This window comes from Mercenaria mercenaria, chromosome 18, assembly GCF_021730395.1.
Source record: "Mercenaria mercenaria strain notata chromosome 18, MADL_Memer_1, whole genome shotgun sequence".
Lineage (NCBI taxonomy): Eukaryota > Metazoa > Mollusca > Bivalvia > Venerida > Veneridae > Mercenaria > Mercenaria mercenaria.
The window spans coordinates 13,348,535-13,465,240 of record NC_069378.1 but is presented as its reverse complement, the minus strand read 5'-3'; the positions used below and the strand labels follow the sequence as shown (position 1 = coordinate 13,465,240).

The following is a 116,706-nucleotide window of genomic DNA, read 5'->3' as shown; positions in this document are numbered from 1 at the left end:
ATTTGTAATTTCCTAGGTATTTGACCCTAAACACTAATTAATTTGCAATTTCCTTGGTATTTGACCCAGAACAAAATAAAATTTTAGAAAATAGTCAAATAAGTACTTAAATACATTTATTTAAAGGATTTTTGAGTAGTTCATAGATGAAACTAATAAGAATTTGATTATGGTTCAGTATTGTTGTGTACCACTATGTAAGGGTTATGGAGGAATTCATTTTCCAAAAGAACAACATTTAAAGGATTTATGGAGAGTAGCGGTAAAAATAGCAGATCCTGGGAAAAAGACAAGACTGTGGCAACCCAGTAAACACGATATTGTTTCAAAATATTAAGATCTTGAACTTGCCAAAAACAAAACTTAATCAAGGATTACATTTGTGTACTTCAACATAGCTAATTTCGGTAACTGTATTTTTGGTAAACTTGCATAACTATTATTGTTTTGTGCAGAAATACCAAGAAATATGAACTATTGATGCTGGACTGTTATATATTTAATTCAACTACAAACAATTATTTATCAAATGCATAATAGCATTTCATAGACTGAATATCATATTGTACTGCAAATGTCTACATTAATCATCATCAATGTTATTTCACAAATGTTCAGCTATATATTTCCACAGATACATTTTGTAGAACAGTTCTAGCTTTGGTAAAATGGTGTGTTACAGTACTCATGATCTAGTTCAACTTTTTGTACAAACATATCCTTGAATGTATACACAACGAAGAAGCAATATATATATACATCTGTCACTGTATCTGATAATAGTAGTTTGAAGTTCTTTAGCTCCATTTTTTTCGTCCGTATAATCCAAGTATGGAAAAAAATTTCAAGGTTGGATAATTGCCTCTTTCCCAGCATATGGACATTTCACCTCAACTATTGTCTGGGTGTTGCAGCCAGATATGGACTTTCTCTACATGTAAATAAACCGCAGTTGTTGACACTATATTCTGTATGCTTTTCAAATTTCTTAATTGCTGTTTTTTTCATATTGCTTCCCAATTTAGGGAAGTGGATCCTATGGTCTGCTTGCAGTTGATGAAACCCTTCAGTGGACCAGTCTGAATCCTGAGGTTCTGGTAGGAGAATAGGTTCATTCCGGAAATCTTGATTTCTGTCATATGCTTCAAGTCTGAAAGTAAGAAAAAGAAAGACACCATAAATTCCTCAAACAAGATATAGTGCTAGCATAAATCATTAACCTGTAAAATGTTAACCAAAGGGCTACTCTCCAGTATTATTGCTTTATATAAGCAACACTAAATCTACAAATAATGAGATGCAATAAAGATAGCACCAATAAAACTTGCAATGCACACCATGGCCTACGTGTATTTAATATAAGATATAATAATTTGCTTCTGTGTACTGGTTTCTCAAGGTTTAAATGGATTAATACTATTTGTCTGAGAATTATTCAATTATAACAACATAAAAATATACCTTGTTAACAAATCTTCCTTTCTGCCTTTGACTGAGGCCCTTCTTTTTATTAATTCTCTCTGTAATTGTATAACTTTCCATCCAAAATATTTTGATGTCCACTAAGAATCCATTTGAGATAAGAATCTGGGTCAGCATTGTTTACCCCTTATTTTACCATCGCTACCTAGCGAGTAGCTGGCTTATTATCCCCATTCCGTTACTGAGTGTAAAACACAATATATTCTTTCATGACTTTCAGAACGTTAGTAAATTTTACTGTTTATAGAAACTTTAAGAAATTGCTATGCTCTTTAGTTTTATAATGGGGTAGTGAAATATTATCATGATTTGACGTGACTGCTTGTGTAAGACAAGAGTTTTCAAAACCTAAAGGGCTGTGTGGAACGGAAAACCCTATATAATACTACCTGTCTTACTCATGCAGATATGTTAGATCCTTTTTTAGTTTATAGTTAATAATATTTTAATATTTTCAAAGATATTGCACATGACATCATAATATGACCTCAAATAACGACAAAGAAAATATATGGTACTAGATGAATGATAATGTTACCTTCTACCCGGAACATATTGTCTTTCACTGCTAGGTAGGTAAGAACAAACTTTAATTCCAACATGTATCCAGGATCACTATTTCTCTTCAAAGTTTGTGTCGTAAATATCATTTTAATTTGAAGAAGAAAAACTCTCTTTTAGGTCATAGACAAAGTCGTCATAATGCTGGCTTCAAGATGTATTTTCAAACGCGTTATATGGTAGATAAAACGATATCAAACAGACGTCGCGAACGTAAAAAGAAACAATTACAAATTTCATGATGAGCCCGGCGTAAATTATTTACATTATCATTCTATACCAAATTCCATAACCACTGTGTAATTCGCTTACTGTATCATTTTACTCCTCATCTCATAATTACCATTTACATCATCATTATTTACCAAACCCCACAATAAACACGGCGTAAATCACTTACAGTAGCGTATCATTCCCAGCCTCATAATGAGCACTGTGTTATTATTATTATTATTATTATTATACCAGATTTATATAGCGCCCTTTTCATGATCAATTTCACGTTCAAAGGCGCTTTACATAGTTCAAATGCAGCCACACAGGGCGCATAAATTCATCCTCTACTAGTACAGACACAGAGCGATCTGACCAGAGGGACAGAGTGAGACAAAGCCCCCACGACAGAGAGATCAGAAATCAGATACAGGCTTGTCCGGCTAACTTAGCCTAGCTGGTTGCGAATAGACAACCTGGTTCTTTAACGTGCACTGATACACGCAAAGATTGTTGATAATTTGCAGTGTCATTCTAGTCCAAATTTAATGATAACACGGCTCAAATGGCTTATAGTTTTACACCATACCAAGCTCAATTGCGTACCATCTGGGTTAAACGTAAAGAGAAAAGTACTTATAAAAATGTACCTGCAGGTACATGTAAAATTGTATAGCTGCAGGTACAAAAATATACCTTAAGTGTAAAACAAAAATGTATCTTCAGGTATAAAATTGTACCTGCACTCGTAAATTGTACCAGCAGGTGTAAATTATACCTGCAGGCACACTTTTATACTTACAGGTACAAATCAGAAATATACCTGGAGTAATAAAAGTGTACCCGCAGGTATATTTTTTACCTGCAGGTAGAGTTTTAACAGAATAGTACGTGTAGGTATAATTCATAATTGCAAGTATAAATATATTTGTACGTGCATGTATAAATTTGTACGTGCAAGTACTAATAGTTACACTGCTTGTTGGTGACAGGATACGGGATATACGCTGTCGAGGAAATCCATATCAGGCGAGAGCGAAGCCTGATATGGATTTCCTCGAAAGCGTATATCCCGTATCCTGTCACCAACAAGCAGTGTAACGATTTTATCTTGCCGACTACCTTTTACATCCTCGCTGTATACTGACTGACACAATTTTCATATTAGTAAAGCTACTTACAGTGGTGCAGACTGGAATCCTGAAATCTTCCCTGGTTTTCATGCTTTGATTACAGTTGATTTACGCCAGCCATAAAATGAAAACTGAACTGTATTTTGACAGAATCACAAAACACAGAAGCTCATTTACACAGGTTATGAACTGGTTTTGAAAAACTTTTACGTTCCATCATCAGATTAGACGATGTCAGAAATGTCTTAAAATTTCCGCTTTAGTCCCGTTTCCTGTTAATTCCTTTATCTTGCAGGTAGATTAAATGATCCTACAACAAACTGCTGTCTTACAAATGTATTAATTCCTTTGCTTTTCGATGATTTTACTAAAACAACATTTCAACCTGTCACTCAACGGTCAAGGCCAATCGCGGCCGTGCCATACAGAGTTACTGTTCTTCTATATAATTTCCACTCACTTCGAGAACCTAAATTAGATAGGAAAAATAAGAGCGGCAAGAAAACACTAAAAAACTTTTATCCCGGAACTGATATCTATAGTTTGGGCTTATAATCTGACTTGTTTCAATTACCCTAGCGATGCGGCAGCCATTTTGTTTTTAATCAAAATTCATATCTGTTATGTACTAGCAGGATATGGAATATATCCTGTCTCCACGTGACGTCTGTTGACCAATAGAAATGCAAGAATCTTGTAGGAGGCGAGATAAAATTTTATACCTGCACGTTCAATTTTATACCTGCACGTATTTTTGAAAATTCATACCTACAGTCATAAAGTTGTACTTGCAAGTATAAAATTTTACGTGCAGGTATACTTTTGTAACTGCACGTACAATTTTATACCTACACGTACACTTTTATACCTGCTCGTACATTTTAAATTTGCACCTGCAGGAATACTTTTTGTACCTGTAGGTATAAAAATATATCTCCACGTATACAATAGTATCCGCAGGTACAATTTTAATATGTCTTGATTTTATCCATTTACTTTTGACCCAAATGGTACGCCAAAAAAAAAACCACTAAACAACGTGAAAACACTTACAGTAATATTCCATAAACAACCCGTTAATTGAAAAGGTGTACAATCCATTATTATTCTGTACCAAATATTACAAGGAATACAGCTTAAAATACTTACAGTATCATTCTTTTCAAATCTCATAATGAAAAAATTATCAAACACTTACAATAATATTCTATAATTGGCAAAGCGTAAAATCATTTACAGTATTACTGTTTATCTATAAAGCGCATAAGGAACACATCATTCTATTCTAAACCTTATAATGACACGGCGTAAATAAATGCAGGTATCATTCTATACTTCATAATGAGAGCGGTGTAAAACACTTACAGTAAGTTTTCTATTTCAAACCTCATAATGAACATGGCGTGAAAACTTACAATATATTTCCAATTCCAAACATCATGATGATCACGGCGTAAAACACAGTATTTTTCCTATAACAAACCTCATAATGAATCGGCGTAAATCGCTTACAGTGTAATCCTATTCTAAACCTGATATTAAACAACGCGTGAAACACAGTATTTTTCTATTCCAAACTTCGTTATGGTAACGGCGTAAAAAGTGCAGCCTATATTTCTATACCACAAATCATAAAGAACATTACGTAAATTACTTACAGTACATTTTCTATTCCAGTTATCACATTGATCTAGGCGTAACAAACCTTCAGCATTATTCTATTTTATAGTCAATTACAAACTGCAAATCTGTTAATTAATGAGACCCCAAATGGTAGTTGTGGTGTATTTACTAAGTATATATGACAAATTCTGTATGTTATTATTTCGTTTTTAAAATGCTATCTATAGATCAAGCATAGACCTGGCATGTGATTTCAGCAAAAAATTGCAAAGAAAATAAGGAAAATAGCTCTACAGAGCAAAAAAACTGAGGACTGTTTGACGCCGCCATTATGCGACTTCTATGTCATTTTTCACGCCATTTTTCTGTTTACATGATTTAGTGTCTGTATGTCGAAATGACCTTGTGATGGCCATATTGGGAAGCCATATTGAATTTGTTTAAGACTGAAGTCTGTGTGTTTTGAAATACAATCCACTACCGTCCATGAACAGGCTCAATCAAACCGAGCCTGCAACATTTTCGTTTTTGTCGTGTTGAGCGACCTGTGAAGTTTCAACTTTTTTCTATTGTATTTTCTATGATACTGGTCATCTTTCACACTATTTGAGCTTTGTGTAATACTTGTATAATGAGAATATAATGGCGACCATCTTAGATTTTGGTTGCCATCTTCGATTTTTTGAAAAAAGTCATGAGCTTACATTTTTTATGTTATAATTCTTTACTACCATGCAAAATTTCGCTTTCGTAATAAAAAAAAAAATAATGGCCTTATTATGGGTCGATTCCAAAAATACACAGTTTCAATTATATTTTTAAACTTTTTTTACCAGCCTCCGTCCCTAAGCGGTACCCCGCTGTTTTGTATTTCCTGTTTGTCTGTTAAATTGCTTTGTTTTGCTTCGCGCACGCGCGCGTGCGTGTGTATTAGTTTGCGCTGCTGTAGTTTGCGGTGTAGGAAAACTTGCAGCATGGCTTACCCTGTTGAATATTCATCCTTGCTTTTTTCTATTTTCCACAACACCCTAACCTCTTTATCTTCACCTTGCCTAGTATTGTATCTAACACATAATTAAAATACAGTTGTTGTTGGATTTTTGAAGCAATTTGTCAGCTATATCTTTCCTCTACAGTTTCTTTTTGTTGCTGGCATACTTTGCGATGCATTGCTCTCTTGCTGTGTCTTGGTTGCTCTGTGCTTCGGGGACATCTGCCCTTATCTTTAATTTTATTTGAGATAGATAAGAATTATTTCTAATGCAGAGATTTTGGATTTAATTTAAAGCAAACCAAAGATTATTAGGGAGTACCCAGGCTATACAATCATTTGTATGATAACTATAAAACATCAGAAAGTAACTTTCATTTTTGAAAGCCACACATTAATTTAAAATGTTGCCAATCTTGTATGCACTGATCTGTGGTAACTGATCTAGAGCTTCATACAACACTTTATCGTCGTCCCCTTTCATATTTCAATGTCGTCAAAAGTCAAAAACAAATATTTCATCTCCATCCAGTCAGTTCGTTCCTTGTCTGTACTAGTAGAGGATGAATGTTTCGCCCTGAGTGGATGCTATTTTACTATGTAAAGCGATTTTGAATGTGTAAAAAGGGTGCTAAATCTAGAATGACATATCGTTTAATTCAATATCCTATACGTGTATCTATATTCGCAATCTGGGGACTTCAGAGCGTTTCAATGACGGTTACAAAAATAATTTTTTAATATATACGAAAACAACTTTTTATAATAAAACAATTATTATATTTATTACTCGTAGATATGCACAACTAGGGATTAAGTACACTCAATGTAGATCATGCTCTGATTTATTCACACTTGTGCACATGAAATAACCGCCTCAATAGCGTAGAGGTATAGCGCTCGCTTTGAAGGCCGTGGGTTTGCTTTCTGATCGCGTAATACCAAGATGTGGAAAATGTATCACTAGTTTCGTTAAGCATTAAGAGGATATTTCTTGTATCGGTCAGCCCGGTTCAGTATATGACTAGGTTGGGTATAAGGTCACGTTGTATTCAACTAGGCAGTACTATAAAGTCTTGCATTTCGCTTGCAAGTAGAAAGTAGACCGTCGCTCATATCACTGAAAAAAATGTTGAAAGAAACGCTTAATCCAAGCATACACATAATACTGTCAAACCTTTGTTAAAGGCTCCCTGTTTTGTTTCCCATTTCAGCATTTACAATGTATTTAACCTGTGAATAAAGACCACCTCCCAAAAAAAACAATGTTTTGGCTCTCCCATTTGTAGACAGGTTTGACTGTATAACTAATACATATTGACCTAGGCATTCAGATCCAGAACTGCACTTACAGAAACTTTTGCAATGGAAATAAATAGTCTGTGTAAGCTACTTGAAAGAAGTGACTTTTTCCCTTCTTTGTTAAACATTTGCTAGTGTGCGCTCCAGTTTTCACTAAATTGTCGTAGAAAATGTATGGGTATCATATCTATACTTGGCCTAAATATATTTCCATTGAAGGTCAGGAAATGCTTTCAACTGTCAGTGACATAATATTATATGATATATGATATTCGTATCCGGATGGAAAAACTGCAGTCTAAATTTGCCTGCGATCCTGTTTATTTACAGGTACGCAAGATCTTTTGTATTTAGGATTGAAAGTTCCTGTTTATTTACAACAGGGAGCTATACAGCCTTGAAGTTCATGAAATGAACTTGTTATTTATATATTATTTATATACAGTCAAACTTGTGCTAGCGACCACCCGTGAATAGCGACCACCAGTCGACAACGACCGGTCTCTGGTCCCCCCATAGAAACATGCTCATAAAAAGGCCGTGAATAGCGACCACCTGGCGACCGCGACCAGCGACCGGCCAAACTGATTCCCAAGGGTCATATTTGCCCCCCGATAACGACCAAGCTGGACTCTTCCGGCTCGAAAATATTTGAAATCCGCCGAATTTTTACGACTTTCGCCTTATAGCAAACATAAGAATAACTGCTTGATTGAATATTTGCAAGTTTACACCGGCCAAATTAAAACATAGAACATAAAGAATGCAAGAAGCTGTAAAAATACTTTTTATCAGCATGATAATGGCTAACTGAGAAGTGACCCTTCCCCCCGAATAAAGACCACCTGTGAATAAAGACCACTTTTGCTTGTTCCGAAGAGTGGTCTTTGTTCACAGGATTGACTGTATTAGTTTTGTATCTGGCCAGAAGCTCTGCTGATACATTCACCTACGCTCCTGTTTATTTAGGACTTCGAGCTCTGCTACCAATGTTCACATGCACTCATACTTTTAAATTACCAATTGGAGCTTGGCCACATTCATTTGCCTACGCCCCTGCTTATCTATGATAAAAGCATAATTAGACTGGAACCACAGAAACGCTGATACGAAATATGTATTTATAGTTCAGGTTTCAATGAATAGTCATAATGTTAAGATAAGGAGGTGAATATATGATCTTAAAAGGCAGAAGACCAAGGTAAGTAATATTTGTTTATGTATATGTGCCCCATCGTAAATAAAGTATAACAATTGCTTTAATTTGCTTTTGATGTGTTGAGCAAACATCAGTTCGTGAATAAAACATCGTTTTAAATTTGACCCCAATATTTCTTCTGTATTATTTCATGTGTAGTTTCTTATATTGGTCTGCTCAATCAATGAATTAATGTGTTGCAATAATTCTCTTTCATATTTTCGATGCTTTATGTTAGAAAACAGAAAATGATAGAAATTTCGCATATTGTATTCAATTGGAACCATTCTGAGAACACATGACCATTTGTCGGGAGTAATGAAACAAAGCGGTGATTTTTATAACATAATCGAGATTCATATCCTAATATTTTTTTTCTTTTGAAAAACGAGGTTTAAATAATTGTATACTTTCGTAATGCGACAATATATTTGACCGCGAGAGAATAAAGAGTTAAAAGATAACAGAAATAATTATACCAGTGACTACTTGACCGCTTTTCAGTACTTGTATTACAATGTTAGATAGTGATTAATGTACTGATTTTTAAAGGGCGTGTAACGTTTGGCCGCGCTTTAGGAAATCACATACATTTAGCACCATACATGCTTCAGAATTAATCATTATTTACAAACAATATGAGTTCTATTCCCTGGCGAGGCGTAACATCTCAGTGACGATTTGATAATTTAAAAATACATTGTGTCTTAAATCATTCGTCCGCCAATTTTGATTCAGGTGGGCACGATTGTTGGAGGAGATTTTTGCGATTACTGGAAGAGAATTGGTACATGTAGTATGTACTGGTACAAAGTCTAGAAACTCTGGTTAGGTTAACTGCCCGCTGTTATATAACTGAACTACTCTTGAAAAACGGGATAAACCCAAAACAAATATATCAAATACTAGAAATTAAAAGTTACGTTGTTGTTATGTACTTTCATTTATTTTGGTGGCTTATGCAAAGTAGAACAAGTTTCAATTTCTATGTAATTTAAAAGTCATATGTTAAAACGCCTACTCAGTTCCTTTTAAAAAAAAATACATTCTCTTTTACGAACGAAAGAAGCTTTACATGACGAAACATATAGAGAAGGTGTTTGAAGAGTAACTAACCCTATTTCAGGTGCTGTCAAAATGAATTCACACGCTGTGTTGCTAATTGGCTTTTCTGTTTCTCTGCTTTTTGTATCAGCGTTATCGGGTGGTAAGTTTGAGCTTTTCCTTTTTTCTTTATCAAAATATACCTTCAAACTGTCACTCTCCTCTTGGTATCTGCATTATCGATTGTTACCCTTCGCTCCCCGTCAGCACACACATTAACGCCGACTCACCCCATCGCCTCACACTAAATGATAATAAAAAAAAATACAAAAGTTTTAAGTTTAGTTTCAATTGCCTAATATTTCACTATATAAAAGATATGCCTGTTTGTTTTAGCTCGCTTGGGCACAAAGTGGTTAAGGTGAGCTTTTGTGATCGCCCTGTGTCCGTTCGTCGTCGTCAACAATTTGCCTGTTAACACTCTAGAGGTCACAAGTTTGGGCCAATCTTAATGAAATTTAGTCAGAATGTTACCCTCAATAAAATCTTGGACGAGTTTGATATTGGGTCATCTGGGGTCAAAAACTAGGTCACCAGGTCAAATCAAAAGAAAAACCTGTTAACACTCTAGAGGTCACAATTTTGGTCCAATTTTCATGAAACTTGGTCAGAATGTTACCCTTAAATAAAAAGTTTGATATTAGGTCATTAGTCAGAATGTTAATCTTGATGATCTTTAGGTCAAGTTCGAATCTGGGTCTTATGGGTTAAAAACTAGGGCACGGGGTCAAATCAAAGGAAAAGCTTGTTTACACTCTAGAGGTCACAATTTCGGCCCAATCTGAATGAAACATACTTTACAAAAGATATGCCTGTTTTTAGCTCACCCGAGAACAAAGTGCTCAAGGTGTCCGTCGTCGTCTGTTCGTCATCGTCAACAATTAGGTCACCAGTTTAAATCAAAGGAAAAGCGTGTTAACATTCTAGAGGCCACAATTTTGGTCCAATCTTCATGAAACTTGGTCAGAATGTTACCCTCAATAAAATCTTGGATGATTTCTGGGGTCAAAAACTAGGTCACCAGGTCAAATCAAAAGAAAAGCTTGTTAACTCTGTAGATGCACATTTATGACTGTAACTTCATGAAACTTGGTCAGAATTTTAATCTTGATGATCTCTAGGTCCAGTTTGAATCTTGTTCATGTAGGAACAAAAACTAGGTCACCAGGTCAAATCAAAGAAAAAGCTAGTTAACACTCTAAAGGCCACATTTATGACCATATCTTAATGAAATTTGGTCAGAATGTTAACCTTGATGATTCCTAGGTCAGGTGAGCGATACACGGCCTTCATGGCCCTCTTGTTATTGTTTTTCCTGTCATGCCTTTCAGGTGACCATAAACGTTTCTTATGGAATACAGGCACAAGAGTATTGAAAGACGAATGTAAATTGTGCAAGTGTTATAATGAGTGTAACCATGGAAACTTAGCTGGTAGGTACATTATATCATCACTAAATATTTTACACACACATTACACATATTACCATTTTGTTAGATATCATGCCTATATATATGTAAGATCAAATCGGTATATTATTTCAACAATTTTACCTATTCACTGAATGAAAGAAAGTAACAGGGTTAACATGGAATACTCCTAATGCTATTTTTGACATAATATACATTATGTATTGTAAGGTTTTTCTTACATAATTATTTTACATAGGTTTGAATATTTCCAACATTACAGTGCCCTTACTGAAGTACGCACGTATTGAGGGTACAATATACTGACTAAAGGCTATGGTTAGGTTTAACATAGGTTTAATAGTGTACATTCAATGCGTGCGTACGCTCAATGCGGAAGATTTAATGCCGATCGTTTGAATATGTGGTTAACATTAAAGTGTTATTACATGTAAATGCATTATTTTGATTGTCTCCCGTTGTTGTTTTGACAATATGAAATCATTTGGTATTTTTCTGGCCACTTACTAGTAATTACGCATATTCTATATTTAGTCAGCTGCTTTATCTGATTTTAACATAAAATGTAAAACCCTTACGAAACTTTAAAAAGCCGTTTCATTATATGTTTCAACAAGCGTCTGATGTGTAAAATATAAGCAAGATAATACGTCATTCATACCCGTAGTAAATCAAGATTAGAAGACCAAAAACCTGCAGCTAGGTACATTTTGTATTTAATAAAAGTTAGGGACTCTTTCTAATTACATCAGATGTTTACAGCAGGTGCGCTTGCACGTTTATGTAAAACATCGCAACCGGACTATTGTAATTAGATTAACAACCGTAACACTTGCTTAGCCTTCGTTGTAACCGTTTTTGGATCAGACAGAAAAGGGACATTCCATTTTGTCCAAGTAAGTGGATCCGAAATGTAAATCTGGCATCTTCATTCGGTTACATATTCTCTGTATGCCATCTGACTTCCTCTTCAGTGACTGGAAAGCTCGGACTTCAGACGATCTACATCATTGTCCAAGTTATGCCAAAATGTCCCACAGAAATGCACAAAAATGTCAAATTGCTATTACGGATCTACGATCTTTTTTCGTTTATAATCGTTCTTTTTTACACTTAATTGAGACGCGGGTGATTTTGTTAACTTGAACCACAGAGAAAATAAAACTAACAGATATGAGTAAACTCCTCACTAAACATTAAATCTCTTTCTGTTAGAAAGTTGTGCAACTTTAAATCTGCTATGATTCGTAGTAATTAATTGATAGGTCTGCCTGTAAAGCAACATTATATATACAACAGAAAAAGTGGAACCTCCACAGATCGCTCAACACGACAAAAATGTAAATGTTGCAGGCGTTGTTTGATTGAGCCTGTCCGTGCAAGCTACCGTCCACGCCCTCTGGCCCATGGTTGAGCAGAACTCAATATTTACACATGTTACAAGTACCAAAAACAATTTAGAGACACTCGCAGATGTATTCATACGGCGGTGCACATGGAATCTTGAATGATACACTAGGGTGTAATTCCATGAAAAGCGGCGTATTGTCCCAGGTAAAAAAACGGGCTTGCACTAAACGAGAAAACAACGGGCAGAACTAAACAAACTGGAATTACGGAGTCTGCATATCACAGAAACTGCCAAAAGACCACATTAAAAAGCAAGCACCATATCCATCGGGTGATTATACAATACACAAAGCTGTGAAAGCAGGAGTATTGGAACCACTGAAACCTTATGTTCAAGCTGAAAGCCTAAACAGTACCAAAAGCACAACATAAAAATCGTACTGGACGATCTGAGAAGACCAAAATATAACAGCTCTGATTGTACTGGGAGACTTTGTACGGCCGCCACATGACACGCTGCTGTAATAGTAAAGTAGACAAAGTGGAAACTCCAAACAGTCGAATTAATATAAACATAACGAAAAGAAATGTAATTTATGCGGCGCAAAAATGAATTTTGAATCAAGATAAGCAACATGGAAAGTCATACCCATTTCCCTTTTATATATCTGTCTGTTAATAGCATTGGCCTTTGAAGTGTACAAATCAAAAGCAATCATCCACTGTACGGAGGTCTTCGAACAAATTACGTTAACATACTTGAATTTACATTAGTACCTACAATTTGTACTTTTCAGAGCTTCGCAATTGTGATGTAGCTTTCCCTCACATCAGGTGCTCAGGTAAATTTGAATTGACCCTTATCATGCTGGACACAATTAAGCCTGCCTTTGCGGTCAGTGTAGTTTATGATCAGCCAGTGCACACCTGTGCAGTCTGATCAAAATCCGACTGTTTGCTATTCAGTTTATACCTTTTAGCAAACATCCCATTTAACAGTTAATGGTACTGTCCAAACTGAAGGACGGACAAGATCCTTATAGAAATTTAGCAGGGCAAGGATTAAAAGTGTATCCCTATTTAAATCTGATAGAGCTGACATGGACATTCTGGAAGAAGCTTGGGTAGTATAAATGCTTCAATGTGTATATAGACTTTAAGGTATAACCGTAATAATACTGTTATTCCAAAAAGCAAACACTTCAGTGATATTTGATACTTGTCTTAGCAGCGCATTTATGTAGAGTATTGTTTTTCTAGATTCATCTGAACAGATATTATAAAAGTATTGGCGAATGCTGAAAATAGTTACGTTACTCAGAATGACAACTTTTAAAGAGGAATTTAATTATCATAATTAAATATTGTCACTTGTGAGAACATTTTTCAATCACATTAAATGAGCGCGACTTGATTTACGAAAGCATACAGTATACATAACACAAAATACTAATGTGCGCGATAGAATTATCAGCGTGCAGCCGGTTTTCATTTTAGAGGTAAATCGATGTACTTGCTGTGACAGTCATCCAAACCATATGCCATGTTTAAACGGAGGAACATGTCAAAATACAGGAGGAGGTACATTCACTTGCGCATGCATGCCTGGATACAGCGGCTATAGATGTGGCAATAATGCATGTGAGTCTTTTTCTATTTTTATTTTAACAGGATGTAAAATATATTCTTAGTACAGATATTGTTTGACATATTTCAACTTTTATACTGTTTTATTTACACGAACTAAAGGGTATTATATATGGTATCTAAAGTTAAAATGAATTGAACAGCTTTTAAATTGCTGTTGCTTAATAGGTAAATTTTCAAATAACCATTTGAAATCTCCAAAGATAGTTTAAAACAATCTTTTCCTTCCATTAAATGTTAAAAGTATTACTATTCTAACATCGTATGTTAAAGCCGTAATAACCGGCTTTTTTCACTAATATGTCCCTAATGTCTTGTTTATTGACTACTTTTAATTATTATTTTTTTAATTTTGTAGTGCTTTGTTGTTACTTTTTGAAAGCTGCAGCGTTGTTGAAGCAACAATAAAAATAAAACTGAGTATTTCTCTCAAATGTAATGTTGATTAAATTTGATAGCTAAGACTTTACCTATATATATATCTATTTTACGGTGCACATCGTCATTATTCATGGGTGAACCTCCTTATACAGGAGAGAGTAAGTAGAGATTCATCATATTTATTTGTTTGTTAAGCTAAAATTTACTTTCATGGACTATTAAGCAGACAGAATAGCATTGATTTCCTTATCAATATGAATTTAAGCTACTCTAAGTGGACATGATCACTGCTCAAGTAACCCTTGTGCAAACGGAGCCACCTGCAACAATGGTCCAAACGACTACATCTGTCAGTGCCAAACAGGATGGACTGGAAATAACTGTGATAAAGGTATCATATGAGTTTCTAAACCTTTTTGAGACCAGGGGCCGTATTCATAAAGCATCTTAAGTATATGTTTAGACTTAAGTTGAAGATTTTACTTAAGTATGTGGCGACTTCAGCTTAAGTCTAAGTAAAAAACTTAAGTCCTATTAAAAAACAGCTTAAACTTAAGATACGTAAAAAATGACAGCGTCGTGAGTACGATTAAAGTGTTGTTTTTCAGATAAAAGCACTTTAAACATAATTGTGCATGTTGTATCTGTCTGGTATTAATGTTGATTTTTTTCGTCCACAATAAAAGCTAAGAAATATTATTAAGTTGCTTTATGAATAACAAATAAACTTAAGTAAAATAAATTTCTTACCTATTAAGTAATACTTAAGTAAATAATCAATTTCTTATACTTATACTTAAGAATCTTTATGAATACGGTACCAGGAATATCAAGTTATCTTACAAGATTATTTTCATATGATAATCATATCATATTAGGCCAAAAGATCTTAATCTCTCCCAAGTCATTTGTTACTTAAAACCAATACTCTGGATAATACTATTGATTGAGTTTGTAATCGTTAAAGAATGGAAGTGCAGATGATTTCATGAAGATCTTTAACAATTTCGTACTGAAAGCAAGCATGCTCAAAAGGAATAGCAATACCCTTAACACATGTATTTCTCATGCACCCTTTGCAAAGGCATTTCCAAATAAACCCAATATTACATGTTCATAGACATAAATATAAAACATAATTCTCAAAACTGTACTTGCAAACCTCGCCCCATATTATAAAGGAACATAAGTGGTACATGTATTAGTTAAAATTAGAATCATGTCCTACATTTAAATCTCCATGCTTTTTAAACTCAGAAATATATCATTTCTATCCTTTACAAACGAAGAATAAAAGAGAAACAGCTACGTTTTCAAAACCAAAACTCTTGACTATCCTGGTGGAAAAAAATACAAGGAATTCGATGTCGCATAATCCATACAGTTTATGTACTGTTTTTTCTTATGATTTTTTTTTCTTTCCTTACATGATACCATCCCAGTAAATTATCACCAGTAATAAATATTATTTGAGCCGCGCCATGAGAAAACCAACATAGTGGCTTTGCGACCAGCATGGATCCAGACCAGCCTGCGCATCCGCGCAGTCTGGTCAGGATTCATGCTGTTCGCTAACGATTTCTCTAATTCCAATAGGTATTGATAGCGAACAGCATGGATCCTGACCAGACTGCGCGGATGCGCAGGCTGGTCTTGATCCATGCTGGTCGCAAAGCCACTATGTTGGTTTTCTCATGGCACGGCTCATTTATTTATCTATCTATAAGTACAATTTCAGAATGACTATGGTGTACAATTCATTTTGAAATGTTACTGCTGTATATAACTCTATTAATGCCGTTCTACCTTCACAAAATTCCATGTGATGTTTTAGTTAGAAACATACAATGAATTAACAGTTGATCAGTAGTGACAACAAATGGTCAAATTTACATATTTGTTCTAGGCAAATTTATGTTACTATACGATTTTCCTTTGAAACAAAGCCGATTATCATGACTGTAATGATCATAATATATCATTATAGCAGATCTGACAACTAATCTGTGTGCAAGCAGTCCATGTAAGAATGGCGGGAACTGTACTAATCATCTAAATAATTATATGTGTATGTGTGCCGCCGGCTGGACAGGAACTAACTGTGAGACTGGTAAATTGAATGTCACTTTTATTTTTGGACTTTTTAATTGAGTGTTGATATTAATTGAAATATAAGTTTAAAAATCGCTTTTTAGATATAAATATTTCTTTGATATAATCAGGATATGATTTATACTCCTAATACGTTTATCATTACTGATGTAGTTACAAAAACAAATTAGTTATTGAAAGGGAGATTTATTCGATTCCTGTAATTTAAGACGTCGATGAGTGTGCCAACGGACAAACATGTAAAAATGGAGCTACTTGCACGAACACTCCCGGTCACTACTTGTGCAGTTGTGTGCTTGGATGGACAGGACAAAATTGTGATTTAGGTAGCACATGCTTTTATATTTAATCTCAAACCAAACCTAGATTTTGTGTTCTGTCTTTAAGCCATGTAATTAACAGAAACTTCTTTTAATTTCAACATCAAGTACAAGAAAATTTAAATAAATAAAGAATAAAATATATAACAGAAGTGCCTGTTATAGGAAACGATATATTTTTATATATCGTTATCATTAGAACAAACAAATATTCCGGTTATATTGAATAGTTATGAATGATGATAATATTTGGAAGAATTCCAATGAATAAGCATTAATTTTTTGTTGTGTATCGAATTTCGAAGCAGGGGCTAAACATTAGCTTGAGGTGCTGAACATCAGTCTAAAGGGTAACGATCACTCATAATCAGATTAAGATTGTCAAATTAGTGAAATGTTACGTTATACATAATATATACTATATATCATTTATTGATAATGTATCTCTGTTTACTCTTCCTATTTTTCTCAAAATTATACCACTATGATATTTCCTGCATTGGTGTCATCATTTCAAAACGTTATTTTTATATTACATTTTCAGTTTATCTATCTAGGGGCCTAAATCGCTATGTGTTATTTAGGTGAAAAGTTTCCTAATTTTAACTTCGCACCTAATTAATTCTTATTCAGAGGCTGGAGTTAAAACTGTTTTGATCTTATATATTACAGTCAAGATAGGTGTTTAAAACAGTTGTAATATGGGGATAAATGGTTTCTGTTTCAATCAGATATTGGACAAACATCCTTATTTAAACAAAACAAGGGAGTTCCATTTTTATATGTCCTCCTCTTTTGCATAGACAGAAACGAATATGCATTAGGCTTAAACATAATTTGATGTACTTTATGTGTTGTGTCTTGCCAATGGTTCAGTGTTAATCAACATTCATTAAAATTACGACACACAATATAATATACTTACATAATCTCGAAATCTTTTGAACAGGAGTGAAAATATAGCGGACTTACGTTGCAGTGTACATTTCAGATGCTTGTCATATCAAACAGTGTGGTTCCCATGGAGACTGTGTCCACCAGGACACCTTTCCGTTTTACCACTGCAACTGCACAGACGGCCATTTTGGAAGTCATTGTGAATGTAAGGCCTTACTGGAGTATTTCAAGTTGTCTAATAATTCATTGCCACTAAATATACCTGACAAAAATTACTTGCTGTCAAATTACCTTTCGTAGGTATCTTATCTATATAAAATTTAAAATGCTCATAATATTGACAAATGATATCTGACTTAAGCAACAATTTCTTGTTAATGACCATCAGTAGCCGTTTCAGTGATTTATGTATTGAACAAATGAGTTAAATGTTATAAATGTTTATAAAGGCGTTCAATTAAGCTTTATGTGAGCGTCTTACTCTGACAAAACTCATCATACTGAGCTGGCACATTATTTCGCACAATTATGAAATTAATTCATAGGTTTAATCATTTGTATCGTCATATCCTATTCAAATATTAACTTTAAAAACAAAGATCCGGAAGGTATCGAAACATTCTTTAAACACAGTCATCCTAAAATAAGCCAGTAGTATATGAATGTATGTATCTTTTACACAAGAATACATCAATAAAATAATGCAAATTAATAGTAAGGACATTTCAACACCCAGTTGTAATCCCTAGCACTTGCAATAGTTACAGGAAAGTGTAAGTAATATTAATACCCGCCCCACGAATCCCTTAAATTCGTACTGGAAACTGCATGATGTGTAGTAAGGAACCAAATGAAGTTTTAACAGTAATAACAGCAACACGATAATCATCATTAACGACCAATGAAAACAGACCAGCAGATCGTACATTTGTTTTGTTAAGTGACCTCTTTAAATCCTACTGTGTTAATACACCCCATTAAACGAATATATCATTATGAGACCAGCTAAAACCATCTGGAAAAATATCCATTTAACGAACATATACAACACTTTTTACAACTGTCTTATTAGCAGATAGATTTAAATTTATGTAATAGTCGAGTAACAAGAATTGCAAAGGCAAGTTGACTGAAAGAAGTATTCGTCATATTAAAACTTTTTTTGAAATAACTTGTTGTCAATGAGATATCATCCTACTAAGAGACCACATTTTGCCAGTCCCTTGTGTGGTCTATCCATAAAATGCCTTCTTATTTCTTTGCAGCTAATTAAAAGAAATCAAATACAATATGTCTTATATATAAAATATGTGCTCTGACGTCAGGCAAGTAGTTGTCGTATGAGTACATTGGTGTAGATTGACCCTATTTATATGTTTTACTCTAATTTATATGATCTGGTATTTTGTCACTAATGTTAGAGCCTTTCTCAGCGGGGAGTGACTTTATTTACACTATAGTGTCTAACTTGTTGAAAATAGTGCAAGTGCGAGGTTGGCATATATAAAATACGTTTAAACTCCTAGTTTCCTTTATGTAGTTTACTGACTGATCTTAGGCGGTTCCCATATTTTCCACTTGTTATCTATCTGTCTCGTAATTTGCTTGTTGCGTATGTTGTTTGTTATTGGCGTTTCATTCGTCTGTTTCTCTGTCCTCACCCAACCCCCCCCCCCTCCCACCACCCTCCCACACACACACACACACCTAACGGTGCATTTGCGCTCCCTTGCATTTGCACCCATTCTCCTTTTACTATGAGTGAGTTATCCCGCCCACTATAACTTTGGCCCCAGGCAACTCTTGGCCGGTGCCCCACTATTGTTTTTGTACGTTGTGTGTGTGTGTGTATGTGTGTGTTTGTGTGTGTTTGTGTGTGTGACTTTGTTTGTTTGTTTATCTGTATATGTTAATAACCCTGCGTTAAAAGCTCAAGCTATGGCGATACGGTTCGGGAAACTACATTCTTCTTAAACCTTATATAACTAAACAAAAACTAGAAAACTTGGCAAATACTATTCAGGCCATGTTCACGTTAGTATGATGATAAGCAATGTGATAGCAGTAAAGCTCCACTGAAATTTCATGCATTCCTAGCAAAATATGCTATCTATTGTAGAGACAATGGACATTAAGTTCGATGACGTATGCATTCTCATATATGAACAGAAGCCATGTACCACATCAGCTCCTTTATTGTCCGAACACTGCCATTAAACCAATCGCACGGAAATAATTGAGTGTCATTACGGTTCCAGTACCGTAAAGACTGCGTCCGTTAATTTACTTTACTAACACGTCTATGTTTTTATTTATTTGACTACACACAGTGAGAGCCTGTGACATTAAACCATGCCATAATGGAGGAAGTTGTATCTCTTTGGACAAAAACCCATACTTCCGGTGCGAATGTCCTGATGGGTACAGTGGCGACACATGTTCATGTAATTATAATTAACTTCAAATAATTGATTTGACATTCCATTTTTTTCATAAAAACTGACCACTACAACCATTGATTCATATACTACAAATGCACTGCATAGTAATTATGAAGGCTGTATAACTTACATAAGATTTAAAGGTTAGGCTAGTCTCAAACTTTTGTGCGAACAAGCAATTTTTTTACTTAGCAGATGATGCACAATATAACTTACAAACTGTTAGCGAGCCTAAGTAAGCATACATAAGCATGGTCTTAATTATTTTTTCACTAGCGATAATTACCTGGTCAGACTGGTTTTATGGCGCATGTTCGGTGACCTGCGGGACAGGCACACGTGAGCGTATACGGAAATGCAGCACTGGACATGATGAAGATTGTAAAGGTCTATCTATGGAAAGAACTACATGCAGTCAAAACCCATGCACACGTAAGTGTTTTCATCGAAGTAGGTGGCGATTGAAAAGGCTAACTTTCTTTCCGGTGCTCCACTTATACGTCTGATGCTATGAAACATTTATTCTATGAATTTGTGGGCAAGAAACTTTAGAATCATAACGTGATATTTATATGCTTCATAAAACTAATGATGTTTTCTCTGCCTTACTGCCCATTAGTATAATATTATAGTACCATTTCTTGCCCGCATAATTCCTCAGCTAACTAATGGCAGCGATTCATTAAAACTTCATCGGTTGTCTCACTCCTAAGAGGAGTTGCGCATAGTGTCTTTATGTTCCAGTCGGGTGATTTATTGGGTTATTGCCCTTTGATTATTCAGCAGTATCAACTATAGCGCAATCCTTGTCAGAAGTGTTCCTCATCAACCACTGGCCGGATCAGTGAAAATTCATAATGTTTCACTATCAGAAGGAGGTGCGCATACACAGAACAAATTCCTAATCGGTCAGTATATATTGTATTACTATTTTGTTAATGATGCATGTATTCACAGGAAAGTGTTCATAACGACATTTGAATAGGTACTGCAGCTAATTTTTGATTTATATTTGCCGACTCACGGCCAACGTAACCGCATTAGGCGTTTTGACCAATATTGCATATTTTGCACGTGCAGGGCATGTGCACCAACATGCACATGCTGTTTTACACTTTTGGCATTACTGACGAAAGTCCTACTAGAAAAATACATATCATGGTGAAATTGACACAAGCGCAACGCGATCGAGCTGTCGGAATGTTGTTAGCCGGGACACATGAACGACACATGTGTAATTATTTTTGCAATTTCAAAAGAATTTTGATATAATTTGTTTATAGCTGTTACTTTGATGGTTATTTCTATTTTTAACCTTTTTCCGTTTACAAGAACCTTCCGTCGTTGGTTATCTACCATCCGCGCTCTTTCGGCGAAATTTAACGCAAGTAAAATTCATCGAAGTGACCGATTTTGAATTTTGTTGAAAAATTCCGACAGCCCGGGCGCGTTGCTCTTTTATCAATTTCACGATGATATGTGTTTTTCCAATAGGACTTTCGTCAGCAATGCGAAAAGTATTCATTAACAAGTGCATATTGGTGCACCTGCCCTGCACGTTCAAAATATGTTATAGTGGTCAAAACGCCTGATGCAGTTACATTGGCTATGAGTCGGCCAAAAATATATAAATAGTTACAGTCCCTGGCTCGCGGATTTTGCTTTTTCCGCGTTACCACCGGCACAAATATTTGCCTTGAGTGGAAAATTGCGATGATTTTTTCACATTGAACGGCTGTTGACAAGAGCGAAAAATCGCGGTGATTATATAATACACCGCAATAGAAGTATCAATAAATGCCCGCGGCGAGTCACGAGGAATAATCTCAGCGAGTCGCGGTGAATTGCGATGGATCGCGGTGAACCACCGGCAATCACCGCGAAATCCAGGTAAATGTTGTAGGTTAAATACATATAAACTCTCTACTGTTGTTACATGTATAATTTCATTAGTTTTTTCTGTTAAAATGGACAAATGATAGGGTTTAAGAACAAATAAATAAAATTTATGTTGATATGTCATTCCATTAGTTTAGTAAATATCTATAGTATTTAACAAATTAAAATTTATTCCTGTCTTACCTTTTGGATAAATTTCAAAATTTACACGTAGGGCTTGGCGTTGGAATTTTGTAGTTTTAATTTGAAATTTAATGATTTCCTGTTGAGGATTAATGTTTATATTCATTCGCAAAAAAAACCAGAAATATAAGCAATATATAGCATAAACTGTCTCATGTCACTGTGGAGTACCGAGGTTGGAAAAACAAAAAATGACCCGTTTAACACTTGCAGGAAGTGTCACTTTTCATACTGTTTATTGTCATCTATATTTTAAGCATAGTCAAATACTGTATGATACACGTACTTGACATTTGACACTTGACACTTTTCTATTTTTGTAAAGAAACAGTTGCACAATGTGATATGTATAATGAACATACATTAATTATATCAGGCCTTTTTGCAAGCAGACGACGACAGGCAACCGAAAGCAGGCAACAGGTAAACAGGTAATTTTTGGCTAAGAATTATACCGAAATTGAGGTGTCCCGTACTCAGGAAATGCGTGTAGATCTTTTATTATCCAATAGATTTGCTTCCAACTTTCCACATCGATAAAAGATAGATAAAGCTAGATTGACAGGGCATTTTCATTAAGATATCAGCATTAAACTAAACAAAATTACTTAAAAACGGCCTATTTTCAGTAAAATTACCGGTAAAATTTCATACAGCGCGGTCGTAAATAGCTATTATGTCTAAAAAGTAAATAAATTGAAATTAATGCGGATATTTAATTTGGACTTTCGGCTAGGTAAGGCAAAAAACAGAATTAAAAAATCTTTAATAATAACAAAATGCCATCAATTTAAAAACATACAGTAAAGCGAAATTGTTAACCATAATGCGAATAGTAAAGTACATAGAGTAACATATTTATCGAGATGACATATAGACGTGGCGTGTAATCTGAATGGAAGGTAACGGACGTAAATACATTGTTGTTATAAATGTGGAAAAGTTAGTTTATATAATGAAAACATACGTATTTCTGTTGGAGTTTAAAGCACTGACTTAAAAATATTTTTATGATATTTATTTTGCATCCATGGAAAATTTATCTGTTATCATGATATATATTTCTAGATTTTATTAAATCAATCATTTTTATTGCAAAAGTTTCATGAACATTATCGGGTGAAATTCAATTCCGTTTTAAATGCAGATATTTTATATACATTATAAAATCATTTTCGATATTATTAATTTCACTATGTAACACCTTCAACGCCTTATTTACATGTAGCAGACTTGATCACTAAAATATTACAGAAAGCTGTAAATATATGATTTTTAAACTCGTAATCTGATAATATCTGATAAAAATTAATTCACTATATAATTGAGCCGCGCCATGAGAAAATCAACATAGTGGCTTTGTTACCGCGCAGTCTAGACAGGATCCAAGCTGTTCGCTTTCATAACCTACTGCAGTAAGAGAAACAGTTAGCGAACAACACAGATCCTGATCAGACCGCGCGGATGCGCAGGCTGGTCAGGATCCATGCAGGTCGCAAAGCTACTTCGTTGGTTTTCTCAAGGCGCGGCTCATATTATGCAAAACTCCTGGGAAATAATAAGATATAAGATAACGAAGTGAAATCTTCAATTACCTCATCGTTAGTTCTAATAAGTCCTTTAATTCCTGATCTGTTTCTTGTCGTCACACATGAATTTTACAAGAAAATGCGAAATTTGATTCGTCCGTTGTCGAAGTGTCATTATAGGTTACTTTTTAATTCCAGCGTAATTCTGTAACTTTTAAGTTAAACACAATATCACAACTATCATGAACAATGACTGTTTTCATGTCTTTAATTTTCACGTGTACTTAATGCTTGACTAGTAACATTTTTATTGGTTAACGAACTGATCAGTGGAAAATTTAGAACATAGCATGAAACACTCAATAAGTATCAATTATAATTAAATTCATATCTCGGAATTAAAACAAATGGGCATCATTGCACTTGGGGCAATTATCGACCACAATACGTTGATGAATGAAATCGAATTTTGGATGTGTGATGTATTTTCGCAACTCGGCCATCAACATATTCAATTACTTCAACGTAAATAGTGTTTTATTAAATATTGTTGCAATATTATTCAAAACCAAAATCATCTGGTTAAAACGAATTAGCTAATTATAGTATACGAGTCCAATGAAATAACATAACACCGGAATTTTAAAAGCAGTGACAGTCTTTTGTGCATTTATGAAATTATAGAATTTAATGGAAATTATACTTGAAATAGAATAGTTAGAATATATAAATGCTTGCAAAATACAAAATACTATTTATTTTCATCTTGTCTAAATAAATTAACAAATAATACAGTAGTACATGTATATATACATATATTATACAAGTTCAAAGACATAATGACATTAAATTTCATAACCCTGATGTTTTAAAAATATAATCCTTGCATTTATTAAATTATATAAGTTAATGGAAATAACACCTGAAATAGAGAAGTAGAAAGAAAGAAATGATTCAAAAATATAAAACATTGTTTAATTTCTCCATTTCTTATCACATCATAGTGTTGAAATTTTAAATTAATTGTATACATAACAACAAGCTACTGCATTTACCTGTAAATCGCGGCGAATCATCGCAATTCACCGCAAACCACCGGCACTTCATCGCGATGCGCCGCGACCGTCATCGCGGGACACCGCAATCGATTTTATTGCATTTGGTCGCGGCGGACGCTGTTAAATGTATTGCGGAGATGCATGAAAAAACACACATCCCCGCGGCTCAGGAAATTGTCCGCGCTAGGGTCCAGTCGCGGGAAGCGCGGACTTTGAAAAATCCGCGAGCCAGGGACTGTAGCTGCAGTACCTATTCAAATGTCGGTATGTGAAATTTCTTGTGAATACATGCATTATTAACAAAATAGTAATACAATATAAACTGACCGACTTGGAATTTTTTGAGTGTATATTGTCTTCATGTTCCAATGGGATGACTTTTAAATGAGATATTGCCCATTGACTATTCAACATAAGAAAATTATTTGTGCCCAGTCAGTTATTACAATGTACAACCTGTGTTCTGTTTTTCTTTGGATTTTCCAGTAACTTATAGTGTAAACGAATTGTGTTTATTTGAGAAATTTTAAAATGATCTTTGTCCAAACATTTAAGGATTGAGGGGCTATCACCTTACAGTAATGTAACAAGTCTCTATATTTCAGGTTCTTTGGAATGAAATGACACTGTACCCTTTGAAAGAGAGTCGAGACGTGACTGGGAAACTATTTCATATTAATAAACAAGTGTTTGTTTTGTTCGTAAGATTGAAAACCACTTAATTTTCCCATGAATTAAAACTACATAACAAATTGAATGAATGCGTTATGTCAGTCAGTTTAAAATTAATACAATCCATTTCGTTCCTTACAAACAGATTAAAACCATTCCACCATTTTGATAGGCAACGCGGACAGAACTATTTGCCCATTCCACGTTTATAACAAAATGCTCAAGATACATATAGTTGTCTTCAGGCTATATTTTTTGTTGTCGTTTTGTGTTGCATCTGAAGTTTGAAAATGGACAGGATCTGCTTTGTAACTAAGTCATTAGTGGCTATTGTTACTCGCTCATAAATGTGTCAGGTGTAAAGCATCAGTACTCGTGAATTTTCTATTTCTATACGAGTGTTATTTGGTCTTTGTAGCGGCCCTTTTGTAAATATGTTGATATAAAATTCATATCGGAAAGCTAACTTTAAATCATAATAACATTCCACTACAGAACTTACTTCTCTGAGCATTTTGTTAGCCATTTAGCCAAGTTCACTCTTCGATTGAATAGAGCTATATTTAGAGAATGTTTGTCTAAGCCCTTTACCCTCTGTTGAGATAAGAATTTCCCAGTTCGACACAGGATTGATATGTAAGTCAATTTTATATATTTCAACCATGTTTATTATATTTAAACATGATTTATACTGTTAATTGTTGAAAGCTTATTACTGTATTTTATATTCGATAGGTTTTTGCTGAATAACATATTTTCTAAATATCTTCCACATTATTCATTGAAAAAACCATGTAAAGTTCAAAAGGAAACAAAGGGACTTATACAAAATCATAGAATACACTCACAGAGATTGCTTAAACTACAGAAAACCAGAACCCTAGAAAACATGTACAGACCGTCAGTGTATCATCAGCAATAATTTGCACGGGGTTTCCGTGGCCAAGTGGTTAATGTTGCTTAGTTTCAACTTTAAATCATTAGCTCCTCATGTGGGTTCGAGCCTCAGTCGGAGTGTTGAATTCTTTATTTTAGAAAGCGATCCAGCTGGCTTACGGAAGGTCGGTGGTTCTACCAACCTGAAGGTACCCGACTATGATGAAGTAATGCCATATGACCCATAATTGTGTCGGTGCGACGTTACACCCAACAAGAAAGATATTTTGCACTGTTGGAACCGGTAACTAATCAGTTATCTGTTCTTTATTTTACAGGCATAAACACAATGGGGCTTAGTGTTATCTCTACCTTTCTTGTGGTGGTTTTGTTAGGAGCAGAAATTGCAGATACGAGGGGTGTGGTTTATTTACGAATATATGATTGATTTCTGTTAAATTTATGTTATACGGTATTTATATTCTAATATGACTAGAAAAACTTAAATCATCACAACGATATTATGTTGACGTCACGTCGACTTGATATTTAGCGCCACGTATGCATCTAGACATTACGCTATCAAATTGATCAAATTTTTTACTCATTAGCATACTCGTATGTAAAACAAAATGTCGCATTGCACAACAGTCTTGATTAATTTGAACACATACCGAGTTGGTTATTTGCTTTGTATAATATGCTATCATTTTCGCTCAAACGGAACTCTTCCACAACACGAATTCCCATTTCCAGCCCTGGCGTGTATAAACAAAGGAGCATGACAGAAAACTATTTGACGCCATGCGTGCACGAAAAAAAAAACAAAACATTTCTATCATATTTGATCCAAATTTTACAATTATAAAAGACATATTAGAAACAAAATAATTTATAGCAAACTCGTGTTTCAATACTATTTAAAACACGGCGGGAGGTTATACGTCTGGCATAATAATTGCAAAAGGACGTAGCCTTAATAAAAGTACCCATCTGATCCTTTATGCATTTTAAATGAGACAAACTTGTTATAATTCTGTATATCTAATATATACTCCACTATAACATATATTTTTATAATGGTAACTTAATAATTTTGATAAATCTCCTCATTTTTATTCTTGACACATTGTACGATAAGCAATGTTGTATACGTTCGTATATTGAAGGAGATGGTTGATATAAACAACATTTCTTCCCCTTCCACGTATCATAAACGGATGATTACACAATATGCACTGGTTGATGTGAAGTGAAACTTCTAAACTTCTGCACATGAAACTCATGAGTGTAATCTCGATATCTTATATAAACGCATGTTTGATATATATTTGATAGAAAAGACCTATGTTGTGTGTTACAGGTTTCTCAAAGAGGTTTCTGTATGAAAATTTAATTCCGACAACAGTAAAGTGGCACGAGTGTGTACTGTGTAAATGTTATCAGGAATGTAACGCTGGTGTGTATCAACTTAGCGGTAAGTTCGTTGTTACTTAGTCAGAACAAACTTTTCAGACTAGTCAACTTTGTGCTGTTGCTTTAGAAATTCATATAGTTCGTCATGTATACATATACATCTTTCTTTGAATATCTTAACTAAAGGGTAATGTTCACTACCTATAGCAAATTTTAGACAGAAGGAATTTGGTTTTTAACTTAAGGTTATTTTTATTTAAGATACGTCCGCTTAATAATGCTTATTTCTATTTGGTTGACAAATATAATGCAATGTATTTGTACCAAATGTCGATAGCTAGGTAGCCTTTTCATTCTTCCTACACAAAAACAAGGATAAAATGATAGTCTTAGTACAAACAGCACAAGGTTATAGTGTGTATCGAAAATGAGTGAAAAAAGTTTATTTCTATGAGATTTATAAAAGACTGCAATTACTTTTATCATGGAAGTAATAAATGTTTGAAGAGTACATAAATTATGTGTTGCCATATTCAGAATATATTTATTATGTTTTTTTCCCCTCTTCAGTGCAGTTCCGTTAATATGATTTTATCAGATTTAATCCTGTTTCCACCGCCTAATGTCACTCCGAACCTCATATTAGCGCTGACGTCAAAAACAATACTGCTGTTAACGTATTTAACGTACTGATAGGGTATGTGCTAAAACTGACATAATTGTCTAAGATTCTGATATAACTGTCATCATCAATAGTACAAAGAACAAATGACGTCACGGTTCGCCTTCGACAGGCTACAGACACACTTGGTTTGAATCAAGTAAACTAATACGATAGATACGAAACTTTATTCACAAATAAGGTTTAAGTATCACCGAAATAAAAAAAAAGAAGATTATGTGTATCACATAGATTTATACTTACTTTCAGAGAAAGCGATTTGCCAGGATTTCTGGGATTCTATTAAATGTTCAGGTAATGAAATTATGTTAAATACAAATAAAGTATTTTTCCCTTTAAAAGTTGCATTTATATGATTAAATTTACCTTACCTTAAAGGAACTGTAAGACATAAAAAACAGCTTATGGATTTAATTGAATGATGTTAGGCAGAAATCAAGTAATTTAAAAGATAACTGTTTCATATTAAATGCCCCCTAATGGTGCATGGTACATGATATATTCTTAAACAGACCTTACCTAAATGCAGGTAGTGATAAGAGGAGACGCAATAAAAATACTATTTATCTTAAATCCGCAAAGCATTTTACAATTAACATCCGAGTAGATTTTTGAGCCAAGTAATATATAAAAAGTGAAAGCGAATTGTAAAAGGGCGATGAATTATGATATAAAATGTATAACAAACATGACAGCAAACCTATCAATTTGATTTAAAACTGACTAAAAGAAGAGATATTTACGGGACCAGAAATGAGGCCACAGTTAAAAATACCTTAAAACAATCAGACTTGAATTGATCTGATGAACAAGCCGCTTTTCACCCAATGACCAAATCCAAGTACATAATAATATTAAATTATGCATTCATTGTCATAAGTTATTTCACTCTTCCACATAGACTTCAGATAATACGTTCAATATGAGTGTCTCTATAGACATGTCCACGGGTAAGAGCCAGGAGGTTGTGATTACTTTTAAATGAGAAGGCACGCAATACCTTCTAGCCATAATCCTTCGATGTTTCTTAGAGACAAGTCTTCTATAATATTAATCTATACATTTTGAATATAATATCTCTAGAAACATAAGACAATGTTTCTATAGTCTAGCTTACCAGAAAACTTGTGCACTGTTGTGATCACACACCGATGATCCGTCCCTGAACCAGTTTCTTCGATTGACAATTCTTTCTAAACAACTGGTCTTTATTTCAAATAATTTTACTCAGCGTTGATCCTTTGGTAATTTTCTTACACAGATGTTCAGTTGATATCTAATGAAAATAGGAATATGAAAATAAAGTTAAAAATAAAGTAAAAACGGCCGTGGCAAAGCGTGGTAATTCTTAACTTTAACACGTAATTGGGTCTCCAATGAGATTCATTCCGTTATTGCCGGGCCATTTTCCACTTATTGGGTCGTTATTTGCTATTTACTGGGTCTTTTTAAATAATACATAGACCCAATATATATATATATATGTATATTGTGGAAACTTAAAACAAATGTTATCAGAAACAGCTGGCCAAATTTGGAAATAAGTTCAAAGAAATAATCCTATGTTTTGTTTTGCTTCACCTATGTGTGTAGGGAGTGGAAGCAGGAAATCTTAAACGATGCAATACAGCAAAATTTAACCATTAAGATAAGAATATGAATTGAATACAATTAGGGTTATCATGTAGCTCGCTTAATTCAAGCTGTGATGATTGTCTTATTTTCTTTATTCCTAGGCATGTAAACGCAATTCGTGACACCTTTAGTGTTAAATTGCGTCGAAAGGACCAAATGAACAAAAAGTGATGGAACAATGTCGCTTTAATTTCTGTCATTTGTCTTACAACATGATCCGAGCAAGACTCATCCTAGCTTTCTTTCCAAAAATAATTTTCTATTTATATTAAGGGGTTCTGCAAGTGATACAGCCAACAGACTTTTGTGCAAGTTACCCTTGTTTGAATGGAGCTGTCTGCACTAGTAAAACAAACGGGTATAGCTGTCAATGTACAAGCGGTTGGACTGGACAAAACTGTGGTACAGGTAGGGCATTGTTTACATGTATCTTCAATAAGAAACATTTTATCAGAACAATGCAAAAATTGTTTATCTAATCATTGACAATTAGTAAGGAAGGGGCTCATTGGCGGAGATAAATGTCGTTCGCTGAAATTATTTCACAAAATCTTTCTTTGAATTATTACTTAATTGGTGAAACTATTGTCAAAATTATAAATAAAGTAACTATTCAGATAATTTTCCTTATCTCATAATGCATAGATATTGATGAATGTGTATCAAATAGCCCGTGTAGAAATGCAGCAGTTTGCACAAATACTCAGGGTCATTATTCATGTGGATGCACAAGTGGCTGGACAGGGCTTCAGTGCGAAATAGGTATCATAAATAATTTCGTAACGGTATAGATTTCTTTCTTATTACCAACATTTCAAGCAGAATTGAATTATAAATAGTTAAGAAATTAGATCAAACGAATTATGTTTGAAAAACAGACATAATCAAATTAATATGCGACTACAACGTTATTTTTAAGAAATATAATGTTGGATATGACATCATGTATGCACTTTATTCTTTAATCATTTCTGAAAAATTTGTTCTCCTTGTTTATTTGTTTAATTTTGTCACTGTATTTTTATGTCTATATCAATCATGTACACGTTTCCCTATACCTTGTTCAGTGTTATGGTTTGGGAAGCCCGAGTTATCGGAACGTGGCTTTTCCTATTGAACAAGTGCTGGTTGTAAAACACGTAACCTTGTGTTGACCCCATGATCATTACGACCGTGACCTTTGACCTACTTACAACAAAAACAAAATGCTGATGTACTTCTTTAGCCCAATATTGTGAAGTTAGAAGACACTGGGTCAAGTGACTCTCAGGTTATTGAGTGGAAACCGTTTTCAATGCCAAGGTCCCTGTGGCCTTGTCGTTTGATCTATTGACCGCAAAAACAAAACGGGACCATCTACTTGATAAGTCCAATCATGCTGTCGAGTCTGAAGGTTTTGGGTCAGGTGGTATTCAAGTTATTAAGCAACATCCGTTTTCGAGGTTCAGTGTCCTGTGACTTATTGATTCCAAAATCATTAGGGGTCGTTAACTTTATAAGCCTAATCATGCTACCAAGTTCATGTTCTTAAATACGTGGTTCTTAAGCTATTGATCAGAAGCCATTTTCAAGGTTCAGGCCTTTATGATCTAGGCCTTTGCTTTACTGACTCCAAAAACAATAATGGTCATTTATTTTTTAAGTTCAATCATGCTGTCAAATTTGAAGATTTTTGGCCAAGCGGTTCTCAAATTATTGAACAAAAACCGTTTAAATGTTCAGGCTCCTGTGACCTTGGCCTTAAACCTTAGGACCCCAAAACAGAAGTTTCTATCTACATCATTAGCCTAATCATGGTATCACGATTGAAGGTTCTGGGTCAAGCGGTTCTCAAGTAATTTAGCAGAAATCGTTTTCAAGGTTCAGCCCCTTTTGACACTGACGTTTGACCTTATGGCCCTAAAACAATAGGGGTCATATACTTTATAAGCCTTATCATGTTAACAAATTTGAGAGTTCTTGGTCAAGTGGTTCTCAAGTTATTGGGTGAAACTGTTTTCAATTTTCAGGCCCTTGTGATCTTGCCCTTTGACTTATTGATCCTAAAACAATAGAGATCATTTACTTTATTAGCCCAAACATGCTGCAAGTTTGAATGTTCTGGTTTAAGTGCTTCTCAAGATATTGGGCGAAAATCGTTGCCTCCACCGACGGACCGACGGACGGACTGACCTACGCGACCGACAAGTGTAAAGCAATATACCCTCGCTTCTTCGAAATGGGACATAATAAGCTGCACTTAGTTTTCGATTGAAAGAACAAAAAATAAATCCCTTCATATATGGTATCAAATTAAAGTAAAAAGTCATCATCTACAAGAATATGTATTTTTAACACATCTTTCACAAATTTAGTTAGGGAATTTAATTAGCTTTTAAATATTTGTAAATAAATATATTGTATGCTTTCCTTCTACATATTGAATAAGATGTAAATGAATGCGTGACTAGTCCATGCAGTAATGGTGGAACATGTTTTAACAAGCAAGGAGGCTTTCATTGTGTTTGTGCTGATGGTTTTGGTGGACAAACTTGTGATATTGGTACTAGTATACAAATGTTTAACATGCATGTTATTAATTATATAAGCATCAGTTTAGGAATCAAAATGCGTGTGTGTGTTCGGGTTTAACGTCTTTTTCAACAATTTTTCAGTCATATAAACGACTGGAATCAAAATGTAACAAAACCATTTATCATTGATCAGATATATATATAGAATAGGAAGATAGGAGAAGTTTAAAATGAAAAAAAAGCATTTATATTTTCAACCATTAGACGAATGTTTACTGCTGATTAGACAGTAGGTAAGGATAATGCTAAGATGCTCTGTATGTATTTTCAAGCAAAATTAAATATACCTTAAACTTTAAGCAAGGTTTTCCGTCTGATACATCATTTCATCAAACAGAGACAACACATGATTGAATATAACCTCTGCTGACTTGACCATTTTCTGGACTCTGCACGCATATTCAGATCGGAATTTCCATAGAAATTATCAGTCTTTATATACTTTCAAATTCGGTCCAAATCGTATATTTTCTGAACAAAACGAATTTTAAGAAGCGACGTAAGATTGATATTTTGAAATGATATCAGGAACTTTTCCTTTGTTAAAGGTACATTGCCTGTATGCAGTCACACATGCTTCCTTGAAACTGTTGTGAAAGCTCAGCCAGTTGAGAGCAACAATACAGATACTTGTCCTGGAACATCAAACAAAGCTACTAATGAAGCGTTGTTAATGCAGTGTTGCAATATAGGGCGATCAAACAGGTGGCACAAAGGAGTGCAAGTAATATTCAATTTAAAGTATCTTTGGACAATAGATTTATAAATCGGACAATAAAGTATATTGGCAATAACTTCTTAAACATTTAATCAATAAGTCTATATTAAAGGGCAAATAGATGATATAAAAAAGGGCTAGGACGATTTCAAAATTTTGAAACCGGTTAAACTTTAGTATGAAATCGAACCGAACCGGTTAATCGGCCGCCATATTGGAAATGCTGTTTTCTTTCCTGACGACGGTATCAAGGTACTTCCAGTAGCTGATTACATTAGGAACTTACGAACTTTATCCTTTGCAAACAATGTGATAATTAATAAGTCATAATTATATCTGTGTATTTTATTTTACACATATCACGACAGGCAAATCCTAGACTATTGACTATGTTCAATCTGTTTTAGCGGAAATATAATGTCTATTTGCTAGTCGAAGAAATGTATAAAGATAAAGTACAGTTCGTGATATTCGTCGTTTGATAACGATTAGCAGTTTTGCAAAATTAAAACCGGTTTCACCTAGAAATCGAATCGGATCCGATTAACCGAGTAATCGTCCAAGTCCTAATATAAAATACCGAGCTCAGTTGTTCATTGTTAACATTGCTTTTCGTTACTTTTCCGAGTTCCTTTGGTATTCTTCCTCAGTAGGTCGCGCCTGAATAATAAAGATGTATGCAAAAACAATATTCATTCGGTGTATAGTGACATACAAATGTCAGTGTGATATTGTGTTAAACTACATTGAAGGAATAACTGTTTTAAGTCTTTTTGAAGCTGTGGGTATGCTATTTGGTGTCGAAAATTACTTATTTTTATGAATAAATAATTTAATCTTAGTGAGACTTAAGATTATTTGATTTTTGTATCTACTTTACAAAACTAAGAGCTGCATTTGAATAAAGTTCAGTTTTTTTGTTTGTGCTCAGACCACCATTCATATTCTTAGACTGTTATCAGTGTACTCTAATTTTAGGTTATACAACATTGCAAAGATAATACTATTCCATCCTATACGCCTGTAGCGGCTGTTGTGAATGGAAAGTTGCTGCAAGATACAGCTGGTGTGTTTACATCCTGTCTCAACAATGCTTCTGGATTTAAGGTTTGTATTTCTGTATACACATTCAGCAAAAGAAATTACTGGTCAGACGTAAGGACTTATTAGTAAATTCAACACCTCAGTTCTTGAAAACAGCTCTACAGATTAATAGTAAATAAGACAATTTTCTGTCCGTTTTAACTGTTCAATTGGAAAAATAAATCCCCTCAAAGTTTCAGACTGATCACTGGTTGCCATGTATACCCTTAAAGCTAACAAATATCCATTTAGTTACTACTTCCAAGCTTAAATGCTTCTGAGTGGCTGCCATCTGGGAGAATAATAAAATATTCTTACATAGGTCTGTGCTTTCAACGACTATCATATTTTTAGCCTCTTTGTGCATTTAAGAGGAAGTAAAATTCTCCTTATCTTTGTTCGTTGTTGCCAGTGAGTCTGCTAGACTTCCGCATACGCTAGTGATAGGGATTAGGGATGTTACTTAATATCCTCCTATGAGCAAAGACAAACCAACTCTACCTTAAAATTACATTTATCAATTTTATTGCACGCTTCTCTTCTTTCTTCTGAAGTTGATAACAATAAATTCCTTGACAAAGATAAATTGTTCCGAGAGTTGAACAATCAATAACATAATTATAATTTACAGATGATTCTCCAGAAATGCAACACAGTCCCAGAACTGATCCAGATAAACGGTACAGATGGAAACAATCCTGAGAATTATTTTGTTATGTATTAAAATTGTGATGTATTAGCCACTGAAATAAATTAGTTAATATTTGTGTATTGTAAGTTGATATACCTGTCTTATTGTTTTGAAACTTGAAACGATATTGACGGTTTTTTAGTAATAATAAATTTTGCAAAGTAATTGAAAGTGCTATTCAGATGATATTGTAATAGAAATAGATTTATATTTACTTTTTCATTTAGCCAGTGGAATGAAACGAGCTAACGATGTTTTATTCGAATTGAAATTTCTGTGATAGTCATTATATGACTATATATGTATATATATGCTAATTTGCCTATCCAAGTGTATGATTATAAAACTGACATTTGTGTTGCCTTTTTTGTGGTAGAAGTGAGTAACTTTAAAAACAAAAAAGTGGAGTATTACATTTAATCTTCTTCCGTGTGTTTTTTCCTTAAAATGCTTTACATTACTGTAAACATCTTTACATTACTGTAAGCATCGATATTTACATTTTACTTATTATATGGGACCTGTCCAAATATACCATGTGTTCATATGGTTATATTTATACTGTAAATCTCAACCTTTTTCTCGTTCAAAATCAGCTATAAGAAAATAGTTTGTAATTTAAGAAATCATGGATTCCGAAGTGAGTATATTGTCACAGTTCATACTTCCTATTTCACACTTTTCACTTTATCGTTCACACTCTTGTTCACTTTTAATTTTATCACAGTAACAATTCATGATGTTTAGTTTCCGTTTGGAAATTTGGAATTTATAATACGTTTCTCCAGCCACTTTAACTACAAATGGACTGTAGTAATATAGATGGGATAATGCAGTAAGTTAGGAGTATATCAGCGATCCGCAATCATAACATTGTATTTCACTATCGTACATCCCTGTAAACATGAAGTCATTGGGCCAACGACGGAAAACCGTCAAAGGATAATCGTTGTTGGGCCACTGTTGGCCCAACAATGATTAATAAGTATTGTAAATACAGCTGTTGGGCCAACGTTGAACCAACTTTAAATTTCAGTCACAGATATCTCTGCATTGGCCCGATATTGATTTTCAGGGAAAGACTTATACAGAGAAAACATCGTTGGCCCTACGTTGGCCCAACGTTCGTCCATTAGAAGTAATAATACATGTATATATTTTACGGGTCACTGTTTTATCACAAGCCCCCACAGGTATACACAGGCTGTGTAGATGTAACATGCAATATTTAATTAATTATTAAACACTTTTCTGCACCAATTCGTAATCAGTTAAATTTGGGCTAATTAAACTTAAAACTTATCTGCAGTCGTAATGATATTTTGAACTATTTCAAATCTACTACCTTGAAAAAATTGTGAAAAAAGTATTGAAAAAAAACCCTTACTAACTCTATAACAAATATCTAATTTTATACAATCATAAAATGTTTACAATAAATCTGTTGAATATTCCAGAACATGAACTCTCGGTAACCCGAGTTATGTAAGAAATCCCAGAAAATGTGGTTAATTTTACTCTCTAGGCCAGATTTCTAGCTTTATAGACATGTGAAGTAAAGGAAACTATTATACATGTGATAGGTCTAGATTTAATAAAAACCCGGTCTTCCAGCTATTAACTGTAAGTAGAAGTGTTTTATTTTTTAAATATTTTTGATAAAGTTGTGGAATCTTATACAGAATTTCTTTTTATATCCTGTATGCATGTTATATCCATATGACTTGAACATATGTTAATCTAAAGCAGGCGGATGGCACTTGTGTTGAGTATTAAATTTCTATAAATAAAAAAATTCATTTTCTTGTTAATTCTAACATAATTTTCTCGGTTAAATACAGACAAAAATTAATTTCATGTTCAGAGGTTTATGTGCATTTATTTAGTTATTGTTATCAATTTGACGTAGATGGTTTAATCAATATTATGATTTTTGTTTTTTACAGGGTGCTGTCCAAGGGAGTAATAATGGAGTGCCTAGCACTGTGGTGCACAGGAAAAAATAAAAATATAAAAAACTGCAACTTCAGTGAGAAAAGAAAACAAACAAACAGAACTTGTATATATAATGAGTTAATATACAGACAGTAATTCACTTTAGTAGGATTTAATTAGTGGCTGAATTAAGAAAAATATTTAGATTTATAAAAGACTGGAATCAATATTTTACATGTTGTAGTGATGAAATATTCTGTTATAGTTCTTCAGGAAAATTGCAAACAAACTTTAAATAAATGTTAGATTTCTTTTTGTTAAATGTTATCAAAATCACAACTATCTGAAAATAAAACATGTATTAAACAATGCTAGTTTTAGTCTTTTTTCAATTTCGTAATCGTTGGGATAGCGTTGGCATCTGATGGAGGGCCAACGATGAGTGTAGGATATCAGTTGTTGGTCCAATGGAGGGCCAACGATGAGTGTAGGATACCAGTCGTTGGGCCAAAGGTGTACCAACCGTTGGGCCAACGTTGCGCCAATTAGCAAAATGGCGTTGGGCCAACGTTGGACCAACCATGATAGACGAAAAAATGCTGTTGGCCCAATGGAGGGCCAACGATGAGTGTAGGATATCAGTTGTTGGCCCAATGGAGGGCCAACGATGAGTGTAGGATACCAGTCGTTGGGCCAACGGTGTACCAACCGTTGGGCCAACGTTGCGCCAATTAGCAAAATGGCGTTGGGCCAACGTCAGAAATCTTCGTTGGGCCAACGAAGAGTCTGCCGTTGGCCCAACGTTGGGCCAACGCATGTCTGCTATCTGGGATTCTGGCTTTGCGTTTATGTAGAGAGCTCACACTCGTCCCAATGTCTTAGTTAAAGCGTTGGTGGACATCTTGGAAGAAACAAACAGTTTCGAGAGGCCTTTTGGTACATTGCTTGCCAGAAAGTATTCTGCTTTAAATGAAGTTCGAAAATACATACTGGTTAAGAAAATAAAAGTTGAAAGAAGCGGACTAAAACCTTCTATTGCAAATTTAGCTCCAAAATAGTATCACAAAATAAGCCCACAAATAAGGCTCAAAGCCCCAGGTAATATAACCCGTCGACCATTTCAATAGAGTGACACTAAATTGAATGGGAATCTTACACGGACTAGCTTACAATTTGTAATAGTTTCTATACTTGGTTATGTATCAAGCGCCCAGTCTCAGTATATAGAAGGAATTCAGTTAAGCCCAAATACACGCTGACTCATAAATTAAGTGTGTGTGTGTGTGTGTGTGTGTGTGTGTGTGTGTGTGTGTGTGCGTGTGTGTTCGGGTTTAACGTCTTTTTCAACACTTTTCAGCCATATAAACGACGGTGTCTACTTGTAGCAGTGGGCACAATGCCCAACTTTATAGTCTGCCTCACTGGAATATCACGCCGTAGACACGTGACATGATACCCCACCCAGTCACATTATACTGACACCGGGCTGACCAGTCCTAGCACTACCCCCTTAATGCTGAGCGCCAAACGAGGAAGCTACTAGTACCATTTTTACGTCTTTGGTATGACGCGGCCGGGGATCGAACTCATGACCTCCCGCACTCGAAGCGGACGCTCTAGTGTGTCTGTAGAAAAATGTCTTTCTTTGAGAGATAAAAGCGCGTGTTTTCAGATGTGAATTAAGACCACTATTAATAGCATTTCCAGTTTGGAAACGCACGGTTTTGACCTTCAGTAAAATGAAATAGAATAACCTGTTATCAAAGATTTGATAAGACATCCAAAAATAGTTCACCGACAATACATTGAAGAGGTTTGTTTTATATTTCATATTTTATATGAATTTTAGCTGCAGATTTTATTATAAATTACGTTCGTAGTCTTCGTTTGTTTCTTTTATATATTCTATACGATATTGTTGGTTTAGGTTTAAGATACAAGCGAGAACATCTGATTTATCAAGGTCGCTATTAAAATCGAAATAAACATATGCAGGACAACCCGAGATTTTGACCGCTACTATTACAGTCACATATATCCTGCGACTGTTTATATCCCCTGAAGGAAACACTGTTTTCTTTAAACTTGTATTGTGCACCAGTGCCCTAGCAGAAATGTACAAACAACTAGAATATTGTTTGACAGCACAGAATGTAAGGCCTAAGTAAAATGAGTATTTTGTTTGCTGCATTATCTCCAAAATCACTATGAAAATACTGTAATCTCAATGGTAAGAACTGCAATATACAAATGTATGGGAAAAAGTACCCTATATCTTGTTTGTGTTACTTTTGAACACGCTTTCAAATTACCAGTTTCTTAAAGCCTACATATAATAATGTTGTAAATACTTCTCTCAAATAATAACAGAAATAAGAATCAAAGCAAGGTATTTTGGTAATAAAATCTACGACAATTCCTTTGAGGCAACAAAGTAAAAAATAGTAGACTCGGTTAAATCTAGTCTGTTCATGAGAGGTAATGTAATGTGTATCACCCCTCTCGTCACCTAGCGGCGGCTCAAACGAAATTCTATTTTATTAAAATTAAATGGGACTCCGTCATGCACAAAGTAGAAGGTAATATAACTCAGAGTCCAAGTACATGGCCACAACACGGCACTTAAACCAGCTGTTGTGATTTTAGTTAAAATTATTACTTGAAAATGTATTCTTTTTCATAGACTTCAATTATGGTATACTGGTGTATAAAAGCATCAATCTGCCTACTATCTATAGGGTTCATAATGCAATGTCAAATTTTACATATTTTAATACTGTTACGTCCTGATAGGCAAATGCCTAAATTTAGTTTGTAGGTGACAGTTGGAAAACATGCAGTTTAACGTGTAACTCTCTTAGAATATACTTTCGTACACTCGCGCATTGTATTGTCACTTGTGTGTTTTTAGATATTCTTTCTGTGCAAAGCAATATTTTTTAATTGATATATTCTTTTACAGAGAAATGGGGTACATATATTTGCTATTTGCCACTTTAGCTGTGGCAAATGTTACAACAGCAATCGGTGATTCTAGAGGTAAGGCAGTTTACATTATACAGTCATGTATGTTGAGAAACCACCGTGCTATGATTACCGCTATCGTAAAAAGCAGTTAGTGCAGCAGTCCACTAGAATATGAAAAAGCTTGTTGTTGACAACTCCTTACGCTCTTCCACATACCAACACTCCATTATTAATGGATGCTACTATTAATTGTTACTCGAACAAAAGCAAAATATTTATATCTTTATCAATGTTTCCTTAAGCGTAATAAAAGATATAAAAGGGGGTATTCGACGCTGAAAATACTATCTTAATTAAAAAATTTAGGAAATTATTTTATTCTAATAAATATTTGCGTATGGATGTTTTTAACTACACTGTAGTAAAACAGTTTGTGATTTTACAACGATAATTAAAGAGTAATTGCCATTGATCTATTGGTGTAATCTGATGTTATCGAAGCTCTCGAGGATTTAACATCATTGCAAGTGCAAATACATTAACGCCAAAAATAGGTAAAATTACTAAAAGATACATTTGAATCCTTCCTTCCATCACACGTTTCCACAAAAACAGCAGTTTGCTAAAGGTAAAACTTGGCAATTTGAGTTTGATATGGTAATAGTGTAGGCAGTGGCTAATCAAGGAACCGTACACTTCTGAGGTACAGTTAATATGTGTGAGCTATCAACTATAGAAAAAACATGAACCATTTGTTTTGTGAAAATGTCATTTTATTTTAAATGACGAAAAAACTATGCTGTAATACAAGGTTATTCGGATGATGCGATTAAGAAAATGGGTCGTTGGAAAAGCAACGCAGTGCACAATTACATTCGATTACCTCAAATAAGGTTACCTACCTCACTGTCTTAAGCTGAGACTTGTATGGTTATGTCATTCTAGTATACAAGGTTGATATTTTGAAAGTTGCTCATGGTCAGGACAAGAGCGCTTGTTGTGCAGATTAATGATTATCTGATAGTATGTTAAAATATGAAAATAATGCAGTATAAGGCTGATTGTAATTATAATAAAACGCAGAATAACATGCAATATTGTATTAGTCATGCACTTATGTCAAAAATTTCATTATAGTTTTTGTCATGTTATATAAAGCTAGCATAATATGCTATTGCTAATCTCTGTAATAATAATGCAATGTCAGTAAAAGGCTGATTGTAATTATTGTCAAATCATTGCAAGAAGTAACATATTATGCTAAATATTGTGTTAATCATATACAATGTCAGTAAAAGGCTGATTTTAATTAATGTCAAATCATTGCAAAAAGTAACATATTATGCTAAGAACTGTATTAATCATATACAAATTACAATGTCAGTAAAAGGCTGATTGTAATTAATGTCAAAACATTGCAAAAAGTAACATATGCTAAGAATTGTGTTAATCATATACAATGGCAGTAAAAGGCTGAATGTAGTTAATGTCAAATTATGGCAAAATGTAATATGTTATGCTAAGAACTGTGTTGATCATACACCGTTTAACTGGTATTTTTACCTGCTGCTAAATTTTACTATTCTTTACGAACAAATCAGATTCGTAAACATTTGTCTCGTGTAAATTTGCTGTGTAAGGTCAAATAAACCGACAGACCTTGTGATTTCGAAATTTTTTAAAATTGTTTAAAATAAATTCATTGTGTTCTTACCCCAAATCATTAAACTTTTACAGCAGTAAAATAACCAGTTATACGGTACAATGTCACAAAAAGACTGATTCGAATTATCAATATCATAGAAGGGTAGCAGAATGTGCAATGCCAGTACAAGATTGATTGAAAATGTATCATAATCATGCTCGGATTTTAGTTTAAGTAAAAGACATTTTTGCAAAGATAATAATAATACTATGTAATAAGAAAACCACTATAATAATACCAGTGTACATTCACACAATGCCAGTATAAGACTGATTGTAATGAGTGTAGCATTTCAGTTAGTTAATTGAGTATTTATCAATTAGTTTGCGTTTTTTAAATAGGCATGTTAGATTGTTCGGATAAGACTAAATGTAATCACAAGCATTTTTATAGTAATGGGACATGTAGTTACACATACAGTAACTTTGTGAACACTTTCAAGTGCGCAAGCTTTATTCGTAATTGCCAGTGTTAACAGTATTTTTTTTTATTTTTTGAAGGTTTTACTGATATTGCAATAAGTTAGGAGATTGAGAATCTAGTCATTAACCAAGTTTACATGAGTATTTTTGATATGCTTTATATTGCACATTTAGTTTTTGTTGTTTTGTATTAAAATTTTTGTATTAAACTGTCCAGTTCATCTTTCACTTCTGAAGTCGGGGTGGGTACGCAACTTAGACATATTGCTTAAGTTGCTTGTGGCGATTTAGTATTACCCACCTATGTGTGGAGCTCTTATTGGTTTACCGGTTTTTGTAACAGTATTGAACTTTTACTTTTGATTCTTTCGCTATATAAAAAGATATAGTTGTTTTTTCGTCATTTGAAATAAAATGACATGTTCACCGCTAAATAAAATCTGATACCCTTATTTCTGTAATGTATGCTGTGGTTACATTTTTTTCAGGCCTTTTGCATAGGATTTTAACGGGTTTCTGCATTCTATTTAATTTAAGGCATTGATTGCACAAGTGTATGGTTGAGAGGTTTTCTTTATATACTTGTGCACTTTTCGTGTTGTATATACCGTTACTTTTGTTATTAAATAAGGTGTTAACTATTCACATGACATTGCTAACTTTTATTTACTATGGCCTGTAAATGTGGAATAGTGTGGTTAAGAAATATTTAAATGTGCACCCGATAGTGATTATACCACTTGCCGGTCCAAAAAGATGCCCCATTGTGTTTTGTTGTCATTTTCTGCGTTTCAGTGTCTTTGTTTTATGTAATATGTGATAATTCACGCATCCATATATATAAAGTTGTAGGCCCTCGGCTTTAAGGGGGCTGTGCTCTTCAACATGTTTTTTTGTTATCCATTCTTTGTCTTCCTCTTTTTTTCATTCGACTGTCTAAATGCTGAATGAAGTACAATACTCCGTTTGGATGCTTGAAACTGTTTACTCATATTTATATGTCTAATATCTCCTTAAAGCTGCGTTCACTGGTTTTAAATTTGAAATCATGTAAAATAACATTGAAAAATATGACTTTAATTGAATATTTTCAATATTTGTCGGAAAAACAATCTGCCTAAAATATATAACGATCGTTAAAAAAATAAAAGGAACATATATATCTACTTTTACTGAATAACATAGACGTTGATAAACCTTTATGCTCTCTGTATTTTTTTAATGATTGTACAAATTATGACACGTACCCGAAACTATTTATGAACTATTTATTAGCTGAAAAAATGCGTTTCCTTAAACTATTGAGACACCTAGATCTTTTGTATTCATTAACATTAAAATCTCGTGAGATGCATTGTTTCAATTAATAAAGCATTGCGACTGAACAACATCTTTACCAACACGCTACCTGACCATTACATGTTCTGCCGTACTGTTCCGTACGACGAATACTTAAAATATTCTCAAAAAGTTGCCCCCACCCCCCTTTAAAGAAATAAAGATAATGTTGCCCACCCCGACCCCCCTTTAAAGAAATAAAGGTTAATAAACAATTGCTGAAAGCTACGTTCAACCTAGTTATGTGAGATTTCAGCACTTGGACATTATTGCAAATGCATCGAAACGAAGATATGTAACAGTTCTTTGAAAATGGTGAGTATTTAAAGGTGCTGAACTGTCCAAAAGTGTGGCCCCTTTATGCGGCCCTTTTCCGGAATTCAATGTATATATCAGTAAATTGACAGTTGTTGTGTAGAGTAAATTACATGTTATATATGCTGTTCAATTTTCGTGACTGTGAAACAACTTTTTCTTTGACTCTTTGAAAACATTGAGCAGAGAAACACAGCGCAATGTAGGCCAGTCAAAAATACAAACTGTAGTGGAAAGATATAGCAAACGGGTTGCTTCAAATATCTATCAATAAATGCATTTTAACTATATAAAATATATTATAATGAGGATTGGTTAAAAAGGAGGGAAGGGTTAATAAAAATGGAAAGGCATAACAACTGGGAAATAGAACATAAAAACGGAAAGGTGAAGGTAAGAAATACTTCTTTAAAAAAATGTAAAATTATTTTCGGTTCATGCCTAACGAAATTCAGTTGTCTTTTAAATTCTAGTACGTTTGGTTATTCAATGAAGCGATTTTAACCAAATACTGGGCATTCCAATGATAGACTGACTTATTTCTCTTTAAATCGAGTAAACTTGGTTCAATTATGTTTTTCTTTTATCGTACTGTTGCAAAAACAGAGTTTTTCCTGCATTGTTTTGAATAGGCATAAATGGTTCAAATTATTTTAGGTCAGTTCAGTCGGTATTTGTATCAGCCCAATCAACAACAGTCTAGAGGTAAGTCCGATAGTTATTGAGCAATCATAATTTTATTTTATTTTTAATTTTAATTTTATCAATTTGAAATAAAACCCATCTCGATTAGCACACCTTGATTTAAATAATAAAAAGATATAAAATCCCCATTTATCCTTCAATAAGCATATCTATTGATCAGCTAATACAACGTACGAAAGAATGCAATGTGATCTTTTTTATAATTAACATAGTAACAAAATCGATAAAACATATCAGACATTTCTTATCATATACATATTATTGCCAAATTATTTCATTTGATAATAATTTGATATATAACATCTTCGTCAAGGTTTTATCAGCAATGGCAAATGGCACACTTTTATATCACTTTTATTTTGTGTTTTTGTACAGTTCATTTTTGTTGGTTTGATAGTTGTTTGAAATGCACTTCTTTCAGCATGTTGACAACTTACACTATCTTAAGGGGTGTATTATACACATGGTTCGGACTAACTTCTTGTAAACAATGAAACAGATGATTGATATCTACTTCTTGGTGTTACACATAGGCCAGTTAAACAGCATTTCACGAGAAGTAAAATAATATTTTCAAACACTAGAGCAGTCAGGATATTCTGTCATCAAGATATAAAAACTTTACTTTAAGCTGAATTACTGATATTACAGACCACTGTGCACACCATCCATGCAAAAATGGCGGGACTTGTGAAAACCATTCACATTCTTACAAATGTTTGTGTCCTCGTGAATGGACAGGAAGGCATTGTGATGAAGGTAACTTACGTTATGAAAGCTTATTAATAATGTTAAATGGAAAGAAACATATAAAGTTTTTATGGAAAATAGTATTTTGTCTAATTACCAGGTTTCTGGCGAAACACACTGAATAACAAATGATTTAACCAGCAATTATCACGCTTAGTTACTGCCAGGGGTAAGGCATGCATGTCTTGCTTGTCTACAATTAATATTAAAATGCTGCTAATGTGTCTCCTTGTCGACCGTAAAGACGAATTTTAAATTTAATTTTTCCTGTAATTCATCTACATATGTGCTGTATCCGTTCTTTGTCAAAACTCTTACATGCACTAACTTGGGATTGTACTATACCAGTTGCAGACTACTGTGCAAGTAATCCATGTCACCATAATGCAGTTTGTACAAACAACCATTACAGCATTTTTCACCATAGTGGATATACGTGCACATGTCCGGCCGGGTGGACTGGAACAAATTGTGACACAGGTATTTTCTTATTGCTTACGTGTTTACTTTAAGAAACTTCATTAAAATTAAAACTCTCTGTAACAGATATATTCAATAAGCATGTACAACCAAGAGGGTTTTGCGAATATCAGGTTATGATCCGAAAGAAGTGCATAGCACCTACGGTGGTAGGAAAATATGAAGAAATTTCAGTATATATTTGACACGTGTACCAACGAAAAATTGATATTCATTAGACAACACATCTTGTTGTCTCTTACTGATGTGCATGTATACACGTGTAAAAGTGTAAAGAGCGAATTATACTGTGATACGAAATTTGTAAAAATCCAGATAAAAATCTGTTTTTCTACTAATAAGACTTGTTGGGCGACCTGTGGTTTTCCTTTCTTTTCTATTTAATTGATCAATAATCATATCAGATACTGATGAATGTGTCACAAACACCGACTGTAAAAACGAAGCGACATGCGTAAACACTGTAGGAAGTTTCGACTGTCGGTGTAAAAGTGGTTGGACTGGATCACAGTGTGATAACGGTAATACAACATACCTGTATTTATTATTGTAGCTATAACCTCTGCCAGACGAAATTGCACTTCTTTTGTTCACTTTTAACTCGTGCTAGTGATCATATTATATGTCTGTTTTCATAAAAATGTAAAGGTCCATGAAAAAGGAAAATTATATACTTAACGTATGTGTAAGTATACCTGTTTATAATTAATTATAATTTATAATCGACAGCTTTTTGTACATTTTAGTATCTTATACTTTTATATTTCTCCAACCCATTGCTTTTTCAACTATAAATCAGCAATTTGTTCCAATTCAAAACAGATACAGTAGTTTCATTGAGCTTATAGAATTTCAACATTAATTGAGAAAATTGTCAATATACATTAAGATCTTAAATCCACTCGATGAAACGTCGTTTTGCAGATGTGGACGAATGTGCTAGCAACTCGTGGCAACATTTATCCTCATGTATCAATACTCCCGGATCATTCACCTACAACTGCTCCTCTGGATGGACTGGACCAAACTGTGAGACAGGTCAATGTTTTTATACAGATTTTGCTTTTGTTTTAAAATTTGTTATGAATTAGTTATGTTTGATACTAGATTCTGTATTTCAGCAGATAACGTGGCCGTTGAAACAGGGGATTTAATGGTATTGATAGGAATGATAGAATTTGCAAATTGTGTAATAATGGACATGTTGGGACTGAGTATCATTTTTTATCTGCTCCAGATATATGCATATACGAAAAAAGGTGTTTTTTTAAAAATATTTCTTGGCCTACTATATGTAAATTTAATAGTACAGTCAAACCTGTGATAAAGACCACCTCTAAACAGAGACAACCAGGCTCTAAATACCACATGTTTTGTTACCCATTTTAACATTTACAGTGTATTTTAAAATGTGAATAAAGACAATCTGCCAATAAAGACTACATTTAGGCTCCCCTAAGGGTTGTCTTTATAGACGGGTTTGACTGTATTGTAAGTTCAAAAAGTATGCAATACAAATTTACAAAGTACATAAAGAGGCATCCGATATTAGAAAAAAAATCTTTAACATATACAAAATGCATTTTTATGAAAAATATAATTTATCCTTATGAACATGCTTGTGTTTCTTATGTAATTAGATATGTGTAATGTATTACATGCTATTTAAGACTTGTGAAATATCTTGATATGCTGATATTGTCTTGGCCATATTTCATGTTAACATGGCCAATAGCTTTGTTTATTTTTTTTTTCTTGCATTTGTTTATTTTCAACCACTTGGTCATTTTTAGTGTCATAAATACATTCTACGCCAAATTTTGTGGAAAAGAAAATGTTTTAAAAAATCACCAAAACTGTTGGCGAGTGGCTTTAACATTTATTGATAGCCACAAATAAGCAAAACTGGAAATATATCGAACATTTTCATGTCCTTGATCATCATGGTCGTATATTGCAGATGTTGACGAGTGTGTAAATAATCCATGCCAACATGTGTCATATTGTACTAATACACCGGGATCATACATCTGCACGTGCTCTTCTGGTTGGACAGGACCCAACTGCGACTTAGGTTGATATAGACTTCAGATCAGTTTATTTTTGTTATTGTATAAAAGCGGGGTAAATCATCAGGACATAAGATACCCTACAGCAAGGTTTAATCAATATTACTTAATTTAATTATTACTTTGAAGTCGCATCCACGACTTCTACACATTTTATAACATAATCGTCAAGAGCATTACCCGGGAAGCACAGGGTTAAACCATTTTATTGCTAATACCTCAGTCACGATGCAGCTAAAATCCCAAGGAGTCTTGTTTATTTCAGAAAGAGAAATTAGTTATCGAAAACGGGAATTTCAAAAATGTATCTATAATACGCAGTTTAAAACAGATAACATATATGACTCAAATGTCTCTGTTCTTGTCATTGAACTGAATGGTATAATAAAATAGTATTAAGCTGGTGCTAGGGGACGTGACGTGTTGCACATTTTATAATCAATAATCAACAGACTTATTCCAACAGAGGCTGCAGTTTGTTCTTTACTTGCTTGCGTTGTATGCTTCCAAAGGGAATTTTTATATAGCATTATCGTTTGCATTGATGGCTCTGTTTTGAATACAAGCTGCCTTAGATTAAACTGTCTCTATATTTTCTAAAATGACTAGAAGAGACCTGCCTTGGTTTAATGTGGAAACAAACCTGTAAAATTTCCTTATTTATCAAAAACGTACTTAAAATTGAAAAAGACAATGTTTTCTCAAGTTCAAAGTTGTAAACAAAGTCTCAGCGTAAATCGTGTTATGTCAGAAATGCACTTTTCAATTTTTGTTTGTTTGTTCTTGTTGGGTTTAACGTCGCACCGACATAATTAAAGGTCATATTGCAACTTTCTAGTTTTTAATAGTGAAGGAAGATTACATGTGTCCCTCCGTGTATTATTTCATCACGGGCGGGCACCTGGATAAAACAACCGACCTTCCGTAAGCCAGTTGGATGGTTTCCTCACATGAAGAATTCAACGCCCCAAGTGAGGCTAGAACACATAGGTGAGGAGCAAGTGATTCGATATCGGCGACCTTAACCACTCGGCCACGGAGGCCCCTTTTTCAAGATGTATTGTTTGAATAATTAAGCTACATGACACACGTTTCATTGTAATACCGAAACTAGTGAACACACCAAATTGTTAAGGCCATTGACTTCGATAAAAATACTGCTGGGGATGTAACATATAAATAAGTCAACAAGCTAACTTACGGAAAGTCAATGGTTTTAACCAAGTGCCCTTTTGTGCTTAAAATGATACTCCAAAGGACAACACTACAGATCTTCCACTACCACAAAAGCTAGAAGAGAGGCTATTAAATTTAATGACCTATATTTTGCACTGGTGTGATTTAATTCCAAACTGAAACAGAACTTTTGAGACAGTTCATAAGTCAAATTAATTGACATCTAATATTGCTCAAGAATTTCATTACAATAGATTATTAATAAAAATCCGAAAGACATTATTCATAAAATCGCTATCTGCACTTATATTTTCTTAAATAATAGAAGTACTATTAATAATCTGCTTGAATGTTTTCTCATACAAAATACAGTTGAAACTCGGTTTGACTTAAACTAATATTTCATGAACTTGCGTTCGGGATAAGACTTGAAAACGTATTCGAGATAGCCAGAAATTTGGTTCGAGAGATCGAGTTCAATAATATATATATATATATATATATATACCTTATATATATATATATGAAGATCTGCAAAAGCAGTGAAACCGGTCGAGTTATTCTATCTTTGATCCTATATTTGTAGATGTTGACGAATGCATGAACAACCCGTGCAAACATAGTTCCCACTGTACCAATACCCCAGGATCTTACACTTGTAGCTGTTTATCTGGCTGGTCTGGATCCTTGTGTGATATAGGTTAGTATCGTCATCTAATTCTTCGTTATTCACAATCATTCCTTATTTGATTCATACGGGTTAACCGTCACTTTTGACAGCATTTCGTGTTTCAGATTTGTGAGCAATGGAACTCGGTATCCCAATACCCAACGTATCGAGCGTTAAACTTCAAGATAACCTTAGTTCGACTTAAACTAATATTTCGTGAACGTGCGTTCGGGACAAGACTTGAAAACGTATTCGAGATAGCCGGAAATTTGATTCGAGAGATCGAGTTCAATAATATATATATATTATAAGCTTATTATCACTCCTGAAGATCAGCAAAAGCAGTGAAATCGTTTGAGTTATTCTATCTTTGATCCTATATTTGTAGATGTTGATGAATGCATGAACAACCCGTGCAAACATAGTTCCCACTGTACCAATACCCCAGGATCTTACACTTGTAGCTGTTTATCTGGCTGGTCTGGATCCTTGTGTGATATAGGTTAGTATCGTCATCTAATTCTTTGTTATTCACAATCATTCCTTATTTGATTCATACGAGTTAACCATCACTTTTGACAGCATTTCGTGTTTCAGATTTGTGAGCAATGAAACAACCGGGATACTCATTGATATGATTAAGTTTAAAAGTTTCTCCTTATGTAAGTTTCAATTTCATATGGAATTATAAGAGAAAGATGAATCACTCAAAATATATTGTTTTTCAATCATGTTGACACAGCTTTTCGGAGGTTAATTATACCAGATATTATATGAGTCTTCTCTAGTTTGCTTTGAAAAATACCCAAATGTCCCTGGCTGAAATAAAACCATGCTACCTAAATTACAATTCATAACACCTATTCTTGCTTATGTTTCAAAATTGAAACTAAAAGTCATACAATACATACATATCCAGATATTAATGATCTTATTCAGATATTGATGAATGTGCGTTATATCACTTTTGTCAAAACGGGGCAACATGTACAAATTCTCCTGGTTCTTTCAATTGTACATGCCTGGCTGGATGGACCGGTACACAATGTGGACAAGGTAATATTATTATCACCGGAATTTAGCGGAAAAGTGAAGGACTATTTATACACCTGGCCTGCTTCGTTTGGCCCTTATTCATGCAGCTTTGATTTTTTATATATATAAATTTACAATAGCATCTTTATATTTTACCTAACATGCCTTCTGTTGTCATTGCGTGTGTTAGGGATTTACCTGGATGTGATATCTTTTATTTACGTTGTCATGCGACTTTAGATCATGGTGGGGTAACAGTGCAGTTTACACTCTCCAGTGGTATTTTGTCTCTTTTTCAAGGCGGTGCCTCACAGTGTTCCTTTATTTGTTCGTTTTGTCCTCAAGTGTGTATGTGTGCGTGCGTGCCTGTTTGTGTGTGGATCTTTGGAGGCTGCGTGTTGGAACGTTGCTTTGTCTGTTGGATATATATCTAGTTATCTAACTATGTCAGAATAATACTAAGTACATGTACCAAAGTAGAATAAAAAGCAAAATATATGTTTTGTAAATTTACTTCTCCGCATTAAGGTACAGGCTTTAGAGGGCAGATTTTAAATAATTTTTTCATGATAAATTGAACATATCAATTATTATTTCCTAGTTTACTTAGTATTATTTGATGATATAAATCTATGTCTAGGATATACCTTAGGTTATTTAAGAAATAACAAGTTCCCAAACGTGGTTTATCGTAGAATAACCCGAGTTTTGAGTTCTTATGCGTAAGATACCACGAAGGCCGTAGGCCTGAGTGACATATTGTTTCGCATAAGAACGAAAAACTCGGGTTATTCTATGATAAATCACACTTGGGAACTTATTATTTCGATTCTAACACGACATACTAGTATCAACAGTGTTAGAAAAAAATGGTAACTACTTTTTACGACCGCGCTACTCACTTGGATCGGATGACGTCATTGCACGCGAGTGGTATATTGCAGAATAACCCGAGATAGATTTTGCTCTACATGTATGTAGGTTATTTGCTGGTCGTGTTAGAATATCACATATTGAATGATTAAACAATTCTATGAAATTATTATAATATATTTAAGCATTAATATTTATTTTGCAGTAATGAATCAGTGTGACAGTTCTCCGTGCAAAAATGGAGCATCATGTTACGGCAATCAGACTATGTACACGTGTCACTGCCCACCTAGGTACACCGGAGCATTTTGTGAAAAACGTAAACTTGATTATTTTAAAGCATTTCCTATGTACGTAGAGAAAAATAACAGCATGTATCATTGCCTATAGAGCGACCGGTACACCGTACCATTTACTCTTTAAGTATCATTACAATTGCAAATGATATCCAAATTAAACCGATACAATTATGACAACAATATTTAGAGTCTCTATAAAACTTTAAATAAGATTTTGTTGTGAACCGCAAAATGTAAAAGCTTCAATGTTAACATTGTAATACGTAAAATTTACAATAAAAGGTCATGTTAACAAGTGAAAGGGAAATATTACATAAACATTAGAAATCTGATTACTTGATTCCATGCCACATGAACGGAATATGATTGACATATCAACGATAAATCACTTGCGCAATTTGTAAATTTGTCGATCATGTTCTGTCGTTTATTTTGCAATTAATCCGGTAAGTATAAATTGATTTCTTCACATGGTCTGTTTAGATATATACTGAAACGTAATAAAGCAGTACAGGCTGTATGCCAGCTGACACGACATCTTTCTAGCTAATTTTCAGATCATTTCGAGAAATGAGTCTATGACCTGTTCATATGCATTTCTGTTAATCGAAACAGGAATTAGATTCTTACCTGCAGAAAAATCGTATTTTGAAATATGATTATTCCATTAAAATTAAAAAAAGGCAATATCATCCCACGGTGCGGATATTCAGCCTATGACCAAATCAGAACTGTTCAACCCACTTGACCCAAAGATGAGTAAAGCATCAATGCAAATACGAGCATATGCCGCAACCATAAGGGACTATCTTTAAAAACTTAAAACCTACCTAGGTTACAGACTACAGCTCTGTTTCAAAACTAATGTTTTAAACCTTTCATATAATACCGTCTAACCATACACTCCTGTTTCAAACTTCATGGCAATCATGACCGGCAGCCTACATATTGTGTAAAGATTAGTGGACCTCGCTTATTATTTTCATATTCTTTTAACGATATAATTTCAAGAATAAAAATCACTCAAAAAAAAAAAAGAAAAAAGAAAAGACTGTCCTCAGTAGGGAGCGAACCCGCTGCCCTGACAAAAACAGATATTTCTGAACCAGCGCCTTAGCTCTCTCGGTCACCGTGGTAGTTGACGTTTAGACTGAGAAGTTTTATTATAACTACTGATGATATCTTCAGTTTCCCGGCTCTTTTGGTAAATGTTTGTGCTCGGATTTATTCTCGTATTCCTCGGACAAGCAATTTGTGTTGAAACGCTCGGAGTAAGTCCTTTTTCGTTTTTGTGGGTGTGTGCAGGGCTTCCATCTTGATCTTTTGTGCGAATGACGTCATTCAATTATGGGTTCTTCCGAGTTATTACGAACTGTCATCGGAAAGACTCGCCAGTTAAATATGTAAACACTGTCAATATTTTGTCATCCATACAAAATACTAAACAGCGTTTTGCGGCGATTATTTTTCGAAGGATAAAGTGTCAACAAAGACCAAAAATATGCTGTTTCTGTACCATATAGGGAGCTCTACAATCTGATAATGTTTCGTGGTCTTCTTTATAAGGAAAATAATTGGACTTAAGTATTTTTTTCAAATCTTAACCCTTAATTATCCGTATTATTCAGCAACAAAACATATTGGATGGCTAAATGCTAACAAAAAGATACTGTTTAACCTGTAATATAAAGTATTTGGAAAACCATTGGAACATAAATTATTTCAAAAGGGTAGCCAGAGTAAGGATGATTATATATAAGGTTTGTAGAACGTTTTCCAAACACAGTAATTTTGACAAAAGATATTTCCACTAGTGTGTCTGCTGGTCCGAGACATAGACACCTTAGAGTACTTTTATTGCTCAATGTAGGGGTTTGCACCTTTTTCAAATTTAAAAAAAAAATTGGAATCATGAAGTTTCAGGTTGTACCAAAAATCATACTTGACGGAGTAATGTTACTTTCTTTGGTTCTTCGGGATATCGGGTTCATTTAATTCTTACTTTATACTGGCGTTGATAGAGGATGCTCCATGGCATTTCTTTGTTCTATTCAAGTTTGCCTTCTTTCGCAGAAGACGTATGTGCAACCAATAACCCATGCCAGAATAGCGCAAAGTGTACCACTGATCAAAATGGCCAGTACACATGCAACTGTTTGTTGGGATGGTCAGGTCATCACTGCGATATAGGTAAATTTTTTTTGTTTTTTTTGTTTTTTTTTTTTTTTGTTTTTTTTTTTTTTTGTATTTGGTTGAACTTTGTGGATAAACATACCTATAGTTCAAACATCTTTTTTATCCAATGACAAGCGAAGGGTTTTCAAAAAGGTAACCAACTTATTTTCATATTATTTCATAACTGAAAAAAACTGGTCCACTTAATCAGGAAGTAGTACAAAATTAATGAGTATTCATTATTCTGCCTACTATGGACTTCCCACATTCAGGGAGGCGGAGCAACTGCCAAAACAGGGACTGCATACAAGCAACAATATGTCTATACAGGTGTAATGAACGGACTAAGTATATGAATATCAAATTGTGTTGGTTTTTTTTTTGTTGTTTTCTTCTTTTTAATGCAAGCTCCTTTCACTCTTTGTATTATCTCCACGATTTTATTACAGCATTGACCGATTTTAATACAACATTGACCTGGAAGTGCACTAAATGTTGCTGTTTATAATATAATATATCCAAATTTTCCTATTGTTCATTAAATTCAAATGTAAACCGGATGTCAGTTATCTCTACTTGTCTAAAAATAAACCAGAGTGCGCTTACTTTTCATAATGCTTACTTTTCATAATGTAAAATTGTGTTCTACAAACTACTCGATAAGTGAGTCGTCTACACCTGCCTACCATGTAATACATTGTTATTGAAGTTGTTCATTCGACTGTTCCCGTGTTAGCGTAAGCCGGTGTTACATGTAGCGGTTGTTCGGGATGTTCTCTTTCCGTTACTGTTCTTAGACAAGGTTACTCAAAACGAGTATTCTAAACATTTTGTTTTGTTATTTTCAATGCTTCCAATTTTACTCTTAGATTTTTTATATGTGTTTTTAAAAAGTGTTATCTAAACAATTCCTTAATTTTTTGTATCGTTTTGAAATGACGCACTGTTGTTATACATAAACACAATAAGAGATGTCACTATATCTATATATTAAGTGACAAACTTCAATTCTTAAGAGAAGGTATCGAAATTCTTTTTGTGCAAAGGTTAAAAATAAAGTTTTTCGTTGGACAACAGTTAATTCGATTTTTGTCATAGAGGATGTGTGTGCAACCAGAAACCCATGTCAAAATGGCGCGATGTGTACAAATGTTCAAAATGGCCAGTACACATGCAACTGTTTGTCAGGATGGTCGGGTCTACATTGCGAAACAGGTAACAAATTACCAGGTTGTTTTGTTGAACTATTTACAATTTGAAAGAATAAAGGACACAATATAGAGCAATTTAGCCTAAATCGTATTTTTACTACTTTACAACTAAATTGTTAATTGCACTGTTTTTCACTGAAATCCTCTACGTTACAGAAGCTTCAATGTGTGAAAAACGGTCACGTTGCTTACATGCTGAATTGATTTGTTCTAATCTTTTTCCAAGAATAGTAGGTTATGTCAATTATTATAATTATACTTGAAAGGTATACCAAATAAGTGCGACCACCTTTGCTCTCTGGAGTCTGTAGTAACAGCTACATCTGTTAACAATGCAAAAGCTGCTACTTGTACTACATCCTTTGCTTCTAACGAAGCCCTTCTCATGCAATGCTGCGAGGTTGATGAATCAAGTCATTGGATAAAAGGACCTAAGGTAGAAGCTATGGTGATATTTTTTTTTCTAAAGTGATACTGTTTCTAACTTTACTACGTGCATAAATATTTTTGTATTTTTGCATTTTTTTTCTTTACTTTTCATGTGTCTTTAACATATGCAGGTATTAGTTTCATTACAACTTCTGAATACTTTTACAATTGTTAACAGATTGCTAACAGATTGAGTAAGTATATTTATACATTCAGACATAAGAGACTGACCATTTGAACTTTTTCGGAACTTAAAAACCAGTATACTTTTTTTTTCAGAGTAGACCAAAGGTTTTTTTCTCTCAAAATATTTTTGTTATATTTATTTTATTTTAATAAAACTAACAAGCGCAATGGAGACATATATTCTGTGCCGAGTAAATTGCCTAATTCCACATGTAATAACTGAATGCAATTTGACCTAAATTACAAGTCCTTATTTAATAAACTTCTCTAAGCAAAAATAAGTAAAAAATGTAAAAAATCAGTGGCATTTACTTTTCATATACATAACTTACATAATTGATACCTAAAAGATAAATGAGCACCAAGGGGCAAAGTCAAAGTTGAACAGTGTGTTGCATGAAATAGATGTTTATGCCTGTGTGAGCAGTTTCATTACTGGGTTATAAGTGGGTATAACGGGATGTTTTCGGACTTGATCATGCGCCCAGCACCTGTGATATAAGAGGGTGTGGGGGACTACTCGAGAAAGAACCTCATCCTGCAATATTGGTATTTTAAACACTAAATCCTGCTTTCTGTTGACTTTTAAGAAGTTGTCATTTATATAACGAACTGAAGTTTCACAAGAAGAAAAAAATTGTATAATAAATGTATTTTTTATTATAAAGATTGAGTTACTTTTAGTTTGACTCGAGTGACATAATGTTTACCAAAGTAGTGACTCGGTGTTAATAATAAATCCTTTCATCCTGCATTGATACATTCAAGCCATAGCTATAAAAATCGGCAGGTTACACAGTGTAAAATTTACAACTTTTGAAGACAACTTTTTTTCAGAATCTTGTAATGAAACAATAATCAATCACTGTATGGGATGATGTAACTAAGAAAATGAATGGTCAACCAATATTGTTTTTTAACTAGAAACAAGAGGATTATAGCCACATTTCGAATAACTTCACAGCATTGAGGTAGAAATAACAACTAGATGCTGTCTTCCTACTTCCCTCTGAAGTCTCCACACTTCTCCTTAAACATGCTAAATGAGCTTGAATGAGAAGTGACTTATCCCAAAATTGGACATAGCTAACACCTAAAGAGTTAAAAATCCTAAGTTTTTTGTCTATGTGTTTGAGAGCTGTTCTCAATAAATTAGTCATCTTATTTCCAGACAGTGTTGTAATAGTTCTGTATGAGGGGGTAGGGGCGGAGGGGGGAGTACGGGGGTCCTCCCCCCTTAAATTGTTGCTAATTGTGCATGCCAAATCCTAAATTCTAAGGGTATTTCAACACTGAAAATAATGGTTATCGATTACTTTAGGTGTGAAAACTTTGAAAAAAGTATTTAAGGTAGAAGTCCTTCTTATGGTGCAAGATCCTAGTAAGAACTATTACTGCAGGTTTTGAATATTTGAACAGCAAAATGCTAAATTCTAGCAAACCTTAAGGATATAATTATCAGTTTGGTCTTGTAAATAAGAAGGAAATGTATATATTATACCCAAACGATTGTGGCCCCCTCCTCCACCTCCCTGATCTTACGCCTATGTGTACAGTATAAATTACTGTTCATATACTGAAATTTTCGGTATAAAATATTGCAGTCAGAATTACACTTCACAGCTTTTATACTTTCAGATCAATCTTGTACTCGTCTTCAGTAGTGTTCAATTTCTAAATATTGATGAAACGCTGTTTTCCTTTAAAGTGGTTTATAAGATTTTGGTCAGCTAATGGATTTGTTTAAAACTTAACAAACTGATAATGTACACTTATTTAAGTTCCTTGAGTTCTAAATATACCTCAGATTATCACTGGAAGCATTATTCAAATTAAACTTGATTTTCTGATCCTTGTTGCCTAACCAAAATAGCTTTTTTAGCATAGCATAAGTTTAAATTGAATAAACATATTTGGTTTAAACATATTTATTTATCAAGATATGCATGACATACAACATCCATACGTATAACAACCATACAATACAAAAATCAAGAAAAGTGGATTGAATTGAAAGCTGCTAGAGCTTACAGTAATTCTCTCCACTTTTGATGCCCAGGGACTAATGCGAATATAAGCACTATTGCATTAAAATTGTTAATGTTTGCATTGACAAGTACATATTTTGCCAAAATGGATAAAAAATGCAGGTTTATAAGATTACTTTTACCTGAGTAAACCTCCCATTGTGTATCACAACCAAGATAGATTGAAAATAGATGAATTCCGAAGCTACACGCTGTTAAAATTTGCCTTTTATTTCAGGTAGTTGAAATAGTCCAATATTTTTCAAAACAAATGTTAAACTAAAATTCAAAAGACATATACCACTTTTGATATAATATTGTATCGAATGGAGGTTATCGGAAAACTTTAAAACAAATGTGATAAAATATACATTGACAATAGGGATCACACTCAATGTGATGAGTGTTTTACTTCCTTAAATAAATTTCTAACAGAATATATGAAAACTGAAAACTGTTATAAAATGTGTGTGTGACCTTTCATAATAAAAAACAAGTGTTATGTCATGATATACACTGACGAGAAAAAGAAACGCCTCATTCAAAGTTATTGTTAACCATGATTCAAAATAAAATTAGAAAACAACAATTCAATTCGCAAATCTGATGATGTAAAAGAACAGGTGGTTAATTCGACAGTATTTCATGGTTGCATTATGCTTCAAATCATGAATTTTAGTAGACTGGTCAGAGGAGTTTCTCTGACACAATCAGTATTGCGTGAGGACATCTCTACTGGCAACCGCAGTAGCAAGACGTCGCTCTGTGGACACGCAACAATTACGTAGTATATACGATGGGATTTTGGCCCACTCTGCTATCAGTTCCTGGACATTGGAAGGCTGCGGTTGGCATTGACGTAACGGCTATCCAAGGTAATCCCAGGCGTGTTCATTTGGATTGCTGTCTGGTGAGCACGCCGGACAAGGCGAAACATCACTTTGCTAGTCTGTAAAAAGTTCCTGCTGACACGTGAAACGTGATGTTGTGGTCTTGTGCAGAAAGACAAGGCTTTGACGTTGACGGACTGTAAGGACAACCAAAAGGCATAATAGCTTGTCGATGTAACGTCTGACTGTGAGATTACCTTGGCACACGGCGAGTTGGGACTTAAACTTATGGCTGATTGACTACCCAGACCATAACACCGCCCCCACCTATGCTGCAGAACGCTATTGTTAGTGTAGCGTTCACGACGTCGTCTGTAGACGCGTCGGCATTTCGCAAGTTAAAACGTGACTCATCACTAAACACAACGTTAAGCCAACGCTGACTGCGACGGTTGTGGGCCAAAATTAGATGTTGGTCACGGTGACGAAGCGTACGAACAAGACATGTAGGGCCTGCGGCAGATTATTTCCCATCCTCTAAGCCGTTTTTTTTTCATTTAGATTTAAGAATACTGCTTAAGCCGGTGCTAGGGGGCGTGGGCAGTGTTGCATTTTCCATTACTGCTCATGAACAGAGTCAATCAAACCGAGTCTGTAGTTTTCACTGTTTGCATTGTTCTCGGTGCTTTGGAGGGCGTCAAGTTTGCGTTTGTAATTGTTCTACCGCACTGACATTACACGCTGTCTACCCGAACGAGGTGTTTCCGTGTCTCTGACACCTCGAAAGAGACAAAAAGACAAGAGACGTCAAAGCGTCTAGCGACATGTTCCTGCATTCACTTACATTCGTGGATGGCCAAAACTTCGACACGCTCTTCGAAATTTAGCCTGGGCATTATCAAAAACTAATTAATTGTCAGAAAATCTCTGAAGATATGGTCGTTTGTCGACCAACGCATGTACCTGTCTGAAATTTGTTCAATAAAACCACATGGTTGACATACTAGGTCTGCATGAGGAAATCATGAGCAGGTACATGAATTCAACCATAAGCTGGATAAAATCCTACGAGTTTCGGTTGGCTGTGTGTGTATCGGTCATGGTACATGTACATTTCTAACATTGCCCAACAACTTAAACTATGTAACGAAAATAAGGCCAACTTTCGATGAGACGTTTCTTTATCTCGGCAGTAAATAGCAGTTTCAAATGATTTGGGAGTCAGATATTTTTTTCAATATGTTGATGTCAGAATACCTTTTCAAGCAAAACCAAAGACCGGATTTAAAACAAATCCTACCCCACCCCCTCCCCCCAACCCAATCTCCTCCACCCCTACCCCCCTCTACACACACACACACACACATGATATCAAATGGTCGGCCTCTAAGCAAACTGCTACACGTTAATCCGTCTTTAGGACGGAATCATAGTTTATCTTAATTGCGATTAATAACGTTTCAATGTTTATTTAAGGTCATGTCACAATGTCAAAGTGGTACGATGACGCCTTACACACCCGTCGCTGCTTATAAGAATGATAGCACACTTGAACAAGACACAGCGGGTGTGCTTACAGGATGCCTCAGTGGTGGTGTAGGATTCGTGGTATTTGTTTACTTATTTTCCAACAGATCTTTGTTATTGTTCTTGGAGTTTCATTAGACAACACTAAGTCTAGCAGTTAGCTAAATATAGAATAAGTGATATAAAGTGACACTTTTATTTCTTTATGAGAGTGTCCATTTATCAACAGCTGCGTCTGCTTAGGAAAGATCAGCCTCATTTCTTTTAGAAGTTTGGATTTCATCGGGTTTATTTGGATTAACTGTCAACAGTTTTTTAAAAGTCCAAATCTGAACAAAGTCATACCAACTTTTTAAACTTACTGGTTAATTAAGGGTTGTTTTGTTAAATGTAGATATATAAAACAAGACATTCTTCTAGACTCCAGAGAAAGTCGAACTTTAACGGTATTTTGAGTCAGTTTAAGTTTTTTTGTTAAAAATGCACTTTTCATAGAAAACAATAACATTTTCGACCATTTCCATAAAATTTCTGACATTGTTACATGTATATTGCTTGCTAGCTTCTAAACGATCCTTATCCAAGCAATAAACAGAATCGAACTTACTATTTTTCTAAATTGTAAAAGTCATATGACAGCAATTTGTTATGACCAATATTCTATTTTTTAATATGCCGTTTTTGACACTTTATTCAAAATTACTTGAGATCTAATAAAATGTTCAATACTTCATATTACTACGCTAAACCTTTTTATATATCATTGCTAGTGTCTAATACTCAAAAAGAAATCAATTAAGCTTTCTTATAGAAATTTAAATAAAAAAATAAGAAAATAATATTTCATTTGAATGGTTTAGAACACTGCAATTAACCTCTTCTTTCTAATGTTTATTTTTGTTGTTTATGAAATATGGCTGCCGAAATGTTCACTGATTACGACTTTATCAGTAAAGCCCCGACGGACAGAGAAAACAATTTGTGCATACTATTTGTGTTCTGTATAAGGAGTCGAAGAAAACTTGACGTATACATAGTTTAACTAATCATTTAATATTTAATGGTATGTGTCTGGGGTTCAAACTATTAAGTTGAATACTGTGTATCGCTTTATTTCAGAAAAACTGTATCTGTTATATTTTTCCAGGTCATCCGACAGGCGTGTTCGTCCGCACCGCACGTGTTCCATGTGAATGGAACAAATACAGGTCTTACAAAAAGCAACCCAGACAATTATCATGTAATACTGTAGTAAGACTTCACTCTGTTACACTTGTTCTTACAGAATTCTCATAACAATAAAACATACACTCTGAATTAAATTTGTTGAATTCTGCTCAACCCGTGGCTAGAGGCCGAGGACAATAGCTTGCATTTCCATTGCTGCTTATGAACAAAGCTCAATCTTACCGAGCCTGCAACAGTTTCATTTATGTCGTGTTGGCAAACCTGTGATGTTCCACCTTAAGTTTTCTATTATCATTTGTCATAGTATGCATGATTTTTGTCTTTGTCAAATACGACGCTGACCGAAATATCATATTATTTAATTCATTAGTCCTGCCATACACAATTGGGTTCTCCTTGGCCGAGTTGTCAAGGCCGCTGACTTTGAATCACGTGCCCCTCATCCATCTTTGTTTGAGTCTCTCACGGAGCGTTAAATTTTTTCATATGAGGAAGCATCCAGCTGGCATGCAGAAGATCGGAGGGTCTACCAGGTGCCCGACCCTGATGAATTAATGCCCGCAGGGGCACTTAGCCTATTCTTCAACCATCTAAGCTGGAAAGTCATATTTTGACCTCTAACTGTGTCGGTGCGACGTTAAGGCACTGACCTTCAAAATTTGGCTTCAAAATTATATTTCTTTAAAACGGATGTTCAATCGTATTTTGAACTAAAGATGCCCAAAAACAAGATAACAACTAGAACTTGTGTCCACAGCCCACTGACGCCCCAATCCTTAGTTTACAGTATACGCCATCCGCACATGAAGGAAGTTCGTATTAAGTTAGAAGCAATTTCAGATTGTATTTAGATAAGGTTGTGCATCTGAGTAACTGTGAATCCATTCCTCCAAAAAGTGTATGAGGAGTTGAACACACCACCTTTCTTCACATGGGCCTATTTTGTGAAATAAAGAATGGACCATAATTCTAAAAATATAGCCAGAGATAAAAGTCTATTATCCGTGATCATCTTCACATCATGGTCCTTCGTCAGTGACACGTTAAAGCACATCACTTTAAATAGTATTTGAGGACTTTGACAGAATATATATATTCTACCAAAGGGCCATAAATGTGGTAAAATACCCACAGGAAAAGTGCTTTTCTTCATGGTCATCTGCACATCAAATTTATTCATCTGTGAAGCAAAGCAGGCTTTTAATCTGTGAGGAGTTGGATCCCCAAAATTTCTTGAAGTACGGACGAACGTACGTTCCGATGTACGGACAGCAGCAACGCTATATGCCTCAACCGAGTCGGGCATCGAGCCCGGACCGCCGCGGCAATTAAACGTTTCCCGCTGTATTTACCAACATAGATCGTTAATTGTCGACATTTACGATTCAGGCAGTTTATCATGCCATGAATATCCTACCACTTTAGATTTCATACAGTTTGCCGGGTTTTAGTGATGAATATAGCCAGTCTATCCCTCTGATCCATGACACTCCGTGCAAAGCATGGTTGCAAATTCATTCCGTGCAAAGCATGGTTGTAAATTATCTAAATACATGTACACTGCTGACTAGCGTACAAATTAAACCAACTATCAGTCAAATCGAGTCTGCAATATTTACTATTTGTTTTGTCCACGTTGCTTCTGGGGAATCTATTTTTCAGATTTTGTTAGGGCCTAATATATTATGCTGTTATTAAGTGATTAAGTATATATCAATATCTATTAAAAAAAAAAACAACGAAAAAAAAAACAGATAATTTTAGGATTTTATTTAATGATAACATCCTTACATCATTTAAATATGTTTCAGCAAATAACTTTTTATTTACACTACAGTATGTTCTTGTTTTTTAATGCCGACCGTAACTTTGTAAATTCTTGTCCGTGCTGAAATTCTGTCATCCATGAGGATATTTTGGGCATAAATATTTTAAACCCTTTAAATTTGAGACGACGTTTCATGTGTAACACTCAACCTCTTTCTACAAGGTCAAGGTCAAACTTAGAAGTCAAACAGTCTCTTTTGTGTCCGGATCGTAACTTTGCCATTCATCAAGAGGTTTTAAAAGTACTTAGCATAAATGTTTATCAAAATGAGAACCCGATAACGAGAAAACGTCTCGTGCATAACAACCAGACCACTAGCTCCACGATCAATGTCACATTTAGAGGTTAACGGTTTACATGGTGTGTTTCTTGTCAGTTCCATACCTATTCCGTCGATGAAGAATTTTGAAATTACATGGCATAAACGTTGACGTGTCAGACGCAAGTCCAAATCTCTAGTTTAAAATCAAAGTCAAACTTAGATTAAAAAGCTAACATTTATTTTTTTTTGTCCAGTCAATAACTCTGCCATCATCAAACATTATTTGTCACAATTTTCCCTATGATGAGTTAGTGTGTCCATGTTCAAGAGCCAGGCCCTAGCTCTAAGTCAAGGTTCCCTTCGGAGAAATTTTTTCTCTTGTCAAAAAATTAGTCATACCTTAACTATTCGGGCGTATTTTCCCGCATCAAAAACTGTAGCGTTCTTGGACAACCTCGGGCTTTTGTCACTAATAGTGCCCCTCTTTTTTGAATTCATTCTAACTTTGAGAGTTATATATATCTGTACTTATCCCTTTAAAATGTCAAGGCCCAGTAGTGGCTATTGTCAAGTTACCTTAAAGACACACCACTAACTAACTGTAACCTTTTGATTTCCATAATGCTGTCTGCTAAAGTACTCTCCTATTACGCTATACTTAGGATCTGAAAACGTGCTATTGATAGCCTCGTTCTGACGCCCATTCCGTTAGCCAGACGAAGGTTTTACTTACAACATTTTGTAAGAATAAAAAATCTATTTTTAGACTGGGTTTTTGACAGTTACATTTTTTATGACGTAAAGTGTCAGCGGTTACTCTGTCGGTAAAGCGTTAGCTCTGTCGGTAAGCACTTGCTCTGTAAGCGACTGGTCTGGGATTCGAGTCCTGACAGCCTACACATTTTTTAATCTTTGACATTCGAAAAAATTGTCTCATTGGTTAAAATAACAAAATAGAATTGCGTAAATTAAAAAAGCAATTCTGGAAATCAAATTACGAAGCGATTAAGAATGGGTCATTCTCGGATCTCGTTTAGAGATCAATATTTCAGTCAGATTGTTCCATAAATTGTAATTATACATTTTTGTATGGAGAAATAAGAAATAACAAGTGTCTAATTACAGTTTGACAGTAACAGATATAAGGCTAAGACAATGTATTACTAAATATATTATTAAATTTAAAATGTAGTAGTATGCGCGGTACTTCATGTATTAAGGTGAGTTTGATCACACTTTGTTTTATATACAGTGTAAGAAGTTATTATTCTATTTTTTTATAAAATTTATACTGATAAGAGAATAAATGAGAAAGGGTTAGATGAAGTTATGAAAACCAGACTGAGCTTGTCCATCTGTCATTTGTAGAATATTTGTATGATACCGGTATTACCAGAATTATTTGCACAAAGTTCATGTGGGAGGAAAAGGTAGACCACGAGGTTTTGGGTGGGTCTTTAACTCTTCTAACTTGTTAAATACCAATGGTAAAAATAAATGCTATTAACCTATAATTAACGGTCAATGCGAATTCGTTAATGTTACACACGATACCAACGAAAACAACATGCAGATATAGACTTGCACAGGTCTCTACTGCGAAAATCTAAAGTGGTAATTTTGACCGGGAATTCACGGCATGTATAGCGTTATAAACGCTTTTCAACTTTCAGTATGAAAAATAGTAAAAAAAGACTAATTCTCATGTGTTTCCATAATATAGTTTGTCAGTAATTAAGTTCTAAACGTTTTTAATATGACAAATAAATATTTTTTTCTATTTTTTTATTGTACGATCTTGAAGCTAGCGCTATTAAGCCAAACAAAAACAAACACAAACTGTCGTCATCGATATATTTTAATGTAAGTTACAAAATGTTATTCATGTAAAATGTATATTAAAACGATATTATTGTTCTATTTCGTGCACGTAAATGTTCTGTTATCTCCCTAAAAAAGGAACATATTAAGACATTTGTCCACTTGGTGCGTATGCACTCAGATAATGACGTTGATTGATATAAATAGTAAAGAAACATTAAATTTATTCCCTACAGGTGTCTGTCCTTATCTCCGTCTTTCCACAGATCCGTACATATTTTCCGCTCTGTAACCGAGAAGTTAAAATGACAAGGAAAATTTTTGAAATTATTTGGCACACATATAGACAAGATCAAGACGAGCTGCTAATAATAAAATTCAAATCTGAATCTCTAAAGTGAAGGTCACACTTGCAGTACAAAGTCTAAGTGATCTGTAACTTTACATTCCTTCAACTCCTCCTATGAACTCCACCAACCATCAAGTGACTTCTCTAGAACAGTAATGACCTTAAGGCTTACACAGAAAATCCATACAACATGAAAAACCTTATTTCTAGAACAACTACGTAAATGACCCTTAGACTTACCGAGGAATTCAATATAATTTTATGCAAACTAGTAACGTTTGCTGGGTGCCAGTAATCTGCAAATTGACTGGTAGTTCGTTGGGCTACCAACATTTCTGTCTGGTAGCCCGAACACTTTGGTTTATTTAGCAATAACCATTTTGGTTTATTTGGCAATATTTAGTATGTTCTTGTAAACTATATCTTTGTAATGTATAAATTAATATAGGATTTCAAATATTTTGCCATACGCACATATTGTTATAGATTCTGTTCTATAAAACTGCAATTATCGTTAACACATTTTTTCTCCTAGATGATTTCATTTGCAATTAGAAGGAATTAGGTACCTCTTTGATTGTTGCAAAATGAAAATGTAAACACACTGAAAGACTGGTCTGCATATTGTATTGTTTTGAACAGTATGGATCAGCAGCTTTTATGCTGCTGTTGAAACGGCCTAAATACTCGCGTGCATATGTTTTGTAAACATTTGCCTCCGGATACGATAAAACGGTGTGTCAGTAGATTGTAAGAAAAGCAATGCCTCCGGCGTGTATCGGTCGATAAACAAGAGGATTATTGACGACTGTCAAAACAATGCTTCTTTTTGCCTTCGCGAATGCGTGAGTATTGATTTCCGTGCTACTTGATATTGAGTTTTATGATAGCCCGGCGGGCATGCTCTAAAAAAGCAGTAGCCCGACATAATTTTCTGGTAGCTCCCGGGATCCGGACATGAAATTTCTGAAAATGTGGTTTGACAAGGCAACATGAATGGACTTTATGTCTATCGAAGCTTTCATACTACTAGATACAACAGTTATGACTGACAAATAATTGCCCGTAAGGCCTACCTTTGAAATTCCATACAGCATAAAACAATCACCAACCCCTTTGACACACTTACAATGCCTCTTATAAGCCTTTAAAAGAATTTCATACAACTGTGATTTCTGAAACATTAACATAAATGCCTCTCATGCTCTTAATGTTATGTCATTATTATACAACAGTTACGTCTGAATCGTCAACATAAATGAACCCAAGACCAGTTTAAAAGTTAACACTACGAACAGCCGTTTCGTCTGACACAGCAACATAAATAACCCGTAGGCCTAATAAAGTACGTACAACAAGAGGCAATAATAATAATGGCAATAATATTGACGCTATAGTATTGGTTATCTTTCTTTTTTTTTCCACAACTCACACATTCATTTTATTCAATTCTTTTATTACTTGGAAACTAATCTAAATATTTGGCACTTTTAGAGTAAATGTTTCGCAATGTACACTTAACTATAACAGTGCAAAGAATTGATTTTTAATTAATTAACAAATGAGTCGCAAAGAAACATGGTTTTGCTTATAGTCAATGTCAACTTTTAACGATAATGTTCGAGAATTGTCTCTCTTATTTATTGACTCAGTTTAAATAGGATTGTCTCTCTTACATTAGCTAAAGTCGTGTCATTCATGGCCCAAATCAATAATTCTTTGTCATACATTGTGCATTTATCTTAAAATATTACTTTTAGCAGTACACGGAAATAAAGCTAGCATATTACTCCATAGAAAGCAACAAAAGATGTAGGCAGTTTTCTTATATAAATCATGTTGTTTTATAGATTCATACAGGAAAATTATTCTTATAAAGATATAAAACTTTCCTGTAAAAAAGGCATTGTGTTAGCTTATGATATTACGGAATTCATGTTGTCATGTAACACAAAATGAAAACATTTGAATAAATTTCTTTTCTTTTCATTCCGCAAGAAAATGACTGCTAAACATTGAAATCCGAGGAAGCTTTTCCACAAAAAAACATGTATTAATAATAATTTTCCTCGAGAAAACCGAGACTTGTGTGAAAATACATGTATTCCCATTTTGTTTGATTGTTCTTGTCCATATAACAATACTTTTGTTTAACCTTACATGCCTAGAAGGTAGCTCTTTAAAACATTATAAAATAAAGTAATAAACTAAGCAATACGGTATTTGGCATAGGCAATGGCAAAGAAACCAAGTAATATAACAAACTTAAAAAACATACACATGTTTTATTAACTGGCCTTTGTCCTTACTGTAAACTGCAAGATTTTCCATAGAAATTATCAGGATTGGTGTATGTGTATCATTGAGCGCCCGGAACTCATGTTTTAAATTAGCTCTGATTCATCCTGTCTATAATACTTATTTATATTGTCCAAGTTACTTTGTCTTGTATAAACAATGATATCCATAGATCAAATATGCCATTCAGATATCAGTTTATGCTTATTATACAATTCAATCATGAAATCAAATTTATCCGTGTAAACTAAAGTTTCTTTAGCTGTAAAATTGACTTTTTGTATGCTTTCCACGAACAAAACCGTGCCAGAAACGTAAGTCGTACTAAAGACGAGATAATCCTACTGTGCAAACTTATGGAAAGCACGCTATTATATTTAATTAATATTTTCTTTTTGTTTATTTTGTTTTCAAGCTTGAATTTCATTCCTAAAATAGACATGATATTGCACATCTGTACTTTTTCGTACAGCATGGAAATTATGATGTATCTTTTATTTAAATAAATGTACACATTCTCTCCTCCTGTCACAAGCTTTCACTGATCGCTTAAAATTACACTATTTCCTATGAAAATTATTCTTTGACGTCGTTTTTTCTCCTGTCGTCGAATGTTTCAATATTCCAAAGATATTTAGCTTTCAGTCGGAACTAATGTAATATATGTTAATTCGTATTGTTCTCATAAACAGTTGGTGAAAAATCAGATCTATGTTCTATTCTGTTATGTTCATTTTTTTTTTCTATTTTTGTCTAATGAGACAATTATGAACGTTATTATTTCAAAAATCTATATTGAGTCGTACGTCAGTTGTTGGTATATGCAGTTCCGTAAATTAACAACGTTTAAGTTACATCAGAACTTTAAGGAATCCAACATTTTTTTTATTTATTTGTACACTTTGACGTTAACTGGATGCAAGAAGCTTTTACCCAATTACAATTATAATTACACTATTGTATTGTTTATAAAGTCAAGAACACCTACATATGTGCTAATAAGTTGTCATATTTTGGAAAATATAATGTATTTGCCTCTAAAGTAAAAGAAATTGAAAAGTTTAGTGAGTTTCACTATATGCTCAATAAAAGCGATGGTGAAACTTTGAAAACAAAATTTGAAGCAAGAAGATGTTCAGTTAGAATAAATATTTTCACATCAAATTGCAGAGGGGAAATTGATTTATACTGTGATAATACGCATTTTAATAATATGTCTAATAGTTTCAATGGACCGCGATCGTGCAATATTTTTCCATATTGACGTGGGACGCTTTCATATCGGACGTGGAATGTTTTCTTAACGTTGTAATGGAAAGAATCGCGTGACGTACATGGCGTCCACGTGCACGTTGCGACAACAAGTTAACATCATATTCGCTGAAAATATTAATGCGCGTCAGTTTGATTTGTTTTATTACATTTTCAGAGAAATTCTTATCGTATTTTTCCTGTCTTTCGTTACAGAACGATAATTTAGACATAAATTAATTATTTGATAGTGGGTATGTAATAAAAAGGTTATCAACTTTGTATGTGGATATAAGCACTCGTTCTTTCGCGGAAAATATTGTGCTCCTAATGTCGCGCAATATTACCGCTGCAGAATTCGTGCATATATCCACATACAAAGCTAATAACCTATAATTATACTCCCAATAAAGTGCGTTACATATAAAAGCTTTCAAAACTGGCGTTACATTTTACTAATGACATTCATCACCAGCTTTTATTATATTTGACTTGCATATCATAGTAGACTTTCCTCTTGAAATTTTCTGATAATCAATATTGGTTTTCCTGCTGTTATTACTTTGAGCAAAAACTTATATAGGAAAATTATTTTCAATGATTAATTTCAAATATGTCTTTTGGTTTGTGAATATTTTAGCAGATATAAAATCCACCGTATACAAATCCAGTAAAGAAAGTTGACACTGCGAACATTTCCCAAGAGACACTGAGAAAAATCCTACCACCAGGAAAAGAACACAAATAGTATGGAGATCAGAAACGGTAGTTTCCAACCAAACCAATCTGCTACATGTTTCGTAATGACATGGCTGGCCAGATCTCCTGCCATACTCCTGCCAGTTGAATGGTATCTATAGTACTTGGACTTAATTATTGTACAAAACTATAGTGTACATCTGCGTCACACTTGCGACACTTTACATTCCGATAAAACACTTTCTTGGTTCTATTGATGACGATACTATGGTAGCTGATTTCTGCCATTTCGCGTTTTAGCCCCGCGACCCCGCCGAGCGAAAACACGAGAATATACAAGTTAAAATGGCGGGGACACGGGGCGAAAACACGCTATTTGGCTGAGGCGCGGAGCGAAAACATGATAGTTAGCGGGGTCGCGGGGCGAGATTAATTAACTGATATATCGGAGGCGCGGGGCGAAAACACGATACATTAGCGCTGCTTAAACGTCGAGTTTTCGCAACGCGCCTGCGACATTTTAACTTGAAACTGTTCGGAAATTACATTTTTTTTGTCAAAAATGAATACAAATAAAAGGGTTATGCATTTAGAGCATCAGTAAGATTTCTAACATCACTGACCATGTTTAAAGCATATAAAATGCAGTTTTTCAATTTTGTTTTAAAAAAATTGAAACAAAATATCCAAGGTCATAACTTGAAATATTTAGGGTCGGGCCAAAAATTTAGGGTAGGTCGGGATACCGGAAACAAACAATTTTTTACGCCTTATTATCTTTTAATTAAATTCCTATTTGCCAAATTAAATCTAAATTAGGTTTCACTTATTCATACATAAAATATTACATATACTCTTTTATTTTGCCACAATTCAAACAAATAATAGCCCCATCTACGTATGCTTTCAGTCTTCCAGTTTCTCATAGACATGAACTGAATTAGGTAGTTCAAAGACTGCTGTTTGGGATTTTGGCAAATGGTCCGGTTTTTTGTGTGAACTCCCAGTAATTTGTAACTATTTACGTCCTAAACCGAAATAAAAATGTCAACGAACGGAAACCATCCATGTAGTGCTATCACTGGAGGTTGACTAAGTTTTAGTAAAACAATTGTGGCATAATAAAATAATAAGGATTCATATTGTTTTCAGTGAAACTATTTTGAGTACATTACTATGTTTAAGCAACAAAATAACAATAAATTAATGGTATAAGCGATCAATACAGTATACAGTCTGACTGGTCTTTTCCAGTAATTTCTGGTGGCGTTAAAATGTTAAAATATGTATCTTGGCCCACGATACAAATGCATTATATGATAAATGTATCACAAAAGGACTCTTTAAGCGTAAATTTACATTTTGTCAACCTATTGATTTTGATTACAGGATATTAATCATGGTTTACTAATACAGAATCCAGAAATTTCAAATGCACAACTTTGAAGAGCAAAGCATCAAGTTACTTTAATGCATGGTTACGTTAGAAATGTTTCATATATTATTTATACTTTCAATGAATACCGTTGCAAATGAATGCCATTATGTAACTTCATTATACCATTCCGAACATCAAATGCTTGAATACATATAAGCTCTTGATAAAAGTGTGGCGAGATGCCTCTATCAGGATGTTTGATATAATTTAGTCACCGCATACCTTATGATTCGTACCTAGAATAGTTAGACCCAATCATATTCGAACCGCCGATGATCCGTCATAATTCAATATTTTAGATGATAGACTAAATGAAATAAGCACTAATCTTTCATGAATTCCTAGAAAAGAAAGTTCTATCTACTGACCCGTTAATTACGACAGTTTTAGACTCTAATTACGGAAAATACACAAATTAAGGACAAATTACGCACTTCCATGATCGTTGTACTAAGGAGCTTGATTTTGTCATAATCACTGAGCGCTCATTAATTACAGTTGGATGAAACTTATAAATACGCGGCCAGCGCCACGAAGAGATGAGAACCTGCCTGGCTACCGAGGAGTCAACAACGTCAAAGTAAATATATTATATGAATCTGCCAAGCTGCCGAGCGATAATAAATAAGAAATAATTATCATATACTATTGGGTTCTTGACCTCCTGTCATAGTCTGAGTTCTTACTCAAAACATTACGTTTCGTTTAAGGGCCACGACGACAGGAACTTGACATCTAGTAGTATTTTGGTAAAATCTTAATGTATGGTATTCACCTCAGGCATTGTTTGTTGTGAATCTCCATACTACAAGATCCCATCCACTAGTTTTGAGTGCTCATCATCAGTTAAATTGAGATGGATTGATTCACATTAATTATTGTATAGTTCACCAATCATTTTAAAAATCATTTGTTTTCCAATCAGTCGGCAAGGAAGCCCATAGGAAAATATTATATTTAATATACTGAGCTAGACCGTGCACGCTACAAAAGAATGAGAAAATAAACTTAATAATCATTATGATTTGTTCTCTATGGGGAGATCTAAAATGGCACTCAACACGCATGCGTAAAAATGTAACTATGCGGCTAAACATTCTTCCATAAAAGTATACTATCTACGCATAATGGAGATCATAGTTTTTTATTTCGTTATTGTGATTTTCAACATTTTCGGTAGATTTTGTAGTGTTAAACCTACCAGTGATTTTATCCAGTTTAGAAGGATCAACGCTTTAGATGGGATAACATGTCAGGCTTCCCAAAATATTTTTAATGTAACAGGTGTACAAAGTGAAATCCAGTGCTCACTGCTTTGTACAGTAGCACAGACATGTGTTGGAGTATTTCACCAGCCGCAAACAAAGGAATGCTTTGGCTGCAGTTCTTTCACAGCAGACGAGACACTGTCTCGTGCGGGAACATGGTTCTATGGACGAGGTAAAAAATAAATCTTTTATTGGATAGCCGTCAAAAAAATTAACCTTGGTTTAATTGTTATATATCATTCCACAGTTGAACGTTCGTTTCTATTCTAAATGCAAGGTGCGGGTCACGTTGCTGCTACCCCAGCCATTTTATAGCGCGCGCGTGGCTGACATGTTTTACGAAAAGAACTAAATAGAAATGTGAATAGGAATGTAAAAATGTATTTAATCTATACGTAAAGCGTAATATTTTTAACTGATTGTATTATTGTCAGAATTATTAACCTTTAGCCTGCTGGCGGCAAGTGATTCTGCCTTTGCGACCAGTGCAGACCAAGATCACCCTGCACATCCGTGCAGTCTGATCATGGTCTGCACTGTTCGCCATTCAGTCAGTATTTTTTTGGTAAACACCCCTTTTAACAGTTAATGGTACTGCCCAAATTGGAAGATGGAGCAGTCTATTATAGAAATTTAGCAGGGTAAGGGTTAATTATTTCGCTCATGTTTTACAGAAAATACTACTGTCTTTTTTATCAGAAGAAGGGAGCATGATCTTTGTTGTGTTCATGGTTGGAAAAATGAACTGGGAAAATTTCGTTTAATTGAAAAAAAAATGATTTAATTTGGGAAAAATCGTGTAAGTGAACACTGGCAAACATCGAAATCTGGCCAGATGCGAGTTGAAATGGGTTACTTTGATTAGAATTTGATAGAAAAATGACAAATTTATTTCACTTTTGCTCTGAATATGAATTAAATTGGAGAAAACATATCACATTTTCTCTGTTTTGGTTTATTTTTCCTCCAAAATCTGCGTATTTATTTTGTAGCCTAAAAAATGCTAATTTCTCAGTCAGGTAAACTCAGAGGAACACATTTAACAGTTTAAATGTGTATTTTGCATGTAGATCAGAGTAGTAAATGACAAAACAAGACAAATCACAAGGCTACATTAAGGATAACTGATAGAATATGATGTCGCGACAGCTATTTTTGACAAAATGACGCATTGTCTTACGTTACAGAAAATTCCATAAGACCTTAAAAACTGTTGGTATCAAGCTAAACCTTTGTAGCTTTCATGCATACAGGTTGCTTGCATATTTCAGATGAAACTGGCACTCTTAGAGAAAAAGGTTAGTGGTGGTGTATGATCTAAGTATCCATGACAAATTCAATCACATTTTTATTTCATTATGAAAATGCTACCTACATGTCAAGCATAGATCTGACATGTGATTTCAAAAAAGAAATTTCGAAGAAAGTAAGAAAACTAGCTCTACAGAGCAAAAAAATTCTGAAGACTATAATAAAATTTGTGATTATCGCATGTCGTTTGATAATGTCGCCGTCACGTTTGCAGGGTCGACAACGCGAAATGACATCGCGATATTACGAAGTGGCATAGCGACAATGCGACACGACGCTCGACAACGCGAAGTGACATCGCGATATATCGCACTTTTGAAAGGCGACATTTCAAAATGGATATCGCCCCATTGTCGTTTGGGATTGTTGCCGTCGTTTGCGATTGTCGGTTGTCACTTCGTAATGTCGCTGTGTCACTTCGCGTTGTCGTGTGTCGACCCCACAAACGCGACGGTGACATTACAAATGGCCCCAACAGGATTCCGTACACCTCGGAATGCTTTACAATCAAGGAATGTTATCTATGGTTTTGTCCGCATTACAGAAAAGGTCAGAAGAAAATAGGTGACATTCGCCTGATAACAGTGTTTAAAATCTGTGGTAATATCAAACATGGTATAATAATACTATAGTAAAACTCAAATTAATTTACAAAGCGATCTCTTTTTTATTAAGTTCTATTTATAATTTCACACTTTAAAAACTTCGTCAGAAATCAAATCATAATCAGAATTATGTAACCTATTCGAAAAGTCAAGCCTTTTATATATATTTTTTTTTTTTTTTTTTTTTTTTTTTTTTTTTTTTTGTAAAACCAACATTGGTACCCATCCATTGTCTGGGTACTCTAAACAAATACCATGTTTTTATTTAACACCGTTAAACAACGAGTCCAGTATTGTACTCGTTTCTAACTTCAAACAACAATTTTGTAATTTAATTCCTTCCTACTTTATTTACTTTATTCCCTTGAGCACTACCATATTAAATTTACATTTCAACAAAAATGGTTCTTTTATCGAATCAAACCGACTTAAATTTCAGAATATGAAGTGAAGTCAACGATCTACATAAAGTTTGGAAACTGCACTGCCGCCATGATGGTATCTACACTAGGAATCGTGATGACCTTATGCACTCTTTTTGCGGGATCATCGTTAGCACAAACTGTATCCGTATCTACAAGTATTGGGGTTATAAATGGAAAAATCGAAAATATAACGTTTCTAGGCAAATCGTCGACATTACATAGATTTCTTGTCATTCCGTTTGCGGAACCACCTGTTGGCGACCTACGCTTCAAAAAGCCAGTTCCAAAAGCTCCACTGAGGGCACCGTTAGATGCATTTCCTCACAACAATGCTTGCCTGCATGGGAGCCAAAGACAAAGTGTAACCTATTCTGAAGACTGTTTGTACCTAAACATTTATGCCCCAGAAAGGAAGAGTCAAGTCGAGAAATTACCCGTGATGATATGGATACATGGAGGCGGTTTCGCACTTGGAGATTCAAATATGTTCCTTGGTGATCGCTTATCTGTTCATGGAAACGTAATACTTGTAACGTTAAGCTATAGGGTATCTATATTTGGATTCTTAAGTACAGGAGACAGTGTCTCACCAGGAAATTATGGACTGTGGGATCAGCAACTGGCTATAAAATGGGTTCATGACAATATTGCTAGTTTTGGTGGAGATATTGGGAAAGTAACTATCTTCGAACAATCAGCCGGGGCAGGTAGTGTTGTCTATCAAGGCTTACATACAGGAAATAAAGGATTGTTTCAAAGAATCAAAGCAGAAAGTGGCAATGTAACACCTTGGTGGGCCAGTACGGATAAAAATTTACGGTATGCTAAAACCATAGGATCAAATGCAAGCTGCAATATGGACACTTCGATGACACTCCTCTCATGTCTACGAAACGTACCGGTCGGCAGACAAACTGATAGGATTAATTGCTAATTCGTCCCAAGAGGACCAACTTCCACCTTATCCGTTCCTTCCTACAATCGATAATGACTTTATAACGTTTGATCCAAAGTGTGTTTTTGATTTAGATAACCAACTGTCACGTGATGCAGTAAACCTCTTCGCGGAATTCGATTTTCTAACAGGCGTAAATGCTGGAGAGGGTGTAGGTGGTTTACTTGAAATGTTTGGTGTTAACGACATGATGTCTTTCATGCCAAATAGAAACAGATTTTAAGAACAGATTAGTACCTATGTTAGTACAAGTAGGATACGGTGAACACGTGCCCTCCGTCTTGAGCAAGATGATCACGATCAAGTACACAAACTGGACGGATCCTGACAACCCGTTAAATGTTAGAGCGGAATACGTCCGAATGCATGGAGACTTAGCTTCAATGCCGGAATGTACAAGACATTAGACACACACTCAACAATAACACCAACAAAGAAAACATACATGTACTATTTCGATATACAGCCAGAAACACGTTTATGGCACGGTATTCCATGGTACCATAAAGCAATGCACGGGGAAGAACTCGTTTTTGTTTTTGTGTACGATATCTCATATAAGAATCAAACACTTTCTCCTAAGAATGGGAGATGGACCTTTCAGCAGACATTATAACTCTCTGGGCAAACTTTGCAAAAACAGGGTAAGTTGATAATAATATCTTAACGTTCAGGAACTCCGTATTATAGGACTTTCTCTATTGATAAATTATATTTGATATTCTATGCTTCCAAGAGGTCATTTTAAAGATTTTGTTAATTACAGTAACAGTTGCGACTATCTGTACTACATTTAAAAAAAACAACAACAAAAAAACTGGGGACTAAGACAAGGATTTTACCATAATTAGAGCTTGACTTACAATAACAGTTACTCACTGGACTTATATCTTAAAATCGGGATATGTTATAACAAAACATAACTTACCTTGACTGTGACAATAATAAGAAATATCTTTAAAAATGATGGTCGGCGAATTGTAATAAGGAAAGAAGTTTATGAATTTTTCATCTAACATTCATCTTTCATCTAACATTTTTCAAATTGCAAAACTAAACACCGCACTTTAACAATTTAAATGGTTCTCTTTTAATTTTTCGCAAAGGTTTCGTAGGGTTGCAAATGTTGTTTCGTTTATCCTTAGACGAATAATTACAGCAGTAGTTTGATGAAGATTCATGAAGCGGTTCATGAGAAGAGGTCATTAAACAAGTTTATATTTTTAGCTGAATTGGTCCCTATCCCCATTTGTAACAAAATAGCAGGAGACCTTACGATATTGTTATACATCGAGTTTGATAAAAATTCATTACATTTTAGTGGTTAATGCGAAGAAAGGAATATCTACTTTTAGCTATAGTGGTCCCTAATAGGGTCCAAGTTCCTATATAAATAAATTTGGAAGAGGACCTTATAATGATGCTCCAGACCAAGTATGACAAAGATCCACCAAGCTGTTCATGAGACGCTGTATAAAGGCATTTCTAGTTTTAGCTCTAGCAGCCCCTAAAAGGGGTCAAATGTCCCAGCTGAACAAAGTTGGCTGCGGGCATAATAAAGATGCTACAAATCAAGTTTGATTAGAATACATGAGAAAAAATCAATTAAAGGATTTTTGTATTTATTGTTTTTATTTATTTCTAAAATAGGCTAACTGATCCAGCTTTAACAAATGCATATTCGCTACTCATGAATCTTTGGACAATGACGTCACACCTATAAAAGTGAAGGTCAAGCAAAACATGCAATCGTAATTATTTCAATATTTCTGTTTCATAAGCAAAGTTTGACCGTAGTCATATCACATAGATAAACTGTATGCAGCGTGCCTTCATTCCAGTGTAATGAGATTCAGTCATTATATAGCATATATATAATGAAACAGATTTCAACTGAGTTCAATATTTGCATACCATACTAAAGAAAAATATTCATATATAATAAATCAGTTAAATAATTTATAACAAATATATCAAAGCAAACAAGTACTCATTTTAATATGCAATCTGAATAAGTCACAAAAGCAAGAAACCTTTTCATAAACAGACGACAATTGTAACAAGGAAAATCTTTTAAAAAGCACTTCTCTACATAAAAGACTCTTATCACACCCTTATTCATGTGATACGCAGACCGTATTCAGCTCTTTCTTTAATTTGATATATGTTGGTATTTGAACAGGTTTTTATCATATTTATTAAACTTACTTATCATTTTGAGATATATCAATATTCTTGCTAAATATACTGAGCCAAAGTTAGCTTTAAAACTGTGAACAGCGTCGTTTAGGATAAACGCTTTGTCTACATTTCACTCAGCGTAGCACAATCAACAGAGTGAAAGAAATTGACACTCTCGTCCAATCAGGCAGTGTTGCATAAATCTTCCATTTTGATAAATTATCTATAATGCGTTATCAAGTAGTTTGATTTGCAAACTGAAGTCACGTGGCATAGGTAACGAAAACGAATTTAGACGGCGTCGCCGAAAAATAGAGACGACTACTTAGTTAAACACGTCACCTGCTATGGAAGCTGGTCGCAGTTTCCACCTGCTAAGCAGTTAATTTATAATTCGAATATTTGAAGTATGGTGTAATGCTATTTTCCGGCGATCAGTAAATCTATACACTTTTCTTGTTTTATGTACCAGAACTGTCTTATTATCTGCAAGTAACAGAAACTTCCCACAGGAGTCAGAAATGGTATAATGATGACAGAACTAATTTAATATGTTAAATCAGTATCCTGCATAAATAGAACTAAAGGTCAGCCAATGACACAAATAGTAATCCTGTAAGACACCAGTAAAAACGAAAAATGAACTTACTGTATGTTTAAAAACTTTGTGATGTAAACATTATTTCTAAGTTACCACGTAAATAGTGGATCTGATCTGATCTCCCCTACTGATTGAAAACCAATTTTCGGGGACTAATTAGGAATGCGCTTTTCCGTCATTCTGTCATTCCGTCAATCCGTCCGTCCGCAATTTCGTGTCCGGTCCATAACTCTTTTTATCCATGAAAGGATTTTAATATTGCTTGGCACAAATGTTCCCAAAGATGAGACAACGTGTCATGCGCATAACCCGGACCCCTAGCTTAAAGTCAAGGTCACAGTTGGAGGTCAAAAGTCAACAGGGCTTTTCTTCCTGTCGGGTTTATAACTCTCCCATCCATGAAGGGATTTTAATATCAATTGACACAATTGTACCTCATAATAAGACGATGTGTCATGCACAACTTTCAGACCCTTAGCTCAAAGGTCAAGGTCACACTTAGCAGTCAAATGTTAACATGGCATGAACAGGGTCTGTTTCCTGTCCGGTCCATACCTGTGTCAATCATTAAGGGATTTCAATATTACTTGGTACAGATGTTCCCCATGATGAGACAACATGTCATGCGCAAATCCCGGAGCTCTTGCTCAAAGGTCAAGGTCACCATTCGTGGTCAAATGTCAGTAGGGCTTTTTTCCTGTCCGGTTATTAATCTACCATCCGTGAAGGGATTTGAATTTACTTGGCACAAATGTTCCCCAAGATGAGGCAACATGTCATGCGCAAAACCCAGACCCCTAGCTCAAAGGTCAAGGTCACAACTGATGGCCAAACGTCAATAGGGTTTCTTTCCTGTCCGGTCCAGAACTCTGTCATCCATCAGAGATTACAATATTACTTGGCATAATTGTTCCTCTTGATAAGACAACGTGTCATGTGCAACACCCAGAACCCTAGCTTAAAGGTCAAGGTCACACATTGAGATCAAAGGTCAATAGATTTTTTTCCTGTTTGGTCTATAACTTTGTCATGCAAAACAGGATTTAAATATCAGTTGGCACAAACATTTCCCTGGATTAGAAAACATCTTGTGCATAAAGCCCCGGCTCTAGGTCTAAGGTCAAGGGCATACTTAGAGTTCAAGGGTCAAATTCAAGAATGACTTAGTCTGGAGCATTTCTTCTTTATGCATGGAGAGATTTTAATGTAACTTAGCACAAATGTTCACCACCATGAGACGATTTGTCGCGCGCCAGAATCAGGTCCCTAGGTCTAAGGTCATACTTAGAGGTTAACGGTCAAATTCAAAAATGACTTTTCCGGAGCATATCTTCTTCATGCATGGAGGGATTTTGATGTAACTTGGCACAAACCACTATGAGGCACACTTTGTTAGAATTATGTCCCTTTGTTGTTACTATAAATAGATTATGTTGTAACTTTTTTATTTCTGGCCGTGGGAAAAATCGTGACCACTATTCTGTGGAACAACATGCATTGTACATCCAAATTTTAGGTGTATTTTGATCTATGTCTACCGTGTAAAGAGTTTCTTGTGGACTTATATTTTATAGATTTTTATGGGTTAATTTCACTTTGTTGTTACTATAAATAACGTTTATGATAACTTTTTGTATAATTAGCCAAAAAAAATCCAGATGAAAACAACTGTACGTTTTTATATATATGCAAAATTTATTGTATATACAGTATAATATTTTTTATACATCATTGACAGATATCAGTTCATTATGTTATACTACAGCAGAAAAAATAAGGTGCCTTTCAATAATGGACTTTGTATTGCATGGCAATACTTCATTCACTTGTCTTATTAGACTTTAATTCTTTCTGGTGTCATACACTTTGCATTTGTTTGACAACTATTTCACAGTCAAATGCGTTCTTTCGCAGTAATCCAGTTATTCCCCGACATTATATCGAGGGCTTGGCGCAAAACTATTGTATCTTGTTCTTTATTTATATACACTTACAATAGTTTTGCACCAAGCCCTCGATATGTATCTTTGGCTTGATAGGTAGCGATGATTGTCAAGAAACTACGTGAAAATCAAAAAAGAAGTTTCAGAAAAGCTAAGACAGCTTGCTTCAAAATGATCAAATCATGACTTAAATATAGATGTAATACTCGGTATTCATGTTATGTATACACTCAGTTCCAAAAGAAAGTGTGCATTTAGTTTTCTGTTATTTTTTCTCGGTTATTTTCATGAAAACTTATGTTTGGTACCAGAATTTAAATCAGTTCGTAAACAAGTTGGTGTGCATTTTAGATTTTGAGATATACCTGAGAGTTAGTGTATGAAAAAATGAAACAAAAACGTCGGGGAATTTTTTGAAATATTTAAACTTAAGAAGTGCACACTTTCTTTTGGAACTGAGTATAAGCATTAAGCGTTGGTGTTTTATTTTGTATATGGTACAGTACTGATCTCCTGTACACAGAAGGCAATATTAATGCATTTTCGATTGACCGTAATGATTATAACAAAAACAGTGTTACATCGTGTACACTACTTCATACACACTGTATTTGGTCCTTTGAGAAAGGTGACATTTTATCTCTCTGTTTCTTTTAACAGTAATCCGAATTCCCCTGATGACATTGGGCTTAACTGGCTATCGTACAACACCGACTCTCAACACTATCTGCATATTACAAGAAATTTGACGTCAGCAAAATTAATGTTAAACAACGGTGGAATATACGAGGAGCTGAATTCTGGCTAAATCTGGTTCCGGCTATTTTGCAACCTTCAGCCTGTAGAAACCTCAAGCACTAATTGAAAGAGAATAAAGTGCGACTGAGTTATACTTTGAATAACATTCAAAAGATATTGAAATATTGTTGACTTTATCAAACTAGTATGATTTTTGATTTGTGCGCTTTAGACTGATAAAACTTGGCTTTATTCCGTATATGTAACTTCTATCTTATTTAACAATACAGTCTAGAGCTTATTGACAGACCAAATAGTCTAACAGCCTTCATATTTTCAGTTTGATAAATTAATCTTTAGCCTATAATGAACTTGTCCATATTTCAATTTGGACAGTTCGATTAACTGTTAAAAGGGATGCTTACCAAAACGATCATAACTGAATGTCGAACAGTGCAAATTTTGATCAGACTGCACAGATATATAGGCTGATCATGACATGAACTGATCGCAAAAGCAGAATCAATTGTGTCAAGCATGATAAGGGTTAAGACCAGACGCCAGATGGTCGACGACAGGTTGATTCATCTTTCTTTATCAGAGGTCAAAGGACTACGCAAAATGTCTATTAGCAGATTTGTTGAGAATTAAACGGATTTTGCGGTACCGTTCGGTCGTGCAATGTGTTTCATATCTAATCACCGTTCCTTTCCCCTATCTGAAACTGCGCTATAAAAATAAAAAATCTTGCCTTATCAAATACATCTACACAATCATTCGCAGGGTGGAATGGATGTGCATTTGAATTATATTGAAATCATTAATGTTTGAATCATACTTTTAATATATCCGGAACTTTGTGAAAAGATGCTACTCCCAGCTGAGGTAACCGGAAATTTATACTCTTTACTCAAACTTTATAACTTTTTTTTGTAAACTGACCCCCATAGAATAATGATCCCCGGTCATTATCTTGTATAGAATAATGACCTCTTTTCTATAAAATACTGACTCCTCTTATAAAATAATGACCCCCGATTTATCTATAAAATACTGACTCCCACCTAACCTATAACTAACATGATCATTATCAATTCAAAACACTGTCGTATTTCTACTGCTTATATGAGCCGTGTCATGGGAAAACCAACATAGTGGGTTTGCGACCAGCATGGATCCAGACCAGCCTGCGCATCCGTACAGTCTGGTCAGGATCCATGCTGTTCGCTAACAGTTTCTCTAATTGCAATAGGATTTGACGGATGCGCAGGCTGGTCTGGACCATGCTGGTCGCAAAGCCACTATGTTGGTGTTTCTCATGGCACGGCTCATATTTGTTGTTGTTGTTGTTGTTTCTGCTGCTGCTGCAGCTGACAAAACAGCAGTATATCTTAGAGGCTCCGCAAAGAAATAAACGTATATCTATTGAAAAAATGAAATTTAAAAGGGTTTTCGTTTGAATTATCATTGTTGTACATAAAGAGAAGTATTACAATTGTAGAATATATACCAAAGTCATTTTAAAGTTACTATAGAAATAGAGAGAACCGATTTTTAGGCTGGAGGATAATTTGATTTTGTTTACAACAGTGTATTATCATCTTTAATTTGTCATCTGAAATTATTCTGGTCATGTTTTCTTGATAGCAGTTGAGATCATCCTTTAGAAATAAAGCAAAAGCCTCACCATATAAACTTCGGTGAGAGACTTGGCTTACGGAAAATGATTCAAACCACTTGTAACTTATACCACAGTCACACTTAAGGCGCGGAGAGCTACGTTTAGCTACGGATAGAAACGTAGTAATCCGTATCGATCCGTACCTGAGCCGTACGGACTGGAACGGATTGATACGGGTTACTACTTAAAGGTACGGCTCAGGTACGGGTGTCGGCTCAGTACAATTTCTCCTTCTTTGCTGTACAGTAAAACAAGCACTTTTGGACATGGATTGTGAATTTCACAACAAAATTGCAGCATTGACAGCTCTGTATTTCTGATGAGTAATACTATCCCAGTCAATATATCACAGAAAAACACCACCATCAACGATGAACTTTTTTGCTACACATCAAAGTATCTAGTCCATGTTTAAATTTCCCACTGACATCTGTCATGGCCACCAGTCTGGTGTAGTTTTTTAATCCTTCCGCACAGAATGTAATCCTGAAAAACAACATAAAACAACTGTTAAAGACATCAGAAATGACAAAAAATGTACACAGTATCAATAAATACAACATGTCAAAGTAGGGATAGCGTTAAATTGGGAACTTCAAAATTTCAAAGAACTACTTTCTAGGATACAACGACCCGGAAGTACTTCTATACCGGGGTGACACCTAAATCTTATCAAATTTTTAATTTAGCCAAATTTTTCCCATAAAATCTTGTAACTTGGGTTTTGCGAGAAAAGTTACACAAGACATTCTCATCGCAAAGAAAATTTTGTACCGCAGAAACATTTCAAACATTAGATCTACTTTGCGGAGAAATAGGCTCGGAAACCGGAATTTTGAAGAAAAAAGGCACATTACAAAATTTGCCTTCCTTCTGAAAATTTCAATCAGATTTTCATGAAATCAACTGTGATATCACTAGTTAATGCTTATAGTAGTTTTATGTAACTTTAAGCTATATTTATTTTGAAAAATGATGTATCAAAATGAGTATATACTTTAAAAATATGCAATTTTTAGTAAAAAATGCATAATTTACCCACTACAATTGCAGAAAAATGAAACTTTTAATGATTGAAAGACCAGAACCCACAAGCAAAGACCAATATGTGATTATATTTATGACAATTACTGGAAGTAAAACAGATCAATACATCACAGCCAATCTTAAAATGAATTATTTCTTCGACTTAGCCGGGCAATGCCTGAAACGCCAAATGCAAAGCCGATCCGCGCCATCTTGGAAGCAGGCAAGTGCGGTAGGTCAAGAACTCCAACTGGAACCAGACACAGCTCAGGGTACCCTTGAAACTGTCAAGCAGCTACTGACAAGGCTACAGTTCTGACTAAAGACATTAGGACCAGAGGGAAATGCACCGATGGAACATGTAAATCGCTTACCGAAAACTAGCCGTCATTCTGTGGTGTTACACTGGGAATCACAGCTTCTGCCCGCTTGACTTAATAGGTTGGTCTGGTTTATGGGTAGCTGCTGACTGGTTGTACGATTCTAAATTCCTACTGACATATGGAATTCATCGCCTGCAAATGACAAAAGAAAGATTGTGAACCGGTGTCGGCCTTTCTTGAGAAACAACTGAGTGTGTGTGTGTGTGTGTGTGTGTATAGTTCTAAGTGTGATCAGGAACACCTATAGAAAAAAGTGACATAATATTCACAGACTGGTACCATCTATCATTTCTTTATCATTCTGATATCAACTGGTTCAAGAACTTTACAGGAAGTCTGTCATTAAAACACTGCAACTGAATAATTTTATCCATATATGTTAGCTGAAATAGTGAAAGAATATTAAAATAATGTATTACCAGACAACCTTTTTCAGCACAGACAACAAAGTATCTGAAATGCACATTTAAAAGAATTGAAACACATAAATGCTATGAAAAAACAACATACAGAAAAACATGAATAAAGTCCCACAGGAAAAAGTCTATCTAAAGAATGAAGTAGAATGAATCGAGCAAACTGAAATACAAATACCGTCAAGTTGTGTTTCCAGTCGGTACTAGGACAAATACTATTAAAGAAACTGCACGAGGCCGACCCAGGAAATCAGCCCGTTAAAAATTACTTAGTAACACAGACCTGCGTTGTAAACCTGAAAAGCAAATCAGAATAGAAGCATCCCATTCAAGGCAGAATGTATCTGACGACGGCCTGATGCGGGCTGAAGCTGAAAGCTCGGAATATGTTCTAAACTGAAAAAAACAAATGAATAAATAAAATAATACACAAACAACAACAACACAACAACTATTGTATCACACGGAAGCGACCTCCATGTAATTCCCTGTGTAATACAACCAATGTCCTGTCAGTGTAAAGAAAACTTGTTATACATTAATAATGCCGACAAATGCACTCGGCACACCGGTAAGCATTGTCCTTCAATGCCAAAATGCCGGTAGCACATTGGATTTGACTGAAATGAGAAAAATAATTATTTCGTGTAATATGCGTCTCATACGCAAGGGAACGAACATTCACGCAATTTCTTTTTATCATATATGAGATGCCTGCTGACTGGCTTTAACATCAGTGTAATAACACCGTGACCGGTTCGAGATCCAGGCCCGACAAGCAATCAGTCTCTCCGACTCCTGTTACGAAACCGACTATAGCCTCATTTATAAACCCATCCTGTCCAAAATGTCAGCTTCCACACATACGACACTGTTCATCCACGTCTACTGCGGCACTATGTAACATGTTCACATATATACTTATAAATTCTTCGGAAAAAGGACGCTATGCGAAATAGATTTTTTTTTTTAAAATTTAAGAAATATTAAATTTATATTTTTTTCTTAAAATTAAAGTGAAAAACTATGTGTCTTCTTTTTAATAGCCTTTTTAAAGCTTCCTGCTGTTCAGTGTCTTTGCACTATAGTAGAAGACTGACAAATCAAGAGGAGACAACTATACTCAAATTTCAAAGAAAATTCAACTACTGAATTTTTAAAATTTGAATAAAATAAAATTTCACAAACCTTGGAAATATCCTTTTAGACACTGATTTGTATTGTTATCAGCTACTAGTGTGTGAAGTTTCATGACTGTAAACCCTATGGTTGCTGAGATATTCCACTTTCTGAATTTGCCATATAGGTGTCGGCCCAGTACAATTTCTCCTTCTTTGCTGTATAGTAAAACAAGCACTTTTGGACATAAAATTGTGAATTTCACAACAAAAATTGCAGCATTGACAGCTCTGTATTTCTGAAGAGTAATACTATCCAGTCAATATTCACAGAAAAAACACCACCATCAACGATGAACTGTTTTGCTACACATCAAGTATCTAGTCCATGTTTAAATTTCCCACTGACATCTGTCATGGCCACCAGTCTGGTGTAGTTTTTTTATCCTTCCGCACAGAAATGTAATCCTGAAAAACACACATAAAACAACTGCTAAAGACATCAGAAATGACAAAAAAATGTACACAGTATCAATAAATACATTTGGAATATAACATGTCAAAGTAGGGATAGCGTTAAATTGGGAACTTCAAAATTTCAAAGAACTACTTTCTAGGATACAACGACCCGGAAGTACTTCTATACCGGGGTGACACCTACGGATCGATACGGATTACTACGTTTCTATCCGTGGCTGGACGTAGCTATCCGCGCCATATGTGTGACTTGGGTATTACAGTGATTTTGCTTACGTATTTGGTTTGAGTTGCTGAGTGGTTAAGGTCGTTGTCTCCTAATCCAACGGCCCGGGTTCGATTCCCGGACGGGTAAGCTTGAAATTATGAAAAATATGTTTCCCACTCAACTAGATGAGTTCTGATAAGCAAACTAGAGTTACTGGATTGAAACCCAGGCATCCTCGTCGCCTAAAAACTAGCCAATCCTGACAATCTAAAAGAGATTGTTAAACTGAATATGAATAATATGGATATGAACAAATTTATGAAATAGAAAATAAGGGTCTTACTGTGATTTTTTTTCACAAACAGCAATAACATTAAGATTTTATAACGTTGAAACTTGTGTTACCTCGGATGATGTTTAGGCTATTTCAGTGATGCACGCGATGCAAATATATGCTTCTACCGTATTTCGTGAAATATTTCACGGAAAGAGCCCCTTTTTATTTCAAAAACTAGTTTGGAATTTTCATAGCAAAAAGACTGCGTAAGCCGTTTGTAAATTGAATCGCTTTCCGTCGACGAAATCGTCCACCGAAGCTCGTACGGTGCTACTCTAAGATCAAAAGAATCGCGCAGTTTTTAGAACAGTCAACGCCCATCATAGTGACATTTATGAAATTTCCGATTGATAACACTGTCTTATATCATTCTGTTTCCCTTGTTTTTGAAAATAATCCAGCGAAAAAAATAAGCCATTTTTACTTCAGATACTTCAATTTTTCATTAATTGTACGAAAGGGCCCGTTGCTAAACAGAAAAGGAATATAAAAAAAATCTGAATCGTACAAAATGAAGGAGAGGTGTCCTTGTATATGAATACCAAATATCAGAGCAATATGGTAGCTTTACTTTTCGACCATTATTACGTCGACCGACATCAAAGAAGACTGGCAAACACCTTAATTCACTCTATTCTTCTCATTGTGGTGGCATAACAACGCATCTTAAAAACCAGCTATCCCGGTTGAGGCCGAATTGCGCATCCTTTTTTTAAATACAAGTAAACCACTTTTGTGAGCCTTGGTGGCGCAATGGTAGCGCGCTTGCTTATTAATAATAATAATAATAATAATAATAATAATAATAGTCTTTATTTCCAGAGGCAACACAGTTGGGCATGCCGGGTCTTCCCTGTGAGCCTCCATTAAAGCGGATAGGCCTCACCAAAGGGATATTGTTTCGCCATATCAAACCTTTGCCAATAGAAACAAATGACCTAATGGAAGGGGGATACATAAAGGAATCCTTTTGCAAATAGGAGCCCCTGTAACTTTCAAAGTACACGGTAGAATATACTAAGAACATAGATCACGAACTCCTGCTTTAAAAGGCGCATGTTTCTTTTTTTTTTTTTTTTTTTTTTTTTTTTTTTTTTTTTTTTTTTGTTAAGTACATGATTTAGATCTAAATGTGTTTGTTACCTATAAAAGTTTCATGCTTCAAGTATTTCAATAGGCTTAAGTTTTATTTTTCCAAGATTCTTTTACAGAACCTTTAATTTAGTACCTTTTACAGCTTCGTAACTTTGTGACATCGCATTTTATGCAAGGTATAACGTACAATTATGTTACGCATACATGTAAATAATTATTAATTTACCTTCTGTACAATGTAGTGTAAGAATTCTGGATTAAAATAATGGTGATTTTGTCAGACATTTTAGAAACATCATTTTGTTATTGCATTCTGCACGTTGCTACACTAGAAATTGCCAAAATTTATATATGTGTTTAATTCAGTTTTGGCTGTATTGTCCGAGAAATCGGCTATTTCCTTTGTTTGGGTCGGTCCGGGCCTGGCCGGGTTTTATTAATTACCAAATACGCAGATTGGTTATATGCACTTAACAGCTATTTTACAGATGATTTATTGATACACCAACAGATGATTTAATAAATCAGGTGTTGGTGATCAATAAATCATGTGTTGGTGTATAAATAAACTATGTGTTGGTGTATCAATAAATCATCTGTTGGTGATCAATAAATCATGTGTTGGTGTATCAATAAATCATCTGTTGGTGATCAATAAATCATGTGTTGGTGTAACAATAAATCATCTGTTAATGTATCAATAAATCATATGTTGGTGTATGAATAATCTATGTGTTGGTGTATCAATAAATCAGCTAAAAATGAGGTAAAGATGATTTTATTTAAGTTGAGCACAATCACATTCATGAACAAAGCATCGCCACAATCCGACAATTCTACATATAAAATTTCATTCAGAATTAACAGTTCTATTTAGTCTGTATTTACTTGAAGACCTTTTCAAAATCTATTTACATTCTTGTAAAAATTATTTAAAGATGTATCACGCTTGGAACAAAGTTTTATGCCCTTTCAGGGTGCATGTACCACGTGACTTTTTCGCTAATCTGGGGTGCCAAAAAGATGGCTGATGCCTCGATAAAGGTAACATTTTCTTTAATATCTTTTCACCAACCTTTTCAAATAAAAGGAAACATAGATGAGTGCCGTTTCATATGAAAATCCAACACTCGGTTACAAGTTTTCTGTTTCAAAGTCCGCTCGTTTTCTCTAAAAGTGCAACCGCGCATCTGAAGTGAACAAATTTGATGATGTTAAGACGGGGGACCATTTCGCAAATTCAATAGATTAACCCTTTAAAAGGCCGTAAAAGACTACTTTGCGATACGGATATATGTACGAGTATTGTCTTGACATATACACTTTAAGAAATAACAAATTAAGAGCCTTCAATAGCTTCCGAGGCCAGATTTATCCAGTTGCTAAGCAGGGGTCCGTTTTTCTTGATGCTAAGACGGGGGCGTGATTTCTTTATATTTAACGGAGTCGAAGCATTTCTTTTCTTAAATCCTTCCGCCTTTTTGCGCAACTATATTACCTTTTGTCTTTTTGAAATAGCAATAACCATGGCCTTGTTTACACATCGTAAACATACATTATGTTGGTTATTTTAAACAAGCAAAGCGCTGTGAAAATGAAAATTAATTTCAGAATATGAAAAGATAGCAACAAAGAGTAAAATACATTTACTGGAAGATTTTTACCTTAACAGTAATTAAAGGTAGCTCTTTTACCTTTTAGCTACCAGTCCTAAGGCAGCGATTCGTTTTAAGCTCACGATTTTAATAGAAATGAAAATAAAGTGATATAAGGTGGCATATGTTCTTAGTAAAAACTACAGACACTATCTTTTCAGTTAAGCCTGCGCTCGAACAATCAACGCCTATTCAAAAAACTAAGAAACAGACTCTCGAGACTCCAAAAGAAACCTGGTACATTCTCACAGGGAATGTATAATGTCATATTATGACATTATAATTTCTTGTGAAAAAGTACTGGATTTCTTTCGAAGTCTCGAGAGTCTGTTTCTCATTTAGTTTTTCTTATTTTCTCTCCTCCCTTTTCTGATTGTCCAAGGATTTAGCAGGGAGGTAATATTTTCACTGCCTGATTCTCTCCTTTTCGAGGAGCGCACTGCCTTTAGCCTTCTCACGTTCACGATACAGTTTTTGTTTTGAACTTCAGCCCTCGATTTTACAATAATGTTAACCTGATGTGCAACCCACCACAAGTCAACAATGCGTTATTATTACTGATATATGCACACATAGGGGAGACCGGGGATAGTTGTTACATGGGGTAGGTTGTTACATTGCAAATATTGAAGTGATGACGCATCATATAAAGTCACAGATTATGCGTGTTTGTTAGTTTTAAAAGTCGCCATCTTTTACGGATGCGATGTTTAACTTGGTGACAGTTATTTGAAAAATAGAACAAAAAGCTAGATTTTGGGCCACGTAAGTAAATTTTCGAGTTTTTCATACATTTTTGGTTTATGTGCACACTTGAAATATATATAAAACTTTAAAAATGTTGTTGGACTAAACAAGGAATTGTGCTAAAAATCGTAAAATCTCAAGAGGTTACATGCTTTCTCTGAGTTGTCTACCTTAGATATTGTCACGTGTTGTGGGGTCGGGGCATGTTGTTACAATTAGTGCGGGGCACGTTGATACATACTACCAGTTGACCCCAAAGAGAAGATTCACAAGAGAATCTTTATTTGAGACTGGAACAAACGTATTAGACCTTCCTGTCTGAGACAAGGGAAACCAGAACACTACTTTTGTTATAGTAAATGCTCGATTGAACCAGGAAACTGCATATGGGGGTGGACATTGTTGGCTCTATGCTGTAGTTATATTGAATAGCAGAGATGACAACTACCCCATGCGCATACTACTGAAAATGAAGTGAAATGACCATGCCAGTTACTATACAGATTTTTCAAATGGCCAAAATGAAACTGACGATGTTAAGCGCTACCTTATATATTGTCGACTTTGGGTAGCTGCCTTGGCACCTCTGCCATCTTAAACCATCAGAGCTCCTCTGGCGATACAAACATTATTGCAATTTGTCTATGAAGATGTCGTATTCAGTGAAGATATATATATCTTGTCCTGATTGGTGTGAATAGAAATGAACATTACAGTGGCGTCAATAAAATCTAAGAGCAGCGAACAACTACAACAGGCCTGCGTTTTCTCCAGATAAGAAATGCCAATTTAGAATGACTGCTGGATGGCGAAAGAATGTAAAAGAGCTCTTCTGACAGATACGCCCGAAAAGAGTGTTAACATAGTAAAATAAGAATTCACCATGAAACTGTGGAAAATTTCTTAAAAATGAGCAAAACAAGTGCTCAAAACTAAAGAACAGAAAGCAACAAAACAAAAGAAAAATGTAAACAGATGTAAACATCGTCCTATTTGTCATCATTGTGGATATGATGGAGAAATGGAAGAGATGTTTTGATTTAACCATATTGTATTGCCTATATACATGCAAATAGATACAGAACATACAAGAAGCACTTTCAGTAAATAGTTGGAGCCTATAGCATTATTCAGGCTTGCATTAATGCTGAAAAAATAGAGTATGGACCTGTATGGTTTGAAATTCGCAAGGTTTTGTTTAACTTACAAGGCTCTACTAACAACTAGGTGAAATGATTCATTTGTGAAATGAAAAAGCTGTGTTATACATGTTATAAACAGATTGGAAAGCATTGTATGTTTACTGTTGGGTTGTAAAAATGTAAATTCTTTGTAAAATTGTAAAATTGCTTATTGTAACAATTTGCCCCAGACGCTGTAACAATTTACCCCAACGGTGGGGTAAGTTGTTACATTTCACCAACATGGTACAACTATCTTTATCGGATAGAAATATTCTTCGTTTTAGAATTAATAGTAAAAAATTGAAAATTGCAATGAATGAGCTTTACAAAGATAATAAGCTGGACAAAATCGGTTAAATAATTCATCCGATACAATATAAAATATGAAAAATGTAACAACTATCCCCGGTCTCCTCTACACCAATAATATATATATATATATATATATATATATATATCAATACATACGTTACCGATCACTGTGCTACCGGTGCCACGGGTATGCTTGTTTACATTCATTTTGTTTTCAATGAAATGTCAAACATGTATCTTTATAATAAAAATTCTATGACATATGACCAATTCTGTAAACAAAACATTATAATAAGAAATAAATATCAAAGCATATTTTATCAGACTTTAAAAATAGAATTTGCATGACATGTTATGAAAAAAACTAATGATAAAAACAAAAAAAAATCAGCAAATTATAACGCCCGGGCGTTTTATCTTGGAACCTTAACTTCAAAAAATAAAAAAAAGTCCCATGTTGTACAAAATGGACTGTCAGTAAGATATCAAGTATACGTTACCATACGTAACATATGTATCAATAGTTTGTACTGTGTTTATGGCGTACTCAATATGTATAACAACATAAATTTAATTCAAACAAAAACTGTAATTGTCATTTAATCACAAGTAGGTTTTACTTTAAGGAGTATCAAATTTACTTCCTATTTATACCGTACGTTATCAGATGAGCCCGTTGAACATTATTAAGAAAAAGAAAATACGTTTTCAAGGACATATGTGCGACTTTACCAGGTCTAGGAAAGTGGAATATTTACAGATTATCTGTAAATTTACAGATAATCTATAAATTTACAGATTTTACAATCTGTAAATTTACAGATTGTGTGTATGAAAACTGATAAAATTACATTTATTCTCAAAACCGCAGCTTGGGATTAATTGGTTTATTTACAGCATGCATAAATTAAGGTCATTTGTGGGTTTCAGCCATTTTTGTTGACTTTGAGTTTTTTGGCATTTTAAGAAAAATCAAAGTCAACAGAAATGACTGAAAGTTACAATTGACCTTTATTTATACATACGATAAGTAAATCAATTAATTTCAAGCTGCGATTTTGTGTCTAAATATAATTTTAGCAGTTTTCAAACACCTGATCTGCAAATTTACAGACTGAAAAATCTGTAAAATTATAGATTATCTGTAAATTTATAGATAATCTGTAAATATTCCACTTTCCTAGACCTGGTTACATGTGTGAAGTCTGCATCTTACGACATAGACGATACAAATTGCTGACACTGTCAATTAAAACTGAGTGACACTTTCTTATTTATGTTATTTTAAATTAGACTGGTAACGTTTGTATCGATCACGTATGTATCATTTTGCCATTTCTTACACCATTTAAATTAAGAAGGACCTCTGCTTCTTAATAGATCTATTGAAAATACATGCACTGTTTTGGCGTGAAAAAACAAAACTTAGTTCAACATGAATTGCTGTGATTTTAATGTCTTAGAATAAAGGGCTAATGGTACTTTGCGGAACGGAACGAAACGGAACGGAACAAGTTAAGAGGCACCCACGGGGTATAATCAAAATGTAAAAAAACAATGCTTTCAAATTAATCAGACCACCATCTTTGATAAAAAAATAACCTATCGCATTCGATTCATTGTCCTGGTTAGTCGCATGTTAGTGACAAATGAAGACTGTTCTTTTTACTTACAGTTTAATTGTAGCTGTATCAATATAATATTAACTCTATGTATCATCTACAAAATTTGAAACTGAGAATGCGTGTCAATGCTTGCAAAACGTATGAGCTGCAGAAGCAGTGCACGAAACTAGTCAGTTGGTTGTCTGTGGTACAAGCTGAAATCACATCAAGTAAAATATTTCTTGTTCCGTTCCGTTCCGCAAAATACCATTACCTATATAGCTATTGGTACTTTGCGGAACGGAACGGAACCAAGTCAGAAATAAAGCTCAGCTGCATGTAATGTAGAAATGACTAATCCGAATATGTTATAAACATCACCAGAAGTTCAATCGTAATGTGTCAGATGTAATCATTACTTAAAGATTACAGAAAGAAATTTCTTCTTTTCAGTTACAGATTGTATGTGCATACTTGTTACTCGGATTCTATGTACTATTTACAAAATTACAAACTAAGAACTGGTGCCAATGCTTGCAAAACTTCTTTGTTGCAGAAGCAGTGCTTGAAACTAGTCAGTTGGTTGTCTGCGGTACAAGCTGGAATCACATCAAGTAAAGTATTTCTTGTTCCGTTCCGTTCCGCAAAATACCATTACCTATATAGCTAATGGTACTTTGCGGAACGGAACGGAACCAATTCAGGAATAAAGCTCAGCTGCATCTAATGTAAAAAAATGACTAATCTGAATATGTTATAAACATCACTAGAAGTTCAATCGTAATGTGTCAGATGTAATCATTACGTGAAGATCACAGAAAGAAAATTCTTCTTTTCACTTACGGATTGTAAGTGTATACTTGTTACTCTGATTCTATGTACTATCTACAAAATTAGAAACTGAGAATGGGTGCCAATGTTTGTAAAACGCATTTGTTCCAGAAGCAGTGCTTGAAACTAGTCAGTTGGTCGTCTGTGGTAAAAGCTGAAATCACATCAAGCAAAATATTTCTTGTTCCGTTACGTTCCGCAAAATACCATTACCTATATAGCTAATGGTACTTTGCGGAACGGAACGGAACCAATTCAGGAATAAAGCTCAGCTGCATCTAATGTAGAACTGACTAGTCTGAATATGTTATAAATATCAACAGAAGTTAAATCATAATGTGTCAGATGTAATCATTACTTGAAGATTACAGCAAGATCATTCTTCTTTTCACTTAAAGATTGTAAGTGTATACTTGTTACTTGGATTCTATGTACTATCTACGAATTTAGAAACTGAGAATGTGTGCCAATGCTTGCAAAATGCATTTGTTGAAGAATCAGTGCATGAAACTAGTCAGTTGGTTGTCTGTGGTGCAAGCTGAAATCACATCAAGTAAAATATTTCTTGTTCCGTTCCGTTCCGCAAAATACCATTACCTATATATAGCTAATGGTACTTTGCGGAACGGAACGGAACCAAGTCGAAAATAAAGCTCAGCTGTATCTAATGTAGAAATGACTTATCTGAATATGTTATAAATATCAACAGAAGTTAAATCATAATTTGTCAGATGTAATCATTACTTGACGATTACAGCAAGACCATCCTTCTTTTCACTTACAGATGGTAGGTGCATACTTGTTACTCTGATTCTATGTACTATCTACAAAATAAGAAACTGAGAAAGTGTTCCAGTGCTTGCAAAACGTGTTTGTTGCAGAAGCAGTGCTTGAAACTAGTCAGTTGGTCGTCTGTGGTGCAAGCTGAAATCACATCAAGCAAAATATTTCTTGTTTCGTTCCGTTCCACAAAATACCATTACCTATATAGCTAATGGTACTTTGTGGAACGGAACGGAACCAAGTCAGTAATAAAGCTCAGCTGCATCTAATGTAGAACTGACTTTGAGTCTGAATATGTTATAAACATCAACAGAAGTTAAATCATAATGTGTCAGATGTAATCATTACTTGACGATTACAGCAAGATCATTCTTTTTTTCACTTACAGATTGTAGGTGTATACTTGTTACTCTGATTCTATTTACTATCTACAAAATTAGAAACTGAGAATGGGTGCCAATGCTTGTGAAACGTATTTGTTGCAGAAGCAGTGCTTGAAACTAGTCAGTTGGTCGTCTGTGGTAAAAGCTGAAATCACATCAAGCAAAATATTTCTTGTTCCGTTCCGTTCCGCAAAATACCATTACCTATATAGCTAATGGTACTTTGCGGAACGGAACGGAACCAATTCAGGAATAATGCTCAGCTGCATCTAATGTAGAACTGACTAGTCTGAATATGTTATAAACATCAACAGAAATTAAATCTTAATGTGTCAGATGTAATCCTTACTTGAAAATTACAATAAGATCATTCTTCTTTTCACTTACATACTGTAGGTGGATACTTGTTACTCTGATTCTATGTACTATTTACAAAATTAGAAACTAAGAATGGGTGCCAATGCTTGCAAAACGTATTTGCTGCAGAAGCATTGCTTGAAACTAGTCAGTTGGTTGTCTGTGGTACAAGCTGAAATCACATCAAGTAAAATATTTCTTGTTCCGTTCCGTTCCGCAAAATACCATTACCTATATAGCTAATGGTATTTTGCGGAAGGAAACGGAACCAAGTTAGGAATAAAGCTCAGCTGCATCTTATGTAGAACTGACTAATCTTAATATGTTATAAATATCAACAGAAGTGAAATCATACTGTGTCAGATGTAATCATTACTTGAAGATTACAGCAAGATCATTCTTCTTTTCACTTACATATCGTAGGTGTGTACTTGTTACTCAGATTCTATGTACTATCTACACATTTAGAAACTGAGAGTGTGTGCTAATGCTTGCAAAACGCATTTGTTGCAGAATCAGTGCATGAAACTAGTCAGTTGGTTGTCTGTGGTGCAAGCTGAAATCACATCAAGCAAAATATTTCTTGTTCCGTTTCGTTCCGCAAAATACCATTACCTATATAGCTAATGGTACTTTGCGGAACGGAACGGAGCCAATTCAGGAATAAAGCTCAGCTGCATCTAATGTAGAAATGACTAATCTGAATATGTTATAAACATCACCAGAAGTTAAATCATAATGTGTGAGATTTAATCATTACTTGAATATTACTACATGACCCTCTGGACGGGGCCTCTTTCCCCCCACCCCCAGGGGCATAGCTTGAGTAATCTTGTTAGAGAGCCACTAGGCAATGCTACATACTAAATATCAAAAGCCTAGGCCTTAAATTTTCAGTCAAGAAGATTTTTAAAAGTTTTTTCCTATGTAAGTCTATGTAAAACTTGAGACCCACAAAGCGGGACCTCTTTTCACCCCAGGGGCTGAATTTGAATAATTTTGGTAGGGAACCAAAAGGCAATGCTACATACTAAATATCAAAGGCCTAGGTCTTTTGGTTTCAGACAAGAAAATGTTTAAGTTTTTTTCTATGTAAGTCTATGTAAAACGTGGGACCACCGGGATGGGGCCTCTTTTCATCCCAGGGGCATATTTTGAACAATCTGTATAGAGGACCATTAGATGATACCGCAGGCCAAATATTAAGGCTCTATGCCTTGTGGTTTTGGACAAGAAGATTTTCAAAGTTTTCCGTTAACACCCCTGAAACTAGTACAAAGATGCCCTTTTTAATTATCTTTTATAGCAGAGCTACCGGCGCCGCGAAGCGGCGCCGACAGCGTCGCATTACGGTTAAACGTGTGAAAAACAAAATGAATAAAACTGTGTAAAGAATTACTATCGAGTTGAAAATTCGTGGTACTTTTTTGGAATCGGTGTTGTTCGGGTTTCTTCCAGCACCCAATGCTCATAGTAATTTTAAAATCAGTAAGACGTCAGTAGACGCCTTGCTGTTTACGGTTGACAAAAGTGTTTCGCTTACTGCTTTGAACGTTGAATAAAAATGTAAATGAGCGTCTGAAGATAAGAATTCAGTGCTAAATACATATTCTACGAAAAAAAAAGGATAAAATACAATATTTTCAATGCGAAACGATTTTCATCACGCTTCCATAACTGAAATTTATTATATATATTTATATTTGAGTTGATGACGTCATATTCCACATTGTACAGTGGTTAGCGAGTTGGCGTTGAAAACCAAAGGTCGGGAGTTCGATCCTCACCATATGCATTTTTTTTTTCTTATTTCAGTTTTTTTTTCATTTATTTATTTATTATGAGTTTTAAAAGCATTGTAAAAAAATAAGGTCATTCATGTGAAATTTAACAAGTGTTTTGTTAGTGATGTCAGGTTCCAAAGTACTGTCTGTAGATAAAACTTATTTTTAAAAAAGGTTTTGGGATCAAAATATACAGGCATTGAACTGTGAAAAGCACATAATGCTCTTCTCCCCATTCACATATATTTCATCCACAAGCTTAAAAATCACTGACCAGAGTTTATTACTAGGAAAAAAAAACTATTGCCAATGAATTATCAATAAACATCAAAAAGGCTTCTACTACCATTCCTATTCTATACCAGTAGTGCTAAAAGATTAACAATAAAAATGTCATAGACTGTTAACTTAGCAGTACAGTAAACAAGAGCTGTCTGATGACAGCGCGCTCGACTATTCGAAGAATTGATTGAAGAATGGTGTCAAAATATTTCCACGGATATTCAGACAAAAGAAATAAATAGATTAGACAAACAATGTTCCTGTATTACTTTGATTTCGATAAGTCTTGCACTAAATGGCAATATATGAGCCAATTTCAAAGTCCAAAAAGGGCCATAATTCAGTCAAAATAGTTATGTACTCTTGCCTACAGATGGAAATCATAATGATAAACAAGTGTTCAAAGTTTAAAAGCCGTATGTCAAATAGTTTTGACAAAACATGGACTTGTATGGAAAAAGAACCAATTTCAAAGTCCAAAATGGGCCATAATTCAGCCAAAATAGATGACAGAGTTATGTTCTCTTTCCTACAAATAGAGACTATTATACTAAACAAGTGATAAAAGTTTCAAAGCCATATGTCAAACACTTTACAAAAAATATGAACTGGTATGAAAAACTTAACCAAGATTTCTCAGTCAAAAAGGGCCATAATTCAGCCAAAATCCTTGATGGAGTTATGTACTCTTGCCTATAATTGGACATGGTGATGGTAAACGATGTTGAAAGTTTCAAAGCTTTATCTCAAAAGACTTTGTCAAAATATGAACTGGTACGAAATATTAACCCAGATTTCTAAGTCAAAAAGGGCCATAATTCAGCCAAAATCCTTGATGGAGTTATGTGCTCTTGCCTATAACTGGACATGGTGATGGTAAACAAGTGTTGAAAGTTTCAAAGCTTTATCTCAAAAGACTTTGTCAAAATATGAACTGGTACGAAAAACTTAACCATGGTTTCTAAGTCAAAAGGGGCCATAATTAAGTCAAAATCCTTGATGGAGTTATGTGCTCTTGCCTATAACTGGACATGGTGATGGTAAACAAGTGTTGAAAGTTTCAAAGCTTTATCTCAAAAGACTTTGTCAAGATGTGGACAGGTACGAAATATTAACCCAGATTTCTAAGTCAAAAAGGACCATAATTCAGCCAAAATCCTTGATGGAGTTATGTGCTCTTGCCTATAACTGGACATGGTGATGGTAAACAAGTGTTTAAAGTTTCAAAGCTTTATCTCAAAAGACTTTGTCAAAATGTGAACTGGTACGAAAAACTTAACCATGATTTCTAAGTCAAAAGGGGCCATTATTCAGCCAAAATCCTTGATGGAGTTATGTGCTCTTGCCTATAACTGGTCATGATGATGGTAAACAAGTGTTGAAAGTTTCAAAGCTTTATCTCAAAAGACTTTGTCAAAATATGAACTGGTACGAAAAACTTAACCCAAGGTGTGACGCCGACGCCGACACCGACGCCGACGCCATGGTGAGTAGGATAGCTCTACTTATTCTTCGAATAGTCGAGCTAATAAAACAGAAGTTTTCGACAATTTCGGCAAACAGTGATTTTCTTTGGGTAAAATTCTCATCACTAACTTTTAAAGATGGCTAGTCTTTTGGATTTTAAACAAGCTTTGTACATGTAAATGAGTTTCATTCTCCCATACCAAACGTCTATCGTAGCAGAATTTTTGCCTTAAAGTTGGACACATTCTTCCTTCTAAAAAGAACCGTAACTTTCTTTAGTTCGTATTTTCGCATGTCAAGATTTAATCTTAATGCATTCTAAGACATTCATTCAGAAATCATGAATTATCATCAATTCTTAAAATTTTAATAGATCTTAATGAACATAAACTTCCTAAAACGGATTCCAGATAATTACAGCAGCACTCCTTTAATTTTCAAGGGAGCTCTGCATTCTAGGTAGCACCTAAGTTCATATTATGGTGGGGCTCAAGGGATAGATGGTCTCGGTAAATGCACAGAGGTTGGTGGCACAGGTGTGAGACGTCCCCCTCGGCAAACAGTGATTTTCTCTGGGTAAAATTCTCATCACTAACTTTTAAAGATGGCTAGTCTTTTGGATTTTAAACAAGCTTTGTACATGTAAATGAGTTTCATTCTCCCATACCAAACGTCTATCGTAGCAGAATTTTTGCCTTAAAGTTGGACACATTCTTCCTTCTAAAAAGAACCGTAACTTTCTTTAGTTCGTATTTTCGCATGTCAAGATTTAATCTTAATGCATTCTAAGACATTCATTCAGAAATCATGAATTATCATCAATTCTTAAAATTTTAATAGATCTTAATGAACATAAACTTCCTAAAACGGATTCCAGATAATTACAGCAGCACTCCTTTAATTTTCAAGGGAGCTCTGCATTCTAGGTAGCACCTAAGTTCATATTATGGTGGGGCTCAAGGGATAGATGGTCTCGGTAAATGCACAGAGGTTGGTGGCACAGGTGGAGACGTCCCCCTCGGCAAACAGTGATTTTCTCTGGGTAAAATTCTCATCACTAACTTTTAAAGATGGCTAGTCTTTTGGATTTTAAACAAGCTTTGTACATGTAAATGAGTTTCATTCTCCCATACCAAACGTCTATCGTAGCAGAATTTTTGCCTTAAAGTTGGACACATTCTTCCTTCTAAAAAGAACCGTAACTTTCTTTAGTTCGTATTTTCGCATGTCAAGATTTAATCTTAATGCATTCTAAGACATTCATTCAGAAATCATGAATTATCATCAATTCTTAAAATTTTAATAGATCTTAATGAACATAAACTTCCTAAAACGGATTCCAGATAATTACAGCAGCACTCCTTTAATTTTCAAGGGAGCTCTGCATTCTAGGTAGCACCTAAGTTCATATTATGGTGGGGCTCAAGGGATAGATGGTCTCGGTAAATGCACAGAGGTTGGTGGCACAGGTGTGAGACGTCCCCCTCGGGTAAAACTAAGATCCTGTCGGACACCATGTAACTGAACCTATGTACAGTTACAGTAGACCATCTATCCCGGCCAGGTAATTTAACATTGATAACTCCATATATATAATGGCCCTGTTTGGTGGCACCAGTCCATAGACGGCAACTGGAATCCTGGCTCGCCACAGATTTTTTTTGTAATTTTTCAGCATGTTTTTGAAAAAAGCCCTCCATTTCAGGTCTGGATTTCAAAATGAGGCTGCTACACAACATCTTTCTATATTTAGAACATTTCAAAAGTGAAAGTAACTTTTTTTTTTTTTTTAATTTTCCCCCTCGGCCGAGGGCATATATTCAACTTCAAACCTCATAAAACTGAAACATTTTAGCCAAAGTGATTAAAAAATCACTTGTATATGTTTAGAATATATCTACAACCTGTCTATGAAGTTTCAGCTCATTCCAAGCAGAAATAAAGCTTGTACAGAATTTCCAACATGGACACCGGTTCATTTTCTGCATTCATATCAGGCTCAAAAGTACAATTAATTTCCCATAGGGTTACATACAAATATATCAATGCAAGGCTTTGACACAATGTTCTGAAGACAAATGCAAATACCTTCTCTTTAGAAATCTATCCGAGAGAAACACAAAAATCACTTTTAAGTGACCTGTTGACCTGCTACTTTTCTCCTCACATCTGTCAGAATGAATAGTGTATTGCATTTTTACAAAGTGAAGCGGTTCAGCCTACTTTTTGTACAAATCCGCAGACAGTCATTTGCCAAAAAAAACATGATTTTCCAGCAATGTTTTACCACTTTCTCTTCATTTACATCAGATCTATAAAATTTGACTACTTTCAGAAGCTCAGGATATCTATTTACAATCAAATCCATCATGAAATGAGGGACCTCTTTTCTCTCGGATACACTTCCTTTAGTTGGGTAACGAAGGGCAGGTAACTGTACCTTATTACCATTTTACTAGGAACTACATAACCCCCTATTTTCTTTTCATTTTTTCGTTAATTTGTGATAGAACTTTCATGAAAAATAGGTGTAGGAAAAAGTGATGTTCTCTAAAGATACGTAAAGACGACCTGAAGTTGTCGTTTTTTATATGAAACAAAGAAGGATTTGAATTACTGACCTTTAACCTATAATAGGAATAAGGTCAGTAATTCGGTCGAAAATGTGCTTCCGTGGTGTAGTCGAAAGAAGTCCATAATAAATAGATCCTAATTTTCCCATTTTTTGCGCAAATTCGTGTAGAACGAGTGCTTTAATCACCGTTTTTCATTACTAGAAGACATTTTGCATGAAATGAGACGGTTTTCATGTTCATACACCCCACATGTCAAGTTTTGCAGATCGAAACCGGAAGTAGGTGTTTATTGCGCGGACGAGAGTAAATATGCGCCATTTTTAGGGTAGCAGACCACAACTGACTGGCATTTCACTAGGAACTACATAACCCCCTATTTTCTTTTCATTTTTTCGTTAATTTGTGATAGAACTTTCCAAGCATATTTGACAGTACGGACACGAGGTGTAAGTCCTGCATTACAGTTCACCTAGGTGACAAATGGGTAGAACTGTCAACAAAAAATTGTAAATGTAAATATTGCAATGTCTTTTAATTGACCCAAAGGTAAAATTATTGCTAAAATATTATTGTCTTTACTTTCTTTCTATTATGAATACTGAATAAACATCCAGCCTGCATGATGCTAATACCCCTAAATTCTTCTACAAACAGCAATGACAGTATTGTTCGAACTTTTTAAGATATACTTACTTCTACAAATAACTCCTGGAACTGGGAACCAACTGCAGAATAAAACTAGAACAAACTAATGGAACAAACTGCAAACACAGCTGGAACAAACTGCTGGAATAAACTGCTGTGGCAGACTGCCAAGTTATTTAAGAATTCCTTGATCCGTGTTTAAGTTACACCTCGGACAAACTCACACGGACGGAAGAACGGACAGGCACATGCACATACACCAAACCGCCATGGTGACAACTATGTCGAGCTCACTGCCAGAGGGCCTGACAAAAAGTGATGTAACATTATACAATGTACTTACAATAAGTCCATGTCGTGTAGCAGTAACCTTGATGATACTGTTATTGATTTCTTCATCCTCGTTGATCGTCACCAGGTATCATGCGTTACTGGTAAACACAGGCATAGCAAGGTCACGTGTGATAAAGATGTAAACATCATGACTGCTGCAATATTATTGGTGGGGTAACTACTTATCATTAACATTCACTCTGCACTATAAGTTATAAAATATACAAAAATAAACATAGAGTAAATATATCTATCAAGATTTTGTTAATATAAACTTTCAAATCACTTGCCCTGATTATTTAAAACAAATGTATTAACTTTTATGAGCAAATTTCAATGATTAGATTTCTCATATAAATTAACAAGCTTTACAAGAAATTTAAAATTGCAGTTTCTATAAATTCTGTAATCAAAATTTAAAACCTTGGTGAGTATAACTACTAGAGTAGGAGACATGTTAAGGAGAGATCTCTGCAGCTGAATCGGACCATTGTCACCACAGGCCCCATCTAACGCATCCTTATGGTATAGCATTTATATAGTAAGAAAAAAGAAAAGGTAGGACACTTCCGAATACCCATATTCTCTTGTTCATTAATATATGATCGATTTCAATAGAATAAAATTTAAACGTTAGTTGGAAATATTAATTTTAACAAATATACCACAAAAAGTGTTCAAGTAAGTCCTATTATAGCTATAAAATCGATGTTTTACATTTTGAATCGAGTCCAACATTTGCTTTGCTCCGCTGTTTCCGGATCTACGGTGCGAATATCCTCTGCGATTTCATTGGTTAATAGGTATAGTTTGACAGATACCGGGAAAATCGATATACCTCGGCTATATACCTTCATCATCATTACTTCAATAGAACTGAATGAAAAAATAGCGACAAACAATAATAAACAAAAATGTCAATTCAATTAGAACAACTAAGGAGCGCTGCTAAGCGTGACGACAACATTATTATATCGGGCCAAGCCGGTACAGATTATAAATTTTTCGATTTATTTTCACAAAATTTTATACCTTCGATACCGAAGGTTTATTTTTGACCACCGCAATAAGGACTACAAATTCACTCCGTTGCAAACCGGATGTATACAAGCAGGGAAGATGTAGAAATCTGAAGTTCGTGGAAAATCGCAGATTTCTTTAAAAATACTGTAGTGATAAAGGTTAAACTTATGCCGTAGGTTTATTACAATAATATCAATTAATTAAGTGTATCGTTTGAACCGTACGTTCTATATTAGCTTCAAATCAGATTTGGTGTTTCGGAAGTGTCCTACCTTTTCTTTTCTTACTATATAATGCTATACCATAAGGATACCGTTAGATGGGGCCTATGATTGTCACCATGGATACAGAATGTCTCTTCACAGCCACTATTTGTGTCTCCAGTCAAAGTGTATGTCAGATAATCCTGGAAAGAAATTTTGTAACACTATTTTAGGGATGTATACTGAAAACTGAAGAGGTTACTAAGTCATCTTATTGACAATATATTTATATCCTGTAATGTACAATTTATTTCAAAACATTTTGCTTAACATCAATAAATGACCTGTTCACAAATTAAGATTGTAGAACTCTTTACAAATTTATTTACAGATCTTCACTTGATGTAATATTCAGAAAGAATACAATTTAAGAACGATACAATTATAGCTGTCACTATTAGTGACAAATTCCCCAGAGCATTTATGCCAATTAATTCTAAAGTCCCTTCGTTGATGGCAGATGAATGGCCTGAGCAAGGAACAGACCATGTTAACCTTTAACCTTTAACCTCTGCATGACCTTGACCTTAGAGCTAGAGGTCAGAATCTTGCGGATGACACGTTGGGTCAGTTGTTCGAAACTTTAACCGGCTGTTAAACTAACTGCTGGTTAAATTTTGATTCAAAACACTAGCCTTGGTGGGAAACACTAGTATGATATTTTGATTTCATTGTAAAGAATTTTCAAATTTCATAATTCTTAACTCATACATTTGTTTTTCTAAGTCTTCTAAAATGTCGAAAACTAACCCTAAAAGTTAATCAACTGTTAGCTTAATCCCATGTTAAAGTTTCAAACAACTGGGCCGTTGTCTCTTACATTGGCGTAGGAGCGAGTTTAACTTGGGGGGGGGGGGAACCTTTCCGACCGGGGTGGGGGGGAATGTGGCAAGGTATCTCCTGTGCATTATTCATGACAAAGTCTCAAAGCCTTGTACAGGGGCCAAATGGGCCACTGCCCCCCCCCCCCCCCCCACCCAACCCCACTCAAAGCTTCTATGTTTTAGCAATCATTGAGTTATTCTGATGATAAACATATGACTAGGCACTGAACTGTCTTAATCAGTCTAATCAGTCATATTATCTATTGTTCTAATTAAGTGTGCCATTTTTTTTACATTCTTCTGTCGAAGCCCTGGACATACAATCAATAAGCGCTGCATTTGTCTAATTGTGATATAAAGTTGTGGAAATATCATTTCCCTTGAATGGACAATGAAAAACACAAAAAAATACAAAACGTTTAAAACAGGCTTTTAAAATAGTTAGGCCTACATAGATTTTGTAGACGCTCAAACAATTGCGCTCAATGATATATTATTTTTATAAAATGTAATCAAACAATCCTTGGTGTGGCGCATACAGATTTCAGTACTCACACTACGGAAAGAGACAAGTCTGAATACAAGAGAAGGCCAAATGCAAATCAGAAATCAGGTTGAAAAGAATTATATTATGCTAAGTAAATGTTATATTAGACAGCAAGTTATATCTCTTTGCCAAAATATTGGAGGGGCCACCCCCACCCCGCTCCTAGCTTTGTGGGGGGCCTGGCCCCCGCCCCGCCCCCCCCCCCCCCCCCCCCCCCCCCCCCCCCCCCCCCCTGCTCCTACGCCTATGTCTTAAAGAGGAACATTTATGCTGATTAATTTCAAAATTCCTCGATGAATGGCAGAGTTGTGAACCTGGCATGAAACAGACCCTGTTAATCTTTGACTTCCAAGTCTGACCTTGACCTTGGAGCTAGGTGTGTGGGTCTTGTGCATGGCAAATTGTCTCATTATGGTATTTACGCAAAGTTAACCTTTATCATGCTGGACACGACTGTAGCTACCTTTATGGCCAGTGTAGGTCATGATCAGTCTGCACATTCATGCGCCATTCAGTCAGTATCTTTTTTGTAAACACCCCTTTTAACTGTTAATGGTAGACTACGAAGTAGAGTTCAAATTGAAAGACAGACAGGTTCATTATAGAAATTTAGCAGGTTAAGGGTTAAACATACCATAAGGACAAATACTCTACAGGAGCCAACAGCCTGTCTGTTCATAGCAATGTGGACTGCAGTCCATGGCCAAAGTTCTTCATCTCTTTCAGGGTGTGAATCTCTGATCAGCACTGCATGTGCTGTCTGTAACAAAGCAAAATTCATCACTGATTAAAATCAAATTGTGTAATAGCTAGTAAATGACCTCTTTAACCAATCAATGAATCATTCATTATCAGTTCTATTTTGCTCGGCATAGTATTACACGGCTTCTTATGTAATAATATGTAACAAGAGGGCCATGATGGCCCTATATCGCTCATCTGAGCTTAATTGCTTACTTAAACAAATTTCTTTGCTAAAGCTTCGCTAACAAAAACTTGGTGAGTAGGACATGGTAAAAATTATTTAAGATAACTACTGAATTCTGATTAAAAATCAAATTGTTGGTACAAACTTCTTTGCTGCAGCTTCAACAACAAGAAAGTAGGTCAGTAGGTCTTTCAAGATGAATATTGAAATCTGTATCAAACATTATGCTTGTGGTCCAAATTTCTTTGCCACTGCTTCAAAACAAATAAATCTACGTAAAACAAGGGACCATCCGAGCGTGGCTTATACTGACCCAGGGCTAATTTGAACATTTGGGAAGGGAAATTCTAGGTACATGTAACTATATTGCTTGTGCAATTTGTAACAATAACTTGTCCTAATGTTGCGTTTGATGGGTAAGTAAAATGATTAAATTTTTAAAATCAGTTTAAAAAGATTTGGAAATTTTAATAAAATTTCCTTTAATTCCCTTTGAATCAAGTACTGTGTTTGTGCCTGAAAAAGGGGAGTCTCTTTTAAAAATTTTTCTGCTTCATTTTCTTTGGCTGTTGAAAGTAAAAAAAAAGTACGGGCGTGTAAAAAAACCAAAATTGGGGGTTTTTGGGACCGCATGGATCCAACCACCTGGTCCGGCAGTCTGGTCAGGATCCATGCTGTTCGCTAACAGTTTCTTTAATGCAATAGGCTTTATAGCGAACAGCAGGATCCTGCCCCAGCTCGGGGAAATGGCAGGCTGGTCGGGATCCAGTTTTTCGCAAAACCCCTCTTTGGGTTTTCATGGCACGGTCACATCTAGTATTTTCTTGATAAAAATGCAGTAAACAGGTCGGCTGTTCATATTTTTGTTATATTTATGTTAATTAGACAAAAAATCGGGAAAAAGGGCCCACCATTAATTCTCTTCATTGTAAAAATTGTTTTTAATTTTATAAAAACTTTTAAGACTGTTTTGGTATAAAAATTTTTTCCCACATGAAAGAAAAATTTTCATTTTTTTATTTATATATGATATCAATTAAAACTCAGTGATTTGAAAGTTTGGGGAAGTTGAGACTTTTTTTGAGCTATTTTAAAGGTGTATGTCCTTTTTTAAAGTCCCTTTAATGTGGTTGCTTGACCAAAGAGTTCTGTTTATATTAATAGTATCCAAATCATTTACACCGTTTTCTTCAACACAATCAGGGAGTCGTAAGAAGTAGAAAAAACATAAAAAAACATTTTTCTTTATTTAAGATATAGAAAGAAAATTTATTTTAGTTTTTTAAAAAAAATTTCAATGTTAAAAAAAAAATATTATTACAAATGCATGTTTTTTTTCCCTTAAAAAATAAAGTTTTATTTTTATTTCCCCGAAGTTACAAGTGTGTTGTCTGTGAAAAGGGAAATTTCCCCCAACAGTGCTGCTTTTACTGGTCTTTTTTTAAAAGGGGAAAAACAAAAATGCCAGTGTAAATGAGAGGACCCCCCACATGACTTATGTTGACTTTTTATGATTTTAAAATGTACGAATATTGGACAAGACGTAAAAATATTTTTATTTTCCTTTATAAAAGATTTCATGCAAAGCAATATTAATTTCCCGTTATGTAATAGAAATGTTAAAATTTGATAAAACTAATTTAAAAAAATAACCTTTTGTTAGAATTTTGAAGTTTAATATTATTGTCTGTGATTTATTTAAGGGACAATTATTTTACAAAAGAGTAATTATTTTATTTTGTTAAATAAATGTAATTAAACCCTTAAAGCCAAAATGCAAAAAAAGGGGACATATTCATTTAGATAGATAGAATATTAAGTAAAACTGAGTTTGCATTTTCATTTAATAGTTATTGATAATTTTTTTCAGTCTGAACCAAACTGTTTAAAAGCTTTTTTGGGAGAAATACTGAGGTATTTTTATTATTTTTTACAACACAAATTTTGAGTGAAAATCCTAAAGAGTAAGAATCAAGTTTTTAAAAAAGTATTGTCATTTGGAAAAGTTCCCAATCATCTAAAAACTTTACTAAAATCAGATTGAAAAACTTTTTGAGTTAAAATACTGCCAAGATGATATTACTGTTTCTATGAGGGTTTCTACAAGAGAGAGTTTTGTTATTATACTTAATATTTGATCTGGTATTATTGCAAACATAATCTTTCTGTACCTTATAAATATTTTGAAGGTTATTTGAGTTACAATATAATTCACATGATTGATAAAATATTGGGAATTACAGATCTATAAAACTTTAATTACATTTTAACAAACAATACCAGAATTGTAAACCCCTGTAAATACAGCTGATTGTTATGCCCATCAAAGAAGGAGGGGTATATTGTTTTGAGATGTTGGTCTGTTGGTCGGTCTGTAGCCAATCCGTTTCTGGATTATAACTCGAGAACGGTTGGGTTAGGATCATGAAAGTTGATAGGGAGGGTTTGGGCATAACCAGTAGATGACCCTATTATTTTGAGGGTCAGTAGGTCAAAGGTCAAGGGCACAGTGACCTGAAACAATTGAATGGTTTGGAGAAGATAGCTTAACAGTGTTTATAGGGGGTAGTCAGGGGCAGCAAATGAGCCCTTAGTATTGCTTTTGAGGTCACTAGATTAAGGTCAAGGTCACAGTGACCGGAACGTTTAAACTGTTTCTTTGCGTCAACTTGAGAAGCTTGGGCTAGGATCACAAAACTTGATAGGGAAATAGATCATGATCACGATGCTATTGATTTTGAGTTCAGTAGGATCAAAGGTCAAGGTCAAGTGACCAGGAACATTTTTAAAGGGTTTTCCCAGATTTTTAATGCAAGAAAGTTTTGGCCTAGGATCATAAAAAATTGACAGGGAGGTTGGTTATGACCAGAGATAACCATATTGCTTTTTAGACCAGAGGTCAAGTTCATAGTGACCCAGAATAGTTAACTGTTTTTTGACGATAATTGAGAATTGCTTTGGGCCAGGATGTGAAGTTAATAGGGAGGTTAATCATGATCAGCAGATGACCCCTATTGATTTTGATGTAAAAAGGGTTCAAGGTTACAGTGCCCCAAAAACAGTAGAACTTTTTTTGTACAGTGACAAATAATTTCTCTTCCTTTTGAAATTACAGAATGATTTTGTGTTCTGTGAGCTCTTGTTTATAACTTTTATATCTTTGTTATACAATACTGTAATCTTTATATACAGTACTGTTAATTTTATTTTTTTGCACTGTAAATTAAACCGTGGGTCATTTTTTATTGAGAAAATTTTTAAAGCGCTTTTGTAAACTGAATTTTATTTGTTTTTTGATTATTTATGTTGGGTAAATATATAATTTTGCATTATGTAAAACTAATGTTTTGTCATAAGTCTTGCCTTAAAAAATACATTATTAAATGTTTTATTCATTTTTGCATAAGTCACATTTACTGAATAATTTGCAATACAATGGTTTTTATAAGATGTTATTTTATGCGTTTTCAAAGAAAAATCTGGCTTTTAGATTAGGTCCCATGCGGGGGATGGATGGGCAGATGGGCAATGGAGGAATAATGTTAACCTTTTCGTTTATCAATATTTGGACAAGTATTTCACTAGGACCTTGAAACTTCTAGGTATCTTGGTCTTAAAAATGTATATGACCCCAAATTATTTTAAAGGGGCACTGGGTCAAAGGTCAAGGTCACAGGGACTTGAATTTGTTAACTTTATTTCATCAATATTGGGAAAGTATTTATGGACTTTAAAATTCATCTATTTTAGTTTTTGTGCACGGACCCCTGGGGGTTTTTAGCCCCATGGGTCAAAGGTCAAAAAACCCTAAATTAGAAATGTTTCCATCAGTATTTGGCAAATTTCCCCAAAGGACATTGAAATTATATTTGGTCTTTGGTCCCGACCCTTTGATTTAGGTTTTAAAAGTAAAGGTCGCGGGGTATAAAAAGTGAAATTTTTGGGGGGTTTTTTTTTATTATATTTTTCCCCAAATTTTTTTTCTTTAATTTCATTTTGTATTTTATTTTTAGCTCACCGTCACTAGTGAAAGGTAGCTTTTGTGTCCCCTTCGTCCTCGTCCGTGCGTCGTCAACAATTTTTTCTGCACGATAGGGTTTTCTTTTATTTTTTTATTTTAACCCAAAACTTGACAAATTGTATCACATAAGATTTGGTTCCTTTATGAAGGGCCGACCCCTTTTATTTTTTCCAGGTTTAGGGCCCTGAAAGGGCAAAAATTAAACTTTTTTGATTGTCGTGAAAAAGGGAGCTTTATTTTGATTTTGATTTTACCAAACTTGCAAAAAATTGTATCCCCCAAAATTTTGGGTTTCCCTTTTCTGAAAGGGGAAAAAAAATTATTTTTTGAGTTGTCTGGCAATAGCAGCTTTATTTTGATTTTTTTTTTACCAAATTTTGCACACAACTTGTATCACCAAAGTTTCTTGGGTTCCTTTTTGGAAGGCCAATTCTTAAGGGGTTCCAAGTTATGGCCCCTAAAGGGCCCAAAGTGAGCTATTTGACCTTTTGAAAATCAGCTTTATTTATGATTTGTTTTTTTCCCAAACTTGACACAATTTATCATGAAAGTCTTGGTTTTTTTTGGGAATGGCAAGATCGATTTGGGGCCAGATTTTGCCTTTAAGGGGAGAAAGAAATTTTTACCTTGTTGCACAATCAGCTTCATTTATGATTTGATTTTAAAAAAAATTGCACAAACTTTGTCCCATAAGATCTTGGTTTTTTCTTGAACCGCCGTCCCTTTGGGGTTTTAGAGTTATGGCCCTATGGGCAGGGAAATTTGCTATTTTTACTTTTCACAATGCAGCTTATTTTTATTTAATTTAATAAACTTGCACAAAAATTGTGTCCCAAAAGATCTTTGGTTCCCTTCTTTAACGGCCCGATCCCCAAAAAGGGGGCCAGAGTTATGGCCTGAAAGGGGAAAAATTGCCAGTGATGTAACCATGGATGGAATACCCTTTCATTGATAACTTTTATAAAAGAAATTGGCCATTGTGAATGGAAGAGGGTGAAAAAGAAACTCTTGACATTATAATTCATCCCCTTGTTTATTGAGGGACATTTTGTGTACACGTGAAATCCTTTTGGTTTGATTTGGGAAACAAATAAAATGCTATGGTTGTCGAAAAACATTTACTTTGTAGCGGGTCAACCCCAAAAATAATGGACATCGTGTGGGGTTGTTTGTAACAGTAAAATACGCTGTATCCCGATATTCCCTCTTAAGGTCATGTTTTTTTGTGAAAATGAAAATTTTCAGATATTTTAACATTCTTATTGTGATACAAAATTTGTTCTACAAGTGTCTTACAACTTACAGTTACAGTCAAACTTTGTTCTACAAGTGTCTTACAACTTACAGTTACAGTCAAACTTTGTGTTCTACCTGTGTCTTACAACTTACAGTTACAGTCAAACTTTGTTCTACATGTGTCTTACAACTTACAGTTACTTTGTGTTCTACAAGTGTCTTGCACCTTACAGTTACAGTCAAACTTTGTGTTTTACAAGTGTCTTGCAACTTACAGTTACAGTCAAACTTTGTGTTCTACAGGTTTCTTGCAGCTTACAGTTACAGTCAAACTGTGTGTTCTACAGGTTTCTTGCAGCTTATAGTTACAGTCAAACTTTGTGTTCTACAGGTTTCTTGCAGCTTACAGTCAAACTTTGTGTTTTACAGGTTTTCTTGCAGCTTTATCTGGCACCACAAATGTCAACTAGATTCTACTTTGAGAATAAATAAATCATAATTCATATTCCAATCTTCCAGATTGAAGTGTTTACATATTTATATGCCACTATGTTCTGGCATGTTTGTTTCGATGCCATCATGAAGGTGGCCTAACTAAACTAAAGGAACCAGCGTGGGAGCCATCTGTTCTAGTCGCGTAATGGCTGCCAGGTATTTGAACACTAATTTTTCACTTGGCATGGCAACAGAGGTCTAAATTGAGGCTAGTTTTTATTTAAATTTCATTGTGGATGTATTGTTGACATTTTGGTAGGAAAAATGGGAGAGCAGGTTGTCTTTGGTGAAGTCAAGCTCAATTTTAGTATGAGTAGTAATTCCAGGTCACAGCAGTGTGATTTTGATGTCAGTTTACAGTAAGTAAATGTGACCAGAGAAATCTCTCTTAGAAGATACATGACCCCTACTTTTCTCTTCATTTTATATCAGTTTTATCATAACTCTTTAAAATGAGGTAAGGATTTGTTCTCTGAAATGGGTCTAGCTATGTTTGGTAGCTCTTTGAAAAAGGTCAGTTTTATATAGAATATATAGGGAAAACTATTTAGGCTATTGTGACCAGGTGATATGTACTATATTATTAAAAACTGCATATATAAACTTTGAATGAAGATTTTACATCTGATTTCTAAATCTGACCTTAGATGTTATTAGAAATAACATTTTCACAGCAGTTACGAATTACTTAATACTTTAATCCAAATTTAATGAATATCTGAAAATTCTGTTTTATGCAACGCTTTCCTTTTGTAGGGAGGTTTTTATAATAGAATATGGCCAGCCAAATGAGGTATCGAGCTAAAATGTAGTGCTGTAAAATGTGAAGAATTTGCGTGGTTAGAATCGAAATAATATGTTCCAATAGTTTTATCAGTTAATAAAATATGGGCAGTCGTTTTGAATGTGAATATTAAATCACTCTTGCTACGCTCTCTTGACTTAATTATTGCGCATCCAAACTTCTGCCCATATTTTATTACATGATAAAATATAGGAACAAATTTATTATTTCTTAAATCGAACTGATTTTGTTTTTTTTTTTAAGAAGGAGCATATTTTGTTTTTGTATACACATTAAAATAACTAGATGTGAATAAAATCTAGTAATACAGACATTACAAGTTGTTAACAAAATATATTTTTCATACAAGCGTGTAAATTTATTGTCAGTAACATAATTTCATAGTTCTTATGTGATATCAAGTGAAACATCTATGTGAGCGTAATGTCAAGGTTCTTATGTGAGAGCAAGTGAAATGTCTGTGTGACCAAAATGATATTGTTCTTGTCAGTGACAACAAGTGAAATGTCTGTGTGAACATAATGTCATAATTCTTATGAGACATCAAGTGAAATGTCTGTGTGAACATAATGTCATAGTTACTATGTGACTTCAAATGAAATCTTTGTGAGCATAATGTCAAGGTTCTTATGTGATATCAAGTGAAATGTCTGTGTGAACATAATGTCATAGTTCTTATGTGACATCAAGTGAAATGTCTGTGTGAACATAATGTCATAGTTCTTATGAGACATCAAGTGAAATGTCTGTGTGAACATAATGTCATAGTTTTTATGTGACATCAAGTGAAATGTCTGTGTGAACATAATGTCATAGTTCTTATGTGACATCAAGTGAAATGTCTGTGTGAGCATAATGTCATAATTCTTATGAGACATCAAGTGAAATGTTTGTGTGAGCATAATGTCATAGTTCATACGTGACATCAAGTGAAATATGTGTGTGAGCATAATGTCATAGTTCATATGTGACATCAAGTGAAATATGTGTGTGAGCATAATGTCATAGTTCATATGTGACATCAAATGAAATCTCTGTGTGAGCACAATGTCATAGTTCTTATGTGATGTCAGATGAAATGTCTGTGTGAACACAATGTCATAATTCTTATGTGACATCAAGTGAAATGTCTATGTGAACATAATGTCATAGTTCTTATGTGACATCAAGTGAAATATCTGTGTGAACATAATGTCATAATTCTTATGTGATGTCAGATGAAATGTCTGTGTGAGCATAATGTCATAGTTCTTATGTGACATCAAGTGAAATGTCTGTGTGAGCATAATGTCATAGTTCTTATGTGACATCAAGTGAATATCTGTGTGAGCATAATGTCATTGTTCATCAATAACAAATGATAAGCCTTAGAAGTCAATGATATGTATTAAAATGGGACATTATGTTCACTAAACAGACTCAATAGTTAATAGGCTGGTAATAACTATCAGTAATTTCTATGTTTGGAAATGTTTGTTCCAGGTAAAATCTATTGAAATAAGCCAATATTTCAGTCAAGATATATAATTCTACTGTTTGTACTGAAATAGTCAAAAATGCACATTTTCACCATGTGACGCACCTAGCTCAAAAAGTATTTTATATAAATTGATGAAACCTTACGCGAGCCTTTATCATGATATGAACTTGCGCACCTCCTATTATTCGTCTGGCTCAACCCCCTGTTTTCAGAGTTATGGCCCCTGAAAAAGTCAAAAATGCACATTTTTACCTTGTGATGCATCTAGCTCAAAACGTATTTGATATGGATTCATAAAACCTTGCATAAGTCTTAATCATGATATGAACTTGCGCACCTCCTATTTTTCATTTTGGTCCGCCTCCTATTTTTAGAGTTATGGCCCCTGAAATAGTCAAAAATGCACATTTTCACCTTGTGACGCACCTAGCTAAAAAAGTATTTAATATAAATGGTTGAAAACTTGCATAAGTCTTTATCATGATATAAACTTGCACACCTTTTATTTTTTGGCTGGCTCCACCCCCAATGTTTAAAGTTACGGCCCCTGAAATAGTAAAAGAAAATTGCACATTTTCACCTAATTATGTGCCTAGCTCAAAAAGTATTTGATGTTAATTCATGAAACCTTGCCCGAGTCTTTATCTTGATGTATTCTTGCACCCTTGGCATTCTTCTTGGGAATCTTTGAGCTTTTACAGAGTTATTGCCCTTGAAATAGCCAAAATAGTGGATTTTCTTGTTTGTGATGCTAAATAGCTTAAAAAGTATATGGCCTAGAAAATGAATCCTTTTCATAAAATGTTTGTTGAGACTATACCCCATTAAGACTGCAAACATTGGAATTATTCCCCCCTTATTTATGACAAATGTACCAGTGGGGGGCACACCTGTGTCTTACAGACACATTCTAGTTTCATGTTTTATAGAGGATATTACATGAGTGTCTATCCATATTGAATTTATTAAACAAGTTGAATAAAATAATAAAATGTGAGGCTCTGCTGAGCATTTTATCAATTTTATTCAACGAGTTTAATAAATTCAGTTCGGAAAATGTAATGTTCTTTTTATCACATGTTATTTTTTCCTGCTGAAACATCAAAATTCTTCCTTCTTTAGCTATTAAAACAAATGAGCCGTGCCATGGGAAAATCAACATAGTGGGTGTGCGACCAGCATGGATCCAGACCAGCCTGCGCATCCGCGCAGTCTGGTCAGGATCCATGCTGTTCGCTAACAGTTTCTCCAATTGCAATAGGCTTTAAAAGCGAACAGCATGGAGCCTGACCAGACTGTGCGGATGCGCAGGCTGGTCTGGATCCATGCTGGTCGCACACCCACTATGTTGGTTTTCCCATGGCACGGCTCAAATCAATTTGACCAATGTCTCTTATGCTTGAAATGATGTTGATGCCAAAGCTTTATTTCACTAGTGTATTTTTATGTAATGGCTTATGACACTCCCATGACATCAAACATGTGATAAACATTTATATTACATTGTACATAGAATGAAATAATTTACAGTTGATAAACGATGTTCTGTTTGTTCTTTGTTGTGAAGGATGTCAACTATTGATCTACCATACCTGTCTTCTTTTTAAATATTAATACATTTATTTTTCAATGAAGTTTCATGTAAATCAAATATATATTTATAGGCATTTGTTTAAACATGACAGATTTTATTAGCTCACTTGTAACATAGTGACAGAGTGAGCTTTTGTGATCGCCCTTTGTCTGTCCTCCGTCCTTCAACAATTTCCTTGTGAACACGATAGAGACCACATTTTGTATTTGCTTTTTATCAAATTTGCACACAACTTGTACGAGCATAATATCTTGGTTCCTTTTGAAACCTGGCCAAAGCCCATTATGGGTTGCAGAGTAATGGCCCCTTAAAGGGCCAAAA

At 34.6% G+C, this 116,706-nt stretch overlaps 4 protein-coding genes and 1 long non-coding RNA gene across 8 annotated transcripts; 4 read left to right on the top strand and 1 right to left on the bottom strand.

Annotated features, from left to right (window-relative positions):
* The first annotated feature begins 8,433 nt into the window (after positions 1-8,433).
* On the top strand, positions 8,434-25,611 carry LOC128550794 (delta-like protein C). Of its 2 annotated transcripts, none has more exons than XM_053530592.1 (12): positions 8,434-8,506; positions 9,630-9,710; positions 10,939-11,040; positions 13,185-13,229; positions 13,885-14,028; positions 14,681-14,806; positions 16,406-16,525; positions 16,737-16,853; positions 17,839-17,949; positions 20,075-20,188; positions 20,462-20,617; positions 25,460-25,611. In XM_053530592.1, the coding sequence occupies exons 2-12, from the start codon at positions 9,641-9,643 to the stop codon at positions 25,471-25,473; spliced, it is 1,119 nt and encodes a 372-aa protein (XP_053386567.1). In that variant the 5' UTR covers positions 8,434-8,506; positions 9,630-9,640; the 3' UTR covers positions 25,474-25,611. The 2 variants fall into 2 exon arrangements, with proteins under 2 accessions (XP_053386567.1, XP_053386566.1); XM_053530591.1 differs by having other exon boundaries at positions 16,403-16,525.
* A 126-nt stretch (positions 25,612-25,737) lies between these two features.
* Positions 25,738-35,456, top strand: LOC123538556 (fibropellin-3-like). Its single transcript, XM_053530593.1, has 9 exons — positions 25,738-26,821; positions 27,766-27,879; positions 28,750-28,794; positions 30,409-30,543; positions 30,781-30,897; positions 32,564-32,677; positions 33,257-33,432; positions 34,405-34,533; positions 35,141-35,456. Exons 1-9 carry the CDS (start codon positions 26,752-26,754, stop codon positions 35,231-35,233), a joined length of 993 nt encoding a protein of 330 aa, XP_053386568.1. The 5' UTR covers positions 25,738-26,751; the 3' UTR covers positions 35,234-35,456.
* A 3,434-nt stretch (positions 35,457-38,890) lies between these two features.
* LOC123538555 (fibropellin-1-like) lies at positions 38,891-61,640 on the top strand. Of its 3 annotated transcripts, none has more exons than XM_053530584.1 (17): positions 38,891-38,948; positions 40,098-40,174; positions 44,540-44,587; positions 45,239-45,346; positions 45,686-45,817; positions 46,222-46,338; positions 46,742-46,855; positions 47,778-47,891; positions 49,649-49,762; positions 50,121-50,234; positions 50,672-50,788; positions 51,846-51,959; positions 54,013-54,129; positions 55,192-55,329; positions 55,592-55,761; positions 60,274-60,405; positions 61,472-61,640. In XM_053530584.1, exons 2-17 carry the CDS (start codon positions 40,102-40,104, stop codon positions 61,574-61,576), a joined length of 1,827 nt encoding a protein of 608 aa, XP_053386559.1. In that variant the 5' UTR covers positions 38,891-38,948; positions 40,098-40,101; the 3' UTR covers positions 61,577-61,640. The 3 variants fall into 3 exon arrangements, with proteins under 3 accessions (XP_053386559.1, XP_053386561.1, XP_053386560.1); XM_053530585.1 differs by having other exon boundaries at positions 38,892-38,948; positions 55,213-55,329; XM_053530586.1 differs by lacking the exon at positions 47,778-47,891.
* A 13,497-nt stretch (positions 61,641-75,137) lies between these two features.
* Positions 75,138-76,001, top strand: LOC123537983 (acetylcholinesterase 1-like). The gene has a single exon (XM_045321941.1). It carries the CDS (start codon positions 75,138-75,140, stop codon positions 75,999-76,001), a length of 864 nt encoding a protein of 287 aa, XP_045177876.1.
* Positions 76,002-86,445: 10,444 nt separating this feature from the next.
* LOC123539428 (uncharacterized) lies at positions 86,446-103,668 on the bottom strand. The gene is made up of 3 exons (XR_006683976.2): positions 103,593-103,668; positions 103,180-103,324; positions 86,446-86,577 (listed from the first exon to the last, which is right to left on the bottom strand). It is a non-coding gene; the product is annotated as an uncharacterized LOC123539428 (long non-coding RNA).
* Between the last annotated feature and the right edge of the window lie 13,038 nt (positions 103,669-116,706).

Coding starts and splice junctions, on each gene's coding strand:
- LOC128550794 (XM_053530591.1), top strand. CDS start 9,641: ATGAATTCACACGCTGTGTTGCTAATTGGCTTTTCTGTTTCTCTGCTT. Junction 11,041..13,184: donor TAACCATGGAAACTTAGCTG/GTAGGTACATTA, acceptor TGTACTTTTCAG/AGCTTCGCAATTGTGATGTA. Junction 16,526..16,736: donor AGGAACTAACTGTGAGACTG/GTAAATTGAATG, acceptor CTGTAATTTAAG/ACGTCGATGAGTGTGCCAAC.
- LOC123538556 (XM_053530593.1), top strand. CDS start 26,752: ATGGGGCTTAGTGTTATCTCTACCTTTCTTGTGGTGGTTTTGTTAGGA. Junction 32,678..33,256: donor TGGACAAACTTGTGATATTG/GTACTAGTATAC, acceptor CCTTTGTTAAAG/GTACATTGCCTGTATGCAGT. Junction 33,433..34,404: donor GGTGGCACAAAGGAGTGCAA/GTAATATTCAAT, acceptor CTCTAATTTTAG/GTTATACAACATTGCAAAGA.
- LOC123538555 (XM_053530584.1), top strand. CDS start 40,102: ATGGGGTACATATATTTGCTATTTGCCACTTTAGCTGTGGCAAATGTT. Junction 45,347..45,685: donor AGGAAGGCATTGTGATGAAG/GTAACTTACGTT, acceptor GTACTATACCAG/TTGCAGACTACTGTGCAAGT. Junction 54,130..55,191: donor AGGTCATCACTGCGATATAG/GTAAATTTTTTT, acceptor GTTGGACAACAG/TTAATTCGATTTTTGTCATA.
- LOC123537983 (XM_045321941.1), top strand. CDS start 75,138: ATGGTATCTACACTAGGAATCGTGATGACCTTATGCACTCTTTTTGCG.